This window comes from Vigna umbellata, chromosome 1 (assembly GCF_029865625.1).
Source record: "Vigna umbellata cultivar VRB3 chromosome 1, Vumbellata_1.0, whole genome shotgun sequence".
NCBI classification, from domain to species: Eukaryota; Viridiplantae; Streptophyta; class Magnoliopsida; order Fabales; family Fabaceae; genus Vigna; species Vigna umbellata.
The window spans coordinates 101,507,158-101,613,224 of NC_142165.1; the positions used below are offsets into that span (position 1 = coordinate 101,507,158).

At 33.0% G+C, this 106,067-nt stretch overlaps 14 protein-coding genes across 19 annotated transcripts; 6 read left to right on the forward strand and 8 right to left on the reverse strand.

The window, feature by feature from the left end:
• Nucleotides 1-3,726: 3,726 nt before the first annotated feature.
• AVP1 (Inorganic H pyrophosphatase family protein) lies at nucleotides 3,727-8,323 on the forward strand. Its single transcript, XM_047318411.2, has 8 exons — nucleotides 3,727-4,128; nucleotides 5,233-5,807; nucleotides 5,897-6,276; nucleotides 6,403-6,489; nucleotides 6,582-6,912; nucleotides 7,017-7,427; nucleotides 7,540-7,599; nucleotides 7,845-8,323. The coding sequence occupies exons 1-8, from the start codon at nucleotides 3,879-3,881 to the stop codon at nucleotides 8,049-8,051; spliced, it is 2,301 nt and encodes a 766-aa protein (XP_047174367.1). The 5' UTR covers nucleotides 3,727-3,878; the 3' UTR covers nucleotides 8,052-8,323.
• A 1,834-nt stretch (nucleotides 8,324-10,157) lies between these two features.
• Nucleotides 10,158-12,198, reverse strand: LOC124842009 (protein LATERAL BRANCHING OXIDOREDUCTASE 1-like). Its single transcript, XM_047318415.2, has 4 exons — nucleotides 11,832-12,198; nucleotides 11,196-11,443; nucleotides 10,694-11,021; nucleotides 10,158-10,522 (listed from the first exon to the last, which is right to left on the reverse strand). Exons 1-4 carry the CDS (start codon nucleotides 12,024-12,026, stop codon nucleotides 10,271-10,273), a joined length of 1,023 nt encoding a protein of 340 aa, XP_047174371.2. The 5' UTR covers nucleotides 12,027-12,198; the 3' UTR covers nucleotides 10,158-10,270.
• Nucleotides 12,199-12,782: 584 nt separating this feature from the next.
• PHT4;5 (phosphate transporter 4;5) lies at nucleotides 12,783-24,034 on the forward strand. The gene is made up of 15 exons (XM_088105218.1): nucleotides 12,783-13,253; nucleotides 13,448-13,593; nucleotides 16,057-16,156; nucleotides 16,411-16,463; nucleotides 16,870-16,944; nucleotides 17,031-17,111; nucleotides 17,246-17,307; nucleotides 18,905-18,966; nucleotides 19,646-19,761; nucleotides 20,873-20,909; nucleotides 21,674-21,769; nucleotides 22,486-22,627; nucleotides 22,712-22,764; nucleotides 23,495-23,581; nucleotides 23,668-24,034. Exons 1-15 carry the CDS (start codon nucleotides 12,912-12,914, stop codon nucleotides 23,767-23,769), a joined length of 1,554 nt encoding a protein of 517 aa, XP_087961344.1. The 5' UTR covers nucleotides 12,783-12,911; the 3' UTR covers nucleotides 23,770-24,034.
• Nucleotides 24,035-26,056: 2,022 nt separating this feature from the next.
• Nucleotides 26,057-29,381, reverse strand: LOC124841854 (heparanase-like protein 3). The gene is made up of 9 exons (XM_047318218.2): nucleotides 28,890-29,381; nucleotides 28,486-28,522; nucleotides 28,176-28,359; nucleotides 27,907-28,052; nucleotides 27,408-27,638; nucleotides 27,147-27,336; nucleotides 26,939-27,064; nucleotides 26,617-26,716; nucleotides 26,057-26,534 (listed from the first exon to the last, which is right to left on the reverse strand). Exons 1-9 carry the CDS (start codon nucleotides 29,133-29,135, stop codon nucleotides 26,220-26,222), a joined length of 1,575 nt encoding a protein of 524 aa, XP_047174174.2. The 5' UTR covers nucleotides 29,136-29,381; the 3' UTR covers nucleotides 26,057-26,219.
• A 7,910-nt stretch (nucleotides 29,382-37,291) lies between these two features.
• On the reverse strand, nucleotides 37,292-40,789 carry LOC124841853 (NAD(P)-binding Rossmann-fold superfamily protein). The gene is made up of 4 exons (XM_047318217.2): nucleotides 40,631-40,789; nucleotides 40,342-40,547; nucleotides 40,017-40,246; nucleotides 37,292-37,914 (listed from the first exon to the last, which is right to left on the reverse strand). The coding sequence occupies exons 1-4, from the start codon at nucleotides 40,720-40,722 to the stop codon at nucleotides 37,636-37,638; spliced, it is 807 nt and encodes a 268-aa protein (XP_047174173.1). The 5' UTR covers nucleotides 40,723-40,789; the 3' UTR covers nucleotides 37,292-37,635.
• A 3,764-nt stretch (nucleotides 40,790-44,553) lies between these two features.
• Nucleotides 44,554-46,598, reverse strand: LOC124841850 (uncharacterized). The gene is made up of 3 exons (XM_047318214.2): nucleotides 46,375-46,598; nucleotides 45,160-45,212; nucleotides 44,554-45,070 (listed from the first exon to the last, which is right to left on the reverse strand). Exons 1-3 carry the CDS (start codon nucleotides 46,504-46,506, stop codon nucleotides 44,707-44,709), a joined length of 549 nt encoding a protein of 182 aa, XP_047174170.2. The 5' UTR covers nucleotides 46,507-46,598; the 3' UTR covers nucleotides 44,554-44,706.
• A 2,982-nt stretch (nucleotides 46,599-49,580) lies between these two features.
• Nucleotides 49,581-50,642, forward strand: LOC124841849 (adenylate cyclase). Its single transcript, XM_047318213.2, has one exon. It carries the CDS (start codon nucleotides 49,898-49,900, stop codon nucleotides 50,495-50,497), a length of 600 nt encoding a protein of 199 aa, XP_047174169.1. The 5' UTR covers nucleotides 49,581-49,897; the 3' UTR covers nucleotides 50,498-50,642.
• A 6,662-nt stretch (nucleotides 50,643-57,304) lies between these two features.
• LOC124841851 (uncharacterized) lies at nucleotides 57,305-59,480 on the reverse strand. 3 transcript variants are annotated; one of them, XM_088105221.1, is made up of 4 exons: nucleotides 59,163-59,480; nucleotides 58,683-58,760; nucleotides 57,872-57,927; nucleotides 57,305-57,782 (listed from the first exon to the last, which is right to left on the reverse strand). In XM_088105221.1, exons 1-4 carry the CDS (start codon nucleotides 59,280-59,282, stop codon nucleotides 57,437-57,439), a joined length of 600 nt encoding a protein of 199 aa, XP_087961347.1. In that variant the 5' UTR covers nucleotides 59,283-59,480; the 3' UTR covers nucleotides 57,305-57,436. The 3 variants fall into 3 exon arrangements, with proteins under 3 accessions (XP_087961347.1, XP_087961346.1, XP_047174171.1); XM_088105220.1 differs by having other exon boundaries at nucleotides 58,683-58,905; nucleotides 59,160-59,478; XM_047318215.2 differs by lacking the exon at nucleotides 58,683-58,760 and having other exon boundaries at nucleotides 59,160-59,476.
• Nucleotides 59,481-59,979: 499 nt separating this feature from the next.
• TIP1 (Ankyrin repeat family protein with DHHC zinc finger domain-containing protein) lies at nucleotides 59,980-68,016 on the forward strand. The gene is made up of 13 exons (XM_047318219.2): nucleotides 59,980-60,565; nucleotides 60,982-61,122; nucleotides 61,326-61,438; nucleotides 62,202-62,281; nucleotides 62,405-62,568; nucleotides 62,773-62,911; nucleotides 63,034-63,133; nucleotides 65,229-65,286; nucleotides 65,404-65,481; nucleotides 65,609-65,707; nucleotides 66,902-66,980; nucleotides 67,073-67,221; nucleotides 67,311-68,016. Exons 1-13 carry the CDS (start codon nucleotides 60,305-60,307, stop codon nucleotides 67,761-67,763), a joined length of 1,914 nt encoding a protein of 637 aa, XP_047174175.1. The 5' UTR covers nucleotides 59,980-60,304; the 3' UTR covers nucleotides 67,764-68,016.
• A 5,078-nt stretch (nucleotides 68,017-73,094) lies between these two features.
• Nucleotides 73,095-83,597, forward strand: LOC124841847 (uncharacterized). 4 transcript variants are annotated; one of them, XM_047318210.2, is made up of 16 exons: nucleotides 73,096-73,253; nucleotides 73,731-74,037; nucleotides 74,118-74,246; nucleotides 74,354-74,561; nucleotides 74,905-75,051; nucleotides 75,480-75,554; nucleotides 76,456-76,527; nucleotides 76,763-76,834; nucleotides 77,103-77,174; nucleotides 77,292-77,363; nucleotides 78,065-78,136; nucleotides 78,700-78,771; nucleotides 80,979-81,122; nucleotides 81,915-81,986; nucleotides 82,704-82,850; nucleotides 83,094-83,597. In XM_047318210.2, the coding sequence occupies exons 2-16, from the start codon at nucleotides 73,834-73,836 to the stop codon at nucleotides 83,276-83,278; spliced, it is 1,743 nt and encodes a 580-aa protein (XP_047174166.1). In that variant the 5' UTR covers nucleotides 73,096-73,253; nucleotides 73,731-73,833; the 3' UTR covers nucleotides 83,279-83,597. The 4 variants fall into 4 exon arrangements, with proteins under 4 accessions (XP_087961350.1, XP_047174166.1, XP_087961349.1 ...); XM_088105223.1 differs by having other exon boundaries at nucleotides 73,108-73,253; nucleotides 73,812-74,037; XM_088105222.1 differs by lacking the exon at nucleotides 73,096-73,253 and adding an exon at nucleotides 73,283-73,634.
• A 3,112-nt stretch (nucleotides 83,598-86,709) lies between these two features.
• PHOX3 (Octicosapeptide/Phox/Bem1p (PB1) domain-containing protein / tetratricopeptide repeat (TPR)-containing protein) lies at nucleotides 86,710-90,969 on the reverse strand. Its single transcript, XM_047318208.2, has 3 exons — nucleotides 88,180-90,969; nucleotides 87,836-88,075; nucleotides 86,710-86,966 (listed from the first exon to the last, which is right to left on the reverse strand). The coding sequence occupies exons 1-2, from the start codon at nucleotides 90,191-90,193 to the stop codon at nucleotides 87,927-87,929; spliced, it is 2,163 nt and encodes a 720-aa protein (XP_047174164.2). The 5' UTR covers nucleotides 90,194-90,969; the 3' UTR covers nucleotides 86,710-86,966; nucleotides 87,836-87,926.
• Nucleotides 90,970-93,322: 2,353 nt separating this feature from the next.
• On the reverse strand, nucleotides 93,323-95,931 carry ABCI8 (ATP binding cassette protein 1). The gene is made up of 2 exons (XM_047318212.2): nucleotides 94,450-95,931; nucleotides 93,323-93,796 (listed from the first exon to the last, which is right to left on the reverse strand). Exons 1-2 carry the CDS (start codon nucleotides 95,845-95,847, stop codon nucleotides 93,578-93,580), a joined length of 1,617 nt encoding a protein of 538 aa, XP_047174168.1. The 5' UTR covers nucleotides 95,848-95,931; the 3' UTR covers nucleotides 93,323-93,577.
• Nucleotides 95,932-98,100: 2,169 nt separating this feature from the next.
• LOC124841852 (LOW protein: nuclease-like protein) lies at nucleotides 98,101-99,685 on the forward strand. Its single transcript, XM_047318216.2, has one exon. The coding sequence runs from the start codon at nucleotides 98,173-98,175 to the stop codon at nucleotides 99,436-99,438; it is 1,266 nt and encodes a 421-aa protein (XP_047174172.1). The 5' UTR covers nucleotides 98,101-98,172; the 3' UTR covers nucleotides 99,439-99,685.
• Nucleotides 99,686-101,231: 1,546 nt separating this feature from the next.
• Nucleotides 101,232-104,702, reverse strand: LOC124841844 (calcium uptake protein, mitochondrial-like). The gene is made up of 7 exons (XM_047318205.2): nucleotides 104,154-104,702; nucleotides 103,730-103,797; nucleotides 103,369-103,592; nucleotides 103,173-103,256; nucleotides 102,420-102,627; nucleotides 101,780-102,076; nucleotides 101,232-101,693 (listed from the first exon to the last, which is right to left on the reverse strand). The coding sequence occupies exons 1-7, from the start codon at nucleotides 104,488-104,490 to the stop codon at nucleotides 101,487-101,489; spliced, it is 1,425 nt and encodes a 474-aa protein (XP_047174161.2). The 5' UTR covers nucleotides 104,491-104,702; the 3' UTR covers nucleotides 101,232-101,486.
• Nucleotides 104,703-106,067: the final 1,365 nt, after the last annotated feature.

Here is a 106,067-nt window from a genome sequence, read left to right on the forward strand (position 1 = left end):
TTTATATATAATTATTTTTCTCAACAACAATCTTTATACCATATATAATCTTTATATTAAATTGTTCACTGTATTACATTTATTAACTATATAATGTGTGCTTTCATACTTTCTTAATGGCTTAATGATTAGTATGTACTTATAATCAGAGTAATTATGAAAACCATGCAAGTTTAAGTAATGAAGGAGAAAAGTCCACTAATTAGGGGTTTCTGTGTACTTTCTTCATGTATATATGAATTGGGAAATTTTCATCTTAAATAATGTTTCAAAATAGCTCGGTTCTCTATGGTCACACATGTCGTGTGTCGGTGTTTGTATTAGTTATGCGTAGTTTCCATGCACCATTCCTTTTTGGTTTTTCTAATAATGAACCAATAGATTAACAAAAAAATAATTAAGGGACTTCCCAGCATTTTATGTGGTCATAATAAAGAGATTAAACTCATGACCCCGACAAACTAATTAATATTATATCTCTAATTACTTTAAATGTCCTCAGTTTAAACACACACAAAAATTACCTTAAATATTTCCTCTTTTCTATGTATAATGTTTCACAATGTTTATTTCGATATATATAAAAGTGTGTGCGCATTATTAATAGTCTATGATAAATCAAGGTGTTTAGCCATGTTGATGGTTAATATTGATTTCAAATATTCATCAACTTCATTTATCAAAATTGTATACTCTTTCATTTTTGCCAAAGTAATCACAGTTTATTTTTTTTTTACGTAAACTAAAAACAAGAATAAATATACAGATTATTCATTTTTATAATGATCTCATATTCTTAATATTTACATTATTTTTATTTGTTATACTGTGGTTTATTTAGAGTTAAATTATTATTAAAATTGAATTCAAAACTTGAAACGTGATTATTATTTTTCAAACTAAAACAGCAGTCAGTGGAGACAGATAAATTAGTCAAACAATATTAACCTATTGTTCTTAATGAATAAATAATTAATGGGTTGGAAATTGGAATTGAATTCATAGTTAATGATGAGAGAAAAAAATGTTATATCTGTCAAATATTAATTTTAAACTGATAAAACATGGGAGACAGCAAACAACATAGATAAGATACACGACAAACTAACCGTACAATAAACATAGTTTTTAATATATTTACATTATGACAAGTTAAAATTCAAATATGTCTTCGGTACAATTTATATTAGACAACATCTAAAAAATTTGAATTTGACTTATAAATAAAAGGAACCACCAAAATGTCTCTCAATAGATATTTGAATAACTTATAGAAGTCTGTGATATTTATTTAAAATAAAAATTTATATTTTCTTATAAAAGACAACACTTTTTTTTTTCTGTTCTTTCGATTTCGTTGGTTATCCAAATAATAATAATAATAATAATAATAATAATAATAATTTTGATTAGATTTTAAGTTTTTGATCAATTTAAAAATTTGAATTGAGTATTTATTGTTTAATTTATTTTTAGCAAGAGTATATCATCTTGTCTAGTTATTTTGATTAGTTATCACACGTTAATAAATATGAAATTAAGTATTTAATATAAAAATAACATTATAATTAATATAAAATGACAAATGGTGATTATTATCATTGAATAATAATAATAATGAATATAATTTATAAGTAATGACGTGAAGTCAGCCAGAATATGACAATATTATTAACATACGTTTCTCTCTCCTTTGTCTCTTTATTTATTTACTTTTTTTAATATTTTTTTTTTCTTTACTTTTTCACTTGTTATTGTTCCATTACTATGGAAGAAAGGTAAATCTTTATTATTTTACGAAACACTAAAATATTAGTTTTGTATTTTTCTGCATTTGACAAGTTTTTATATAGTATTTTTTTATTAACATAAAACAAAGTTAACTATTACATGTTTTTTTATAATTTTATTATATGTTATTTTATAATCTGATTTTAATTGTGATTTGATTATTATATATATTTTTAATATTTCCGTTTTTTAATATTTAATTATATTTTGATAATTTATATTTAATATATGATATAGACGATAAAAAAAGATGAAATAAAAATGTGTTAGTTTCACATAGATTATATATTTATTTCACATAGACTGAATATAAGGTTAACTATTATATATATTTTTATAACCTGATTTTAATTGTGCTTCATTGTCATAATTTTTTCTTTTAATAATTATGATTTCTTAATATTTAATTAGATTTTAATAATTAATATTTTAGTCTTTAACTTTTTTCTAAATAGATATACTTATGAAAAATAAAAAAATATATACATTTTTAAAAATGATAGAAAGAAAATTACATGTAAAGATGTATAAACACTAATTTAATTACTTATTATGAGTTAACCATCTAATTATTTATTTTTGTTTTATTAATGATAATGATTAAATGTATAAATTTTAAATACTCCCAAAAATTAATGATCAATATATATATATATATATATATATATATATATATATATATATATATATATATATATATATATATATATAATTTTAGGAGAAGGATGCGCGATTTATCTTCTGCAAATTTTAATATTTCTAAAAAAAGCTTTGAATTAAAATTAAATAAATTATGTAAACACCTTTTACGCGTAATTTTTTGTTACAATAAAAGAATAGTTTATTCAATTATATATATTTACTAGTCTATTTTTAGGGCTAAAAATAAAATAATAAAAATAATAAAATAAAATAAATAATAAAATGAATTTTGTTAAAATTATATGTGAGAGTCAGATTAGGTAAAAACGAACCTAAAATGAAACGTACATAAAAAAAAAAGACATACACACCACACATTTATTGTTCATTTAATAAATTATTAGGACAACATTTATAATATTTCACCGTTTCTTCTCGATCTATCCTAGTTGGAGTGGTTTATAAATGTTGATTAATGCTAATCAATTAAATCTTATCTCTTAAACAAATGACGTGGTATCGTTGGTGAAAAAGATATGCTTTAAACGCGGTAAACTAAAGAGCAAATATCTAAATACCAATACCGAGTCAACTAATAAAATTAAGTTATATACTCACTATGAGAACTTAAATACTGAAGTTTTTTTTTTTAAATTACTAAAATCCACATAAATTTGTAAAATCTAATAAATTAAAAAAAAAAGTAATTAACTGAACGTCTTTGGTTGTAAAGCTTGTTCTATACATAATAAAAACGTAAAATGTGTTAAACGATTATTATCTTTAAAAGAAAAGTCTGTATAATTGACTCATTTTTTTCTTAAAATTATTTATAGTAGCAGGGCTTTAGGATAAAATTGGAAATATATGTAAGAGAGAAATTTATCTGCTTTACAGTTCATATAATAATTTATTAAATAATAAATTCCTTGTACATGTCATATAATAATAATAATAATATATTTTTTCTGTGTGTAAAAGAAAATTAAAGTCCTCCGGTGGGATTGGAACGAGATTAGTCTGTTATTATGATTTCCGTATAATTTGGAGAGGATTTTTGAAAAGTGAATAGAAAGAAGAAAGAATGTTAAAATGAGGGTAATTATTAAATAATTATAAGGAAAAAAAAGAAAAAAAAAAGAAAATGGAAAGGAAAGTGAGTGTGTTTGGGAGTGAGTGACCTAAAATTGAGATCTGGCATTTAGGTATAGACAAATTACAGATATTGGTAAAATTTTCATATTGTGAGCCACACAGCTTCTTCTGTGTCGCCAGTCACCATACCATACCATACCATTCCCACCCCTATCCTTTCTCTCTCTCTCTATTTCTCTCTCTGTCACATATAAAACCCTCTCCACCCCTTCCCATTTCCCTCATTCACTCGTATCTTCATTCCTTCCCATTTTTATTTTCTCCCTAAGCACTCTCTCAATCTTCCAGCCATGGGAGCAGCGATTCTCCCAGATCTCGGAACTGAGATTCTCATTCCCGTCTGCGCGGTCATTGGAATCGCCTTCGCCCTCTTCCAGTGGCTCCTCGTCTCCAAGGTCAAACTCTCTGCCGTCAGAGACGCTTCTCCCAACGCCGCCGCCAAGAATGGCTACAACGACTACCTCATCGAAGAAGAGGAGGGCATCAACGACCATAACGTCGTTGTCAAATGCGCCGAAATACAGAACGCCATTTCCGAAGGTCTTTTTTTTTTCTCTTACTCGCAGTCTCACTCTCTCTTTATCTCTGTTCCGTTTCTGAGATCTACCCTCGATCCCGGGCCTTTCTCTTTCTCTCTCTCTCCCTCTTCGAAAAATGTTTTAAAGGTTGGAGCTTGTTGTGTCGGCGCGGGTTTCTAATTTCTGGGTAGATCTGGATCTTCTTGTGCTTCGTCCCACGTACTTTGTTTGGGTTTTTATTGCGAAAAATTTGTTTTGAATTTTTTGTTTTCTATGTTGTTCCTTGTGTGAGTCTTGTTGTTTGTGAACTCTGTTCTCCGACTTCGACATCTTCCAGTGTGTGTATTTTTTAACCCTGTTATGTCTATTTTTGGGGCTTTAGTTTATGAACTCTAAAACGTTTTTGTTCTGTATGGTTATCCAGAACATGATTTGAGCCTCGTTTTATTATTTAACTATTAAAAAAAACCGATGTTGGTTATGTGATTTGGACCACACGTCGAAGTCCTGTGGTAAATTAGTAATTAGCTATGTCTAGTGCCGTTTAGTTTTTTTTATGCGGGTTTTTTGTTCGTAAGGTCGAAAGTTGTGTATTTTTTTAACATTCTTTAGTAATCACTTTGATCTTTCTTTTTTAGTAGTATTTGTGTTACTTAATTTTTTGTCTGCGGCTTTAAACTTGATGCTCTATGAACCCTTGTCATCTCATTTATCCGTATTTGGATCTTTTGAATACTCGCATATGAAAGTTTTACTTTAATTAATTTGTAGCCCCCAGGTCTTTCTTTCTAGTAGAGTGCGTTTACAACGGTTCTCCTCATTCCATACATAGTTGCAATGTTTTAAACTTTAACAAGCTCTATATCGCTTCTTAAATTTAAGCCGTGTTATTGTAGTAGATAATTTTTCTCCCAAAACCCTGTGATCTGTTTTTTGACCTGTTATACTTAATATACGAGCAGAGTTGGTTTTTTCTGAAACCATTGCATGGCAGGACTTTTTGCATTTTATTTGTTCTTTAAATTTTTGGATATGCTCTCGATTGCTGATCGTTATTCCAAATTAGTGCTTATCGGTGGATGCTAAAGAATGCTTTACTTATTTACCTGTGTTTGAACTTGAACAGGAGCAACCTCTTTCCTTTTTACTGAATACAAGTATGTAGGAATCTTCATGGTGGCTTTTGCCATTTTGATATTCCTCTTCCTTGGTTCAGTGGAGGGATTCAGCACAAGCCCCCAGGCTTGCACATACGATAAAACTAAAACGTGTAAGCCAGCACTGGCAACGGCTATTTTCAGCACCATATCTTTCCTGCTTGGTGGCGTCACATCACTTGTTTCTGGATTCCTTGGAATGAAAATTGCAACTTACGCCAATGCAAGAACCACCTTGGAGGCAAGAAAGGGTGTTGGGAAGGCCTTCATTACGGCTTTTAGATCTGGTGCTGTTATGGGTTTTCTCCTAGCCGCAAATGGTCTTCTAGTTCTTTACATTGCCATCAACTTGTTTAAGATCTATTATGGTGATGACTGGGGTGGTCTTTTTGAGGCCATAACTGGTTATGGTCTCGGTGGGTCTTCTATGGCTTTGTTTGGAAGAGTTGGTGGAGGTATTTATACCAAGGCTGCTGATGTTGGTGCTGATCTCGTTGGCAAGGTTGAGAGAAACATTCCCGAAGATGATCCAAGAAATCCAGCTGTAAGAAATAATCACTTCATTATTTTTGGTTTTCAAATATTGTCGTGTTAATACTTTTTATTTGTCTGAATGAATTGTTGTGCACTCAGGTGATTGCTGACAATGTTGGTGACAATGTCGGAGATATAGCTGGTATGGGATCTGATCTGTTTGGTTCATATGCGGAGTCATCTTGTGCTGCACTTGTTGTTGCTTCCATCTCCTCATTTGGGTTGAATCATGAGTTTACTGCAATGCTCTACCCTCTCATTGTCAGTTCTGTGGGTATCCTTGTTTGTTTGCTCACCACCTTATTTGCAACTGACTTCTTTGAGATCAAGGCTGTGAAGGAGATTGAGCCTGCATTGAAAAAACAGCTTGTTATTTCCACTGTGCTGATGACTATTGGGGTTGCAGTTGTTAGTTTTGTTGCACTTCCAACTTCCTTCACTATCTTCAATTTTGGTGTGCAGAAAGACGTCAAGAGCTGGTCAGTATAAGTAACCAAGTTTCTGGTGAAAATTATTTAATGATGGGTTATTGTATATTTATACATTAATACATTGTTGCTTTTTATATCTATGAACTCGAATGATATTTGTATTTTGTATTGCAGGCAGCTATTTTTGTGTGTTGCTGTTGGTCTTTGGGCAGGACTTATTATCGGATTTGTAACTGAGTACTATACTAGTAACGCATATAGGTAAGTAATTTTAGCGTAATGTTTTACCATTTTTTTACCTTTGTGTAATCATATCATCAGGCTTTAGCTTGACTATGTGTCTGGTTTTGCAGTCCTGTTCAAGACGTTGCTGACTCCTGCAGAACTGGTGCTGCAACTAATGTTATATTTGGCCTTGCCTTAGGATACAAGTCTGTTATCATTCCAATTTTTGCTATAGCAATTAGTATTTTTGTTAGTTTCACCTTTGCTGCCATGTATGGTATTGCCGTTGCTGCACTTGGGATGCTGAGTACCATTGCCACTGGGTTGGCCATAGACGCATATGGTCCAATCAGTGACAATGCTGGAGGTATTGCTGAGATGGCTGGCATGAGTCACAGAATTCGTGAGAGAACTGATGCTCTTGATGCTGCTGGTAACACTACAGCTGCAATTGGGAAGGTGTGGATTTTGATTTATTTTGCCTTCTTCAAACCCATTCTGTAAGTTAACGCAAACATCTGTTTTCTTGCTACTTATCTGATATCTATATTATTCTGTTTTAGGGCTTTGCCATTGGTTCTGCCGCCCTTGTATCTCTGGCCCTTTTTGGTGCCTTTGTGAGCCGAGCATCTATTACGACTGTTGACGTGTTGACTCCAAAGGTTTTCATTGGTTTAATTGTGGGGGCAATGCTTCCTTACTGGTTTTCTGCCATGACCATGAAGAGTGTGGGAAGTGCTGCTCTGAAGATGGTTGAGGAAGTGCGCAGGCAATTCAATACCATCCCAGGGTTGATGGAGGGAACTGCCAAGCCTGACTATGCTACGTGTGTTAAGATCTCTACTGATGCTTCCATTAAAGAAATGATTCCACCTGGTGCTCTTGTCATGCTTACACCTCTTGTTGTTGGGATCCTTTTTGGTGTCGAAACACTTTCTGGTGTCCTCGCTGGATCTTTGGTATCTGGTGTACAGGTAATGTTTCATCCACCTCTCCTTATTCTGTAGTTTACTCAAAAACCTTGTTGTCTGTCATCCTCCCACATATTCTTTGCATCTAAGACGTATTTCCATGCCATGCTTACAGATTGCCATCTCTGCATCCAACACCGGCGGTGCATGGGATAATGCAAAGAAGTACATTGAGGTAATGATTTGTTGACTACTTTGAGCCGTGTAATTAATTGATTCACCCCGGTATTATAATGGAGTCCTAACTGGTTATCGGAGTTTTTGAAACTAATCATCCTAATAGGAATCACTTGGTATGACTATTAAGGGTAATTATTATGAAATTCAATAAATTTGACCGTATAACAGCTATAGCTTGGAATTGTGTGATAAATCTTTAATATGCATTTGATGATGTATATAATTGGTGTAATTTTACAGGCTGGTGCTTCTGAGCATGCCAGAAGCCTTGGTCCAAAAGGGTCAGATTGCCACAAGGCAGCAGTTATTGGTGACACCATTGGAGACCCTCTCAAGGATACATCTGGTCCCTCACTTAACATCCTTATCAAGCTGATGGCAGTTGAGTCTCTTGTTTTTGCCCCCTTCTTTGCTACCCATGGTGGTTTACTCTTCAAGATCTTCTAAAGAGTTGAGAGAAAAGAGCATCGTTCATCAATTTTCTACTATGATGGCAGAACAAGGAAAATCCGTCCTTTTACCACCATGCCTTTACTTTTTTGTTAGTCTTTTAACTCATCTGTCATGTCGACTTCATTGTTTTTGAAACAGTATATTTTGTCACTCATTTGTAGTTTTAAGAAACTTCATTAGGGAGTCTGCAGCAAAATTTTCCTTGTTACGTGGAGTTTCATGATGATGACGATGATTATACTATTTTCCGCGCGAACCATTTCTCAGATGTCGTTGGTCGATTCTTGTAGATACTTCATTTTTTGTGTTCTGGTTTTAAGAGATTTCTTGAAATTGAACTAATTCAATTAAAACGGAATAATGGATTAATAAAAAAACGTGAATTAAATATATGTTTTTTAATCTTTCAATTTCAGCTCGTCTTTAAATTTTGATATTTTAGATTAAATTTTAAAAATAAGAGAAAATGATTTTTTTTAATTTAGTCATGTTAAAATTTTACGTATCAGACGTTAATGTGTCAAATGTAAATAATTCAAGTAGTAATATAAATGTATGTCAAATTTTGTTTAACGTAATTAAATTTTATTTAACGTAATTTTATTAATTTATTTTTAAGATTTGAGAAAATATATTGTATTTTTATGGTAAAGTTTAGAAATAAAAATATATTTAATTTTAAAATAATTATATCCATAAAAATTGAGGGTTGAATTGTACTGTATTGGCTTGAACTTCAAAGTCCAAAACTCATGAAACTTAAAATTTTATTCAAGGTTGTACTTATTTTGTAATTATTTTATTATGAAAAATGTTTTTTTAATAATTTTTTTTAACAATTTATAATAATTTATGTGATAGTTTGTGATTGGTCTGTTTCAAATATATAAACCAATAAAATAGTAACACATAATCTCTTCGTCAAAAAGTTGTTAAAATATAATGGTTGTTTCAAATATATAAACCAATAAAATAGTAACACATAATCTCTTCTTCAAAAATTATTAAAATATTATGGTATTTTATTATGGTATCAAAATGAAAAATATTAAAAAAAATGAATATTTTAAAAAAATATAACTTAAAATTCTAGTCAAGGTTGTACTTAATTTATTATGGTATCAAAATGGAAAATGGATATTCTACAAAATATACACGTGAAAACACTATGAATGTAAAATTGTAATATAGGAACTTTTGAAAGAAGTTAATTTTAAATTTAAGAATATTAACAAACTTATTCCTACCTTAATAGTGCAGTTTACGTTGATTTTCATTTTAAATTTTAGAAAGAATATTACTACGTATTTTTTTCTTTCTGAAATTTAAAACTACTTGAAAATGATCATTTATAGAAATTTAACCAAAAAATAAGGGAAAATTAATTAGTTATCTTTATGACGTTGGTGCTTCATTTCCTACTCAATTCTTTTCCAATTTTAGCACATTTATGATGTTATTTATTACCAAATATTTTCATTATCAGTATTTATTATAATTAGAACAGTGTGAATCACTGATTGGTTGATTGCAAGCAAGAGAAGTCGGGTTCTTTCAAAGCTTTACATGTAATTATGAAAAAACACGTGATATTGAGTCCTTATTTCAGGAATGACCTTTTTCTGTTATTTGGTTAAAAAGAACCTCATTACTCGTTGGGATAAAAGAGTGTAAGTTTGGAATGGCTGTTACATTAATGTTGAAGTACAAGCGTGTTTAGATAAATTTTTTTGGTCGAACCTCTCCTATTAATCTTGTTGCCTTCACCGACGCTATACAGTTTCTTTCTTGCCAATTCATTAAATTCTTGAAACTCCAAGAAACAGAACACGATTTTCTGCTCATTTGTCCAAGTTGAATGCTGCATGCTTTCATATAACACTTGTGAGCTACAATGAATTGTTTACTTGATTAAAGATCTGCTACTCTCTTGCTGCAAACCGGTTTGTGATAGCCTAGTGCCATTCATATTGCAACCAATTTAGGATTCTATGTGCGAATTATGCATTTCAAAATTGTTTTTATATGTTGTGTGATTAGGGTTCATCCATCTTTCCATTTTTCTGATAATTAAGTTTCCACTTTGTAGATGTTTCCATATTACTAGTTAAGGTTTCAAAGCAACTGAACCATACATATTTTTCTTTTATAGTTTGATTTAAATTACAAAAACATCAAAGACTTTTCCAAGCTGTTGGAAAATCTCAACACCTCTAGTCAGAGTTATCTTCAATTTTGACAGTCTCAAGTGCAATCTTTCCCTTTTGATAGCACTGGTAGTTGATGTCACCATAGCATTTAACGTTTCTGTATAACCTAGGCCGCGACTCATCTATAAGACCCTCTACAGGTCCAATCTCCTTCTCAGGATCTGGCTCATTGAACATTGCCAAAGACATCCTCATATTTTCTGTGTTTGTCACAACCCTGTGCATTATGCTCTTGAATATTCCATTACTCATGATCTGCAACAGTGCCAAACTTCATTAACCATTCATTAACTAACACTGATTCCACCTCAAAAACTAGTTAATGACGCACCACTACAAAAATAGAATCATTAAGCTTGGAGAATTTTTATTACTCATCAACAAGTAGAACAACGATTTCTTGAGATAGAATAGAACCCAGTTTACCTGCATTTGATCGCCCAGATTGACAACAAAGGCATCGGGCATGGTGGGAACACTGACCCAATTGTCATCTATCAGAACTTGAAGACCTTCCACTTCTTTGTCTTGCAATAGAACTGTGATTCCTGATCGATCTGTGTGAGGTTTGACGCCAAGGACCAGATCAGGCCTAGAACATCGTGGATAGAAGTTGAACCTCGCCAGCATCAATGATTCTTCACCAAACTGGTCCAGGAAGCTACCCTCTTCCAAATTCAGTGACCTTGCCATGGATCTCAAGAGATAATCCATCATTGATTTCACTTTCGCCGAAAACTCCTCTAATTTCTCACTGCATTATGTTAAGAAAATTGAGCCCAGTAATTACTCTACTTCAGTATGTGACAGAAATTTCTCAGGTAGATAATGTATCCTCAAGAAATCTTCTTTCTAACAGATAAGTTTAGAATAATATAATACGAGTTGCTATGTTTTAGGACAAACTGAACTGGTTGAAGGGCAGTACCTAAAATCAGAAGGAATTTTGGGCCAAAGAGAAAGTCTTCGTTTTTTTTCTGGAAAAATTCGAAGTGATAGGCGATAGGACCAGTCAAGAACCTGCTTGTCCGAAACTACTCTATCATTCCCATACCCTTCAGATTCATTAACAGCTCGAGCATACTTCTGCTTTTCCTCTTCTGGGAGTGCAAAAAATTGTTTTGCAAGTTCACGAATTTTGTCAAGGTATGAACTTGACATTCCATGACCAATTGCCTGCATGTCAGATATGCTCACTATTATTACAAAGATGAAAGCATTTATATCCTTGACACATTGAAATTAACTTGCATATATGGCACGTAATATATGACCTTAGATATGCTAAATATCCACACAGAGGCCCTTTGGTTTAAAGAAGAGTCAATCAGCAGTGTTGATATTTAGCAATGCACTAACATGACCTTAAAACACAAAATTAATCTGAGACATTGGAAGGGTCCGTTTTTAGCCGCCAGTTAATAAAATTTATCGCTTTTTTCATCTTAATAACTCTTCAAAGGGAATCAGAGAGTACAAAATGCAATATATGACTGATGGTGCTTTGAAACGCATGCAAGTAGCAGTGAAGATGAAGTTTTTGGAAGCTTTTGTAGATCCACACCTGGAAGCATCCAGCTGAAGTTAGAGCAGATCTGAGCTTCTGTAGCTCACCTTCTGATGAGAGGAGACTTAGATCAATGATGGGTATTGGAATGAGTGCGGAAGAATCTTTAGATACAAAGCTATTTCCTTTAACAATATATTGCGTTGGTGGTTCATCACCTCCCATGGACATTTGTTGAACGCTCTTGGCCATCGATTTCTCCGAAACGAGTAGATTGTCAGCGATGTCTTTCTCAGTTGGTGATCCAGCAATGGATGGCTTTCTTTGGGAGACCGACTTTCGATTATTTGTTTATGTCTGAAAGCTACAAACTGATTTGTTTAGTGTAATACGCAACAAAATCTGCAGTTAAGTCCAATGGCTCTGACAAGAACATGAGCTGTAACTTTGTTTTTCGTAGTTAAACTGTTTTAATAATGAACACGTGTCGTCTATATAGCCGAAAAATTTGCATCCGATAATTTTTAACAAAATATTTAGAATCTTTTATATAAAAATATGCGTTCATGTCGTTTTAAAAATTGAAATTGTTGATTTTTTTAGTACTTAAATCATTTGAAATTAAAAAGTTTAAATTCCAATTTTATTTGTGTTATTTATTTACTTGATTTTTGCGGTAACTCGGTTCACTTCACTAAGATAAACACATTTCGGATGTGAAAGCAGCTTTCGACTTGATGACATGGTACGAGAAGATTGCTCTTTGCACTCTCTTGATATGTAACTACACAACATGATGGCCCGGCCCATGTTTTCCCACAAGATAACATATCCTGACCAAAAACATTACATACATTACAACGTTTTGAACCAAAAAACATAAACATGTCATAGACTATGAATAAGACTATGACCACGACTGTGCCTTGTGCATTCCAAAATCTTCATTTTGATGTGAGCCACAAGCACCACCACTTCGTGGCCACCTCTTATAGCATCAACGTTAATATTACCCATACGCCTCATGTTTTGTTATGTAATGACACTCCCTAACACACCCAAATTTTCTTTCTTTATCTTTTTTTCCCCTTTCGTTTCGTTTGTTTTCTGCAACTTCAATAGGCTATTTTAACCAGCATGGCCAAGCTCACGCTGAGGCCAGACAATTCCTGCTTCATTTCACATACTCGCAGAGCATGCTCACATACCCCTTTTATCAGAACGACATCGTTTCCACGTTTTCACTTCCACCTCTCACCACCTTCCAACTACTCCTTAAGGCTCCGAATAGTTTCTAACGCTCAACAAAATGCCAAAGAAGTGGCCAAGGCCAAAGCTCTCACGGAGCTTCAAGAGGAAGAGGTGGAGAAGCAGCATGAGAACTTGTCCGGGACCTGGCCACCTTGGAAGAATCTTCCCCAAAGATACAAGCTCATTGGCACCACATCTCTCGCTTTTGTTATTTGTAACATGGATAAGGTTCTTACATGCTTTTGCAACCCCACAAAGTAAAATTGCTTCTTGATCACAATTGGATATAAGCAAGCAAGCTAATGAAAACTCCTTTTTTTTTGCTTTTTGTTTTTAATGGAAATAAAGCATTTTTAGAGTATAATCAATGAATTGCATCATTAATTATGTGTGGGATTTGATTTGATTTAATGGGGGTGCAGGTGAACTTGAGTGTTGCCATAATTCCAATGTCTCATCAATTTGGGTGGAACTCGACAACGGCTGGATTGGTTCAGTCCTCCTTCTTCTGGGGTTATGCATTGAGTCAATTGCCTGGGGGTTGGCTAGCTAAAATATTTGGTGGCGGGTTAGTTACCAGTTGCAACACATGTTCTTTCTTTGCTATATTGCTACTTGCTTCCCGGAAGATTTATCTTGTGTTAGACTTTTTTTGACTTTGTATTAGTTTAAAAGTTATATACAAAGCATCGTTCTAAATTGTGGCATGCAAGTACAAATAGTTGCGGTGTTTCCCAAAACTGCAACGACATACAACTGTGGTACTTTCCAAAACCGCAATGTCCCTCATTGTCAGTGTGGTTTTCATTCATACAAATTATCACAATGCACCCACAACTTATCTTCAGCATTGGTCTAACTTTTAAAGTGTGAATGGTCGAATGAATGTGACCATGTGAGATGTTAGGTGGGTACAAATTACACCACATAGTGATGCATTAGGAAGACATGAGATGTGGTAATAATTAGAAAAAATATTCCAACAATTAGAATAATCTATAAAATTCTTATTCCAAACATATAATAATTTCATGCTGCAGTGGTCACAGTCTGTATTGCAGCAGATGCAATGGTTGCACCTGCAATTTATAACCATGATCCAAATTGTAAAGATCTTTACACTAACAATGTATTAAAGTTAAAGTCTGAAAGAAAACTGGAGAAGTACAATACTCTGGGGTGATAAGGAGTGGACTTTAGGTCTTGGAAGTTTGAATGACCTTTTAAGATGTTATTGGTTTTCTACATTTCTTTGGCAAAAGAAAATGAAAACATTTGGCATATAAGTTTTAGTGAATAAAGAAGAAATCGAGGCCACTTTAATTTGGTCAGTATAGATTTGGTAAAGTGATTCTACTTTATTTTTCTAGTTTACCTCTAATCTTCCCTTCTCTGTTTTCTGTATTTAATTTATTATTTTTAACTAAGAAAAAAATATGTATCTTGTCTGCATCTGGAAGGAACATGCAAAGCATTGAAATGCCAAGAGTTGAGTGAAGCTTCACAGAGTTCCACTACTAATATGTCTGGTTCTTAGTGGTTTGTAATTTCACGTTAACTAGAGATATGAATCAAATAAAGATTCTAAAGTTTGGATAACCCTCGTCTTACAAATAAATTTGTGGGTTTGAGTTAGACCAAAGTCTAAATTCTAAGAAAGTTTCAAAGTCCATTGTAGATCCATTGTTAGTTAGGCCAACTGCATTGCCACACTTTGGGATCCTTGGGTGAGGTGGTGTAATGTTGAATTGGGCCCTAACACCGAATGCGAAGATATAGTTAGGCCAAGGCCAGCAATGCTCTGAGGTTCAAATTAAGTTGAACCAAGTGTGTACTCTTTTGCATATTGTACTGAAGTTTTAGGCACTTTGAACTCAAGTTTTAATGAATAGAAGTAATAAAATTGTAAAATTGGGACTTGCACCAATTTATGATTATTCTATTAGGAAGGAAATGCTGGTAAATGATTTGAGTATTTTCCACTATAACGTTGAATTGATAATGAAACAATGAATCAATGGTTTGTCCGACTATGAAAAAATCAAATCTTTAAAATGCCTGGCAGCAAATATCTTGACATTTAATCTCTTTGTAATCAAGGCTCGGGATGGATATGTAACATATATTAGAATCTATTTGCAAGGAATTGAACTTTAATCTCACATTTGGAAATATGAGATTCTAGTATGGAGTTTAGAAGGCTTTGAACTCTCCAAGTATCTTTTGTGGTGTAGTTCTCCCTTGGTTCTTACCTATTTTTATTAGAGCCTTTTATCATGTCTCTCAATTGCTAACGAGGTGCAGGTGGTGATACCAAACATTGCAATGTTTCCTAGATTATTCAAAGGGCTAGTGCATAGCCAGCCCACATTGGCTATAGGGTTGTGGAGGGTGGTGGGATATAATCCAACTGTAAGGTGTGAGACTTGAGTCTAACATGGGAAGTGTGAGATATTAGTGCGAGGTTTATAAGACCTTGGGCTCCAATTACAATAGCTAGCTTTTGTGGTGTGCCGCTCCCAAGATAATTATTAGGATGTCTCTCTTTCTGCAGGTAGGAATTCTCATTCCCATGGAATGGAGGCAGAGCTGGAATTATCATTTTTGCATACCAAACCAAGCATTCTCCTAATGATATTTTTCCCAATAAATTTATAATTTAATATCTTTATTTTCTAAATCTTTCTTCTTTGTCCTTTAAGCCATCTTAAACAATACCTTTGTTATTGTGCAATGCATATTCCTCATGTTTATCTACCTGGTGAAATTATAATTACATTCCAAAGAGAGGTTCAAGATTAGACTGAGGTATTTACAAGACTGCATTTACATACTATATGTTAATTACATTCTTTTATCTATTATTGACAAAGGTATCCATCTATTTCCTTTCATTAAATGGGAGTCAATTGAAAAACACGTGTTCAAGTCCTAAAGAAAGAGATAGTAATTTACCTCATTCAGAGTTGGCACTGATATTACTATTTAGCTTCCGAGTTTATGATGTTACACCATTATCTTTCTTTTTCAGAACTGTTCTTGAGATTGGAGTGCTGATATGGTCAGTCGCTACCGCTCTTGTTCCTTTTCTTGCTGGATATATGCCTGGCTTACTTTTGTCAAGGGTTTTGGTCAGTAATTTTTTTCAACCACCCAATGCATACTTTCTTTCCTTGCTGATTTAAGGCCTACTTACACCCATGATTCCTTGGGTCTTGCAAAAAGTTATTATTTTGATGTAGTTATCTTTCCATGGGATTTTCTATCTTCTGCAGTTAGTATGCCTATTTTGGGTTTCTTTTATTGCTATTTAACCTCTTCCCTGATGAACATTTGTTAGTCTTTTTCAACACTACTAAGCTCTTCTCTTCCATTGCAAATCTAGGTTGGGATAGGGGAAGGTGTTTCCCCATCTGCTGCTACGGATCTTATTGCCAGGCATGTAAACATCAAAAAATATGTTGGGATTGAGTTGATTTTCTGCTGATTTGTATTTCTTCTATGATTTGATATTTACTTGTCCTCTGATTACTTTTTTCATCAGTATGTGAATTTTAGACTATTTTCATGTGAACTAAAATTATTTTGTCTTTAGTTTCGTCCCAAACAAAATTTGGTTGAACTAAATTTTGTGTTGCCTTATAAGAATCCAAAGAAACATAAACATGTTGAACACTAACAGCAATTGTTTGGAGCTCAACAAAAATACTTTTAAGTTAATAATTCATTCACCTAACTCAGCCACAGATTTTTGACATCTACTATACATGTCAGCCAGTTATAATATTTCTTTTTTTTTTTATCTTTTAACCTTTTTAATCAGTAAGGTTCATGCCACATGCAGGTCAATACCATTGGAAGAACGTTCACGGGCAGTAGGATTTGTTTTCGGAGGTTTGAGTGTTGGAAGTGTTATGGGGTAGGCATTTTCTAGCTTGTAGTTACACAGAATTGTAATTTATTTTTATTGTTTACTCTCAATTTTAACACTGTAATATTTGTCAGGCTTCTTTTGGCTCCTCCTCTTATCCAAAATCTTGGTTGGGAATCAGTATTTTATTTATTTGGTCTTTTCGGGATTGCTTGGTAAGTAGAAATGACTATCTATTTTCCACTTGCCTCTCTGTTAGTTAAAAATAGTAAATTTCCTATGTCTTGAGTTTCAAATATGGTTGTTAGATTCAAAATTATGACTTGGTTTATTGGCATGATTTTTGAAGGTTTTTGGGGTTTCAAGTTCTTGAAGGAGGTGAAAAACAATTAAATCCAAAATCTCTTTCATGTGAGATCTTTATCTATTTCAATTTTTTGTGGCTTCTTGATGTTTGAGCTAAAAAGTATTTTGTTATTAAATCAATGATGATAAAGGACGCCTTTCTATTAAAATAAGTTTTACAACCTATTAGGATTTATGAGCTACTGGAATTGATATATATCGAGTAATGTTTACTTGATCATCTTCTCTGTTGGAAATTCTTTTGCAAAATACCTTGGAGGTGATCCTTACTATGGTACTACCTGCCTGCTTAATCTGCTTTGGTTTAAGTGGAGTTGTCACTTTTTGTTTGCTTTTCATCTTCATCAACACTGCTGTAAAATGATAGATTTTGTATCAGCCCATAGCTTGGTTTGCTGTTGTTTTTGTCAACGCTAATCATTCTGTGAATTTGCTCTTCTAAATTGAAAAAATCACTTTAGAGAGGAAGGTGAGGCAGGGTTCTCAACTATTAATGAGAAAATCAAGGAATAGTTTCTAACAAACCCATGATTTGTTATACATGTGCATGATATTCTTACCATTTATGTTGGCACGAATATTGAGATTTCTTACTTTCCCTTCCAAAGTGAGAGCTGACTTTAGTGGAGTCAAATTCAATAATAACCATTTAATAGATCTCCAATGTTACCTGACATAAGATATGAGTTACCTACATATTTACCTGGTTATTCCTTGTGTCTTTGGTTTTGTGCGATTCAATAATTAATGTTGGGTAACCCCGGATAAGTTCTGAACTTGCAAGCATTGATCATCTTAGTCCCTGACATTTCTAAACCTTTATAGTAAGTCATTCAGTTTAGACCTTTTCTAAGTTTTTATTCATTTTCATTAAGGACTAAAGTGAATGAGTTTTTGCAAAGTCAAGAACTAAAGTGTATAATGCTTACAATCTCATGAACTGAGGGGTTCACAAAAACAATGAGAATTTGGAACTATGAAATGTCAGCAAGGATTTTAAGTATATGTTGGGCTCTCTAGATAAAAAAAGGGTTAAGAGGGAGAGAGAGAGAATCAAAGAACACCCTTAGACTTTCTCTGGCAATGGAAGAATCCCCTTTTCAAATGTGTGAAACGGTTTTATTTCTGTCCCCATAAAGAATGCCTATTTGTTCGTAAATTGTGTGCATATCCCTTCGACCTCCAAACTATTCTAATAACTATCTGTTATTACACGTTTCTAATATAAGTATATAACCAGTAACTACTTAGGGTGTGTTTGAATAACCATGTTGAAAGCCAATAAAATGTGACTGGACAATTGAGTTCAATCTTCCACCCTCTGCTGTTTAACCAGGACCACGTTGCTCCATTTACCCAGTGTCTCTCTTCCTTCTAGAATTTATCTCAAGTTTTGGAACCTCTTGGTTCCTAACATCATGGTACTCATAATCTGTTCTTTTCTTTAAGAATTAATAAATTATAAATGAAGATGATATCTTTTACTTTTTCATTTTTCTTATGTTATGTGTAAAAGGCAGATTGTATATAAGTTGTCTTTGTTGTACAGTTCAAGGCTTTCATTCTTTTGTTTACGTATTTGAAGCCTTACGTGGTTAAAGTGGTTGTTTTTTAACTTTTGACCTTCACTGCCTCGTTGCAGCCCCAGACACCGTGACAAACTCGTGGAAAACTTCTCTGACCGAATTGAATGGCTCTTTGAAGGTACAAGTAACGAAATTTATGGCAGTTTTGAAGCTCATTCTTTTTGTCAAAATTTGAATGACCATAGGAATGACTTGGCAGCTCTGCTTAATGGCCCTAGATATTCTTATATTTTTTATTGATTGTGTTAGTTATTATAGATATTGGGTTTGCTTGGACAACGTCTCTGTAAACACCTTTAGGAAGAAAACATAAGAGGAAAGAAATCAGTTTCTCCGTAAGCTAAAATTAACTTATGCACAAGATAATTTGTAAATGCTCTCTCATATAGTTTCTTTAAGTTTTTATTTTTAACTCATGCATAAACTAATTTTAGCTTATAGAGGAGTCAGTTTTATTATCTTCTATATTTTTTCCCCTGTAAGTTCTTATGGAGAGATATATCCAAACATGCCCATTATCCTTTATCTCACTTACCTACAATTTATAATTCATTAAGGATTTTCATTGTAATAAAAATTATTTATATGTATGTATGTATGTTTGTATTTATGGATGGATGGATGTTCATTGTGGAGGTGTTTTCTCAAGCAATTCCAATTTCCAAGTATTCTTAAGAGTTAAAATTCCAGATATTTTTTTTGCCAGTATGCGTGTAAGACTTACACTTGGTTAGATTAAGTGAATGCTTACAATATCTGCTAATTAACATTGATTTGTGTCTGTTCTTATAATACAGGATGTACCTTGGAAGGCTTTTTTCCAAAATCGTGCTGTGTGGGCTATGATATATGCTCATTTCTGTGGTAGTTGGGGTCACTATAACTGTCTATCATGGCTTCCCACATTTTTTAGGTACCATGTCAGCATTTAATGCTTCACCTGCTTCCACTTTTTATCTTCCACTCCAAGCCACCAGGGAGTCAGTGGTGACCTTTAGAATGAATAATTGTTTCTTTAATTTTTTCCCATTTTAACATTTACTCATTCATGACATAGTTTTGCTTACAGAAAGTTAATTATATTATCATATCATAATATGCTAGAAAGAAGCTGGATTCACCTTTTATTTACTCTAGTTACACACACACAGGTACCAAACTTATTTTATTCATTTTAGAAGTTTACAGTCTGGAAATTTCAATTTGAAATTTATGACTTTACTGCTATGAGATGATGTCATAGTGCTGATCATACACTTCGACTGCTTTTTCTTAACTAAAAAATCCTCATGTTTAAAGATTGATGAATTCGGGAATGAAAGTAATTTTATAAATAATTTATTCATAGGGTTTAACTATTGGATCTTCTGCGTAAAGAATAGTAAATTCTATAGTTCTCTCACTTGAGGTTCCCCAGTTATGCTCTGGAAATTTTCAAGCTATAATATCTTAAGTTTGTCTTTTTCTCTTTCATTGTTTAGAGAGAAACAATTTGAGCTTTAGAATATTCTCAGGCCAAAGAAATTGAGTAAAGAATTTTAAGGATCTTTGCTAATGGTTTTAACATATGTATGCATCGAATTCAAACTTCTCTACAGTTGCAAACCATGGAAAAGCTCTGTAGTACCTTGGGAAAAACCATAGTTTATTCTAGAAAGTGAGTTTAGCTCTTACTCAACCCTACAAAATTAATTTATAAGATGAAGTTTGCATCCAATTGCTTTATTTTTGTTCATATCTCAAGACGATTTGAGATCTCCAATGTTTTACTTTGTGTCTGCTTAGCATTATTTTGTAGATTCCATACTGATGTATAGTGATGATCACTGACTGCCATTTGCCAATATGTTGCAGCTAAGATTAGTTATGCAATTTGAAGAATTCGTGAGAAACTAGATAATTGTGTTACGCATGATTGTCAGATCTTCAAAATTTTGTTTTAAAATTGTACAGAATTTAGTGATAGTATTGCGTACAGTTTTTACCACTGGAGAATCTAATTCGTCCATCTGTATGCTATGTAGTGAGGAGCTGAATCTAAATCTGACTGAAGCTGCATGGGTAAGACAGTTATTTTCATTCTTTGTCTCACATTGACAATGAAGGAAATGTAGCAATTTCCACTTTCAAAACATCACAAATAATAAAATGACATAATAACTGCATCTTGCAAGAATATCATACCACATATTTAACAGTACTACCAAATTATGCAATGTCTTTTATTTTTTCTAACACAAATCTTCAATGGCATCGCACCATCTCCTTTAGCTAGCCCAAAACTTGGCCAAAAATAATAACAGTAATAAAATACCAAATTTTATGTGAATAATATTAAACTATTTAAACTTAATAAATAATAGTTTTGAAGAGTAAACAATCGTTACTATGTAGATGTTAAAATACACAGTGATGCTTAACATGAGTTTTATATAAAAAAAGAAAAATCATTACTATGTGCAATGTTCCAACAGGTGGAGAGACTGTTTTAAATATTTTAACCCATGATCTCCATGTCAGAAGGCAACAACCTTACTGTTGTACCATGGCTCTCCCTCAAAGAAAACATCTTTTTTCCTATTCAATATGGTCTTTCCTTTTACCAATTTAACCTAGTTTTCAATGGCTTTGCAAGTTCTTAACAATATTTGATTTTAGAGGGGTGACTGGACTAACTAAACACCAGGCTAGTTGAACCTACCAGTTTAGTTCTTTTTTCTTTTAAAAAAAAAGTTTATTAGAAGTTCTATTTTTGGACTGGGATCATGCCTAATATTCACATACATACAGACGTACTAACCATTGGGGATTGTTAATCATTCCAGGTGTCTATACTTCCTCCATTGGCTTCAATTTTTGTGACTGGTCTTGCAGCTCAATTAGCTGACAACTTGATTTCAAGAGGAATTGAAACCACTGTGGTATGAGAGGCACAAAAATGTTATTTGTTATTGTTATTTATTATAGGCTCAATGACATTTTTGATTTCCTATATTTTATAGGAATGTTTCTATATTTTTTCTCTATTTTAATTTTAATGTGATCTCTATACTTTTTAAAAGGGCTCAATGTTGTCTCTTCAGTCAGATCAGCATTAATGTCGTTTAGAGGATGATGAGCTACCATATACTAATACAATCACCCACTCTTTTTACTCGTCTATTGTGCAATCCCAGGGTGCAAAATGGAAGAAATGAAGTTAATGTTGATCTAATAGAAGCACCACATTGAGTGTTTTTTTTTTAAAACATAGAGATCATATTGAGTCAAAAATAAATAGAGGAAAACATTCAATTATTACTACAAATGTAGGGACCAAAAATACTATTAAACCTTTATTATATGAATAATTGCTACTTGTGATATGTCAACAAATGTACTGCTTCCTCATGATAAAGTTGACATCATATTTTGTTAAGAAATGGAATTTCATATTTGTAGCCATAAGTCCTTCTCTAATGATAAATTTTGCATCCAAACTGACTGTTTACACAATGCATGTAGGAACAGTAGATATTGTGACTGTTGACCCAATGCAGACATCTCAATGACAACTGACAAATTATTTAAACATATCTATCTTGACTTTTATTCTTAATTTCTCTGCTGCCTGAATTTCTTTAAAAATTATGTATAGGTTCGAAAGATCTGCCAATCTATTGCATTTTTGTCCCCTGCAATCTGCATGACTCTTTCCTCACTGGATCTAGGGTTACCGCCTTGGGAGATTGTGGGAATTCTCACAGGTGGTTTGGCCCTCTCAAGCTTTGCCTTATCAGGTACTGGTTAATCCTGCAAATATACATTGTTTGATTCATATACTTTCCTTAGCCTTCACTGTCTGTATTTATCTGCTTATCCAGGACTATATTGTACTCACCAAGACATGTCACCCGAATATGCAAGTATACTTCTGGTATGTGTGCTTGCACTTCTTTTCGTTTATATGAAATTGGAGATTGTGAAATGTTTTACAAATTCCCAAAAGAACAAAGGGTTTATTTGAATAAATTTTTGCTGAAGTACTTTTAAGAGAAGAAAATAAGGAGAACCATAAATTAAATTTAAGTTATGCATAAACTAATTTGTAGAAACTTTCTCATATTAATTATCTAAAAGATGATTTTTAACTATAAATTATGTCATTTCAAAGCTTTTCTGCAGTATTTCATTTTGTAGTTTCTGCACATCTTTTGTTGTTCTTAAGTCCTCTGTTATCCTCCCTACAAGAATCTTGAATCAGGTAGCATCATTCATCCATCAAATTTTAGGGAAAGAAAGGGACACAGATATTCTTTGCATCTTTAGAATTATATTAGTTTAATTTTTTTGAATAAAGGATTTCAATCTTTAGGTTATCCTGTTCATGTAAATGCCTAACTAATTGTGAGTTTTAGTTTATAATTATTAACTTTTGATGGATTTATACTCCATCCTAAGTTTGAAGACTATCCAATTTTACCAACGCAAAAGAAACTCCTCTTCACCTAAGATGTTATAGAGGAATAACTTGAAAATGCATAGACTAAACCATGCTCAGTATTTGACGTTAGAGGTTGGATTAGAGCAATATCCAGAATTTTTGGAAATAAAAAAAAAATATCTGAGTTGCATCTGACTTTCTTTCTTGTTCTGTTTTCTCTCAGGGTATAACCAATACTGTTGGGGCTGTTCCTGGAATTGTGGGTGTAGCCCTCACTGGTTATCTTCTTGACTTAACTCATTCATGGAGCGTAAGTTACTGCTAATGTTGGTTGTTTTCTCAATGTGCTGTATATCATTATGTGAATTTGATTTATATTTCATTTCTGGCATGTAGATTTCACTATTTGCACCATCAATCTTCTTCTATATGACTGGTACCATGGTATGGTTGGTGTTCGCCAGCAGTAAGCCTCAAAGTTTTTCTGAGCATAACTGATTCATGTTCCAATCATTCACTATGTATGAGAAGTGGATTTTTGACACGGGGGTATATCCTTTTGATATTTACAAATCAGATAATCTAAGTACAAAGAAATGATTGTATAGGTATTACTGTATGTATCTACGTATGTATTCTTATTTTTCAATTGTAGAATATTATAGCATTTTGTATATTTTTCACAGATGATGTTATGGTGGTTGGTCACCAAAAAATGTACTGACAACTTAAATCCTTGAAAGTCAAGAATCAGTTTCCTCTACCAACTTCTGGTGTTATGGTCTTCTCTTGCAAGTTTCAACCAGAAAGTGACCTTTGAATGATGAATCATTTTAACATTTTAAGCTATTAAAGCTCTCTCCTAACTCTCCATGTCATTGTTTTTTCTTTTTTTTAATTGTTTTAGGACATATTTCTTAAGTTTGGTTGTGAAGTCAACTGATCATTATTGATGACCACCACCTGCTCTGCTTAGATTTCTCTCACTCTCATTTGTTATTGAGATTTTGTTATGTGGTATTTAAGATATAGTTTTGAATTGATGATGAAAAATGGATACAACTATAGTTGAATAAAATGTATTGGAATAGAATGAAATAAAAAATTGTCATTTCATTGTTGGATGCTGTATAATGAAACAAAACAAATTTTATTTCATTGCTCGGAAGAAAAAGATGGAACGTTATAAATATTATTTTTTAATTTTTATATTATGTTTGTTTTAATAACTCACTTGTTTTATTTATCATGTGCTTTTCAAATTGGAAAGAAAATTGGGATTGAATAATGGAACATTATGAATTATGATTAATATTCTTTTGCGTTCTATTTTAACAAATCAAACAAAATATTAACTTTTTCTTTCACTCCATCCTCTAGATAATAGTTGAAAAAAGAGAGAAAAATTAGTTATACAGTTGTTATTTGGAAATTATTAATAATAAGAAATTTTGTAGGTCTTATTTTTTATTCAATGAATATCACTTATGATTTTTTTAGTTTTTTTAATATATTATAATTAAGTTAAGAATTGTGTCAAAGGTTTTAATATAATTTAATTAAAATTTGCAATGAAAATTAATTAATTACGTTAATTGTTGTACCTTTTAGAAGAATATTTCATAATTGACGTCACATTACAAAAATGACTATTTAGATTCATCTATTAAAAAGTGATTCATAACACCGTTGTTAATAAAGGATCATAGAATTATATCTTTGCAATAAATATTAATAAAACATGAAAAACGAGATGATTTTTCATGTTAGACTTTCTCTTCATCTATAAGAAGATTTATAACTAAAGATAATATAAGAGTTTAAAAAAAATTAGAATGAATGATATTTTTAAAATGTTTAGAAGGTGAGAATAGATTATTTTAATAATAAAAATTTTAAATATAAATAGAACTTTAGTAAACAATTTTTATTATTTTAAAAGCACACCATTTTCTTAAAAAAAATTCTTCTAGATTTCTTCCTTCTTTTTTAATTTTCTCACAATTTGTGTCTCTATTTGAAGATTGGAGATCTCCAGGGTGATTCTTGAGACGAGTTCTCTACTTTTGTTCCATCAATTTCTTAGATAAGGTTAGTTGATTTTTGTGTGGTAGGATGGAATCCAATGACAATGACTCTGCAGAGTAATAAAGGTTACCACAAGTATATAATTTGTGAGAGTCTGATATCAATAAACATATTCGAATGATCGAGTCTAGTATGATTACTTGTATGAGTTAAAACCATGATAAGTGTTTGTATGTGTTAATATTTCTATATATGTTGTATGATTGCCTTTTTTGTACATTAGCTTACCTTTTCTTCTATATTTGTATGTTCTTGTATTTTTTTGTTTGCAATGATCATTTCAATGGTGTCATCAAAGGAAGAAGATGTACCAGTTGATTCCGTACAAGGCGAGAGTGATACAACAACTTAGTTTGTGATAGAATTTTGTTTTGTATAATTTCTTTTTTTTTTTTTGACAAACTCTCCTATTAATGTATATATATGACTCTTAGTGTAAGGTGAGGGAGATGCAACAACAATTTAGTTTAGGATAGAATTTTGTTTTGTATAATTTCTTTATATTTTACTTGTTAACTATCACATCTATAATGTTTTACTTAGTATTATATTTTAACTTTATCCTTTAATTATATTAAAAATTATATATTAATTATATTTAAAATTTATCCTTTAATCCAATGTGGCAAGAGATTAAATGTCCCTTTCAATTTACCCGAGACATTTAAAATTTGTCACAAGAACTGAATGGTAGGCATTAGAAAACAAACAAGTAGTCAAATTTGTGTAGGCCCCATTAGGAGAAGAGAAGATAAAACTATCACCAATAATAAGCTTAAACACAATTTTCATGTATTCTATCTCTTATTTTACGAATCACCAAGTGAAACCAATTTTCGGATTCACCTAGTGCCACTAAGCTAGCTGCATGCTGCAAGAATAACATTTGGTATATGAGCAAATACAATAGATAGAGGGCCAACTGTTATTGGCTTTGTTGAGTCTACATATATAGGCTCCAAAGGAGGAATTTCACCAGCTGAGTTTACACTTAAAATTTTTCCATTTAGCAACATGATTTGGCTATGTAAATTCCTCTCTGGTGCTGTTAAATGGTACTCTCTTCTCGCTGGTTCATGCACTCCACTGTGAGGTAACTTGTTAAATTTTAAGTCCACGTTCACTTCAACTGTGGTGCTGCTATCCAAGTTGAGCACTAATATTGTCACCCCTTTCTGTAAGAGAGAGTATCACATCAGATTTCAAGTATATCACACCTACCATGTACAAATACATACACAGAACTTCTTCACTTACGGATTCCTTTGCACAGTGTGCATAAGTTCTTATCTTCTTTGTACCATAGAAGGTGGTTAAAAGGACACGCTGTCCCATGAGTCGGTGCCAAAGAAGTGCACTGTAAGAAAGAAAGCACAAATCCACAAAAATGTACTTCAAATGGGACCCCACTTTAATAAAACCTCATGTTGTTTAGAAGAAATGTGTTCCTTAATAAAGTGGCAAGCAATTAATGAAGCAAATATCACACACATGGGATGACTGAATCTGATAAATCAGACAGTATTTAACTAGTGATGATGATGCTCATTGTTCAACTATGAAATTCATTTTTTAGTACCTGTAATAGTCTGGATTTGGCATGAAAGTACTAGTATTCAGTAAACCATAGTTTCCTCCTATCAAACTTTGTCTGCAGTATGTTCTGGTGTCATAAACAGCTGACATGCCAAGCTGGTCTAAATACCTGTGCTTAATATGATGGCTTTAGAAAATAAACCTGTAGGAATCTCTTTGTGTATTGACAAAGCAAGGGAAGATACACTAACCAGAAACTGTAGACAAATGCATCAGACACAAGATGATGGCCACTATTATAGGCCCCTCCTGCCTCACCAACCCATGATTTTGCCTTGTTTGTTGAATTTTGAAGTATACCTTTGAGACTTCTGAATGTGTCAGCCACTCCATCCAGACGGGAAGGGTTAAGAATGCTTTCAATTAAGTGGTCATCAACTCCTGTAAGTAGCTTTGAGTTAGAAATGGAGACTAGGAAAACATGATAAATTTATATCCAGTGGGGAAGATACCTGGCCCAAGATTATAAATGTGGTGGGTGACCACATCTGCAGATTTACCAGACTTGCTTATAAATTCCTTAAACCAATCTGCGTCAAAGAAGCCTCCAGGAGCAATAACTAGTGGCTTTGGTTCAATCCCTCTATATTCATTTTGAACTATCTTTCTTAGAGAAGCAACATCAGAAGCATATTGATCTGCTGCAACACTTACCCCAATTCCATGTCCACACAATTCATTCCCTGCACGTAACAAAAGACTCCCTAGTGGTTAGTCCACACACAAGATATTCACATTGCTTATACAACACCACAGTTAATTCTAAAGAAGGAAAGTTGGCATTTTCTTTCTTGTAGCAAAATAGTTTGATGATTACAACTATTTATATAAAAATTTAAATTTTTCAGGTGAACTCATGCCGTGTGATAAAAGATAATGATAGCATTAACCCTTAAAATTTTAATGCCCAGTCTTATTGTTCCATTTGTTATGAGCGCAGCATAGTCTTACCAAGTTCCCAACCATGAATGTGGTACTTCTTTCTGACAGTGTATCGTATTAAAGATTCAGCATTGGTGTAGTTCCAAGGTCCAACAGCAAAACCAGACTTTATAGATTTTCCAGCAAGCTCATTTAATCCAAAGATAACCTTAGCCCTGAAATATACCTACCATTGATGTTAAACTTGTCAAAAACACAGTTGCCAAATCAACAAGATAAGTCTATTCAGTCCCAACCACACTCATGGTTGATGACTCAAAAGGGAAAACTGATTTTACCCTGCTTTCTGGAAAAAGCTGTTTAGCTCATCCCACCTCTTCATCGGTAAGCACCCTCGAGTGAAACCAAACATTTCATTAGCATTCAAAACAAAAGGAGTACAGGGTTCTCGATTATCTTCAGTTCCGTATATGACCTTGTCTTGCAAAGTGCCACCTACTCTAATTTTCATAGATGAAAAGGCTGCAAAACGTTCAAAGGCAATGATACCTTAATAAACTCCCAAAACTACAACGAATCATCCAACAAAATATCTGAAAAATTAAGTAAATTGATGCGAAAACAACCCAGCTGTGAATCCTTTCATACCTTTTACTGCATTTAACAAAATTTTGTTGTTGAGATCCTGCAACAGATAAAAGTTATAGATGTAAATTCCCTCTGACATTTAACAACTATATCAGATTCGGAAAGTTTGTGACATGACTAGAACCTTTACTGCTGGTAGAGGGGATAATCTCATCATTAAATGATCAGAGAATTATTATTTGAAAAAATAAATAGATCTTTTTGCAAAAATTATTGTTCAGAAAACAACCTAGACATGCATTCTAGATAGATTCGAACATCATTCCGAAGAGGGAAAAAAAGCCACCGTACAGCAAATGTTATTTATAAATAAAAGGAAGGAGACGCAAAAGCCATCTTATTATTCCGAAGAAAAAAAATGGCAGATTAAGAAACCTTGAGAAAAAAAAAATAATGGAACTAACCAGATTAAGCAGAGAAGCATGCCCCCAACTACATTTTCCATAGTCACATTTCTGAGGAGGCCACCAATCCAGAGTTGCACACACAAAATCATCATCAATCCTTCCAATAGCACATTTCCCATGAACTAAAACAATCCCTTTCTCAACTTCTCCCACTCTTGCACACATAGCACCCACTGAAATGAAGCTTAAGCTTGCCAAGTACATCCATAGACACAGACCCAGAAGCCTTATCAGACAACCCATTTCCAGATTCAGCTAAATTTAAGATCTTTGTGACTTTTCTCAAATGGGCTGCTGAGAATTCATAGAACTGAGGCTTTGCTACAGCAGCAGATTTTACTTGCTTGCCATAGAGACAAAAGAGTGCTGATAATATAATGGCATAAAACTTCCTTCACAGGAAAGTTATGTTATGCCTGGCTGTTGCAAATGCTGGTGGAAAGAATGCAGCACTTATAAACTTGAGAATGCCTCCTCTGTCTCATCTGTTTACAGGTATCAGTTTCGAAAGAATCTTTAATAAATCACTGAGACTTTTTAATAATGCATATAAGTATAGAATAAATATTTACAAAAGGATAATGATATTTCACAATAATTTTTTTATAACATTTTAATATTATCTATTTATTTCAAAATTACCTCATAATTAATAATAATTATTATAAATGCCAACCTAGACTAATCACGTAAATGATGTTAAAATATTATCAAAATAATGTATCAAAGTATTGTTATCCTTTCTCAACTTAACATAAGAAAAAATTAAAAAAACTCATGATGTTGTGTACAACTGTCCCTTTTATTGAACACTTGCTTTTTTTAATGATTAATGATGAGAAAAACAAAACTCTACTTGTGAGTTAATTTACTTTAATTAATTCAACTTATTTGATTTAATTACATCTTTATTTTCTAGACGCTGTAATTTAATGTAGTAATTAATCATTTCTCAATTATCATAAATGAAACAATTGTAGAATAGCTGTCCGATTAATCTCTGAAAAACCAATTAAACTCTATTGTTCAATAAAATAAGAAATTTACTATCTTCCATTTTTGCTTCGACTTTACTTTCTTGCTTAAGCCGTGTGAATATCAGTATAGATAACAATCGTTCTTCCATGTTAGTAGTAAATAACCAAAGGATTATAATGATAGCTATTTCTTAAAGTATATAGTAGTAGTGCTTTGATAAAATCAAGAAAATAATGGTAGGTTTTTATAATTTAAAGAAAATCTCTTGTTGTTTTTCAAGGGAGCTTTTTTGCAATGTGAGAAATTTATAATGGAAGAAGAAATTAACGCGATTTTTGTTGCCAGTGGGGTCAGGATGAGGAAGAAAGTACAGAGAGGGTGAAACAGTGGACAGAGCAAGTTTCTGTGTTTTCAACTTGCATGGAAGAATTATTTGTATTTTGGAGTCGGCAAATCGAATATTGCATTTATATTTTGTTTTCTTTTATCATTTTGGCCGTATACAACACCATGATTTTTCTACGCTGTAAATGGTTGAGCGCAACGAAAAGATATGGATATGATGGTTACGCTTGAACCATCTTCATGTGACATATTGCTTCATTTCTATTTATGTTAAAGTGATTGAAAAAGTTTTAAGCTTTGAAATGTTCGTTTGGTGCATCGTTCAATGTCAATATCTCATAATTGTTGAATATGAACAAAGTTTTACATAAAATAAAATAAAAAATGAATATATTTTTATATACCTATAAGATATCTTTATTAGTAAAACAATTTTAAAGTAAAGCGGACAAATCTTATTAATACAGACATGTATAAGTAGGTGTTTATTGAACCTTCTTACAGTAATGACTTGGACTTGGGATGAACTAAGTGAGGAAGGCTTGATTTGGTGGTCATGTCACGGAAGTATTATTTTTCCTTTCATTCAGACATTGCTTTCATGGTCACAACTTGTGTTCTCTTAGATTGGTTTGGATTGGATAACGTTTTTGTGCCAAACAATTTTTAGGAAGGTTTTTATTACAGTTTAAATCATTTTGTGTTTTTGTTTTCTGCTGACACCATCCTGCAACACTCTTTATTCTATTCCCCTTTAGTTTTCTAACCATTTTTGTTTTCTCAATACTCAAGGTAAATGATTTGATTGAGTTATAACCACTTCCTTAGTATAGTTTTGTGTTTTTGTTTACTGTCATTAAAATGATTAAAAATATAAGATGTTATTTTTAGAAAAATGACATTCTTATGTTTATGGTGTTTTTTAAACTTTATGTCAATTAAACACTTATCATTTATAGACTCATAAAAGTCATAAATGTTACCATTAAATCATCATTTATTTTCTATTAATATCTAATAACTACAATATTAAACCAATGACGTTATTCTCTAAAAATGACAAAACTCTTAAACAAAATTAAATTTATCGTATTTAAGTTTATCTTTTAAAAGTTACATTCTTTATATGTTTCTAACAACAAATGGATCCGTTTCATACAAATTCAAGAAAAAATTCTTTCTGGTTCTGTGAAAGTAAAATGGTTAGCTGGCACAAGAAAAAATAGACCATTAGGTGATGCATAAACGAAAGAAAAAGTTCTGAAATTGGTGCCGAGCCCACCAACTGTTTGTTGTTTTGCAAGATGAGTGCGTAGATGGTATTCAAATGTAACTAATGTGATGAAAATTGAAAGCCAAAAAGTGTTCCAATTTTATGAAGTGGAAAGTGTCTCTCTCAAATTTACATGCCCCCATTGAAGTACTACAATCATCTCTACTCCATTATCACTAGCTGTGGTCCAGAGCATTGATTTGTTGAGCTACTACTATACCTTCTCATATGCACCTATGGTTGATGGATATAATTGGTTGATTGGGTCCATCTTTGCCCATATTGTTTATAATTTTAAAGTATTTCAGACACTTTGGATTAGGATGAATGGGAGCATACACACAATTATTCTTTGTTGTTTTGTTTTCCCTTGTATTAGAGGGAAAGGTATCATTGTTTGGTGAAATATTTGTTCAGTCCAAATTGACCTTAAAAGACACAATTACAATTGAAAAAGGAAATGTATTACTTTTCCTACTTCAGTTGTCATCCACTGCGCCACATTAATCTTCATAAATTATAATTAACAATTGGTATCTTAAAATGACAACTTTATAAAAGAGTTTTCTTTTAATAAAAATAGTATTGTGATGAGTTTTTCAGAATTGGATTTTTTTATAGAATGAATTTCTTCTGTATAAAACTAATTTTGAATCGTAGTTGTGGATCTGAATCTAATGTTAGGTGACTTTTTTGCGAAATCCCAAATACATGAAAGAGTGAAAAAGTTGTGATTGTTTCCCTTTTTCTAGGGTTAGCTTTTCAAACCTTTGACCCAAAAAGGTGGGACCTTTACGGAACCAGCAGGAGTTAACTACCTTAGTTACACTAATATTTTCATGTTCAGAAACATAAAAAAATATTCTGTTCTTTTACAAATAGATTGCAAAAAAAAAATGAAAGAGTATAAGGTCGTACGTTATGATGTAAAAGAGATTAAAATAAAAACTTCACTGGGCCAGTATGGTTTTCACGACCGGGTGTTTCTTCCTGCATTCTACTTTTTTTTTTCTTTTCACACCTCTATAAAACTTAAACTATCCTTCATTAAAATTATATAAAAAAATTTACATTTATTTTTTTATCCTTCATTAAAATTACAATAAAAATATTTAAATTAATAATTTTTATACTTTTTGAATTGAATATGTCAAAAATATTTTCAAATTTAAAAATATCTTTCAGAATATTCAATTTAAAATATTTAAAATAATAATCAACTATGTATAAGATATTTTGAAATCTGAATAATATATTTTAGAACGTTTAATTTAAAATATAAAAATACTTTTTAGATTAAATATTTTAAAAAATATTTTCAAATTTTGAAACCGTATTGTATAATCACTCAATCAGCCAAAGACGGTACAACTAACCATCTAGTAAAAAATGACTGAAAATTAATTTGGACAATAATAACAATTAAGGAACAGTTAAGTAGAATAATAATTATTTATTGGTGATTAATGAGTCAAAAATATTTATAAATATAAATATATATATATATATATATATATATATATATATATATATATATATATATATATATAATGAAAAAAGCGGGTAATTGAGTAATTGAGTGTCCAAGTGTCCTTTAGAGACACTCTCCTCATTACTAAGACAAAGAGAAGAAAGAAAACAGCATAACCTAGATGATGAAACAAACAACTCTGAATGCTTTGAATAAAAGATCTCAACCCTATCCAAACAGAAACTAAAAAATATTTTTATTTTCTGAACTAAATGAATGTAATATATTTATAGATTCAAAAATAACGAAATGTAAAAAAAAAAATTATAGAATGATGGATGCGGAAGGCATGCCATTTTATTGAATCTTCCATGTAGAGGTTCCAAACAAGAGGTCGAGCGGAGATGATTTGGGACAAAATGGAAGGAAGACAACATGTATGCCGAGCCGGAGAGCATATTGAAAATTATGGAGGTACAGGAAAAAAAATGGGGGTACAGAGAGTTAACTATAGAACTTTTAGTTTATTAAGTATACTAATTTTGGAGTCCAAATTTTTTGTTTTTTTTCATATTGCACTTAATTTAATATATTAAAAGAGTAGCATACTTTGTAATACTAAAATTGGTATAACTTTGAAATAAATAAATAAATAAAAATGTCATCTAAACACAACCCGACTTTCAAATTTCAAGTAGGATGTGCATTAAGTTTTATTTTGTCTACCTAATTTTCAATTTCATTTTGACAGTGGTAAATAATTGTTTCGCCTAAGTGAAGGGAGTCTCATACTCAAAACACTCTAAGTTGTCCTAAAGATTGACGATGATTCCTCATCATCTAAGTTGTGATTTTTTTTTCCTTGTCCTGATGGGGGCGAGTACTTGTCAAAAGATATTCCGTGATTTACTTAATAATTCTTGTAATAAAGATGAGTAATCATAGTTAAATGACTTGCCTTTTTTTTCATACATATATTTATAACATAATGAGTTTACCATTAGGTCTGACTCATTAATCACCAATAAATGACTTTCATTATTCCTATTAATCTACAATCAATGACTATTATTTTCCTTAGTTGTCCATTAATAACTATTATTGTTTATATTAGTTATCAATTAATGACTATTTTAGACCAACCGGTCATTTTCTTGCTTAATGGTCGACTGCTCAGTCCTTGACTGACCGGGTGGTCATACAGTACACTAATAAATTTGATATTTTTTAGAATGAGTTTAAATTATGTTTTCAATTACAGAATAAGTTTTATATTATTTTTAAAAATTATTTACTAAAAATTACCAATATTGTGTATATGTAGCATAATATTATATATTATTGGTTTTAATATATACTATTAAATGTTTTCTTAAATTAACATTTATTTTGCAATATTAAGAGTGATACAATGTACATGTAAATTAAATTGACTTCATCTTGTATATTATCAACAAAACACACACACATGTATATATAAACTTATTTTGTTTAATTTTTGTGAATAAATAGAAAATTTTAATAATTTTTCATAGTAAGATAAAATAATTAAAATTAAGTAAATAAATAAGATTTAACTAAGCAGCATAAAAAAATTAAATGTGAATTTTCTTACTTGAGTAAGCATAATCTTAAAATAAGATAAGAAGAACAACCTGTGGCTTAAACGAATGGTTCCGGGAAAACAAAAAAAAAAAACATATATTGTTTGTGAAATTAGGAAGAGGTTTTACGTAATTTTCAATAGACAAAATAGATTTGAACTTTTCAAAGTTACGAGTGGATCAAATATTCATCTCAAATTGATTCTCACCTATTTGGATTAGTTTACTACTTTTTATTTCATTAAATGAATTTGATTGACATGAGAAAAAATATTTTAAACATAAGACATTATAGAAAACACCTAATTCAAAGTAACGCTTAAAACAAATTATTTTTAATTAGATATATTTAAAACAATTATTTTTGTAACGATGGTTATAGGTTATGATTTGCAATTGAAATGAAAACCAATCAGCTTATTATCATTTATTTAAAGAATTTAAATTTGAATAATTAATGAATTAATTATATGATTGAAATATATTAACTAACTTGTTATGCATTTTCAGAAGTGATAGTTGTTTGAAATTCAATCCTAACATTACATGTCATGATTTATTACATCTCATTCTTTCAAATGTAAGTCAATTTTTTTTACCAAAGCTTTGACATGCTTAAATTTTATGTCAATTATATGTTAGAAAGTGGGTTTAAGCCGAACTTGCTAGGATAGGTTCTAACCAGGACTCTGATATCATATTAGAAGGTGAATTTAAGTCTATCTCAACCCCATAAAACCGTTTTTTAAGATGAGGTTTGCACCCACTTATAAACTACGAATTCACCTTATCTCTAGTGGATGTGAAACTTCCAACATTGTGCAATAATATATATTTTCATGTTTATATGTATTTCTTACATTCTATCTTCTACCTTTATTTTTATTTATTTTTTTGTCTCTTTATGTTTTGTTATTTATTTTGATTTTATTTAAAACAAAAGATTTAATTTTACGAAAAAAAATTAATAAACAAGCGTCATAAAGCACGAATATTGCATTAAGAAAATAGAATTTATTTAGTATAGTAAAAAAATGTATTATAGTATTTGTTAAGACAAGAATCATGGGTAAGCAATGTTTCTTCTTATACGATGAATCCATTTTTTCAAACCAATGAGCACATTGATTGGACTCACAAAAAGACATGTTGGAATGACTCAAAAGATGATTATGAAATGACCTTACATGAGATGAAACGTAGATCTTCAAACACTAACTTTAATCATATATAATTCATATACGACAATTTTGAAAACACGCATTCCAAATCAATTAATTATTTTATCAAAATTTTGAGTTAGATAAACATAAAAGAGAACTCAGTCAAACACGTTAAAAAAGCAAAATTAACCACACTCAAATAACATAAGGATGCCTTAAAATGATTCTGAATGAATGTTTAATACCAAACTACTTTTTATTAAAAAAAATAGGAGAATATTAATTATTAATCGGTAGAATGTTTATAATAATTTTAAGATAAATACCTAAATAGTCTCCACAATCTCGTATTCCAGTATTAAAATTAATATTTTATAATAATAATAATAATATTATTATAATTATATTTATTTTTGTAGTAGTAATAATATGAGTAACACTTAGCTGTCCAGAGGAGAGACGCGCCCAGGAAGATAAAATAAAATTATTCAGAAAAAAATTATTTAATATTTGTAATGATCAGTGCAAAAAGTTAATTTTAATGATTATGTTTTAAGAAAATGAATAATGAGAGAAGTAACACTTATAATATCTTTAAAATGTTTTAAACCACGATATTCAAAAATCAAACAATTGTTTAAGTTGATAACCTCATACCTTTACGCCCTGTTCTCTTGAGTGGATTTGAGGAAATGGATTTGAAGAGATTTGAGAGGATTTGAAGATAATTTTTTTTATCGTTTTTTTGAGCGAATTTGGAAGTAAATGAGAGTGAATTTGAAAATAAAATTTGTGAGAATTAATATAGAATTGTATTGACGTGACATATTAAAAAAAATTATTTTTAAGCTCATTTACCTCCAAATTTGCTCAAAAAAAATTATCTTCAAATCCTCTCAAATCCCCTCAAATCCATTCCCTCAAATCCACTCAAGAGAACAGGGCATTAGTTTTTTAACCGGTTTTTCAGCAGTCTAATTTTAAAACACTTAGATTAGCAACCTACTTTAAACGTTTCCTCTGTCAATCGCACGTAGCATTCTCGGAAACTGCTCTGTTCCTTTTATATTATTCGTCGTTCTCCTTCCATTTTTAATGATTGGATTTTGTAAAACTAGCATTCCGTCTGCAACTTCAAATTAAGAACCCTTTTCTACCTTCTGTAGTAATCTCCCAACAGCTTGCACGGGAAGAGAAAGGCATATCTTAAAATTACCATATATGTATTTAACCATTAATGCAGTGACGGTATATTAGAAGCAGATTCAAAGAGAGACTACTCGCATAACATGAATTTGAGAATGCTTCATCAATGATTTAGTCTGAGAATGCTTCATCAATGATTTAGTCTGAGAATGCTTCATCAAGCCGAATGCTTGTGGCCAGAAATATTTTTACTACTTTTAAATGAGTACTATGTTACAGAAGTATTCCTGTCCCAAATTAGCTGAAGTAAAACAACTGAAAGAGTTGTTCTGAATTTTAGTGTAGTGTTTTTAGGCATTTTAACTATAAAAAAATGTAAATCAGATAGCAAATCCCAAATTTTATATATAGACACACAATAATATTAATGGAATACTCTATATTTTTTTTTATGATTTACTTTTTTGACATACCACCGCCTGCTATAAGACTGATAGATCCATTGCACACAGTCATACAGTCTCCACAAACTTGGTCAACAAAAGTGCAGCTGCTTAACATTCACTATATAATTATGGATTGAGCAGTTTCAACTGCTCATAACTTATTTGAATATATATTTCATGCCCCCCGGACATGTTTTTCGGGGTTTAAGGTTTAAGACTTGGATTAGAAATGTAGTCATTTCCTAAGGGCAACAATGATGCAAGAAATGTGTATGTTGGATCATTCCTTGAAAAAATCCTTTCAGCGCCAGCATGATTCACATAAAGGAGCGCATGCGAGGCCTGGTTATAGACTGTGCCCCATCGACGTATATGGTTGTTCCAGTCATGTAGCATGATCCATCACTGATTAGATAAATGACAGTAGACGCTAGATCATTCTTAACATCAAGCCATCTCTCAAGCGGTGCAGCCTCCTTCACCAATTTCTCTGCTCTTTCCCTTCCCACGGATAATGGAAATTCATCTTGCAGGTGCAGGCCTCGGGCAATGGCATTAACTCTGATCTGGTACTTCCCTATCTCCAAAGCCGAAGCCTGAAGATAAACAAGTAGTATTAGATAGGAATAACATCAAAGTGTACCAACCAACCTGTCTAATATTTCCAAATTTGACACGGAACTATTGGATTGTGTGGTTGCCTACTTAGTTAATTATTCAGCAGTAGTAGATATCAGAGGCTTAAATATCAGAAGTTCAGTGCAGAAGAACAGGAACTTCTAGTTTGGTGTACTACTAGTATGGGCTTTAGCTTTAGCCAAAGTGCAACAGGGAAAGTTCATGGTCAATCAAGAACACATAAGATGAATTTTATCATGCCTTATAGCACCTCTATTGTAGCTACATAAATTTGTTAACCGGCCAAAAGCATTCCAATTTGGCAGATCAATATCACCTCTTTCTTTTGCTTTCGGAAACTAATCAAAATAACTCTAAAACAAGCACCGCATTGGGGCATATCACCTTCGCCAAATCAAATCTTGCCACCATGTTGCCCGCTCTTCCACTTCATTCGAATCAATTTTATATTGATCACAGCCTTATCATCCAATTCAATTACCACATCAGATCCTTTATATTCATGAATTTTCGACAGAAGTTTAGAATAGAAGCGGTCTTCCACGTAGAAAGATTACAAGAATAAATAACATATTTGGTGTATATGATAGAAAAAATAAAGGTAACAGAATTACAAAATAGATGGGGATAACTATTAAGGTAGATGAAACAGAAAGGGGATCAGAAGTTTTAATAGTGGTCATGATGAGAACTTAAGGAAGTTGATTGACTATCTCAAGCTTCAAGGTTAGAATCCATGGTTTGGTTAAAGGGTGTTTATTGGTTCATTGTTATTGAATCTTGGAAGGTTTCTTGAGGTGTTCTTTGTGGATCTGTGTAAAGGTTTATGCAGGAGTAGAAGATGATTTCAGGAACTCATAAGGGTGGGAGTTTAAGGTAGGATTAGTGAAGGGTTTTTGTCGCTAGCCAAATTCAAGTTGGTGGCTAGTGTTTTTGGGTGGTCAAAGCATGTCTGTATTATGCACGGACTCGAAGAAAAATAAAGAAGCTAGAAAAAAGGAGATTACCTTCCGAGAGACTTAGAAGCTGATAAAAAAAAGGAGAGAATTATAAGAAAACGAAAGAAAAGAATAAAGAAGGAAAGATTACCTTCCGAAAGTTAACGAGATTATAATTCAAAAAGAGGCTAGAAAGTCCAAGAATCTTGCACCACTCCAACTCAAGAGATAAACAAGGATATGATAATGATTATCGAGACCTAACTATCAAGATAAGAATCTTAAGGGGAGAAACTCTCTACTTTTCACAAGTTCTCAAGCTTAACTGCAAATGTTCTCAAATTACTTTTTATTTCTAATCAAAGTAAAAGTGTTTACAAAGTGACCAAACACAAGGCTATTAACTAAGAAGTCTCTTCTAACATCTTTCCTAGCTAACCTTATACCTAAACAAAGAGTTTATTACACGTAAGTTCTATCTATTTTCTTCAAGAGTTCTTTCGCCATATAGAGCTCTTCCTTTACCTCCTTTCATTTATCTTCATCCATAGTTTGAAGTGGTCCCTCCATATCCATGATCACGTAATATTCCTATATTTTTACCCTTCTGCAGGGTGAGATAGTGAACAAGGGATTGCAATTGAATCATCCTTCTGAAAATTCTTATTTTTTTAACAACCAACAAAGGTAAAAAGAATGATTCTGGTGTAATTAGTTTCAAACTGCATAGAGAACCACGTTCTCTGAACAAAATGTCAACAAAAAAATTTGTAAGAAACTCCGTTACCCACTAGGACACGTCTTATCTCTAAGTCGTGAAAATCTCAATTTCTATAAGAGAAGAATACGAAAAGCTAAAATAAATCTAACTTCTTCTGCAGAGTAAAATGCACCTCAAAAGTTAAGCTATATAAGTTTATTTTAGAAAAAAAGTCTAACTTTTTTTTCTCTTATAAAAATAATTATCGAAAAACCCTATGCAAACAAAACCTAGGTATAAAATGCACGAAATTTGATACACCGATTTAAAAATAAAAATTAAACAATATCAATCGCAATTACGAGGTGATTTGTAGAAGCAAAAACTAAAACTAAAAAAAGAAAGTTATAATTAGTCTTACCCTCACTAATTGCTGCACTCCTGCCAAGACAGAGGCATATGCAGCAGCTCCCGGATACAAACCCCTTTCAGCGCCAAGTATGGAAGTTAAAAAGACGATGGAGCCCCCGGCGTTGATATCCCGCATCCTTCGGCCAACAGCTTTTAACAAGAACCAAGCAGCCATAAAATTTATCTTCACTATTTTCTTAAACTCACTCTCAGCTAACTCAATATGCTCTTGCATTTTTCCTGTCAAGAATTGTCGGAAGCCCAATTCAATTAAGCTCAAATGTTCACGTTCGTTCCTCAAGCAACAATACCTCTTTCATGTCATAACAATTTACCTTCGTAACTGTAACAGTTGACAAAAGCATCCAATTTCCCCAAAATCTGGCATGCCTGATCAACAGAGTGTTGGAAAACCGATTCGCTCTGGTCTTCCATGTTCAATTCAACGACCTGCACAGTGCCTTTGTCAGATAGGGAAAGGGAATCCATGATTCTGTGCGCGATGCTCCGCAGGCAACTCTCATCTCCCAGCAAAACCAACCTGAAGGGATCGATCATGCATTCCAAATAAGAAACTAATAAAGGAAGAAATAGCAAAAAGTGTTCGGAAGCGAGAGAGTTCACCTGCACCCTTGCTTAGCTAAATGGAAAACGATACCCTGCGAAACTTCGTCGCCATTTGAGGTCAGCAGCACTTTCTTCCCTGACTTCTCCATTCTTCCTCAACAACTTTCTGGCTTGAACTCCAACCAACTTTCTCAGTCAAATCCTAATTAGCATATCAAGTAAAAGAATAAATGCATTACAATAGAAGAAAATTAAATATTTAAAAATTAAAAAATGTAAGAATGGTATTTTATTAAAATAGTTTGTTATATATACATACATATACATACATATACATACATATACATACATATACATATACATATACATACATATACATATACATACATATATATATATATATGTATAAATGTAAGTTAAGGTAACCTTACAAGGTAAATGTAATCTATAACTCCATACATGAAATATATGATGGTGGTGAAAATCATATACATCTGAAAGACTTTCAACTTAGATGAATATCATTTTGTATCTTTACATAGTCGTTTTCCTTCTACAATTTTTGTGATAAAAGAATGTTAAGGGCTAAATATATTTAAATAGGACTTTCGTCTGCAAAACTCATTTTTGATAAATAAAATTTAATTTAATTAAAATGTTTATCTATTATTTTTAAAGTCATATATGAAAATATATATTTTTTAATTGTTTTTTTCAATGATTCATTTTGGAAGAAGAGTAAAATTTTGCGTTCCTCTACAAAAATTTAGAAGAACTTGCAATGATTTTTATTATTTTTCACTGTGAAAAAAAAAATGTTTTCCATCACACATCATTCAATAAAAATTTATAAATTAAAATTTCCATTTATTTATAATTATAAATTAATTTTATTTTTAATTAATTATAATTAATGTAGAATTAAATATTAATAAATAGTCTAATAATATATGAATCAATATACTTAATAAATAATAATTTTTACTAAAATATATTCTAACCAAGTTATAAAGTTAAAAAACAAACTTTAAAATCAACTAAACTTTATAAAATTAATTTATAAAATAAGATTTGTATTTATTTTTATATACTGTGAATGTTAACTTTTTATATAATTTTTTATTTAATTCTTTTAATTTTTTGTTCAATATTTTTTTCTCTAATTAGGAAAAACTTGTTTAGGTTTGTATGGTAATAGCGTGACAGGTTTTTACTACACCTTATATATAATTTTAGCCACTTAGATAAAAAGATCGACAAATCGTGACAAATGCAAATAACATAATGCAATAAGATCAGAGGTAAAATAAGTTCAAAGAAATTAATGACATTTTCCAAACATTTAGAATTCTTTAAAATCGGCCTTAGGTTGGCAAATCTATCTGTTATGAACTACAAAAATTTATTATTGAAAAAACCACATTCAGATGAGCAAATTTGATAAAATGGTTAAATATGTTTTTTTAATTTTAATTTTTGATATAAAATTAATTTTATTTTATTTTAAATTTTGATATAATTTAATTATAAAAATTTTAAAATAAATAAATATAATTTTTTTAATTTAGTATCTTTATATTTTTTGTTTTATAGTTGTATTTGATGTATCAAATAGTATAAAATAATTTAAATATTAGTTTGAAATACTTTTCAGCATATTAAATAAATTTAATTTATTAAATTCAAATTTTAAAAATAAATTAATATAATTTTTTTAACTCATAGTTAAACATGTTAAATAGTATAAAAAATTCAAACGTAAATATGAAATATTTTTAACACATCAAAAGAATCAACTCCATTAAATTAAAATAATTGTATCATTAACTTTATATTAAAATTTGACTAGAACAAAATTTGAAATAAAAATAAATTCTAATTTTATATTAAAATTTAATAATTAAAAACGAATTTAACCTTTGAAATATACTTTAAAATATAAAAAAAGGTATAAAAATTTTACTTTTACTTCACATTAATAATAATGAACTAACACAAATTTATGAGATTGAAAATTCCCACTCCATCAATACATTCCATTAATAAATTTACTAGATTAAGAATTACTACTCCATTAACTTTTACTAATGAATATTTTCTTTTATATTATTTTAGGACAATACAGTTAACATTATTATAAATTTAAATTATTTTAAAACTATAATTTTAAATTATATTTTATAAATATTTACGGAATTAATAGTTTAACTAGTTATTGTATTTAGCACATAATAGAAATATTTTTAAACAAATAAGTAACTTGCATTGTTAAAAGGTCCATGAAAAACATAATTGACCGCGTGAAAAATACATTTAGAATAATATATACAATTTTAAAAATAAGAGTGAAAATTTTTATAATGATACTTCTGCAGAAAACCAAAGGAATTCATTTCATCACTACATATTATAGTTATGAATCATAATTTTTCTGAGGACATCACAAAAAAGCAACTAATTGCCACATAAATATACTCTTATTAACCATATTTGAAGTGATAAAAATAACGATAAAATATTCTTATTATCTCAAAAGAATATTAACTTTATTTAGAAAGAAAACATAGAATTAAATACATAAAATAATTAATATTATAGAAAATTATACTAGTGCTTTTAAAAGTTCTTTTACTATTTTAAAATCATTACTTTTACCTGCATTTAATGCACATTAATAATAACAAAAGATATATTTTATTATTTCTATACGTTAGGATTTTATAATTGATTATTGTTATTTTAAATAGTTGTTATTAATATTATCTTAAATAGAATGGGAGAGAAGTAGATATAAAGTAATTCATATAAAGAAAAAAATATAATATATAAAGTGGCAACAAAATATAAATTTACATAAGTTGTGACATATAATTGTAAAATCATATTTACATGAGAAACTAGACGATCATGATATGTTGAATGGTTTAACTTCTATGAAATTATTACTAATAATTAATTTAAAGCAATGTATGATTATTTACAATTAAATCGTAATTAGATCATCATAAATCTGAAACTTATTTTAAAAGCTATAAATATAATTTTGAAGTAAAGAGTTAGATAATTGCATTCAATACATATTAATTACTGTAACTGTAGAACACTGGTTGATTTTTGTATCAAAATATCTTTTATATATAACATTTCTCGTGATTGAATGAAAAACTTTGAACATTAAAACATACATCATGCAAAGAGAAATAAGATAAATGAAGATAAATAATTATATTAATTAATTATTTGAAACTTAAAAGTAATAGGTAATATTACAATTATTTGAATTGTCTTATTGTCATTTTAGATTGAATTAAGACATGTGTCATTGTCATTATGAATATTACTGCAAAACTTATCTTTTGTAAGAAAATATTAGGGTAAACAAGATTTTCTTGAAAAGTTTTATAATGAAAAACATGTTTTAAGATTGAGTATACTTAGTTGACTATATTAAGAAAATATTTGTTAGCAAGTTGTAGCTTTCATGTTGTTATTATTATATTGTTTGGGAAAGTATAAACTTTTATATTTATAACTTAAAGCAATGTGGGGTGCAGAAAGTAAAAACCTTACATTGATAACTAATCCATTGATGATGCCTCCCAAGGTAAGTTTTTAAGAGTTTATTCAGTTTCTTAACTATTTGTTCAAGATGACTACGGTATTAAATCAGAATTACAAAACAAACATTTTTTGTTAACAATAGTATTAAAATAGTTTCTAAAACACTAGATAGATCTAGAATCTCTCACAACAATCTAAAATTCCTCTTAAATCACGCGATAAAATACTCTCCAAATGCGTCGTCGACTCGTATTTGTATAGAACACAATGCATTTGACTCAGGGACTAACATGAATATGCTTGTGCCATGAGCAGTTTAGACAAAGTGCTATGCCATGGCAAGCTATGACAACCTTCCTTATCATGATTCTGTCATAGACTGCAATGACATCACTGTTAATGATAGTGTAACATGAGAATACACTAATGATAATCCATAAATTATAATATTAAACGACAAAAACATGGAGTGACAGGTCCAAGACAGTAAATCTTTGTCCTAATACCTAAATTTGACTAAAATCTAGACAGCACTAACAACGACAGATGAGAATTTGTCTGCAACAATATTCTCATTTCCTCTTCTTACTGGGTGGCTGAGGAGACTCCTCCTCCTCTTCTTTCTCATCTTCATCATCTTCATCTTCATCTTCTTCATCATTATCTTCTTCATCATTATCGTCTTCATCATTATCGTCTTCGTCGTCGTCATCATCATCTTTGTCATCTTTTTCACCTCCAAAATTGGCCTCGGGATCATCATCAGAATCATCTTCCTCCCCGCCTTCATCACCAGAGAAATCCTCGTCGTTGTCATCATCTTCTCCATCATTAATGTCATCCTCGTCTTCCTCATCATCATCATCATCAGTATCGCTACCATCCTTATTTTCTTCACAAGTATGTTTTCTCTTGCATAGTTGGTCAAAGGGAAACCTAACCACGAATTTTAAAAAATAAGTATAAATGGACATTTCAAATTAAAACAACCACAACATCATCCAGGAATATATGTTCACTATTACCTTCCATCAATTGGTGACACTAAGTTATCCACAGCTGTAAGAAGAGATCCAGTCTGAGGAAAAAAACAAAGAAATTAACAATCTTTGCATCAACACCAATGTAGCAGTTTGTATACCGAACAAATTACAATCTCACCCAAAGAAAAATGGACCTGTAACAAAGCTTATGACATTCAAAAAACAAGCTTGCAATTATACTACTTGTTCTCAGCATTACGGTTTGATAATCAGGGCACAGCTTAAAGAAGATGTGCAGTGATGCAGAATCAGTGTTCATAACTTCAAACAATTCCAATAAAATTTATCGCAGAGCTCTCTACCTTAAAAAAGAAAAGAGGGACAGCAAGCAGGACACCGGTACATTGAATTACAGAGGTTATAAAGAAGCTAAAATTTCAGTTTGACAAGTTGAAACAGCAAAAGCATCAGGCATATAGCAGACATAATCAACGCAATACACAGTTTAAGAAAATTAAAAATCCTTCTTATTAAAAAAATCCTTCTTGACATATTACTCCACAAATTATGGGTGATAAAGGTGACATTATAGATGGAAAAACATCATATTAACTATAGCTAATACAAAGACACGTCATAAACCACATACAACATGTTGAGCAGCACTATATAATTCTATGCAAAACATCACTGAAAGCTAACAAAAAATCAGCAGCACGAGTGTTGTCAAAAACAAAAGGATCTAGCTTCATTCATTAATGATTGCCCTTATTCAATACTGGAACGAAAAATGTGTTCTAGCTACTCTTCGATTCCAACTTACGAAGAATACACAACGAAAGCCTCACTCATGAAATTAAACATAACGGACTGTCATTCTCTGGCACCCACTACCGAAAATAATGAAGAATCAGTATACTAAGAGCAGGTTTCCTCCACTGTTCCAATATACTGGCTCTTTTAACCTACTCTTTCTAACAAAAACAAAGTTCTCCATTTAACAAAAAAGTAAACAAAAAGGTTCCCAGAAGAAATACACAACCGTATTATTTTAACAAAGAGGCTCTAACACTGAAAGTATAAGAAACATTTCAGTGAACGACTTAAACTAAAAACTGAAACACATGGAAAATTATGTAATCCCACATGAGCAAATAAAAAAGTTGTAGCAAACATAGATAAGTTGATGGGAATGTGAACGTCCAATGAAATTAAAAAAAAAAAAAAAAAAAAAACTTCTTTGAAGAAATGTAGTACCATGAAGAGAAACGTGAACAAGGATTTGACAGTGGTAAGAAGGGTATGAACCACCAAAGCCTCCCCCAACGCGTGCTCAGAGGTAACAGACTGAACCTCCATTGTTTCTGCTACACCTAAAATTTGCTTCATGAAACCCAAAATATAGAGACAGGATATGAAAACAATCTGCGGGAAATGGGGTTCGTCCCGTTAGGGTTTGGGATTCAAACTGATGACACAATTTCCAATTATTAGTTGCCACGTCATCTCTAGAAACACCAGATAATTTTAAAGTGATATACAAAAACATTTTGTTATAAAAAAAGTAGTATTAATTATTTATAATATTATATTTATATATAAAAAAAATATTTCAAATTTTAACTAGATGATAAAATTATTTCTTAGTTTTAACAAATTCAATTACCCATAAATTAATTAAAAACAATTTATTAAATAAATGGCGTCCAAAATTGAAATAAAATTATAATTTTGCTGTTAATGAACAAGGATATTGTATAATTTTGATAAAAAATAATGTACCGTATGGACCGGACGGTCCATAAGTCAACGGCAGGATTGGCCTAAAACAAATCGGCCTAACACTGGACCGACAAGACCAACTACCAAGGAAACCACTCATGACCTCGAAATCGACCGGATGCAGTGTCCAAATTCATGGACGGCCGGCTCCCTCGGAGGTCGGCCGGTCGGTACGATAACTTAACCAGATTAAAACTAATCGCGATTAAAAGCTATTAAGTTGTATTTGGACTGTGATTAACTATTCAGTAATCCAAACCTATAACAAAAACTATAAATATATATAAAAGAGTGCGAATGACAGAAAGACTATGTGGAGGCAGCAAGTAATAATTTGGGATATTGCACAAATAATAATATGCAATTTGGGATATTGCACAAATAAATAAATTCTTAAATTAATGAATAACTGAAATAAAATCACGTAAGAACAAACAAATTGTTCTTTAAAGAAAAGGTCGCGATTTATGGGGAACTTTTTTAAGATTGTTCTACTTTTATTAATCTTATTAATTCAGGAATGGACCAAAACAAATTAGGATTAAATATTTGTTCAAACTCAAGATTGATTAGCTTAAATTTTAAAATTATTTGATTAATCTCACATAAAGAAACTTGTGAATACATATTTCTATTGCTAATAAAATTATGGCATGACGATTGAAAAGGTCACTGATTTGGTAATATATATCGAAAAAATGTGTGAGCTCTTGTTATATATATAACTCGAATTTAATTAGATTTATTTTAATTTAACTTTTAATTATAATATTATTTGGGTAAAAATTTAGAAAATTGGTTATGGAGAATTTATATGATGTTTAAATAATAAGATTATATTATTTTGATATTAAAATAATTGTAATTATAAATAGAGATTTCATTAAAGAGTTTACTTATTTAAAACACATATCTTTTTAAAACTTATTCTTTAAGTTTATCTGCATTATTTCTTTGAGTTCTAATAGTTGAGTAATCTTTTTGAAGATCAAGAAGTGCACACGTGATCACGGTAACAAGATTTTTATTTACTTAAGCAATTTTCTCAAAAGAGTAAGTTTTTACTCTTTTTTTTTAATTGTAAGTTTCTTCCATCCACGTGAATGATTTATTGTCGCAAATATCTTCTTAGCTTTACAATATGTTTCATGTTGATTAGTGGTTTTAACCATGTACCTTGATCGTGATTTCATGGTGTGTAGGTACATATAGAGTTGTTTAAGTTGAGTGAGCGATTTTAGGTCATTTAGAGTTGTTTTATTTTCTATCAGGTAAGGGGCATTAAATGTTTGTTTATAAAGTCTTGTTAAGTTTGATAATTTGATTTTTGGTGTGCTCTGATTGGAATAAAATTGACTTGGTTATGGGGTTGAGTAGATAGCTTGCTGAAATACTATTATATGATATTACTAGTGCTTGAAATTGATTTAAATGAGTATTGTTTGAATTTGTTAAAGTATGGTTGTGAACGTTTGTCGATTGTTACATGTTTTTTTTATCACTTAAGCTGATGTAATTGAGGTATAACTAGGGATGACAACGGGTCGGGTCGGGCATGGATATTGCCTACCCATAACTCGACCCGACAAAAAAAATTCACTCGCTACCCGCACATATACTCGCTTAAAAAATACCCGCGTATATTTTAAAACCCACAGATACCCGCAAATATTTTAAAAAATATATTTTTATAAAATGTTATAATAAAACTTAAATAAAATTTCAAAAAATATATAAAATATAATATATATATATATATATTAAATTAAATATAAATTAAAATTTAATTTTAATTACATTTAACCTTATAAAGTATAAATTAATGTTAATTTTAATTAAATTTAACTTAATAAAATATAAATTAATTTTTTTTGCGGATAGCGTGTATCCGCGGGTAGGGATAGTATAATACTCGCATCCGACCTATTTATAAGCAGGTATTAAAAAACCCGCTACCCGCAACCCACGGGTAGTAAATATCCGCGGGTACCAACTATCTGTCGCGGATTTTATACTCGGATATTCGCGGGTGCAAATTTTTTTGTCATCCCTAAGTATAACTGATTGGAAACTGTTGTTGGATCTTGGTGTAGTGAAAGATGGGAGTTTTGATTGGTTTTGGGTCTAATTGTGTGTATCTCTGTTGGGGGTTACAGGTAAAATTATAAAGGAGTTGATTTAAGAATAAACTTGATGTTTGAGGTTTATTCTTAAGTTATTTAAAAATTGTTTATCCACTTAATTTACTAAAACATGCTTGTAACATGTAGAATGTGATATATGAGAACCGCTCGGTTCAGATATCCTACTATACACTTATAGTCTCAGAAACATTTCTTTTAAATATAAATTTTCTATAATAACGTTTATTTTAGGGTTAAATATGTTTTTAGTTCTTAAACTATCAAAAGAATTTGTTTTTAGTTCCTCTTTCAAAATAAGGTTTTTTTGAAAAAGAAGAACTGAGATGTACTTACTTTGAAAGATGGACTAAAAACAAATTCGTTTGATAGGTTAAGAACTAAAAACATATTTAACCCTTTATTTTATATGTCGTGATAGTTGACTTAATACCGTCTAACTAACGTTTTCTTCTAACAACAAAAATGGTTTAAAAAATATAAAACATATTGTTAGAACCTTTTATTTAAAATTATTGTTATTATTATTACCATTACAGGCCCGACCCGAGTGTCGACGATTAAGAATAGGGTTAGCTGAACGGCGCAGGAAAAGTAAGCGGAAGAGCGGTTTGCAAGCTAGAAAATGCTGAGAAGAAAGCCAACAAAAATCGAAGTCAAGATCGAAGACAAAGAAGAGCTCGAGGAAGCTCGCCGACGCAACGCTTCCGTCACCACTGCCACCACTACCGCCCCCGCTGGCACCACTTCTCTCCTCCGTCAGCTGGATCGCGGCGGTGAAGATCCCGCTTCCAAGGCGCATCGTATTGGCCTCTCCTCGTAAAACCCTAGCCTCAGTCTCCCACCTTTCTTCCCCAATGGAAGTCGAAGTGAAGCTGCGCCTCGCAGACGCCACCGCCCACCGCCGTGTCACCAGCTTGCTCTCCCCCTTCCACGTCGTCACCCACCGCCAGAAAAACCTCTTCTTTGACGGCGCTGCGTCCGAGCTCTCCGAGCGCCGCGCCGTGCTGCGCTTGCGCTTCTACGGTGACGACGAGCGGTGCGTCGTTTCGCTGAAGGCGCGAGCGGTGCTGGTGGACGGCGTCAGTCGCGTGGAGGAGGACGAGGAAGATCTGGACCCGCGGGTCGGGCGCGAATGCGTTGCAGAGCCTGGGAAGTTGGGATCGGTGGAATCTAGGGTTTTGCTGAGGGTGAAGGAGGAGTTTGGAACTGAAAAGGGGTTTATAGGATTGGGAGGGTTTGGGAACGTGAGGAATGTGTATGATTGGAAGGGATTGAAATTGGAGGTGGATGAAACTAAGTTTGACTCTGGGATTCTCTATGAGATCGAATGTGAGAGTGCTGATCCCGAAGGAGCTAAACGGCTCCTTGAGGAGTTCTTGAAGGAGAATGAAATTGATTATTCTTACTCTACAGCCTCCAAATTTGCCATCTTTCGATCTGGAAAACTGCCTTAGTCAGTGAAATTTGCCTGAGTGAGTGAAATTTGTGTACTTTTGAGTTTATGCTCCTGCTGTTAAGTGTCTAAGAATAAAACAAACTCATGTCATATGAGCTGCTACTATTATTAATTTGAATCTGCCTAGTTTTTTCGTTTATGAATCTATATTGCAAATAGATTGTTCTTTCATTGGTTCTAAAATGATGCTAACTCTTACATAACTAGTAGTTGTGACACGCATCATTGGCGCGGTTTATATTAAGACAAATTTTCTCATTTTTACTGTGTTGATGCCTGTACTGCTTTGTTCTAAGAAGAGGATAGGGAAGGGTACATGAAAAATAATCTAATTTGCTATTATGTTATGTGTTTAGGATTTAGGATGGTTGAATGAAAGTGAATACAATTATTTTGCTTAAGGGTTAAAGGCAAACTTAATGCTCAGTCCTAGGATATATGTAACAATATAGTAACGTAAAGGAAGGGAGGACAGGTAATAACAGAAATTCTGCTTGTATAACCACCAAAACTTTTGATGAAACAAAGAATTTCAAACGTAATGAAAAAGAAATACAGACAGAATTTGCGGAAAGACAATACAGAGAATGTCAAGTAATTACAGAAATTCTGCTTGTATAACCACCAAAACTTTTGATGAAACAAAGAATTTCAAACGTAATGAAAAAAAAAATACAGACAGAATTTGCGGAAAGACAATACAGAGAATGTCAGAGCCACATATGCTAACTTTTTTCCCCACTCTGTCGTGCTAGTGCTACATATATAACTTTTGAACCACAGGATATCAACCAACTAATTGGTTATTTTGGGCGGAGTGCCACCTTATTCCCTCCTCGTTTGCCATGTGTATTACTGCCTTTGTCCCACAATTTCCCTCTGCCCTCATATCTTCAGCTATACTCTGTTACAATACTTTATTATTCATCCGAGCAAAGATCACGATCCTGATACTGACAAAAATATATGTTCAGTAAGGAGAAGAGCTACTGGTATTGTGCTCCTGTGATGTGATTTGTCTTACGGGATCAAATTAATACAAGCAAGCTATTGCTAACAACATGCATGCCACTGGCGTCAAGTTTACCTTAGTCATAGTAAGGAGTTGTAGAAGAGATTCACTAAATAGGAGGAGAACTAGTATAACTTGTATGATAATACATAAAATCATGTTATTGTTACGGTGACTAATGAGGGATGTGAGAAACAAATTAAATTGTTAAGTGTTTATTATGAAAATAAGCTAATTAACGGTTATGTATTTAGGATTGAAAATGGTCAAATAGGACTTAATACAACTTTGCTTAATGTTTGAAGGCAAAAACAAACTGAGAAGATTCATTGTCCTGTTGTTTTTGTCTTGTGAAACAATGCTTAATCCTTGGGTTTATCATTGCCGCAACTAAGGAAAAAGGCCCTTGATTATGCTATACAAGCAATGGATGCTTCTATACAGAGCTGTAAAGCAGGACAATTTGTTACGTCTGTCTTTTCTTTCTCTGTTTCAGCGCTTTGCCTCAGTGTCCGGGGTGAGAATAGGTAAGAGGAAGAGGGAGGCAACTGAGGAGTTACTTTTGCTGATTAATGTCGGAAGGCTGAATTAGAGGTTGTTCTGAACCTACGAGAAACTGTTTTGCTCAAGCTATGCTTATCTACTAATCTGGTTTATAATATCAGTACGAATAATATGTTTGACAATGTGTGGCAGAGAGGTATTTGTAAAGGAAAGCATGCATATTTAGTCTGTGGTGAGCAACTATGAGGCCATTGTTGTTTTTCTGGTTTATATGGTCCAGTACGCAGAAGAAGTTGGGAAGAATTGCAATTTGGTAGGGGTTGTGTAGCCGGCTACTGAAGACTGTTTTTCCATTTGAGGTTGAGGACACAGCATATCATATCATATGCAGTATATTATGTGAAGCCTATAAGCTTTGCAGTGTTTGTAGTATCCAAACCTATGGTTATGCAATATCAGCAGTTACTAATGTTATAAAGTTAGGATGCATGCAACTTAATAGATAGTCTGCGTAAGCTTGTAAGTAGAAAGATACTGAGGGGTTGAAAAGGGAATGTCAAGATAAGCTAGATCTATAGTTAGAGGTTTGTTTGGTAATCCTTTCTTGGCTATATGTATAATGTGTTTATGGTTCTTATTTTACCATTTTATACCATTTTATGATATATCAGTTGCTTGCTGATATAAAAAAAAGAGCTCGTTACAGAATATCTTCAGTGAATTATCCATCACAAATTTAAGGAGAGGAACTACTGTGCTCCTTCCGTATGTATGTTCTGCTAGATTTTTTTTTGGAAGTGATTTTTCATGAATAAAATGACTGGATTGGGATTCATCTCAACAAATGGAAGTGATTTAAGATAATTTAAGCATATATTTTTTTTTATGGTTTTTACCTAAACATTTTCTCAAGTACTTCTTTACAGGTTATAATCAAATTATTTTTATTTGATGTATTTTCCTACTTGGTTACATAGTTTTCTTCCCAACCAAGCTATTGTGGACAAGTTTCCACAATTTTCTAACCAATAGTGGTTCTAAAAATTTAAGTTTCATAGTGTTAAGTTAAGAGTTCAATTTTCCAGTAAACTATTTACCTTTAATTTTATCATTTAGCTTTTGTTATGCAAAATTAATTTATATTTATGAGATTTTTAAGTGTGAAAATATTCTCAATGTGAAAATTTTATCATGAAGTGGATTTAGTTTTATGATTCTAGCATTCATATTACTTTGGTCACTCTTTTATTTTATTTTTTTTAAACTATGCTAGCTTTTTTCATTAATAATTAATTAGTATAAATTTTGTAAGAAAGAAATGATGTCCATATTATTATGTTTGTTCCTTTGTATTATTAAATATTTGATTATTTGTGTCTAATAATTATTTTATTTTCAAGTTTTTCCGTTAGCCTAACATAAAAGGATGATGCTAAAATATGAAATATCAATTTGGTGGGATATGTTACTAAGATCACAACATGCTTTGAAAGAAATAACATCAAATATTTCATGTTTTCTTAACTATCAATAAATTTCTTATGATTTCTCAGTATGTGTTGTATTGTTCTGTAAAATAATGTGTGTTGTTTTATTGTATACAAATTTAACTTCGTGTATGTATTATATTTTATTTTAATTTTCAATTTTTTTATTGTTTAATTTTTTATCCCATCTAAACAAGGTTGTTTATCATATTTATTAGCGGAAGTGTTAATTTGAATATAATATTTTTTAAAAATATAGAAAATTTATTTATTCCTACTAATTTTATCTTTATTATTATTTCAGAAAATCAACTTATTAAAAAATAATTAGATTTATATAAAATAAAGATTTCCTTTATTTTTCTGAGTAAACTATATGTTATATATTTTTAATTCTAAATTTTATTCAGTTTTTTTAATAATGTTTCTGAGTTTATCCATAGATTCATTTATTATAAAATTAAAAATTTATTAAGCTATGTTACTTAAAAAATATATAAACTTAAAAATACATATTTTCTTAAAAACTCTATGTATATTAAAAAAGAGAATAAATAAACCTGAATTGATTTAAAAAAAAATTCATTTTTGTTTTCAAAATATGTTTTAATAATTTAAATATTTTACTTTTAAAAAAATAAAAAAATTTAATGAAAGAAAAAATTATATAAAAGCCAATTGAATGTTGAACCAATTTGCTTATCTGTATAAAAAAATTTAGTGTAATTTTTCACTCTTATTATTGAAATGGATAAATATTTTAAATATGATATTATGTTTATCAGTTTGAAAAACTCGTGAGAAAGAAAATATAATTTTAAAGTAGAGTGATTATGACTTTTGTATAAATAATAAAATAATTGAATAATAGAGGTAGAGGTGAGGTGAAATATTTTGGTGCGGATGAATAATGGTATGTAAATTCTTAATGTCCATGTTCACATGTCCTAAATATGAGAAATGGAAAATATGACGTTCAGGTCTGAGTAAATTTAAAGTAAAAGACAAATTGATTCAATTAATTTAAAGTAGAATACAAATTGATTAAATTCAAAATAAAGTTGTCCCAAGACATCACAACTTTTGGTTAAACTTAAATTTAATCTTTAACAACTTAACATTTATATTGAAATTTTTCGGACATTTTATTTAGTTTGAAGTTCTAACATTTACATTCAAATTTTCGGACAATTTCATTTTATTTAATTTGAAGTTGTATTTGAAACAAAATTGTACAATTTAACCGTATTTATAATTTTTAAAATTTATTTTCATTTTTGTGCGTGCATGTGAATAAACCAAATATGTCTCAATAATTTATCATAATTTTTGTTATATTTTTTTAGGATTTGCAATGTTTTATTATAAGAAATTTAAACTATTTTCAAATTTAATAATGATAATTATAATTTTTCTAATCAACTTTAGACAAAACTCTGACAAATGATTTACACAATTTTATGGTCTGTGTTGAATAATTTATATGTTTTGTATTTATTTAATTAGATAAAACTTATGATATGTCAAACTTGAATAACTTTAGAAATAATGACTAGAATATTAGAACCACAATATTGAGTGAAATAACTACTATGACCTTGATTTTCTTCAATAAAATTAGATGTATTAATTTAACTCATGACCATGGGTCAATCTTAACCATTCTTGAATAAGTTTCCTTTTATAGGACCAACAAATGAAGGGGGCCAAAACATAATTCAAACTTCCAAAGCTTCCTCAGAGTGGGTCAGAGTCAGGGTAATTTGGTCCCACCATACTTGAAGCGAGACCAGTTCACCTGAACCAAAATTGAAGATGGAATTGCGTTGATAGACAAAATTTATAACTCAAAGGTCAAAACAAGTTGAAAAGGGAAAGAAGTCGACATTGGACGACTTAAGCCAAAGGTCAAGACAAGTGAACATGAGTTAAAAGTTGAAACATACCAATTTAAGTTGAAGGTCGATACGACTCAATTCAGGCTAATAGTCGAGACAAACTAACATAGGCTTAAGGATAAGACAGACTGGACCATACTGAAGGTCGAAACAACCTATCTCAAGCTAAGGTTGAGATAAACTTGTGGGGTTGAAAATTAAGATTGACGAAATCAAACCCAAGGTTCAAACGAGCTAAAAAAGGCACACCAGACCAAAGGTTGAGATTGGTATATCTATACCGTATGTCAATACAGTTCGACTTGAGTCGAAGGTTGTGATAAACAAACCTAAGCCGAAAGTCAAGATAAGTCATGTCAAAGATTAAGATTGATTGGTCTAGACTAAAGGTTGAGACAAGTCGATCCATAAAAAAAATTGAATAAACCAATCTGAACCAAATATTTAATAATATATTTTAAAAAAGATTAATATTTTTCTATATTTAAAGAAAAACACATCAACTGATCTAACTAACAAAATTTTTGAGAACATTTTAATGATATAGACATTTTTTGAATTTAACTTTCTTAACTAATACTTTTTGAGTTATGAAATTGATTTGATGATCCAAAAATAAAAGAGAAAAAATGATTGGTTCAACTTATTTCTTAATAAATAGTAATCACTAACATTATCAATTTTAAAAATACCCTTTTTAACGAGGGATTTTTTTAAATCTATGGATTTTTTTTTTTATTATGATGAAGAGCCTCTGCGGTGAGTCAAATTGACATGTATATATAAAATCATGCACTATCACAATAATTATTTTTTCTCTCAATAATTGCATGCAATAAATTATCTGTTAAATAATCATGCATGATAGTAATGCGAAAATACGTCTGTTTTTATCATTTGTTTATATGTGCCCCGCAAGCAGTTGTATTCAAGTAATGTTATTTGGTGTTACATGTTTCACTCTATTTTTTATAAACCACTCCAGCACAAAATAAGAAACACTCTCCAAGGTATAAATTTTCACCAGGATACCGAGCAAATTTTTTTTTTACCAGCATTTAGAATAACAAAAATATGAATATAAAATACAAAATTTTATAAGTGAAATATTATAGTTAAAAGAAATACGTGAAAGGAATCCAATACATATACAACCAAAAAAAATATCAAATCTAATTTTTTACACAATAATTTAGTGCCATAAAATATTAAAAAAATAATTATTCTATTTGGCTTATTCTTTATACTTTAAGCTAGATAAAAACTTTATACTGGGCCAAGACATAGATAACTGAAACTGTATTAAACACTATGATAAATCTATCATTAAACCAAAGAAGCAGCATTCAATTTATTTATAAAAATAGTATTAATAATGACATTAAAAATATTAATTCATAATAGTATCAAAAATGGAAAAGAAAATGGTTTTTCCTTTTCAAGTTATCACATTACTTCAAAACATTCATAAATTTAAAAACACAACAATAATAAAATTGTAAAATCTTTAATTTAATCACTTGAATCCCATACCATTGATTTTCTTTCTTGTAATTCATTTTATTAAGTTTCGTTCAAATTTTTATTGTACTTGTTTTTGTTAAATAATTTATTTCTTCTGTAGCTCTTTTGACAAAGAAGTATTTAAATTAACAAAATTTTAAGCATATGTACTTTAACATTAATTAACCCTCTTAGAAAGCTAAGTTGGATAGTACAATACAACCACTGTACATGTACATTACTGACATTTCTATTATATTAAAGTTAAGTAAAACCACAACATGCCCCACTGACTCAGTACTCATCTAGTTTTTGCTTTTTATACAATTGGGTTTCAATAACTCAAATAACTATGACAAGACTAAATAAAGTAGGCAAAAATTAACTCAAATAACAGACAATACACATAAATTGAACTTTTATATGTGGAGAAGGCTCCACTGGAAAGTTGAAAGAAACTTTAGTTCGGAGAACTAAGATTAGCTAGGGCTTATATGGCAGAAAAAGAAAACACTGTACCATCTACTACACTTTTACTTCCTCTTCTTAGCAGGTGGCTGTGGAACCTCTTCTTCCTCTTCTTCATCTTCATCTTCGTCTTCATCTTCATCCTCTTCCTCATCCTCATCTTCATCTTCATCTTCTTCATTATATTCATCACCATCTTCGCCATCTTTTCCACCTGCACCATTGGCCTCGGGATCATCCTCGGGCTCAGCCTCTTCATCACTTTCACCTGAGAAATCTTCATCTCCTTCCTCATCATCTTGATCATTTGCGTCGTCATCATCTTCTTCCTCCTCGTCGTCATCTGACTCGCTGGCATCCTTGTTCACAAGGTAGGTATGTCTTCCCTTGTAGAGATCAGCAAAAGGAAACCTGAGAAGAATCGGCATACATCACTGCAAATGTTTCCAGACATAAAGCATTGTTATATTTTCCAAAGTGTTGCTTAAACTTATTCTCACCTTCCATCTATTGGGGTCAATTCTGGGGTGATGTCAGTCAGCAGAGATCCGGCGGTCTGGGAAACAGACATAATCATTTATACCCACCCACTTCTATATGAAAGCGTGAACTACACTAATGTGTCCCATAAAAATTAACCAAAAGGTAGAACACAAACCAAACTCATGACATAAACAAATCATAACCCGTGGCCTAATTATTGTATGGACTTATATTGTTACAATAAGAAGCTTCATCAGTAGCTTCCCAAGCAAGCAATCATGATGCGAACTGAACTCCGGAGATCACAGTTCCCTACTGAACACCAATCATGGTCGCACAAAACAGAAAAGAAAATATCCATGTCTATTTTCACGAACAGAATGCATAATATAAATTTAGCACAATTCAAGGAGAAGAAATTTCAAAACAAGAAACCAATGCAGGCACCACTCACATGAAACTCCACATTAGAAAACTGTCCTACTGTTAAAGCATTGTCAATGTTTTGCTAGAACCACTGGTTAATTTCTTGAAGGAAATATCTAGTCAATGTGATGGTTCTATGAAAATCAGGTTCTAAGGTTTCGTTGACCATGTTACACAGACAAAAAGACAAACACAGCACTTAAAGCCAATCAAGCAAAAGAATGACCAATGCAGAAGAAATCAGGTTTAACGTAAAAAAGAATCTTAATCAAATTACAATAATTCGATTGCTTTTAATTTGATCTGAAGAAATAAATAAAAAAGATGATATTTTAAGCACTCTATTAACAAAAAACAGCATTGGTTTACACGAACAACAAACAAACTATCATTCTTTCGCACCTGACTAATTTTTTTTTGATTCGGAGCACAAATAAACGGACCAACTTCTGTAATCGAACACAACCAGCAGTCTAGCAGCATCAAAGAACAACAATTATGAATAGGGTTCAGCTGCAACCAAATCCACCCCCAATCCGCACAAAAAAGGAAGCAGAGTATTTTACACGCTTTCCCCCCACACGAATGAAAAAAAGAATTCACTATCAGCTCCCGTTGACTTTGACTACAACACAGAACGGTAAGATTTCAGGAAAAAAATCCCTAAATTCCTCCCAAGATAAGAAGTAAAAAGCGAAATAGGCGTTAAAATTCATGCGAGTAGAAAAAGTTTTGATGAACCGAAAAGAAATTTGAAAGAGCGTGTGAATTATTGAAAGTCTGGAAACACCAATTGTTCACGCCGTTAACGATAATTCCACAACATGGATTGGGCATTTTAAGAGTTAAAATTAAAAGGAGAGGGTACGAAGGGAATACCAGAATGAGAAGGCAAAGGAGAGATTTGGCGGCGACAAGAATTGTGTCCACCACCATGGCCTCCACAACAGAGGCGGTGCGCATGGTCTTCTCCACCGTAATGAGAGAAGATAACTCCTCCATAGTTGTAAGCTAAATATTCAGAAATAAAAAGGAATGAAAACGCAAAGAGAGAAGAGAGGAGGAATCTGAAAGAGAGTGAAGAGAATGGAAGAGAGAGATTCGAAGTGGGAAAGAAGGGGTTCGGTCCGGTTAGGATAAACCCTTTTGTCGGTCCAGTTAGGGTTTTTGACAACAACAAATTGCTTATGTCACCCCAATGTTAATGAATACTTTGGCCAGGGTTTTATTATACAAGAAAAAAAAATCTTTTTATGTATTTAATATAATATATTTGTTAAAATTCCAAACCATTCCCAGGCTGTGAGTAACTGAAATATTAAGAAATATAAGAGCAGGTGTCGAAAAAATCATATAAGAAAACATTAATGGTTAAACAACACGATCTTTGGTAAAAAAATAAAAAATAATTATTTTGGGGGCAGTTGATGTATGCCATCCATAATAAAAAATTATTGTTCATTTGTCTTCTAGGTATTTAAAAATGATTTTAATATATGGATGGATGGTTAATTACATAAAAGAACCGTAGAGAAACTAATTTTAGATAGTAGTAAAAGTCATTTCATTTATTTAACTTTTGTTGTTAAAAGTATTTATAGATATGAAGATACTAAAAATATATTGTGATGAATTAATTAAGATATAAAGAAAAAAAAAATGGTATAGTTTGGTTCGATGCAGAGGAAATGGAGTGACAAACAGAAAGACACCAAGTGGCGTGGCCTGCTATAATGATATCTATGAATAGACTCCTCTCTCTCATCAAATCTCAATTGCTATTGTCTCTTTGATTCCTTTGTATCGTTCAGAGAGGGTCAACAGGGACGGCCATGACCCAAACCCTCTCTTTCTCTCTCCTTCGTTCTTTATCGCCTTCGCAGAAAAACCCTAGAAATTAACCAACCAACCAATCCTCTTTTCTCCATTCCCCGAATTTCTTTTCTTAATTTTCGTTCAATCGCCAACCCCTCCCTCCAAGTCAACGCGGGAACCCCTAAATCAGGTTTCGAAAAGCTCGATCTATGTCATCCGAGATCGAGGTCGTCGAGGAGGTGCAGTCGCGCGATGAGCAATCGCTGACGTCGGGAGGCGCCGATAGCGTGCCGGAGGAGAGCCTTCGGAACGACGTGTACACGGCGGCGGCGTACGGGGATTTGGAGAAGCTGCAGAGATTGGTGGAGCAAGAGGGTTGCCCCGTGACCGAGCCCGATGGGTTGGGTTACTACGCGCTGCAGTGGGCTGCACTCAACAATCGCACTGCCGCTGCTCAGTACATCATTGAGGTTCTTTGATCGGTTTGTTGAATTGCGTTTGCTTACTTTTGCTTCTCGAGCTTGTCCCTTGGTTTTGCCCTTTGTCTGCTCTTGCCTCCCTTGTTTTGACATTTACTTAATTAGTGTTTTTTCACTGCAACAAAAGAAAATAAAATGTAGGATTTAGTTTCTCGTTGTTGTTGTTTAAGGAGGGGTGTAGATGTAGGAAAGAAGATAATTTGATGATGAGGATGAGTGTCATGCTCTTGGTTTGAATCTGTTAAAGTGGCCTAGCATAGCTCGGTTTGGGTTGTTGATCATGTTTATGCTATGAAATGACTTGGCTTGTTTGTGGTGGAATTGAATGTATGCATTGAAATTTGACTTGTTTTCTCTGTTGATGTGGCGCACGAAATTGAGTTGAGTGGTTGGTTTGTGGTTGGCAGCATGGGGGAGATGTAAATGCAACGGATCATACTGGCCAGACGGCCCTACATTGGAGTGCAGTTCGGGGTGCTATCCAGGCTGCGGAGCTTTTACTTCAGGAGGGTGCTCGAGTGAGTGCTGCCGACATGAATGGTTATCAGGTTAGATTGATCTGAATGTTTTAATCTATATTACAGTGATTGCTGGTGGGGTAAAGCATTTAAAGTATTTTTTTAGCTCTTATACCTGGTTTTCTGCATCTGGTTACATCTGGGAAATTGGTAGTTTAGGGTTCTTGTTTTACTTGAAGCACATGTGTGCAGCTGTAAATGTTGTTTGCTAATTATGATGTACTTGGACTCAGACAACCCATGTTGCTGCACAATATGGTCAGACATCTTTCCTTTACCACGTTGTTTCAAAATGGAATGCTGATCCCGATGTCCCTGATAATGATGGAAGAAGCCCCTTGCATTGGTAATAAAAGATCTGCCGTTCAACCTTTCTTTCTATTGAAATGGATGTTCTCGCTTTTCTATTTTTCCTCATTTTTCTGTAGTCAGGCGGCCAACCCGATAACTGATGCTCTGACAAATTATTTGTTGAGTATGTGTCCTTTGACACTATTATTACTGATTTATGATGCCTTCTTTTCTTCAAGCAAACTGCAAATATTGTGGTTTGGTTATTTTCAAAGTAGATCATAAACCTAAAAGGGTATTTGGCATATTTGACTCAGAATACTATGTAGGGAGCATTAGCCCAAGTTGAAAACCCTTTTTAGCCTAGAGGGTCTTAATTAACTGTCTAATACGTGAATGGTTGTTATGAACATCGTGAAATTTCTCTCGGCACATTTTCCATGTAATATTACCCAGCATGAAGGATTATTTTGGAATTAAAAGGCCAGGAGACATGTGGAATACTTCATTTATATTACATATGTAGCCATGTTCTTTATATTTATACTTGGAATTCTCTCAATAATACATTGGTCATATCTTCACCCAATTTGACTCATTTCTTTTGTATCTCCGGATAGAAAGTTGCGCCATGTTTTCCTCAGAAGTTTATTGTACAGTGTTACCAAATTAGTTTCCTATGTGCTATTTACTGGGTTGCCTATTTGTATTTTCCCTTCTAAATAAATTTTGAATGATTCTGCTTCAGTGAAATTTTTATATAATTCTTCAGTATTTTTGTGCTATACTTTATGCTTCCTTTCTCACTTGAATTTTAGGGCTGCTTACAAAGGGTTTGCCGATTGTATACGTCTCTTGTTATTTCTTGATGCACATAGGGGACGTCAAGATAAAGAGGGTATGTTTCAATGCACTATCCTGAATTCCTTTATTTCTCCTCAAACTAATCCTTCATTAAATGATGAATTCATCTTTTTATTTTCAAAGCATAATTATATTTTTTATATTTTTATATTATAAGGTTGCACTCCTCTTCATTGGGCTGCTATTAGGGGGAACTTGGAGGCCTGTACTGTGTTAGTGCAGGCTGGCAAGAAGGAAGATCTGATGGTGGCTGATAATACAGGCCTTACACCAGCACAACTGGCTTCTGATAAGAATCACAGACAAGTTGCTTTTTTCCTTGTAGGTGTTTTATAATCAACACAGTTTGATTTGATCACTAGTTTGCTTTCCATCTCTTTACTATATTCCCATCTATTGTAATTTGAGAATTGGACTGGTTGTGGCTTATTTTCCTGAAAAGCATCTGTGTTTATTGAATTTATAGGATGGGCGCTTGAGTGGACTGTGTATGTTCATATATTAACCATTATGGATATCCTGTAGGGAAATGCCCGAAGGTTGCTTGACAAACGTTGTGATGGGAACAGCCGCCTTGGAAGAATTTCCAAATTAGGACTTGCGCCCATCCTTTGGTGCATAATTTTTGTGCTCTTGGTTACTTATATTCATTCGGTCATCTTGGGTATCTATCTTGGCTTCCACATATGGAATCAATTTTGTCTGCATATGAGCACTTGCATGCATAATTATTCCTTTATTTTGATGGATGTCTCACTATCATTTGTATCTTACTTTTTCCTGTAGCGACAAAAATGCCAAAGCTTACAGCTGCAGCTGGTCTTCTTGCATGGTTTGGAGTTTTGCTTGCAACTGTTGGTTTGGTTATGTTTTACAAGTGTAGCAGGTAAGTGATGTGCTCTTAAATTTTACAACTTCACGAGAATACCTTCGATGTGATTAAATACAAGAAAAAGATCTTTCTTCAAGAGACTTCTAGGATTTTCTTCCTGCTGTTATATCAAATCTCTATTTAATTGGATAAGGATTATTGGTGGTTTGATCGTGCAACTCATATTCTTTAGCAATATATAAATTTTTGCAATGTGTTGTTCAATTGCTCTGATGGTTCCAATCCTCTTTTCTACACAAATTGTTTAGAGGAAAAGTAAAGGGTAATTTAAGTGAAAAACCATTGGAGTTGAGTGGGATGTATGACGAGTGTTTCAGGTGTTGTGATATTTGGTTCAAGTTCAATTATAAGACCCTCAATGTCATATAATATTGGGTGGGTGGTAACAGGACAACAGCAGAAAAAAAAATCATTGTGGTAGAGATCATAATGTTGCATTGAGTGAGTGACATACTTGATAATATATGATTGGGAATGAATAAAATCTTGCCTTTGGGTGGTTTTGATATATGTGGAGTAGACTAGTAGCTCCCTATTAAGGAAAATAGAGCATGGGTTGGATGTAGGGTAGTCCTGATGCTAGAGCAGAATGAGATCAAGAATTATATGTCAGTAGTTTGTCTATACACTGTAGACTTGATTTACATAATAACATTTTTGCATTGTTTGAACCATGTTGCAGACCCTGGCTTCTGAGAAAAGGCTAGGGTTCTGTTACCAGAATCCAGATTAATAAAGACTATTTCGTGTGTTATTTTATGGTACAATCAAGTCTAGTCTAAGAATCTCTTTCCTTGCTACCGTAGGATAGCTAGGTAATACAGTCATGGGTTCTCACAAGTATGACTGTAACCTGTATGTTTACCATAATTCCATTCAGTGATGCCAACTTCTGGGTGTATATCCTGAGTAGCTTCTCTTTGAATGCAAATTTAGTTTTACTCAAACAATCCTATAAAATCAACTAGTAAGATGGGATTTATTCCCCCCCCCCCCTCACACACACACACACACACATGTATATATATATATATATATATATATATATATATATATATATATATATATATATATATATATTATAATTTGACCATTTAGTCGATATAAGATTCTCAACAACACACACTTCACACCGATAACTGAACATGTTAAGCATGAAATTAGATATTGTGGGTGGTGTTAGACTTTCTATACCATCTTGGAAAGTGAGGTCTGCCCTTGCTTATATATTGTAATTTGACTATATCTCTAATAAGTGTGAGATCTTTAATGTACACCCTCACTTAAGAACTGGACATCTCAAGCATGGGACTAGATCTTTGTAAGTGGTCTGGTAGTGGTGCTTTAGTGAGAGCAAAATTAGTCCAATAAACCTTTCTAGGTTATGATCTAATACCATCTTAGTTAATGGATTTAGGTCCAACACAGTTTTATAGAATTGACTTCTAAAAAGAGGTTTGCACTCACTTATACACTATAGTTTGACTATACTTTTGTCAGTGTGACATCTCCAACACACTCATGTTGAGCATTGAACATCTCGACCATGAGACTAGATATTTGTGGGTGGTTCAATAGTGGTTAGGTAGCTAAGTCAAAAGGTAGGCCTAACAAGCCTTACTAGGATAGATTGTAATACCATCTTAGAAAGTATTTAGGCGTAACTTAAGCATATAAAGTTGGTTTGTAAGTTGAGGTTTTGTCTCCCCTTTTATATTACAATTTAGTCATACATCTAGTCTATGTGCTATTCATTGTTAAAATGTTTGATAAATATATGATTAGTGTCCGGTGGAGCTTCTGAAAACTCTTTTGTAAACCTTTTTGTTTGACCTCTCACGGTAACAAATCAATGACATTCAATCTAGGGTGGTATTGGTTAATGTATGGTGATCAATACATGATAAAAGTACAACCCAGAAGTAGACATGCTCTATATCATATTTCATTTTCATTTGCTGTTTCAGTGAATATCCAGTTTCAAATTGTTTCTAGATGCCTGCTGCGTTCTATATTTAAGCTCTCTTTAAGTTGTTTTATTTTTATTTATTTTTTCTGTTTTCTTAATCTCGCATCCCCTCTCTTGCAGTAAGGATCCTGGTTATATTAGAATGAACATGCGTGACACTCAGGATACAAAAGATGATGTGAGTTTTTTTTTTTCTTTTTTCACCTAATATCTACTTCAATTTTTTCAACCTCTCCGAGATTTTAATACTGTATAGCATGTGCCATTGTCTTAAAAAGATTGAATGATGTTGTAGGAGCCTCTTTTGAAGATTGAGATAAATAATCCTGCTTTACTTGCTGGAAACTGGTCCCAGCTTTGTGCAACATGCAAGGTTCTCTTTGCCTTCTTTTGATTGTCTTACTCTGAAGCCTATAAATGTCTTGCAAACACAGATTACAAATGCCCATACTTCTTTGCTTTGAACGGTTTCTAACAATTTCATGTTGGCTTTTCTTTAGATTGTCAGGCCTCTTCGAGCAAAACACTGTTCTACCTGTGATCGTTGTGTGGAGCAATTTGATCATCATTGTCCCTGGGTGTCTAATTGCATTGGCAAGGTACTTCTGGCTGTGTTTTACATGCTTTGCAATTCGTTAATTGAACATTTTAAAATTTTCAATGTATCATTTACTTTAACGGAAAAATGAAGGGGTATTATTAATCTCGGACAATTTGTTATATTCTGTCATCTACCTTATGGATGGAGCATAACACCTATGCTTTGTTTGGATTCAAATGGGGGTGGAAAGAGTGAGAAAGAAGGACAAAGAGAGGAGAAAATTAGATGGTTTGTTGGATTAAGTGAAAGTGAATAGATTTGAGTACAAAGTTTGTAATAGATGTGATTGATGTGACTAAAAATACTTGTTATGCATTGAATTACTTATATGCCCTTGGTGGTATATTTTTGGTGATGATGAGTATCCACATGTCTTCAGCATTTAACTAATAATTTAATATAACATACACAAGAAATACCAATGTCAAAAATCTCATGCATGGTAATGAATTACTTGGACCATAATCTATTATTGGCTTTATGGATAATCGATAACATAATGGATTATGCATAAAGCCATAATAGATTATATTCCTCGTTATTACTGCCCTCACGTTTTAAAATTTTCATCAGATTAAATTTTATCAATTTAAAATTTTAAAATATTTTTGTCCCATCAGTACGCTGTTCCAGTAATATATGGAGGGCAAGATGGTTATTCTACTCCATAGCCTCAACTTTCCGCTCATGGCAGGGGGGCAAAAATCAGCACCCACCCTGCCTTCCAATCCCCACCATTTCAAATAAGTGAATTCAAACACAAACAATCTGTTTTCTAATCCGTAAGTAAATACTGAAATGCAAACCGAGCCCTGGTGAAACTCGAGCATGTGGCACGCCATTTATTAGTAAATGCACCTTTCGACACCAAAGAGGACCTTATTTGGTGATCTAACATTGCATGTGGAGATTTTTATAGTGCAAACAGTTAATCTTCTAGTGATTGTTTAGCTTAAATCTTGCGATATAGCTACAAATAAAATGTATCTACTTCATTTGAGTTTGTCATAAAAATCAAAGTATGCCATTTATATTCTGTAAATAATAAGTGTTGGATAGGTTAGAGTATTTATATTGTCTAACTTTGTTGCTAGAGTATGATGATTACTAATCCTACCCACTGAGTTTCTTTTTGGTCTTCTAATTATCACTTTTTTTATTGACCTGATTTTGTTACAATTTATTTCTTCAGAAGAACAAGTGGGATTTCTTTGCTTTTCTTATTCTTGAAGTTTCAGCTATGTTGGTTACTGGTGGAGTTTGTCTTACAAGTATGTGTCTGCCCTGACATTGAGTTACTGTGTTATGTTGTTCATTCTACTGCTCTCTAAACTGCTGATGAAAACTAAATCTGTGTGGGCAGGAGTGTTAACTGATCCACTTGCACCTCATTCATTTGGGTCTTGGATTCAGCATGTTGGTAAGAATCACACTGGTGCAATATCATTTCTAATAGCCGATTTTTTCCTCTTCTTCGGTGTGTTTGCTTTGACTGTTGTGCAGGCTAGTCAGGTATGTCTTATTTACTTTTATTTTTTTGTGTACAATTCTCTCCTGATCCTATGCACGTCTTTATTCATATGTTTTCATTCGTGATCTAGATATCTCGCAATATTACAACAAATGAGATGGCAAATGCAATGCGTTATAGTTACCTCAGAGGTCCAGGCGGTAGATTTAGAAACCCATATGATCATGGGATCAAGAAAAACTGTTCTGATTTTTTGATCAATGGTTACAATGAAGATGTGGAGTGCATTGAAGAAATAGGCCAGTCAGAGGAAGGTACAGCAATGATGAACATTGCAAGAAACTCGAACTTGACAAATGGAGACTCGCATACCCGTGGTGAATATGCTAGGGGCCATGGAAATGGACAGTATGTCATTAATGTGAACTCCAACAGTACAAACTCCAAAACACATAATGGTCATGTTCATTCTTCACATTGTAGCCATAATAACCATGGCAAAACCAGGAACGACAATGCTCCCTTGGGCTTAGGTCTTGGACTTGGACGAAACAGCAGATCTGTTACAACACCCTCATCGTGATATTCATTTCTTGGTGAAATTAACCTGTAATGTATTATAGGCACGTGTCTGGGTTGGTTGGTTGGTTGATTTACTTTAATTCAATCTATTTGTGGCTCTTGTCTACCACGCCCCATGTGCAATTTTGTGCTATTACGTTTAGTCATCCTCTTCATTTTTTTTTCTTTTCTACTTCTGTATCTAATTTAAAAGCTGATAAATATCGCCTTGAAAGATATATATGAATGAAATTTGAATGTATTTGCTTCAGGCATTTACCACTCAAATTGCTATTGTTATGATAAAAATTATTCTCTTTGATAACCTTACATATGTTCTTTATTACTTCAACTGATTAATAAGTTGATTACATAAGATTTAATTTTGAGCCAATTTTATATAAAATGTACAACTATTTAACATTTAATATATTTTAAATCTGGTTTATATAGTTAAGTTCTTCTAAATTATTTAATTGTTGAACTAAAATTATGTTTAAATTGTTAGTAATTTGATCTAAATGTTTAAATGAGATGAAAACTGAGTATTTTATTAGTTAAGTTAAAAGTTTATAAATATGATATTTAACTATTTTGAACTTAATATCTAAGAATCATTTGTTTTTCTTAAACGTTTTTTATACTATCTCTCTTAAGATTTCAAATTAATTGTTCACAATTTTGACTACTAATTTGTCTTAAGGATGTCACTAGAGAGGAAAAGGTAATCCATCAAATATATTTTTCTTTAGATAAGGTTTTTACCTTTTTTATTTTTTATTTTTGGATTGGTTGTTAGTTGGATTTGTTTGCATGTTTATGTATAAGTATTTGTGTTTAACAACAATATATAAATATATGATAGTTTATGGTTGTAGTAAAATATTCAGTTTGATTAGAGAGTTTTGTTCGAGAAGTTAAATTTTTTAGGTAAAAGATGTTATTTTGGATACTTAGTTGATAAATATAAAATAAGGTATATTTTTGTAAAAGGTTTTAATAAACTAATGCCATGTTATATTTTTGGATGTACGTTTACAATAAAATTTGAAATATTGTTATAATGTGTAAGTTTAGTATTTTTTTAGATGCATATTGGATTTGAAGTTATTGCTTTATAGGTTGAATAATGATTTTTATTTATTTGTCTAATATTTTTTTCACTTTATTTTTTAGTCTTAAAAGTAAAGTAAAATTGATTTTGTGTCTAAAAGAAATAACTTTACCAAGTGAAGTTGTAATGTGTTCTAGGTAAGGAAAATGTATAAAAGTGTTAATGTGATGGTGTAAGAGATTTTATGGAAGTTATTAACTAAAAATACTGTTTTAGTCACTAGAGTGAATGTGTTTTGTTTGATATTCTTGCAAAACAAAAACATAGGTGTTTAAGCAGATATACAATTTAATCCAAGTCTCTTCAACTAATGTTTCATCATATATCTGCACTCAATGAAAATAGACACACCTAAACTCTAGTGAAACTATTTTTATCAAATAGAAGTATCTTTTATGTTTATGTTCAAGTATTTCTTGTGTAGTTTATTCAAACATACATGTTATGTGTATGTATACTTATTGGAAGAAATTATTGAATCATATATTTAAAGAATTTATTGCTTTAATTAAGGGAATTGCAAAGTATGCATACACTTGTAAATGTAATTGACATGTTTATGTTACAAATATGTGATACATGGATAAATTTATGTCTGAAGAATAGATTTATATTGAAATAAAGATTCTTTATTTTCATTGATGATTTAAGTTACCTGAAATATGATATTAAATATTAAGAAGCAGAAGAAAAATTTATTATATTATCAAAATATATGTTGAGGTTCGAAAAGTAGAACAGATGTTGACTTATATACCTTAAACTTATCTTGAACTATATGTAGTTGAGATTTTCAGGTTAAAATAAGTCAAGTGTTGAATCTCTAATGAAGAATGTTTAATAAATATTCTAAAAGCATCAGTGGATATTTTTTCTTAAATATCCTTAGTATGAGGATCTACATGTGATTTATAGTTATGTGTGTATGAATGTGACGAAAAGAGATGATAGACTGTGTAAAGTTATAAATTTCATTGTTAGAACAACTAAACTTAAAATTCATAGGTTTTTCATAATTATTTTTTATTATTCATCTTCACGTTTGTGGTGTATGTAACGATTTAATTTTAAATATGCTATATATGGTTATACTTAAGTGCATATCCTTATTTGAAAAGGATTAGAAACCTAAGTTAAATCAATTAGTAATATTACATATAAATATGTGTATGCTAAATTATTTTTTCTATGATTAAATTTTGTTTTGTACTTTCACTAATAAAATCTAGATTTTTTATAGTCGTGTGATGTTACATATTTAAATATTGATGGATAGAGAAGAAATAAAATCATTTTATACTAATTTTAATAGATTTTCTTCTTCTTTTAATTTAGAAATTAAATAGTTTTTTATTTATTTGCTTTGTTATTATACAAATGATAAATGTTACATTTTAAATGATTATGTAACTACCGGGGTATATATATATATATATATATATATCATAATTTCATTATAATTATAAGTAGTCAGGTTAAATTTTAATGATATTATGTAATTTAAATTCTTTTTCATATTAAAAGTAAAATTATAGTATCGATATTGTATAGATGTAAATTGTAAAACCATATTTAATTATTTTCCAGTTAAAAAACTGTTTTATCCGTATGAGCTAAAATTATAACAACATTATTGTATTTTTTGCATTGATTTAAATAATTTAGTTCATTAAACTGAACGTTATCTGTAGTTGCCTCACAATTTTATCTTTAAAAGGATGATAGATTCAAAAAAATAAAATAGAAAACATCAATTTGACTATCTTATAAATGTAAATTATCTGTACTCTCATCCAAGTTTAGGTTAACTATTTACATTACTTGAAATAATTTATTACTCAATATTTTTGCTTTTCAACCTTTCTTATAAGAAACAATATAACAAAATGAAATAATTTTCCTTACATTTTTATTTTTAATTTGTTTATAAGTTAATTTTAACTTCAGGAAAATTTTATTTTCTATTTTTTTCATTTTAAAAACCCTCATAAAATATCTGTTCAAACAAATTTTAAATGAGTTTTTCCTAGGTAAACTTATTTTTTTTTTAAATTTAAATTTATTTGAAAAATTAATAATTAGATTTTATCATGAGAAAAAGATAAGATAATGATATTGGACACTTTAATGTAGTTAAGAGACAGATGGAGATGACAATAAATGCGAGGTAAGCTGTCATTGTTTACATAAGATATAATTTTAGAATATTAAGATCAAAATAACACGGAATTGTTTTGGAATTAGACATTGGTTTCCATAACACGCTTAATAAAATATATATATATATACCGAGATCAATTTATATCATTGAAATAAAACTTAAATTTCAATTGAAATAATATTAAATATATGTATAAAACTACATGTAACTTCCTTCTGTCAACTTTTTAATTAGTTGAGATCTCTTAATTGCTATAGAGAAATTAATCCAAACCTTACAAATACCAAATTAAAATAGTATAATTAAAAGAGGCTTCATATGTACTATAATTTTAAAGTTTCAATCACATTATTTGGATTATTCACTCTTTATTTTATCATTATTTTCTGTCAAGTTAACTCTGACTGAGATGTTTTCTGGTGCTTATGTGAAAAAGAAATGTTTAATAGTAGCTTAGCGTTAATTACAAGCATTAGTATCCAAGCAAAGGTGTAAACAAGCTTAATCACACAGATTAATAATGATTTATATAACAAAACAAATGAAGTTTAGTTGATTTTTCTGTAGTTTATGTATGACTTTTTCTTTAGCCTTTTGGAAAGAGACTTTTTTTTATCATCAAGATTCAAATATAATTAATTAATAATTTTTTTATGATAATAAAGAAACAGTAATAGTAACATCTAAAACCATCAACAATGTTTTAAAAATTATTAAGTATTTTTTTGTTCATCTAATATTAATGAAACATACATTTCATACCTGCATAATAAAAAAGAAGGAAAATCATAATCAAGAGTTTGAAAATTTGACCTTTGGAGCCATTGAAATTTGCAGTATAAAGCATTGAGTGAGACATTTTCAGAGTCCAAAAACTGATTTGATGCATCATTGTTCATGGTTCATTGAATTTGGATTGAAAATCTAAACTTTGATTTTATGATGGATTTGTAGGAAGATCATAATATTAGGAGACATTCTTGCACTCTAAGCTACACTTCGTAATGTGTATTATTTTCTAAAGAATAAATAAAAAAATAACATTTATAACTTTATCAGAAGAGAAGTAAAATGTTCGTGACTATACTAGTTGAAAATTCAATAGCTAGGTGGTAGTTTTCTCATAAACTATTTATTAAATTTTAGGGTTAAATATGTTTTTTTGTTCTTTAAGTATCACACGACTTTGATTTTAATTCCTACTCCAAATTTGATGATTTTTAGTTCTCATAGTTTTGAAATTCTTACTATTAATCCTTAAAATTGGATGACGTTAACTTGCTAATGACCAGCCCACGTATCATGCCACCTAACTACTTTTAATTGACGTGGCAGTAAAGGTTGTGATGGTCGGCCGACGTGGTAGGTGGTCGACCACTCGGTCTGGTGGTCTTTGCCCATAACCGTTTGGTCTTTGACCAACACCTCTGGTCTTTGCGGAACACGGTCGTTGTGGAACATCGTTCAGTCTTTGACCAATACCGTTTGGTCTTTGCGGAATATCGTTCGGTCTTTCATATATTGTACTCCACACGTTACCATAACCGTTCGGTCTTTACCCAACACCGTTCGGTCTTTGTCCAATATCCACCAGGCCGACCGACCACCAGACATTATGGCCGACCAACCACCTATCAGACTGACCGACCACCACACCTTTACTGCCACATTAATTAAAAGTAGTCAAGAAAGGTGACATCATATTACATCTACTAAAAGTTAACTTCCTCCAATTTTAAGGAGTTTCAAAACTATAAGAAATAAAAATCATCAAAGTTGAATAAGGAATAAAACCAAAATAATGAGATACTAAATGAGGAAAAATATATTTAACCCTAAATTTTATAATCAAATAAAACTATATTTTCAATTGAAAAATTTTAACATATTTTTAAAAGAACTATTATAAACATTAAATAAATTTATTATAGATAATTATTTGGGATTCTGGGAATAATAAAAAGAAGAAAGAGGAAGACTGAGAGAGCGGAAGGGGCGGACGTGGGACCCGCATGCATGAGTATGACCCACTCTTCTCTTCTATTCTTATCTCTATAGTCTCTCACTTCGCTCCTACTGCCACGTGTCTTTTCTCACCCTCCTTTACTCCTGCTTCACTTCCTCACGCCTTTTTTCTCTTCTCTTTTCTCTTCTCTAATTCTATCTCTCTCAATAAAATCCTTCTCAGTAGCCATTCTGTTACACACTCCATCTTCTCTCTGTTTTTCGTTTCAAAGGTCTCTCATCAAACCTAACGCAACACTATCACTTTTTTTTTTCTTCTGTTTTTTGTTGTATTCTGTGCTTCCAATAATGCTCAAAAATCCATAAACTTTAAGATCACTTTATCTTTTCCTGGAAGAGAGGTTCTGTCTCTGCTTCTGTACACTAACACAATTTAAATAATAATAATAATACCTGAGGAATCATGTTGATCCTGAAGCAGTTTTTTCTTCAATGTTTTTTTTCCTCTTCCTGGTGGTCACAGTAGTAGTACCAATAAATTAGTTTCAGTAGCCGTAGAAGTTACAGTTAGTGTTTTGTGGGTCTGATATTATTCTGTTTGGTCGAAATTAATTGTGGTTGGTTGCGTGATCAAGGATCAATAATCAATATGAGTAATTCTACAATGACTTTTTCTCCCGAAACATTAACTGTGGTTAGTTTGACAGGGTTTGTTTTATTTATTTTATGTGTTTGTTCATCCATTTCAGTCCAACAACACCAGAAAATCGATGAAGTGGGATGAGAGCTTGACTTTCTGTGGCATATTTTATATGGGTATGTGATCGCAGGGTATCTATCGGCAATTGAGTGATGGGGGGTATCTGCTCTAGGAAGAGAGATCAGCACGTGGTGGAAGATGATTTACATAGAGGAATTTCGGGAAGGTATTGTAGAAGTGGCAGCATAAAATGGTCGAGGTCCAGGAGTTTACGTTCCAAGTCCAATCAATGTCAATGTCCTGGAGGGGGAACCTGTCCCTCTCTCATGGATTTGTGCATAAATAGGATACGGGAGGTGCATGTTTTTTGTTTGTTTTGATTTTGTTATTTTTATCTTACATGGTCACTTGATTCACATGTTTTGAGTTATGATAGGATTTTCACAAATACGAATCCTTTTCTATTCTTCCAAGAGACATTAGCCAGCAGATCTTCAATGAATTGGTTGATTCTCACTGCCTGACAGAAGCTTCTCTCGAAGCTTTCCGAGATTGTGCTCTTCAGGTACTGTTTTAGATGCTTGGTGAAATTGGAAGCGTTGCCTTGATCCCACTTTTCTGCTTACAAATTTTTGTTACAAAGATGACCGTATTTATTGTTCTGCATGGCAGGATATTGACCTGGGTGAATATAGTGGAGTGGATGATAATTGGATGGATGTCATCTCTTCCCAAGGGTTGTCTTTACTTTCAGTTGATGTTTCTGGGTCTCAGGTGACAGATAATGGACTACGACTCCTAAAGGATTGCTCAAACCTTCAAGCATTGACTCTCAATTACTGTGATCAATTTTCAGAATATGGGCTCAAGCACATAAGTGGTAGAGTTACTATTCTTATGATCAGTTTTTCAGACCAGAACACGTATAGTTTTTTTTTTTAACATAGAAATCATTCAAATTAGTTAAAGTAAATTTTCTGTCTTTGCTTGTGGTATACCTGCATAATTATTCTTAGATTAATTATTGTTATTTTTCCTTATAATGGCTGTAGAAGAAATATAAATAATGAAAAGAAATCCTGATTGAACATTATGTAAAATTGGAATTGCGCGCTATGATTGGAATAACATTAATTGTTCTGAATCTTTTGGTAACAAATGGATTAGTTAAAGTGTTCTTTCTGATTAATATAAACAATTAAGAATGCCATTTGTTTCTGTAGGTCTTTCAAACTTGGATTCCTTGAGTATCAGGAAGAGCAGCAGTGTCAAGCCTGATGGAATGCGTGCTTTCTCCAACTTATTTAATTTGGAGAAGTTGGACCTTGAGAGGTGTTCAGAAATTCATGGTGGATTTGTTCATCTTAAAGGTTGCTGCTATCCTTCATTTTTGCCTCATTTATATGCAAGAAGTTAACTTATTTCTAATGTAATTGATATTTTATATCCAATCTCACATGAATTTAAAGTTAAGGTGATGATGGATTTTTATCATTATTGGTTAATGGGGGTGGTTGCTGTTGTCTTGCCTGTGCTTATTGGTGATGATAAGTTCTACTTCATTTAATCGTTTTATGCGCGGGGGGCAGGGGGAATAGAGGACCATCAACTGGAATTGATCCCTGGACCTTTGAGTCAAGGATATTTGAACCTACCAGTCAATCCAACCCTCATTAGCTTCTTTAAGGGGCTCATTATTCAGATATTAGCAAATGTTATCCTACTTAGGATTCCCTTTTATGCATCATGATTATGAAATTACTAAGTTATAGATTTAATTTGTGTTTCTATAATACAGGTTTGAAAAGGCTTGAGTTCCTCAATATTGGATGCTGTAAATGTGTTACGGATTCAGACATGAAGTCTATCTCAGGTACTGATCATAAGGTGATATGGTTTTTATTATAGTTATTGCAATTCAGGTTTATTTATGTTGTACAAAGGCAGTATTACGGTGTCTCGGTCATTTGTTATAGCTTTTTCTTAGCATTGTAATCTAAATCTTGCATTTATTCTCACTCCTAGTTAGCAAATAACCAAAAACTTGGTGGGGGGAACATTGCTCTCCAAATTTGACTTTCTATATTTTTTCTTTTGTGCTTTTTTTCTCTGCGCGCTCCACTCACTCTATTAATAACCCCTCTTAAAGCTATCATGAACACCAAAGAGTATCTTACACAAAAACCTATCTATTATGTGTCTGCCTGCTCAGGTGATTAAGAAATGCACAGATAAATATGGTATTTTTCTTCAGCGAATCCACCAGACAAACTTTTAAATTGCACATGGCAATATTTCTCCTGAAATCTTTGTTTTAAACTTCTAGAAACTTTAACTCTGACGGGTTGGTTGAATGGGACAGCACAAGGTTTACAATTTGACTAGTTCCTGGTTTAAGCACCCACTTGTCTCCTTGGGTTGAGGTACTTGTAAATATTTACGAGTTAGAGGAAGATTGCCTGTCTTGGATTGGGGTGAAATTTCTTATAAAAAGAATTTCTAGAACTTTTCTTTTGTCTTTTGTTAGTGGGGATGCATGTGAAACTATCTACTGAAAAATCCTATCCTTCACCAATGCATAACTTTCGAATAGGGATGGCAATTGCACCCAAACTCAACAGTTACGTGCAAAATATACCCGTGAGTTTATACTGAAACATGTGGTTTTGCAACTTAAATCAATTACTGCATTTACCATCAGTTCTTTTTACTTCTAGAATCAGGAAGCTAGGCCTTGGTATTTTTGAACTGACTGTTGGCATATAATGTTTCAGAGCTTATAAATTTGAAGGAGTTACACATTTCCAACAGCAGTATTACTGATATTGGGATTTCCTATTTAAGAGGTATATTTCCAGTGTTTTTCCTCAATTACAAGTGTCTTAAGACACTATAACTGTTGCTGCTATTCGCACATGAGCGCAGCTGTAGTTGTCAATATCCATTCTCAAAAGAAAATATCATATCATTACGATCATCAATGTAGAGTTTTAGTATGTTGAATAAGTTCATGACTTTGTTTGCTCCAGGTTATTCTGTTTTCCACATTATACATTCCTGGGTATTTCTTTCTACTTACAGGTTTGGAGAAGCTTACCACATTAAATGTTGAAGGATGCAATATTACTGGTGCGTGCTTGGAGTCTATTCATGGTAAAAATCGAATCTCAATTTATTCATTGAAGTGATATTTCATTTTATTTTTCAAGTTTAGACAGCTGTTTTGTTTTGTTGAAGTTACTCTGCAATTGTGAGCTTCCTGTCATTTTTATTTGGAAAATTAAGGATTTCACTAGTCCAGCACACAATCAACTGCTGTTAAAGGCAAAGACTATGTTTGAACTTGGAAACTAATTTTCTTAGTATTCCAATGGTTACATTCGCCTAGTTAGATCTTTAACACAATATTTTTTTGATACAGCCTTGGCTTCCTTGGCATGCTTAAATCTCAGCAGATGTGGTCTCTCCAATGATGGATTTGAGAAAATTGCTGGTAATTTTGATATAAAATGACCCAGTTTGAGGACTTAGTGTGTCATGTTCTTACTTCTTGCTCTAAGGATGGCAAATCATTGGATTCTTGGTTTTACTGCATGTCCCTTTCCTGCAGGTCTTAAAAGCTTGAAGAGGTTAAGCTTGGCTTTTAACAGGATCACCGATGCATCTTTAGTTCATCTAAAAGGTACTTAAAACATCAATATCTCATAAGAGTGACTATTTAATCCACATGCTGCTTCTCTAAATCAATAAAAACTCGTTTTTTTTAGTGTTTTTACACTATTTCTGCAGACTTTTTCCCTTTGCGTTTTAATTCCTTTTACTTTCAGTAGTTTTACATGAACACTTGATGTGATCTTCATGTTTTTCTATCTGCAAATTGTCCTGACTGTTACAAACCGAAAGGAGAGGTGAGAAACTTTTTCTACATTATGAATTTTCCTGAAGAGTTCTTCAAACTCTGATGATGTCTAATGAACTAATTCAATTTTTGAAGTGAACGTATTGTAAATGAAGGAAGTATGAAAGTCTAATCTTAGCTTCAAATATCTCTTTTCATTATTCATAGAAAATTATTGTCGCTATTAATGCGTGGTACATGAGTTATTATTGTGATTAGTATCTGTACAAGATCCGTTTTTTATGATATCTTATCCTTCTGTCTTGTAATTTCTAATAAAAGTCATATAAATGGGCACATGAAGCTGAAAAATTGGAAAGCACCTGGAAATTATTAGGTGCATAATAAATTGGCCATTTGGTCTCTAAAGCCTCTACCAACTCTTAACATTTTTAAGTGCCCGTGAGATTTCAACAACTAGTTTTTATATTCCTAATTATTGCTACTAGGATGTTGAATATCATCAATCATCGTTAATTTTACAGGTTTAACAAATTTGGAGTATTTGAATCTGGATTCTTGCAGGATAGGCGATGATGGGCTTGCTAATTTGACAGGTTTGCACTATATTAAGTATTTAACCATTTTCCTTTAGTTAGATTTAAATGGTAATTGCATTGTTCAAAGTTTGAATAGATTTGTCACACTAGTTCGAAACACTAGCTCAAAGTTTTCTTGATCTGTGTCTGGCGATTTGACAAGAGGCATTGAGGCTTTATACCTTTATGCCATTTTCAGCTGAATGATTGAATGGCATAATTTGATTATTCAAACCCACCTATCTTATTAGACAATAAATATTGAGATGGTAAGATCCATGTGAAACTTTGCATATTCCAACTTGAATATCTGAATTGCACTTATAAAATTGTCGTGGGGATTTAAGCTAGCATTTAGCCTTAACATTGTGTTTAAAATGTATATATATACGTGCTTGGTCTGATCACTGGTGGTTTTAATTCAGTTTTGCTTATATTTTTTATTTTAATTTCCTTAATTTGTTCTATCAAAATGCTTTTTGAAGGGGAAAAGTTTTGGTTATGAAAATGAGATTAGGAATTAATAATTTCATTTGAAGTATCACCTATGGTTTAAAATTATTAGTTATTTGTTCTTTCAGGCCTCACACTCTTGAAAAGTCTGGTGCTGTCGGACACTGACATTGGGAATAGCGGACTGCGGTATATATCAGGTTGGTTGATACAGTCCTATATATATATATATATATTTGAGATTTTTGGCAGACCAAATTCAAATTAAACTATTGATATGTCACTATATTCTTGGTTATGGCTCGTTGATAGGTATCCAGAATTTACTAGAGAATTCCAAGACAGATTCTTGGATGTCTTATTAAAAACAAAACAGAACAGTTCTACCAATGTGGTAAGAACAAGAACAATCACGTACAACACTCAAGAGAGAACCTGTCTCTCCTAACTTTTCCCCTTTTCAAAACAGTCCAAAAACTCCCTGCTCACCTCCTAATAAGACTATTTATATTAGTCTGTTACAGTTATGTGATTACAATTGTACTAACTAACTTCTTTTGTAAACTGTATCAAACCTATCAATACCCCTCCATGAAGATTCACCTTGTCCTCAAGGTGAAATTCTGGAAATTCTTCATGAATGCAGGCAGCAGATTCCCAACTACTCTCAATATCTGAAAGATGTTTCCATTTGATAAGAACTAAGTCACCTTGAGTGGTCTTTCCTGGATATACTTCTAGAATATAGTCTTCAGTAAGTGGAGGAGGCATGGGCTGGGTAGATGTGCCCTCCCTGGTGACTAGTGATGCTACTTGTTATGTCTGGGTCTCCCCTTTCCCTCTGTTATGATTACTTGCGACAACAGAATTTCCCACATCTCTGGAGAAACTTCTAGTTATTGAATATGGCCTATACACATTATTGCTCCTGTTTTGATTCAGTGTTCCCCCTTTTGCTGTAACTCTGATTTTTCCCTCAACCATCTGAGGCTTCATCAATTCAGCAAGATTAGTGGGTTCATATAATTTAACCTTGGCCTTGATATCCTCCTTCAACCCATTCAAGAAGATGCCTACCAGATAATCCTCTTGAATCCCCTTCAGGAACCCAACATATTGTTCAAATTGCTCAATATAATCTTCCACTAAACCTCTAAACCTGTTTGTCGCAAGCCAATCAGAATTTCAAAGGGGTTTTGAAGCATAGTTGATTGAAACCTGCGGGCAACAGCCACCTTGAATGCCTCACACGTAGGATTTGGATTGCAGGTTTCCCACCACTGAAACCAATTCAAGCTTTTCCCTTCCAAAGCAACTATGACAGCCTGCATTCTTTCCTCCTCCCTGACTTCTTTCAATAGAAAATATCTTTCTAGTCTGTCAGTTCAACCATAGGCCTCCTCTCCTGCAAAGACAGGGATGTCCAGATTTCTGCATTTTGAGGAAGACACTACCGAACTTTTCTCCTCATTCTCTATGCCGCCCTCATTGCTTCCATTTGTGACCGAATCATCAGTCTGTTTTGTTGTTGGAACCGCATATGATACTCGTTCTTGTACCATCTTTTCAAACCCATCCAATCTTGATTCCATTCTTGTATTCACCATGCCCCACACAGCTACCACAGGACCAGGAAAGAGGCTTTGATAGGTATTCAGAATTTACTAGAGAATTCCAAGACAAATTCTTGGATGTCTTATTAGTAACAGAACAGAACAATCACGTACAACACTAAGGTCTTTCGAGAGGATATGTCTCTCCTAACTTTTCCACTTTTCAAAACACTCCAAAAACTCCCTGGTCACCTCCTAATAAGACTATTTATAATAGTCTGTTACAGTTATTTAATTACAACTGTACTAACTACCTTCTTTTGTAAACTATATCAAACCTATCACTCATGGTTAGAAAATATTGACTTTACTAATGCTATGTCTATGAGGTATTCTAAATATCATAACCCCTTATTTAGTTTGTACATTTCAGATTTTAGTAAGGAAATTGAAATTATTTGCTTTAACGTATTATTGCATTAAATCTGAGACTGTCTTGGAATGTGAACATATACTGTTGTATTATCCTTTGGAAGATAAATTTTAGAAATCCCTTGAGTTACCCAAATATGAGTGGTTTTTTTTTTTTAAATTTAAATTGTAAGTGTTACCAATCTGGCCCTGCAGTGCTAGGATGAGGTTGCTGTTTATGAGATTTTAATTTAATTCAAAACATTATATGGTTTCAGGACTTCATTCATTTAAACTAAACGTTGTCAAAATATGAAATTTATCTATTTTGTGTAGGTTTTTTGTTGTTTCATCTACATCACACAGTGTGGTGTTGGAGAACTATACTCACATTACATAAAATGCATGCATGTGTTGATTAGGTGGTTCTTGCTTTTATCCAGGTTTAAATAAACTCGAAGATTTAAATCTGTCATTTACTACAGTAACTGATAATGGCCTGAAAAGGTTGTCAAGGTTGACACAACTTAAATCACTTAATCTGGACACCCGACTGATTACCGACAACGGGCTTTCAAATCTTATCGGTAAGCATGTTTGCTTTCACTTATCCACTTTTTTTTTTCTTTGGGCTTAACTACACCTTTATCCCTCTAGTTTAGACTTTGTGATTTTAGTTTCCCAAGACTTTTTCCAGACAAATCAGGTCCCTCTAATTTTAAAACCTGAAATCCTCAAATCTTACTTTCTATTCAAACAGTTGGGGATTTATTATTGATTTAGGATATGGAATATTTAAAACTTTAGATGTCAGAAATATAGTGAAATTTGGTAAACATAAAAGGATTCAGTAATGGGATATTAGGGTTTGAAGAAAAGGAAATTTTGTATTTTTTTTTTTGGTGAAATTTTATATTTTAGTTAGCGAGTTTGGAGCCACAGAATATTGCAAATGATTTATTTGATTCGTAAAGAATTTGAAAGTTTTAAGTAAGAGGAAATTGACAGAGGAGCTTAATTGACGTAATTACATCAGTTTTTATTTTTTATTATAATTAATTTCATCAGTTTTTATTTTTTATTATAATTAATTTTATGTTTTAATATTTATTAAACATAAATGACGTGAGTTAAAATAGATTGGAAATCCTCCTAATTTAATTCTCATTGTTACATACGTATATTTTAAAAAATTAGAATTTTAAAATATTTGGGGGTTCACGGCATCTTTCTGCCCCTTAAAATCCTCCGTCAATGATGGTTTGTTATATTAAAATAAATATTTAAAAAAAGTAGGGGGTATTGATGCTTTTCTATTTGGGGCTATGTGATTAATTTTGCTTGTATTCGAGCTGTCTCATTGGAATTTTCTTTAACAGGTCTGAGTGGATTGGTAACATTGGATCTCTTTGGAGCACACATTTCAGACCATGGAACTGCATATTTGCGATGTATGACTAACAGTATATTTTTCTAACCTACCTAATTGCAAGTTGACTTTGTTAATTTGTAAGATATAACTGAGTAGTCTACCTTTGAAATTGAAGTACATCAGTAATAATTGGTGTTCTTGCCATTTTCTTTTTAGGAAATTTGATGATTATCACGTGGGCCGCACACTTTGATTTTTTCATGAAAATGTAATCAGTCAAGAAAATAAATTTAAAATTGCTTAACTGGAGAAGCAAGCGGTGAAAAATCTAGCTATCTAGTGGAAGTCTTTACTTTTCATGACGTTTTCACTTATACTTACAAATTTGATGTTATCTTCTCTGTCTGTAGACCTTGATAGCAATCTTATTTTACCTATTCCCCTCTAGAATTGATGTAAAATAGAATATTTGGTTTCTTTATATGTGTGTGTATGTTTTAATTTCTCTTCTTTTAGCTAGCTTAATTAATGACGCCATTTGCTTAGTAGAATCTGCAATAAATCCATGCTCATTTCTTTACGCCTATACTTTGAGAGCAAACACCCATATATGGAGGCAGTACTACTTGGGAACACCATTCTACACCAACTCACCTTTTTTTCATTTGTTGTGTATTGTTAGAAATGAGCACTGACTAAAAATAATGGGAAAATACGGGTTTACAACCCTGTGCTAAGATTACTGGTTATCTTGCCGGCTTAAATTTTAGTTCCTATTTTGTTCTCCATCTTGCAGCATTCAAGAACTTGCAATCCCTTGAAATATGTGGCGGAGGATTAACTGATGATGGCGTAAAAAATATAAGAGAAATTGTCTCGCTGACACAGCTAAACCTGTCCCAGAATTGCAACTTGACAGATAAAACTTTGGAATTGATATCTGGTATTTTCTGCTTCACTTCATTGCTTTATATAGTCCAATAAACTTTTTCCAAAAATAATTGTTTGGCGGAAACAGGCAATCATAATTAAGTATGAAAATGAAAAAAAAAAAAAGGAGAATTAGACGGAGAATATTATCTGTATTGGTTTTTACTTCCTCCCTTTGCCTTGTAATTGGATCAAGTACAAATTTGTCTTGCCTTGTTAACCCATAAATCTTATTTTTCTTTATATCTGAATACAGGCATGACAGCACTGCGGTCGCTAAATGTTTCAAATTCTCGTATAACCAATGGAGGACTACGGTATCTGAAGCCTTTAAAGAATTTACGCAGTCTTACCTTGGAGTCTTGCAAGGTTACTGCTTCTGAAATTAAGAAGCTTCAGTCAACTGATCTTCCAAATTTGATAAGCTTTCGGCCAGAATAAACCAGGAGAGAATTATGTTATCTATCTGGTGAACAATTCTCTGTACATATTTACGGCCACTGTTTGAATAGTTAAGAAAAATGTACATAAAATTAGCATGCAAGAATGTAATTATGCCCTATTTTGCATGTTTGTATTTTCCCGTCTAAGAATAATTGTGCATATATCTTTCTTTTCCCCTTTCTCTCCTGGATTTAGATGCCTGATGGGGCTATCTATATTGTCTGTGCATATTCTCATGTATGTGTATGTTTGGACCAGAGTGATGATGCTCATTACTGTATCCGTAAAGTAATGAATTGTGACTGGCTTTTAGTTACTGACTAATGTTTATATCTGATTTTTGTGGGATGCATTCCATATTTTATGATTCATTTTATTATGTCATTGTTATACAATGTCTCAGGCCGCGAGCACGGCAATGTTGGAATTACAACTCTGAGCGAAAATAGAATTCTGCTTGTTATGAGTTATTCGATGCCAGTCTTTTAGCACGCATAACTTAATAATGAGTTAATCAAGTTGCATGTCACTTAGGTTCAGAACTATGGACTAGTAAGTGGATGAATTTGTTTCCAAGTCTGAACTCAGATGTTTGGGTAAAACTTATGTTTTGAAAACAGTATCGAACTGGTGTATTGATAATACTAATAATTAAATTATAGATAAAACAACATTAAAAAGTATAATATTTTAATTTAAAACTACTACAAAAATCATTAATTTTATAATATTTTAATATTAAAAGTACACCTAAAAGTTAAATATTTAAGATTTTACAATGCATAATATTCTTTGAAAATAATAAGAATAACATACTTCAGGGAAAAAATCAGACTAATATTTAGAGAATATTTTTTTTTTTAATTCATCACTATCATGATCAGTTAGAAACATGTATGTATCTGTGACATTTTAAGTAGAAAATGCACTACAATTGTAAGAGTATGAAAACTGTAGGGCTGTTGGGCCTTATGATTGAGGCAACCAGACCCAAAGGGCCACAATGATCTTAGAAAGGGGTCCTTCATTTTCTAACTCAGATTTCAGTAGCCAACTCTCCTTCTCTCTCTAAACTTAGTTCTCTTCTTTCTTCTCTGTCTTCTCTTTACTCTTACATTCAATTGAACCGTTGCATTTTCGATTAGGTGGAGTTCTTTCGCTCACGGAGTTGAGGGCTTCCTATCCATCCGATTAGATTTTCATTTGGATGGGTAAGTCAGTTTCTCCATACTTCTTGGATCTAGGGCATGCAACTTTACTGTTGCATGCAACTGGTAGTGCACCTTTTTGATTCTCTGTCTGTTCTAGCTCTAAGAGTTGTGTTGTCTCCACTTTAATGGATTGTAGGGTCTTGTTGGGTGTTGGCTGTGTAGCTATCGAAGCCTTGTTACTGTTGTGAGTTGTACCGTACTTGTAACCACAAGGTAAGGAGAGTCTAATTATAATTTTCATATTTGTTTTGGTTGAATCTGTTTTGTAAATATGTACGCATGTTGAATTCTGAATTGGTGTGGTGGTTTGACTGTTTTCTTGATTTTAAGCATTTGGGTATGATGGAACTGTGATGGCTGGTGTGTGAATGAACTCGGTTACTGTTGATTGATCTTGTATGAAGTGTTGCTGGGTAAGGATTCTGTTGTAGAAACTTTTATATGAGCAGCTTAACAGTTAGGCAGAAGTTTAGGCTAGTGCAAGGGAAGTGAGGTAGTGATTTTGAGAAGTAGAGGTTCTTAGCACAATGGGGTTGTTGGAGCATCTTAGACAAGTCAATTGTGACTTGTTAGGGTCATAAAACTAGACTAAAACGAGTTGCAAAGGTTAGAATTTGATTTGGGTGCTTAAGTTATTGAATTTGGTGTTCTAGAGTTGAAATTGAGTCTAAGTCACTTTAGAAGTTTAGTAATGTTTTTAATCATCTAGGCAAGTCTAACTAAGTATATAATATGAATTGAAGGCCTTAGAAGTTGGCCAAGAGGTCTAGAAATGGTAAGAGCTGGTGTGAGTATGTGATTCTGCAGATAATGCAGAGTTGCTATGCGAGCTGTCTCGCATAGTGAGACCTTGTAAAGGGTGCTCACTGTCTGGGTAATTTGCTGAGCGAGCTGGTTCGTTATGCGAATTACCAGAGGGTGTTGCTCTCTGTTTGTGGACTCGCCTAGCGAGTCCTGTTGCTATGCGACTGGTGGTGGTCTGGGACCACTGCCCATTTAATTCGAAGGGCAAAGTGGGGTGCATAACGAGAGTGTAAGGAGGGTTGGTCTCTGTCTAGACTCTCGCACAGCAACCTGGGTGCTATGCGAGAGACCCAAAGTCTGATGCTTATTCAGACCTAATTCGCAAGACGACCTGAGTGGGTGCGCTATGCGAATAGCGCCAATCTCGCCATGCGAGGGTGGTGCGCTGTGCGACAAGTGTTGAATATGGTTCTTTAATTACCTCTTCTGTTGTGTTTGACTGATGTGTTCTGTGGTTGATTGGTGAAGTATTTCCCTGCATCGATAGTCTGTAATGTGATGTTCAAACAAGTATGTGGATGATATTAAAAGTGTATGGTTATAAGTGGTGGTAAGATGATACAAGTTGTAAACCAAGTTCCATCTGTGTAAGATCTCTTGGTGAGATTCTTAGTGTTTAGAATGAAAGTAAGAGCTTAGTCTTGGGGGTCATCCTGAAACTCCAATGGTCTTTCTTTTCATGTAGAGAGGATTGAACCATGTGGTGAGGAGTAGCAGGAGGTCTTAGTCTTGGGGGCTTCCAGTATGCCTCAAGGTCTAGAACAAGCTAACCTTGTGAGTGTGGTAGGGCAGGGGAGCCCAAGTTTCATAAGCTACCACGAGCGCAAGACCCACCATAGCTCGACTATCATTCTAAAGTCCGGACGAGTCAAGTTTAGAACGTAACATGTTAGGATGTGTGTTATCTTGTTTGATTCAATTTAAATCTTGTATACACATCTTGTCATATTGTATGCTTTTTATATAATTAGCTCACCCTTGCATGTTTGTGTTGTTTGCGTATGTTTTTTCTTGCGATGATCATCCACTTGGATGGGAGCAGATGTCGAGGAAGAACCCTTGGAACAAGCCTTGGAGGAAGAGAATGTTGAATCCTAGTATCATTAGGATATTAGTACTTTGGATTATGAACTTTGAAAACTATTATGTGTAGAACTTGTGTTGATTTGGGAGACCTTTAGTGTCTCAAGTTAACTTCATAGCACTTGTAAGGATGACTGTAATTCTTTATACTCTATTATATGTTTCCAAGTGCTTTTTATTATTATAATTTAATGACGTCTTTATTATATATGCATGACGTATATTTTAGGGATGTCACAACAACAGATAAGTTTAACACAGTAGGAGGAAAACTTTTTCAGAAAGAGACTACCTCAGCAAAGATGAAAGAGTAGATTACACATCGATAAATAACAAGAAAAAGGAACATGCATCTCCCGCTGCTTGCTTTTGGTACAAATTTAACATCCTACAAATCTACCAACTAAATGAAGGGCGAGAAAAATGAGCAAAAGCAGAAACTAAGTAAAAGGTAATTCCTGCAACGCCATCTTTCCAAGGTGTAAAGAACTTCTAGACCCTTGTGTATTTGGAAATTTAAACACCATTGAAAGAATATCTCAAGTATATTGGTGAACCCACATTCTTTTAAAAGCAGTATGATTAACCTGCAGCATAGACAAACCAAGGTTGTCATCAAACATGACGATAATCATATTATCAACACACTAAGCACAAAAGAACTCAAGGGGGACTAAATAATATAATTAAGCTATGACAACCATGTAGATAACTAAAGCTTTTTCTACGAGCATTAAGTTACAGTGGAATGTAATCATCATTATTACAGCACGATGTGATTCTAGAACCAGATTGGAGAACTTCAATGTATCTAGTTATTTAATAATGGGTCCCTCTACTAAGACAAACAGGGTCATAAACTACGACAACACTACAAATTGCAGTGTATACTCATGATAACATTCATTATAAGATAAGAAACATCTAAAATCCATGGTGATTTTAGTCATGGAATTTCCATTGTTGTGATGTTTAGTTACAAATTCCAAAGACTATAAAGATGTGTCACGGGGTCATATATATATATATATATATATATATATATATATATATATATATATATATATATATGCAGTGTGTTTCTTTTGACATAAGTATCTACTCCTTATTCAATAGTGTTCTCAATTCATACATACAGTGAATCTTATATTGCAAAAGTTGCTATTGGTGATGAATTTAAGTGGAATTTTTAGCATTTGAACAATTATTGCAACTATTTAATTATTGTACAGTTATCAAGGCGGTCAATTTGACTTTTGGGTAATAATAGCAGAGGATTGCTTGAATTTAGTTACAGAAATGTATAGCGTTGAATGAATGAAAAGCTTCTAAATGGCTTTTGCTGGACAGGAAAGTGGGGTGTGAATTGCAATATGCAAGATAAGTATCTTCGGTTTCATTTCTAATTGGCTATTTCATTTCACCAATAAACATATATAAGTAATTAACCAGTTACCTTCTGATGACAATAGCATTTCAGGCACAGAAGCAGCCTTGGTGACTGTTGACCGTGTCAATCTTCAAGTACTCGAAGAAACATATTCAACTCATGCAAGCTCAAAGGCATGATAAGTTTTTGAAACTCGCCTTCTGAATAAGGGTTCCAAACGAAATGATGGAACTCCACTCTTCCACATTTTAGCTTTGTACATCTCCTTCCATGCCTCTACTATTTCATCAATTTTGAAGGCAAGACCTGCCCGTGAAAAAGTTAACATGTATGAATCTATAGTATTAGCTATGTCAATTTTAAAGGCAAAACCTGCCAGTGAAAAAGTTTTTAGTGTCTTGAAAACATACCATCTACTGCAGTATTATTTGAACAGTGGTTCTTCAAAATTACAGCTATATCTGTTGGAGAAGCTCCTGCAAGTTCAAATTTCTCAACTGAAGCCGCAAGAGTTTCATGCCACATAGGAAGCCCTGATTTGAACTCCACAATTGAGCGTTCGTACAGAATGGTACCCCATAGGAGATTTATTTGAGACCTCATATGTGCCTCCTGTGCTGCAAGTTCTTCTGAGGGCATACTTTTAAAAACCCCATCAGACCCCATGTTCTGCAAATCCAATATAGAATAATTTGAATCAGACATTTTACTCAAGTTCTGCTTTTCAGATTCTTCCCATATCTGCATTCCTTTCTCCATATTTTCTTCAGCATTGTTGTAAAGATGGAGAACCTCAGCGGAAGGCCATGTTAATGAGTCTACATTACTATTGAGTGCATAATACCACAAAAGTTTTGCTTGCTCAAACTTCTGCAGCCCCAGAGCCAAAAATCCTTCATAAAAATCTGACTTAATTTTAATGGCTGCATCATATTTTTCTTCTGCCTTTGAATACTCTTCCAGCGCCCATTCATATGAACTCTTGATCAGTTCGCATAGATGCTCTTTAGAAGAGTCTTCTGTTTTATATATCTTTTTCCTTGCCTTAGACATATGAACATTTCCCCAGTTGAACAATGCAAGAGCAGTCATCTCTTGGAACTTATCTCTAGCCATGTCAAATAGGCCTTGTGCTTCTTCGCCTGTAACCGTCTCCTCCATAGCCTCGGAATAGAGCTTCATACCTTGTTCGTGAAAATCCAAATATCTGTCACACTCAAAACCAACATGGTTCTTGAACAATTTGGCAAACTGAATTATCCACTCCTCAATGCAAGAAGAGCTAGCAATTCCATTTGCTTTTCCCACACAGCTATTCTCAACTGCAATGTTAATGCCAACAACTTCCCCCTCCTTCACTTTAAATTTCTCAAAAAGTGGATCCTGCTCAGGAGTGGCTTCTACGATGTACAGTCTGATACAACTATGAGATCCTATTTCGGCCCTTCTTAATTCATCATCAGAAGTGATTGTGACTAAATCACCTTCTTGGTCCCTGTATTTGACAAGAACAGCTCCTAGGCTCGAAAATCGATCTTGAATAACTTCTCTTAACTGGAAGAGGCTACATTTGGTAGGCAGTTCAGCACATCTTATATCATCACCAAAAATAAGTTTAACTGTTTTGTTAGGAACATGTTCCCTTCTGCCATTACTTCTTTCCTCTATAACTTCCTTTATATCAGCCTTCTTCTCATCATTTTTTTCCTTGGCCTTCTTCTTCTTCGATGTGTTGATCTTCTTCTCAACAACCACAATGCAGCCCTCAGTCTTCTTCTCCTCGGTTTTCCTTTCTAGAATTTTGTCATTAGGAGCCTTCTTTTCCTCTTTATAGCCCTTCTTCTTGCGCATATTCTCTTTCACTACCTTTTCTGGAGTCAAAGCACTAGGAAGTTCGACATAATTTGGAGGCAACTCAATTATTGTATCGTTAACTCTCGATCCTTTCTCCTCAAGTGCATTTTTCACCTTTTCTGAGATCTCTAATGCCATGACATTATTTGGTTCCATCTTTAGAACAGTGCTGACATCTCTTAGAGTTAAATCCAGCCTATTTAAAGCTTCATAGCACCTTGCTCTCTTCAACAGTGCTTTACTATATTTGGGTGTCACTTCCAGAGCCAAATCACATTCATGAATAGCCCTTGGGAACTCACCGACTCCCATTTGCATATAGCATGCAGCCATGTTGCTCCGCAGATAGGACACATCAATATGATTTCTCGGAAGTAACTTCAGGGCTTTCTCATATTTTAGTATTGCTCCTTCAACATCCCTCTTCTGGAACAGCTTGTTTCCCTCATTCTTAAATTCTTGAGACATGGAAATGAACACCATAGTATCATTATCATATGTTTTGGGACTGCTATCTCCCATTTTACTATCCTCTCTTATTTCTCCTACTTGCTTTGTTTTCTTTCTCATTTTCCCAGTCTCACACAAACACAACTCAATTTATTCCAGTCAAACCAAGAACACAATAAAACCAATAACAAGGTATACCAAAAAGAAAACAAATATAAAGGCAATCTAACATGAGAGACCTTCAGATATAATTAACATGGCATCATCCAAAACTCAAGGAAACGGTGGATAACATAACAACAACATAACCAAGTTGATAGAACATAGCCTCCTATGTGAAGCCCATGTGAAAGTTGAAGAAAAAATCTTTAATCGGAACAAGTTCAAAATCTCAAAATGGTGCCAGTGAAAATTGACTGCGTTGTCCTCTTACCATAATGTTTCAAGTGACACAAACATTCAACACAGACGTATCCTTCTCTCTCAATTATTATTTGTTTGAGCGAATACAAATTCCATTTCACAGACAGACTTCAGAAAAGGTCAAACAAAACCCAGAATTTGGGAAGAGAAATAAACTTATCTGGGTAACGAGTTATGGGGGGAAGCTTCAAACTTTGCAACAACAAGGAAAACCAGAACACAATGTGACAGCAAGGAAGTTTGAAATGGAAGAAAAGCAAGTGGTGTTGTTGACGTTCTTTTGTAATGTGGGAGAATGGTTTTTCATAGCCTTCACGTTAACGCCACCAAAGCATTTGTCAAAAAGGAAATCACATAACGTGAGCTTCTTAACTGAACTCAGAATCTGATATCTCATGGCAAAGTATTTTTCTTTTTCTTTATTTTTGTATATGGTGGGTCCATTCTATATTCCTCTGATGCCAATGAATTAACCATTAATTGACAACCTTCATAATCATGGGAAGCGACAACAACTACAACTTCAACTTTGTAAATTGTTACTTTTCTCGTACATATTAATTACAATTGGAGCTGTAAAAACGGATAATTCCATTTGATACGATTTGACTTATCATAGATTGATTAATAAGTCAATCTAATCTGATTTTGAGTTGAAAAAATTTGAATTCAGTGTTGCTCGTCATAAATTAATGAATTAAACAGACAGAGAAAAAACAAAGTAAAAAACAAGTAAACGAATACAAATTGAAAAAAATATCATAGTAATATAACAATAAACTAATAAAACCATAAAATTATACTCCATTAACATAAAAAAGAAAATTAAAAAAACATCATTCTCCAATCTATTGTTTTACATTTCTAGGCAAGTTTTGCTCTTATTGTAATTTTATAAATAAATAAAAAATAGAGGGGAAGTGAGAGTGAGAGATTGGTTGGTAGATAGGAAAAGTGAAAAAGCATTGTGGGAGATAGAAAAAGAAAGGAAAGCTGGTAACTACGTTGGTGTTGGTTTTGATGTGTTGTGCCACTGCACACCGCATATGCTTGCTTCCTCCTAAAGTTGTAACTTCATTTTTTTTTCATTCATAAGACTTAAATATGAATCTTGTACAACTCATGATCTACGTGATTCTTCACAACTCTTACACTAAATAAAAAATAAATAAAGAATCAGAAAGACAATACCACAAGTAATCTTTTATAATTTTTCCTTTTTATGCATATTTGGATCAAACTAAGACTTAACCATCAACATTCAAGTAAAAAAAAAAGTTAAAAAAACCCATCATTAATGCTTATTTTTTTCTTTGGCTAGATTCAATCTACACAATAGGTCAAACATCTCTAAAAATAAATAAATATCATCAAAAGTAGCATTAGTCTCAAACCACTACCTCGTGATCTCTGAACTTTGCAGGCAAAATGAATTGCAGTCATGGCCTAACTAATTACAATTAAGTTTATTATATGCATTAAACAAATGGTCTTTTTTTAAATAATTACGAGGACTTGGAATTTGTTCTGTGCGGAAGTTGAATATGTTGTTTTTTTCCTAGGATTGTTTCTTTTTAGAGTTTAAACTATTGTTGTCTTATTAAAGATGGGAATAATTTACCGTTGTCCTTTATCGTTGTTGGTAACATGAATTTTAAATTCAACCGTTGTATGTCAATATATTTAATGATTATTAATCTTTCCACCACCATAACCTTTCCTTTGTTGAGTTTTGAAGTCTTATGTTCTTCCACGAGCTATATCTAGATGCAAATACATCCTTCCAAAATTCTTGTTTTTCTGTTTCTAACCTCCATTTCCATTTTACCAACAAAACTATAATGAATTTTCCTATTTCTCTTATGCCCAGTCCACCATCTTCCATTGATTTACACATATTTTCTCATTGATCCAAACTATCTTCCTATCCTATTTCTCCCACCTCAACATAAATTTTCTTTGTATTTTTATTATCTTTTTACATAAACTTTGGCGCTTTAAAGAATGACAAGTAGAACAGTTGTCCCTCTTGTAGAATTACGGTCAAATAGTTTGTCACATTTTCATGGCCTAGAACTTCTTTTTTAACATCCTCAATGACAATGGGGAGAACTATTTGTCATTAAATTCAAGGATTAATTCAGGAATGCATGCAACCTCTTCCAAAAACAAATCACAGATTGACATGCTCCAAATGAATTCAAGTACGCAATATTTCTACCAAATATCTGAAAAAGAAGGACCAGCCTAACTAGGAATCGTATTTCAACCTAAAAAATAAAAACAAAAGAGAGAGAACATTTGATCAAATATGAATGAAGATTAAAAAACAAAGGACATGTTCTGTGTGTGCAAACTAAACTCTCTAGCATTTATCATTTCTAATACAGTAAACATCCATTTTGATCTTCCGAAGATACCATTGTCATTACTCAACAGTTTGGTCCTCTGATGATAAATACCCAGAAATTGTTCAACTTGATGTTAAAATAACTGACAAGGACCATTTTGATGTTATTTATACTAGAATTTTGCTAAAGCCAAAGGTGGCACCAATTTTTTGATTTTACCATTGTATCATCTTGTTAACTTTCCATTTTTATTTCGGTATAACATGTTTGTCAGGATCTACATATTTAGAACTAATTCTGATATTATGGTTTGACAGAATTACTGAACGCTGAAAAGTCAGGCTGTAAATGTAGAAATAGATTACAGGGATATTAATTTATTATGGCAACGTGGGATGTCTTTTCCTCGTTAAAGGAAGTGATTATGTACCACCAGTACCTGCTGAAGCCATGAAACTAACAGATAGACTGTCAATACCTCTAAAACACTGATTTATATTAAACAAGTGGTAATCCAGAGTAAATCCACAAAACAAAATTATAGGATTACAGTGATTACTTATTAAGGTAGAAAATTGGTAATGCTTGAGGGCCCTTTTGTGGTAAACTAGAAGACAACATCTATATACAGCATGTACACATCCTTCGGAATGCAGCACCTCTATGGCCTTGTACAACTTCAAGAACAAATGGCCTGAGCAAATTCCAAATAATGTGCTTAACAAACTGTTTAACCTACCGAGCCCTCAAGCTTCAAGCTCATGAGTTGGTTCACCTCGGAACCAAATTCATCAGGAAGCTCATTGAAGACATCACGGCAAAAGCCAGAGATCATTGCGGCCATTGCCTTTTCATAGTCTATTCCCCTTTGCTGAAAATAGAACAGTTGATCTTCTCCAATTTTAGATGTACTGGCTTCATGTTCAATTCTTGCCGTTGGATTTTTCACCTACAAAGTAATCGTGATTGCTTTAGCAAAACAAAAGTATACAGATATGGAAGCAGGGAGAAAATAAAGAAAGACAAAAGAAAATGGGAAGTAATGCGGATTAGTGGGGCAGGGAATAACTCCAAAAAACTGATGACCTGCTGTTTCTTTTTCAAACCAACAACAAAGAGATAGACCAAAGTCTCGGTCTAAGTCTGATTCAATGTTACAAATCCTCTCTCTACTTAATTTGATTATACTAAATCTCCGGTACATTCGCTCTCATTGAGGATTCAACATTTTTTAATGTGAAGTTTCACAAGACCATATATTAGTGTGGGTTCTGCTTAACGGTTAAGATAAACAACAAGCTTAGATATAAACTCCAATACCATCAAGGCCAAATCCTATCTTAAATTCTTAAGTCCAAAATAATGATTTCCTTAGTTCTATACTATTGTTTATCCTCATGCATTCACCCCTTCCTATTCTATCCACACACAAAATAAACACTGATTCCAACCAACAGCTACAACAAAAACCTATTCCAGTAGGTAAAGTCAGCTACATAAATCACACAATTCCACCTTGTTTATGAAAACAACCTACCTAGAATCGTTCCAGCAAGACAAACAAAACACACAAGAAAAGCAAAAAGGCATGCTACTACACACCTGAATGTAAGGATAGGTATTGGCAGCTGCATTGTCCCCAATAAGCATGGAGTCACACTGCGATGAGTTTCGCGCATTGTCCGCCTTGGACAGAACCTGAACCAGCCCTCTATAACAGTTCCTGGAATGTCCAACGGATATACCCTTGGAGATAATCCTACTCCTTGTGTTCTTCCCTTTGTGTATCATCTTGGTCCCCGTATCAGCCTGCTGATAGTTATTCGTCAAAGCAACAGAATAGAACTCCCCAACACTATCATCTCCCTCCAACACAACACTCGGATACTTCCACGTGATCGCAGAACCCGTCTCCACCTGCGTCCACGATATCTTCGACCGCGACCCGTCACACACTCCTCTCTTCGTCACGAAATTGTAAATTCCACCTTTTCCATTCTCATCCCCAGCGTACCAATTCTGCACCGTGGAGTACTTTATCTCCGCCCCCTCCCCACAGTACAACTCCACCACCGCCGCGTGGAGCTGATTCCGGTCATAGGACGGCGCAGTGCACCCTTCCAAATACTCCACAAAGCTCCTGTCGTCGGCAACGATCAAAGTCCGCTCAAACTGCCCCGTTTCCAGCGCGTTGATTCTGAAGTAGGTGGAGATCTGCATCGGGCACTTGGTGTCTTTGGGAATGTAGCAGAACGACCCGTCGCTGAAGACGGCGGAGTTCAACGCGGCGTAGTAGTTGTCATCGGAGGGCACGACCCTCCCTAAGTACTTGCGGACTAACTCGGGGTACTCCTTAATAGCCTCGGAGATGGAGCAGAATATGACCCCGGCCTTCTCGAGGGTTTTGCGGTGGGTGGTGGCGATGGAGACGCTGTCGAGGACGGCGTCGACGGCGACGTTGGCGAGACGCTTCTGCTCGTTGAGAGGAACGCCGAGCTTGTCGAAGTAGCGGAGGAGTTCGGGATCGGCGTCTTCGAGGGATTCCAGAGAGCGTTTCTTCTTGGGAGCCGAGTAGTAGCAGATATCCTGGAAATCGATAGGAGGGTAGCTGTTGTCGGACCAGGTAGGGACTTTCATGGACAGGAATTTCTCAAATGCCTTCAATCGGAATTCCAGCATCCATTGAGGTTCCTCTTTCAGGGACGAGATCAGTCGAATAGTTTCTTTGGAGAGGCCTTTAGGGATCGAGAAGGAATCGATGTCTATGCTGAATCCGAACTTCTTATCATAATCGCGGTTGCGGAGGATTTCACGGATCTTCTCGTCGGAGGAAGTGGCGGTTGCGGCGGTCTCTTTCACCTCGGCGCGCACCGTAACGTGGCGCGAAGGTTTTGGGGGTTTGATGTTTAGGGTTGGGGGGACAATGGATTTGGGGTGGCGCGTGGGTTGCGGAGGTAAGGGGGAGATGGAGAGGCCGTTGCAGCGGAGAAGAGACGCCATGGATGAGGTTTGGTTTGACACAGATAATTAAAGAAAATTGGGAATTTGGTTCCTTCCAACTTACTTGTGGGTGTCGTGTGTCCTCAGCGTGCAACTTTGATTTTTCCATAATCATCAAATTCAAATTTATAATTTTTATTCCCACTCACTCTTCTGTCTTGTGAATTTGTTTTTATTTTATTTTTACCTACCTTGATATATTTCTAATAATTTTTTATTTTTAGTTACTCGTTTTTCATCTTTAATATGACAAACTTATTCCATGTGTCTTATAAATAGACGAGTCTGTTATATCATATGTGAAGATGAATTAAAGAAGATGTATGTTACCATCATAGACAGAAATTTTTGTTGTGACAGTGCTCGTATTTGAAGCTGTGTTTTGCTGATTGAGAAAGAAACAGTCAGTTATTTATGAGTTTTGTTTTGTTGCATTGTGAGCTATCAGTTTATTGGATATATTTAACCTTACTATTTGGCATCTTTTTTTCTTTTAAAAATAATCTTTTTTATTTAAATTCTTACGTCAAAATGTTGAATGCAAAAGTTGCACATGTTTTCTTGTAAAAGGAGAAATTCATGGAGATGTGGACGAGAATTGCCAAGAGTTACAAGACGTGATTGCTTCCAGAAAAATAAATGTTTAATTAAATATTTAATAGGAAAAAAAATGGACCAGAGGAGAGGCCTGTGCTGAATTCATATAGATTTATCTTTTTGAAAAATAAACCCAATTTAAATAAAAAAATTCCTACATAGACCCTCCACACTTTATTTATTTACCTTTAGACTTATTTATCAGGGACCGAATTTTTAAATATGTACAATGGTTGCCGCTACTATAAAACAGGTTGCACTTCAATTTTCTCAATGCCGACAAGGTTAGAGAGATGTACGTCTAGTTTATTATTTTGTTATAAACTTCTAGACAACTCTTAATTGGCCTTATAAAATATTTCAAACTCTTGAAAATAGTTTATATCTGTTGACTCAAAATCTCTTAAAAACTCCATTTTTATACTAAAAGCATATAGGATGTATTATGATAATAGATTGGTTTCAGTTAGTTGTACTATCATTATAAATGTACGAATTACTAATTATATCTAATCCGGATGAGTCTTGTTTAAGTTATGGTATGTATATGATGAATGGATTATTATGATTTTTGAACTAATTTTGAAATTGTAATATAATATATATGAACTGTCTTGTTTAGGCCTTGTTCTTTTGAGTGAATTTGAGGATATTTGATAGGATTTGAAGATAAATTTTTTTTGTCGTTTATTTGAGTGAATTTGGAGGTAAATGAGAGTGAATTTGGAAATAAATTTTTTTAATTTGTCACGTCAATACAATTTTATACTAATTCTCACAGATTTTATTTCCAAATTCACTCTCATTTACCTCCAAATTCACTTAAATAAACGACAACAAAAAAATTTATCCTCAAATTCACTCAAAAGAACAAGGCCTTATCTAATTTATCCTTCTTATCTGTCTTTGTGTATTTTTTTTTTTTGCTATGATTATTTAAATTGTGTGAGCTTAAGGATGACATATTTTCAATTGTTCCAGATGACACGTAGATAATGTTAAAATGTTGTAAAAAAATATTGTCAAAAGATATCATTATCCATAACTTTTTATGTTAAAATGTTTCAATTAATTATACTAAAATTGATAAATGTTTAATAAATCACAATGATGTGTTAATAAAATAAAGCCAATTTTATCCATTGGATGCTGTTTATATTTATAAATTTTTCCCTTTCGTTATTAAATAATTGAAATAAAATATAAATTTCAACATTTTCATTTAATACTTTAACTCATTCTTTATTTTTGACTGATTTTTTTTAATAATTATATAAAATAATAATTTATAGTTTATATTTTTTATTTTATTTTTCACTGACTTTTCTATAAACTATTATAATAATAATAAAAAATATTCCCAATTAAATATAAAACTAAAATTGAAATTCAACTGAAATTTGTTCTAAAAATTTTAATAATTAAATAACTTTGTATTTCGTTCCTAATTGGGTTTCTTATAATTTCCTTTTTCTTTCTTTAGCTTTTCTATTACCTGAGAGCTAAAGGATTTGCTAATAGAAGTTAAATTTGATTTTAATGATGGTGTTTTTGGTTACTGACATTGTCCCATTTAAGGTTTTTTACTAGGTCTTAATTTATTTAAAAAAATAGTGTATAAATATTTATGAGAAGTTGCTAAAAAAAAGGATTTAAAGTAAAAGAAGAAGATAGGAGTGTACTGAGAATTAAGAGTGAAGAATTGAGGAACAGAAGAGGTGGTGGGTGATGGCCAAAAAGCGGAAGGCGAAGAGAGCCCTGAACGTAAAACACCACCATCAATTCCAAAACCAAAACCAAAACCAAAACGTCGCCGCTTTAATCGCACAAGTCACGCACACAGCACACTCTTTTCTATCCGGCAACGACCTTCTTCTCCTCCCTTCCCAATCCCTCCGTCTCGAATCCCTAATCTCATCCCTCATTTCCCTCTCTCCACAACCCAAACCCTCACCCCTTCTCTCTCCGCCACACCGCGACTGCTGGTTCCGCCGCTTCTGCTCCCTCTCCGATTCCCGATGGCTCAATGCCTTCCGCATGTCCAAGCCCTCCTTTTCCCACCTCCTCCACCTCCTCACCCCCTCCCTTGCCCCCTCATTCCCCCACATCGCCCCCGACTGCGTTCTCGCCGCCGCCCTCTTCCGCCTAGCCCACGCTGCCCCCTACGCCGCCATCGCCCGACGCTTCGGTATCGCACCGTCGGAGGCCTGCCGCGCCTTCTTTGCCGTTTGCAAGGCAGTCGTCGACAACTTGGGACACCTCTTCGAGCTCCGCACCGGTTCCGAGAGGGTTGTGGTGGGTTTCGGCCTGAGTTCTCTCCCCAACTGTTTCGGGGTTTTGGGGCTGGCTAGGTTCAGAATTGATGATTCGTTGTTGGGTCAAAATGGGTGCTTGATGGTTCAAGCGTTGGTGGATTCCGAAGGGAGGTTCTTGGATGTCTCGGCTGGGTGGCCAAGTACCATGAATCCCGAAACCATTTTGCGTGAGAGTAAGATTTATCATGAGGTTGAAGAATCCAAGGAATTGTTGAATGGTCCGTGTTATAATCTCCACGACGGTAATTTGATTCCTCAGTATATTCTGGGAGAACCTTGTTTTCCCCTTTTGCCGTGGCTTTTGACGCCTTATAACAGAGTGAATGAGGAGGATAGTTTTGGCTCGGCGGAGAGGGCTTTCAATTGTGCTCATGGTAATGCAATGGAGTTGGTTGGTAATGCCTTTGGGGGACTTCGTGCCAGGTGGCAGCTTCTCGCGACATCGAGGAAGTGGAAGCTAGAGTGTATTGAGCATTTGCCGTTTGTGGTTGTTGCTGGCTGTCTGTTGCATAATTTTACTGTCAAGTGCAATGAAAAAATGTCAGATGAAGGGGTGGGAAAGGGTTGCTTGGAAAAGGAAGAGGGATTTCCTGCTTTTGATGGGGTGGGGGACGAGAATGCAGTGAGGGTGAGGGATGCACTTGCTATGCATTTGAGTAGGATGAGTTCCAGAAAATGAATAAATAGTGTTAGGGTGGAATATTAATATATGGTATACTTATTTTGATTGGTCGATTTGTTTTTTGGAATTGCTGGCAATGGCAAGTGTCACTTGCAGTTTGGAAACCATGTATGGCATCAATTCCATTATATTCGATTCGTTGCCTTCTTGTAGTATATTGAAGGATAGCTTGAGTAGAAAGAAATCTGCAATCAGCATAATTTTTCAATTGTTGGCTCCGCAAGTGTTCAGATTTCTCATATCATTTTCGTCTGTTACAGATGAGCTGTTTTTAAAATTTGGCACAAAATTCTCTCCGATTCAGTGGAAGCCACTTAGAATTAATTGCTGGGTTTGCCAGTGGAACCATGGTTAGTACGTAGCATAAAATCTTTAGTGATTGACCCTTTTTTTATTTTAAACCTGATTTGCAAACAGTCATTCAGATTTGTACTTGTCATTTGCTTCGGGCTCTTGACAACTTATCAGAATTGTCTTCGATGAAGTGGTAAAACCTGGGTCGCTACTTATCACAATTAAAAATTTATAGAACTGCTGCAATTACATTTAAGGTTAACATATAAAATCAGTGGAAAAGTTTAAGCTCATAAAAATTTTCATGAGCTCAGCCTTACTCTTTTCCCATCATACGTGTCAGTGGGAAAGGACAGGGGTTGTGTGTTACTAAAGAAAAGCAATACAACTTTTCTGCGGTAGAGGTCCACAAAGAAAAGGGCGTTGAACATGACAAGTTGTTGTGTCACTTGTGTGCCTCATTGAATTATTTCAGTGTGCCTAATCTAGGAAGTTGAGGAGAGACTCTTTCCAAATTTGTCGCTTGGTTTCAAATGGGAGAATGTGACTCAGTTTTGTCAAGTTAGTTGTCAATTCCAACTTCATGCAAGTTATTGTTCCAACTTTTGAAAGACGTCAAACCAACCTCAACTAATTATGAAAAACTCATTGCTATGTGCAATTTTGCAATGGATGGGTGAATTAGTTAGCGAGTGCCTACTAGGGTTGGTAAAATTTTAAATAGTTTAGGTTAAGTACTTCGTTAAACTTTATCGTCGTGGTTGAAACACTGTAAATTTGTCCGGATCTTAATACTTGTGGTCCTTAGATATATGTGTTCCCTTGTTAGTAGTTTGAGAGACAATGAATAAATGAATTTGAGGATAAAGATTTTGTTTTTTTAAGAAATTTAAAGGTGAGAGTGAGTGAAGCTCGCAAGAGTTTGTGAAAAATTTGATGAATATGATAAAATAAAAAAATATTGTAATAAATAAAAATATAAGAATTTTTTTGTCCTTATAATAATAATAATTATTATATTAAATATTAAATGTGAAATATTATTGATGAAATTTTAGCTATAAGTGAACGTATGATTTGATGAAATATGAATTTGGACACGATGGACATGCACAACAAAAGTATTGTCTACAGTAAAAAAGCGTAGCATGGAATTTCCAAAAAGTGAGAGGAAATTTTTGTAAAAATATCAAAACCAAATGCTAAATCCCTTCCAATATTTTTTGGGCAGAGAAGACTCTCCTTCCCCTTCATCCCCAAATCCTCCGTAACAAATACTATCAAACCCATTGAAATGAATATAAAGGTCACTCTCTTTTTCATCTTCTCCAATAGTAAATTTGTAGAAGGGAACACAGCATAAATAATTAAACCTTTCTTCTTTATTTCTCTTCTTTAAGAAAAAATGTAATGAATTTGCTGTTTTTATACACTGATATTGAGCAAGGGAAAAAATATATAAAGAGCAGGAAATAATTAAACTTGTTGTAATCATCTACTCATTTAATGTTTACTCGTATTACTAGCATTGACAGTGAAAGACAACAGTTAAATTTAAGGGATAGCTGGAGATAGTATGTACAAATAGAAGAGGACTTTGGGCACCAAATCCAAAAGGTCTTAGACTCTACATTTTGTGTGTAGATTGCAGTCGGTGATGGTGTGACAGCGTCGGCATATTTCCATTTCTATGGGAATGAATCTTCTGCCAGATTCCCTAAATGATGATGTGCATGGTTGAATGTGTTCCATCATAATTGAAGCTTTTTAGATGAACAATTCTTTACACAGTTCGACCAGCAAGATACCAAACCCATGAAGCCAGAGCCTGATTTAATATCCTCCCTTCTTTGTAAAACTCTCACAAACTCGCTTACACTTAGGGTTCCGTCACGGTTAGCATCAAACACATGAAAAATTATGTCAACCACTTTATCTGTAATACAAACACCACAAACCTGCATGAATAGAACATAACACATAAGAACTTATTCGTGAATTCAAAATGGTTTTGATTTAATTTGGCAAAGGCAGATATCAGTACTTGAGATGCTGCTCTCTGAAAATCAGTTTTTGTCAACGCCCCATTAACTTTTCCATAACTGAATATGGCCAGAGAAAAGGATTGCAACTTCTTGCGCAATTCTGCAAAATCTTGGAACTCCTTGAATGTAAGCCTTAATTCTCTGAGTTGCTGGTCCCTGTTCAGTTCTTCCACCCTATCCAACAGTTTGCTTATGTGATTGACGTCTGCAGATGCAACCAAGGACAGGGCAAAATCTTTGGCTGTAATGCTTCCTCTTTTATTGTAGTCATAATGGGAAAACTCCAACCTTAAGATCTGCAAATTAAATTCCAAGGGCATTGCATGTTAATCACGAAATATTTTGCAATCTTTAAGGATGATTCGAAAACTAAAATTTTCATCAAGTTTTCTACATATTTTGTTGAAGTTGACCAATTTTTCAGCAGACGTTCTAGTTGCTAACAAGATAGTTGAGTCTTATTGTTATGGAATATAAAACAGAGATCGCTGTCAATGATATCAGAAATAGTTCGTACAAAAGAATTCGTATATTGCAGAACATGTTTATTCTTAATGTAAGACTTCTTCTTCAGCCACATTTACGACACCAATGAAACAATCCAAAGACAGAAAAGTAGCATACCCTGAACTCACTTACCTCATCATGCAGCTGTCTTAAGAATTGAACAAATCTTTCATGTTGCAAGCATGAATTTCCATGTTTGCCAAAAAAATACTCCAAGAGACCCCCATTTTCTACAGAAGTATTGACGCGAAGACGTCGTCCATCTCTGTGATTGGCCCCTTGTCTGTTTTGTGATCGCATCAAGGCCATCACTTTCTTGAATTCTTGCCTGTCTATTTCACTGTTGACAAACACCTCTTAAAATATTCAGATATATCCAAAACATAAAACAAAAATCCAAATTCTTATACAGACAGATCTGACTAGTAATCCCAATCTGTTTGACATTGTTAGGTGTAACTAAATCTTGTCTACACTTGTCTGTCTTCATGCCTGTTTCAATTTTTTTATCTTAATTATACACCATACTCGATATGTTACGTGCTTAGTGCTATACAGAGAACGTCATCTTAGATTTGCCTTAACAGTAATATGATTGAGCTTTTGACACTGAGCAATCCAAAACACTGATGGTGTAAACAAAAGATGGATGTCTGCATTTGATTTCTTCAACCAAGTGATAGTGGACTCTACATTGTAAAAGGATCCATATCTAAATTATGGATAGTTCACTAGTGTGTGTATTGTAAAAAGAATCATTGATGGTACACACAACACAACATGCCGAAGCTAATTGAAAATTCCATTAAGGAATGAGAAGGCCAAAGCTTCATGCAATTTGTAAATACAGCTTATGACATGCAGAAGGAAAAGAGAAGTTCCTACCCGTTGTTATCAAGGTCAAACATTTTAAAAGCCACTGAAAAGCTGGACTCTGGTATGCTGAGGAGAGTAACAAAAAATATATACCTGGTGTCAAGAAAGAAGAGCTTTTGTTATCCAAATTACATGGCATTAGTACTCATTCAGCAGTTGTTATGTGAGAAGTTTCAAGCAAATAAAAAAGACAACAAATACGCACTCTGCAAAGGAAATGAGTCCGTCATTATTAGTGTCAAAGAGCATAAAAAACTTTGAAGGTTCACACTGCAACTCCCCGGGAACCTGCTCCCCTCTTAGAAAACCCTCTCTAACACGGGTTGATTCGGAGGGAGGAAAGACAGGAACAATGGCACGCATCAAATCTGCAGGTGTCATAAAAATCTCACCACTAGGGGATTTAACAGATGCAAAGTACTCGAAAACCTGCACTTAACATGGTGCCAGATAAATGAAACATGCCATAGTAACAATTCTCTGCTTTTTAAGCTGAAGAAAGAAAAACAACAACAACAACAACATGGCTGATAATTATACAAACACATGATGACAAGATTGTTTACCTTTTCAGGAGGGCTCTGCAAGCGAATGCGTTTTTCATAATTAAAGAATATTCTTCTTCTATAGTCATCTGCATCAAATCAGAAGCATAACAAATCTAAAAATTTGCAACAACAGTGTAGATATGACTTTTGAATTAATTATTACTGAAGACAATAATTTCCAATTATACGTCAATGCATGATTGAACAACAGTGCAAAGAAGCTTTTAAATTATTAGTATACAAGTTTTAGGATCCGTATTGCACGTGAATTAACGAAGTTTATTGAAAAACAACATATTTATTATCAGGGACATATTGTTCCAGTGAACATGGTCTCGTGACATTGCGAATTGAAATTTAAAAAAGGAAATTACGCACTAAAATGAGAAAACAAATGTAATGAAGATGCAATAACGTGAATCATTGATGAATAGGAGGATACCGTTAAAGAGAAACCTGGGGGGTTTGGTCTGACGCTTTTGTTGGAGCTGATCCTGATTGGCAAAATCAGAAAATGACTCAAGAGAATTGGCACCAGAAGAAGACAAAGAGGAGCAATACCAAAAGCCTAACGTGGAGGCAACGACCACAACCCCAGAAGTGATTGCTCTAAGAAAGGCTTCGAAGTCTCCGATCCTCTCGTCACCATGTGTGGGCCCAACAAAGGAACTGAAGGAAGAAGAAGATGATGATGATGAGGTGGAACCTTGTGATTGGCTGCAGAACGGCCTTACGTTATGCCGCAGAGAAAGTTGAATTTTTCTACCCAAAGAAAACATGCTAAGGTTGAGTTGAGACTAATGTGAAATTGGGACAACGAGAACACACCATATATGGAGTGTGCATAATGTTATGTCGCTGAAAACGTTGGAAAGAAACACTGATTCAACATCCAACCAGGATGTAGTTTGTGTACGGATGGAGCGCGAAATTTGTGCTCCTTTGACTCGGATTCAAAGTTGCATGGTTGGTTGTGATTTCTCCTTTCATGCATGGACATGGAATATCTCTCTTCTATTTTTATAATGTCTCAAATCTTTTTTTTTAATTAAATAGTATAAAAAATCCTGTTGTTTTTTTTATTAAATAATGTTACATGATAAAGATTTAAAATTTTGGGAAAAACAGTGAATTAATCTTTCATTAAAAAAACATAAAAATTTTAAACCCAACAAACATATTTTAGACATTGCTAAAAAAAAATCATGGATGTGAAAAAAATTTCCTTGTAAGAAATGTCATTGAAATTCTTCTCTATACCACTAAATAATAAATGAGACTCCTTAAATAATAAACCTTTAAATACTATTACTTATACTTTCTTATATTAATTTATTTTGCGTGTGTGAACCTAGGTTGCCTTCAGCTTAAAGCTACGAAATAATTGATACAACTACTACTGTGTAATTCAAACAAATGTCAATAATATTATTGATTTTAGTTGACATTAATAATGCACAAATTTTGAGATAGTAAATATGTACAGAAGTATAGGTCTACATTAAGGAAGTAGTAGTGCTGCGCCCTCTTCCCCTTTCTCTAAACGATCAATTCACCATTAATATCTCACGTGACATCGGTTGGATTCGTAGTTCTCTGTCAACCCCTGCTGCCAAGCCATAAAATTTACAAATCAAGATCATAGACCAACCATGGCCACAAGCTTTGAAGGAAACCAAACAAAGTAGATGATGCTTAGGTGTTTTATTAAAACTTCATGGCATTACAATTTTTTGTGACAGCAAAAGTAAGAGTGTTCTCATGTTTGTTCACATGATGTCGTATCAGTTGTTAAGAAATGTGGCATGTGCAGCTCAATACCTTGATTTAGACCAAACCAGAGGATGTAACTGCGTACTTTGTAGGTAACTTGCCGTGTTCTTTGGCTTCTGAAATGACTTGATGCCATTGGTTTGCTGCTACAGTTGTTTTACCATCCTATCTTCTGTCATCAATTATGTGTGGAAGGACAATCGCCCCACCAACTGTGACTTCATTCAACCCATTACTTCATTGCTCCATAGCGAAGACCGACATGGGATGCTTACCAAAATAATTATTCCTGGTCAATTTATATGGCTTCTCTTCCCCTCTTGTATACATTACTGCAATCTAATTAAAGTGGCAGGTATGTGCTAATTGGTAGGCTCGAAGATTCAAGGTGTGGGTCATTTGGACTTTTTCTTGGACTCTCATCTGCAAAATAGGTAGTAGGTTTACCAAATTGATTTGCCTTAACTACTTTCCATTTCATGGGCCCTTCATGGCTTTAATTAACTTTAACCCATGTTACTCAAATCTTAAGCCAACCACTGTCGTAATCTAACTCACTAAACACCACAAAGACACACTCTTT

Coding starts and splice junctions, on each gene's coding strand:
- LOC124841853 (XM_047318217.2), bottom strand. CDS start 40,722: ATGGAGAAGTCAGGGAAGAAAGTGCTGCTGACCTCAAATGGCGACGAA. Junction 40,548..40,630: donor TTAGCTAAGCAAGGGTGCAG/GTGAACTCTCTC, acceptor CGATCCCTTCAG/GTTGGTTTTGCTGGGAGATG. Junction 37,915..40,016: donor GAGTGCAGCAATTAGTGAGG/GTAAGACTAATT, acceptor GTTTATCTTCAG/GCTTCGGCTTTGGAGATAGG.
- LOC124841849 (XM_047318213.2), top strand. CDS start 49,898: ATGGAAGTCGAAGTGAAGCTGCGCCTCGCAGACGCCACCGCCCACCGC.
- AVP1 (XM_047318411.2), top strand. CDS start 3,879: ATGGGAGCAGCGATTCTCCCAGATCTCGGAACTGAGATTCTCATTCCC. Junction 6,913..7,016: donor CTACAGCTGCAATTGGGAAG/GTGTGGATTTTG, acceptor ATTCTGTTTTAG/GGCTTTGCCATTGGTTCTGC. Junction 7,428..7,539: donor CTTTGGTATCTGGTGTACAG/GTAATGTTTCAT, acceptor CCATGCTTACAG/ATTGCCATCTCTGCATCCAA.
- ABCI8 (XM_047318212.2), bottom strand. CDS start 95,847: ATGGCGTCTCTTCTCCGCTGCAACGGCCTCTCCATCTCCCCCTTACCT. Junction 93,797..94,449: donor ATACCTATCCTTACATTCAG/GTGTGTAGTAGC, acceptor ATTACTTTGTAG/GTGAAAAATCCAACGGCAAG.
- PHOX3 (XM_047318208.2), bottom strand. CDS start 90,193: ATGAGAAAGAAAACAAAGCAAGTAGGAGAAATAAGAGAGGATAGTAAA. Junction 88,076..88,179: donor AAATAATACTGCAGTAGATG/GTATGTTTTCAA, acceptor TTTCACGGGCAG/GTCTTGCCTTCAAAATTGAT.
- LOC124842009 (XM_047318415.2), bottom strand. CDS start 12,026: ATGGCCAAGAGCGTTCAACAAATGTCCATGGGAGGTGATGAACCACCA. Junction 11,022..11,195: donor AAAATTCCTTCTGATTTTAG/GTACTGCCCTTC, acceptor AACATAATGCAG/TGAGAAATTAGAGGAGTTTT. Junction 10,523..10,693: donor ATCTGGGCGATCAAATGCAG/GTAAACTGGGTT, acceptor GCACTGTTGCAG/ATCATGAGTAATGGAATATT.
- LOC124841847 (XM_047318210.2), top strand. CDS start 73,834: ATGGGGGGTATCTGCTCTAGGAAGAGAGATCAGCACGTGGTGGAAGAT. Junction 74,038..74,117: donor GCATAAATAGGATACGGGAG/GTGCATGTTTTT, acceptor GAGTTATGATAG/GATTTTCACAAATACGAATC. Junction 81,123..81,914: donor CGGGCTTTCAAATCTTATCG/GTAAGCATGTTT, acceptor TTTCTTTAACAG/GTCTGAGTGGATTGGTAACA.
- LOC124841851 (XM_088105221.1), bottom strand. CDS start 59,282: ATGGAGGAGTTATCTTCTCTCATTACGGTGGAGAAGACCATGCGCACC. Junction 58,761..59,162: donor CTCTCCTTTGCCTTCTCATT/CTGGTATTCCCT, acceptor TGTTCTTTGATG/CTGCTAGACTGCTGGTTGTG. Junction 57,928..58,682: donor ATCAAAAAAAAATTAGTCAG/GTGCGAAAGAAT, acceptor TCTGTTTCCCAG/ACCGCCGGATCTCTGCTGAC.
- LOC124841850 (XM_047318214.2), bottom strand. CDS start 46,506: ATGAAGCAAATTTTAGGTGTAGCAGAAACAATGGAGGTTCAGTCTGTT. Junction 45,213..46,374: donor TGTTCACGTTTCTCTTCATG/GTACTACATTTC, acceptor TTTTTTCCTCAG/ACTGGATCTCTTCTTACAGC. Junction 45,071..45,159: donor GTGTCACCAATTGATGGAAG/GTAATAGTGAAC, acceptor ATTCGTGGTTAG/GTTTCCCTTTGACCAACTAT.
- LOC124841854 (XM_047318218.2), bottom strand. CDS start 29,135: ATGGGTTGTCTGATAAGGCTTCTGGGTCTGTGTCTATGGATGTACTTG. Junction 27,337..27,407: donor CATTTATAATCTTGGGCCAG/GTATCTTCCCCA, acceptor AGCTACTTACAG/GAGTTGATGACCACTTAATT. Junction 26,535..26,616: donor CACACTGTGCAAAGGAATCC/GTAAGTGAAGAA, acceptor TCTCTCTTACAG/AAAGGGGTGACAATATTAGT.
- LOC124841852 (XM_047318216.2), top strand. CDS start 98,173: ATGGCCAAAAAGCGGAAGGCGAAGAGAGCCCTGAACGTAAAACACCAC.
- TIP1 (XM_047318219.2), top strand. CDS start 60,305: ATGTCATCCGAGATCGAGGTCGTCGAGGAGGTGCAGTCGCGCGATGAG. Junction 63,134..65,228: donor ATGTTTTACAAGTGTAGCAG/GTAAGTGATGTG, acceptor CCTCTCTTGCAG/TAAGGATCCTGGTTATATTA. Junction 66,981..67,072: donor TGGTGGAGTTTGTCTTACAA/GTATGTGTCTGC, acceptor CTGTGTGGGCAG/GAGTGTTAACTGATCCACTT.
- LOC124841844 (XM_047318205.2), bottom strand. CDS start 104,490: ATGTTTTCTTTGGGTAGAAAAATTCAACTTTCTCTGCGGCATAACGTA. Junction 103,257..103,368: donor GGACTCATTTCCTTTGCAGA/GTGCGTATTTGT, acceptor TCTTGACACCAG/GTATATATTTTTTGTTACTC. Junction 102,628..103,172: donor TTTGACCTTGATAACAACGG/GTAGGAACTTCT, acceptor GTTTGTCAACAG/TGAAATAGACAGGCAAGAAT.